This window comes from Leptidea sinapis, chromosome 3 (assembly GCF_905404315.1).
Source record: "Leptidea sinapis chromosome 3, ilLepSina1.1, whole genome shotgun sequence".
Taxonomy (NCBI): Eukaryota; Metazoa; Arthropoda; class Insecta; order Lepidoptera; family Pieridae; genus Leptidea; species Leptidea sinapis.
In genome coordinates this window covers 1,277,023-1,421,201 of record NC_066267.1, presented here as the reverse complement: position 1 = coordinate 1,421,201, position 144,179 = coordinate 1,277,023, and the positions used below count along the sequence as shown (strand labels likewise).

General features: G+C 37.3%; 3 protein-coding genes and 1 long non-coding RNA gene across 10 annotated transcripts in view; all 4 read right to left on the bottom strand.

Annotated features, from left to right (window-relative positions):
- The window catches only part of LOC126979401 (forkhead box protein C1-like), a 21,606-nt gene extending 21,005 nt beyond the window's left edge, over positions 1 to 601 (bottom strand). The window contains exon 1 of the mRNA XM_050828684.1: positions 360 to 601. The gene's annotated coding sequence lies outside the window, so the exon portion shown is untranslated. The remainder of the gene's footprint in view (positions 1 to 359) is intronic.
- Positions 602 to 26,347: 25,746 nt separating this feature from the next.
- Positions 26,348 to 85,209, bottom strand: LOC126979419 (transcription factor GATA-4-like). Of its 6 annotated transcripts, XM_050828716.1 has the most exons (10): positions 76,220 to 76,358; positions 75,702 to 76,117; positions 57,643 to 57,901; positions 40,646 to 40,770; positions 40,356 to 40,561; positions 39,710 to 39,773; positions 32,986 to 33,203; positions 31,500 to 31,664; positions 29,682 to 29,826; positions 26,348 to 28,153 (listed from the first exon to the last, which is right to left on the bottom strand). In XM_050828716.1, the coding sequence occupies exons 2-10, from the start codon at positions 75,766 to 75,768 to the stop codon at positions 27,918 to 27,920; spliced, it is 1,485 nt and encodes a 494-aa protein (XP_050684673.1). In that variant the 5' UTR covers positions 75,769 to 76,117; positions 76,220 to 76,358; the 3' UTR covers positions 26,348 to 27,917. The 6 variants fall into 6 exon arrangements, with proteins under 6 accessions (XP_050684673.1, XP_050684675.1, XP_050684677.1 ...); XM_050828718.1 differs by lacking the exons at positions 75,702 to 76,117; positions 76,220 to 76,358 and adding an exon at positions 85,073 to 85,209; XM_050828720.1 differs by lacking the exon at positions 75,702 to 76,117 and having other exon boundaries at positions 76,220 to 76,406.
- A 26,841-nt stretch (positions 85,210 to 112,050) lies between these two features.
- Positions 112,051 to 144,179, bottom strand: part of LOC126979478 (G-protein coupled receptor dmsr-1-like) — a 416,322-nt gene continuing 384,193 nt past the window's right edge. Inside the window, exons 2-4 of the mRNA XM_050828803.1 lie at positions 115,842 to 116,052; positions 113,535 to 113,702; positions 112,051 to 112,294 (exon numbers count right to left, since the gene is read on the bottom strand). Of these exons, the coding sequence (XP_050684760.1) occupies positions 112,071 to 112,294; positions 113,535 to 113,702; positions 115,842 to 116,025 (576 nt within the window). The 5' untranslated portion in view covers positions 116,026 to 116,052 and the 3' untranslated portion in view covers positions 112,051 to 112,070. The remainder of the gene's footprint in view (positions 112,295 to 113,534; positions 113,703 to 115,841; positions 116,053 to 144,179) is intronic.
- LOC126979496 (uncharacterized) lies at positions 132,134 to 134,542 on the bottom strand. Of its 2 annotated transcripts, none has more exons than XR_007732822.1 (4): positions 134,335 to 134,542; positions 133,823 to 134,026; positions 133,620 to 133,687; positions 132,134 to 133,481 (listed from the first exon to the last, which is right to left on the bottom strand). It is a non-coding gene; the product is annotated as an uncharacterized LOC126979496 (long non-coding RNA). The 2 variants fall into 2 exon arrangements; XR_007732823.1 differs by having other exon boundaries at positions 132,134 to 133,456.

Below are 144,179 nucleotides of genomic sequence, written 5' to 3'. Positions count from 1 at the left end.
ATTATACAATTATAATTATGTAAATATTATATTATTAACCTCGCATTGAAAAAGATTTCACCTTTGTCATGTGATATTGGCCTGACACTGTTTTTTTTTATTTTAACCCACGTGTGCTTTCTGAATTACTAATAAACAAAAATACACAAGACGACGAGAAGACAATACAGAAGTTGGAAGAACTAAGAACTAAGAACGATAGAAGGCAAAACAAGTAAAGATAGGAAATAGTGGAAGAAATTATAAGAGAGAACAGACAGACAGAGAGTTATAAATTTGTTTTGTAACTTTGAGGTATCTGAACAAAGGCTTATGTTGACTAATTACTTGTTACTGATATTGAAGCAGTAGATACTCACCAGATAGTTTATTGAGCAGGAAATTTAGTCGAATTATTACACTGAGTTCCGCACTTCACAATATTTACACAATATGAAATATTTTTCCTTATCCCATCCCGTCGCGGCAGTCCAAATTTTCAATATTTTTTGTATTATGTGTCATTTAGGGTCCATCAAGATCGCAAGAGTCGGAGGTAGAGTCACAAACAGAGCGGAGGAGGTATTCGACGCGCGTGTACGAGTCCCGCGGCTGTCGTGCTCCGCTCAGGTGCTTACTGCGGTCGCGGCGCGAGGCAGCGGGGGCGGTAGCGAGGGGGAGGGGGGGCGATGGGGGGCGGCCGCCGCAAGGCCCGCGGTGATTGGTCGACATTTTCACAATTTTCTGCCCTCGCTATGCGCGGCCTGGTTTCTAGTACCCCAGGCTCGCGTCTCGCGTCACCAGTACGACTATATTACCATCGCGAACGCGACACCAACACCATCACCGTGGGAGGAAAACAAATTTACCAGTGGGAGGATGACAGGATATCGGCTAGATAATAGAAACCACAACGGCGCCTATTTCTTCCGTGAAGCAGTAATGTGTAAGCAATATTGTGTTTCAGTCTGAAGGGCGCCGCAGCTGGTGAAATTACAAGGCAAATGAGACTTAACATGTTATGTCTCAAGGAGACGAGCGCAATTGTAGTAGGGTTTTTCAAAAATCCTGAGAGGGCACTGCATTGTGATGGGCAAGGCGTATCAGTTACCATCAACTGAACCAAAAACAATAAAAATCACCGACACCGACACCAAACCAATCACACCGCCCTCGGAGACGTAGGCGCGGCCATGTACAACAAACCACTGCCACTCTTTGTCGATGTCCAGCGGCCGCAACCTAATGTAATACAATTCACACACTTAGTAATCCGACGAGATAGTACTCATCCTGTAATCGTTTAACACCACTCACATCACAAATCACTCACCTACAATAACACTACACACAAATAGTCATTCAAATGTAGAGTCCATTAGACTAAGAGATATATTAGATCGTTATTGATCTTCTCTCCATCCAGCCTAGTGAGCATGCGTTCTGAGGTTCGAGCCTCCTTCCGAGACGCCCTGCGCCTGTAAACTACATTTTCGGCTTCCAAGGGTCTCGCCCGGCTGTAAAAGCCTTTAGGGCTATCAGCACAGAAGAGGTTTCTAGTTAGTAGGGGGTGTTTACACCCGAGCCCGACATATTCAATACGTAAATGTACTTTCCTCCTCTCCAAAAAAAAGGCATCACCACAGACACCGACCATCGACGAAGGATGGAGTAACAGCCAGCTGTGTACGTCTATATTAAATGTTCTTAGTATCTAATACAAGCCGAGGTTGGACTTTCTTACCACTTCTAGGTCCGTAATATAATAAGTTGTGATCGCTCGCCTCTCATCGCGACGCGTGCGAGGTGTGAGGGGCCTGACAGTGATTGATAATCCCTAACATAAGTATATAATTATATAAGGTATCTCTGGAGAACAAACTCCTAGTATACAAAGTAGCCATCAAACCAATCTGGACTAATAGAATCCAGCTTTACAGCAAGCCATTCGGGTATTGAGATACTCCAAAGGTGTCACAACGCAATCCTGAAAAGTATCGTAAAAGCGCCATGGTTCATAACCAACGATGAGGTCCACCAGTACACAAAGATTCCTCTAGTCAAGCAAGAAATTGCGGCAACTCGAGATAAATATAGAACTCGTTTAGAAGTCCACCCGAAGAAGCTTGCTCATGAGCTGCTAACAGGCCAAAACGACTTAAAAGAGCATGTGTTCTCTGAACTAGACAAACAGAGAAATCTTAATGAAAGTGTACTTATCGCTGGAAAAGAGCCTCTGCACATCTCATCCCCTTATACCACCTGCTTATAGTACAATCTTCTGATTGCATATTATATATAAAAAAAATATAAAAGGAGTAATTAACTTCTATCAAATATTTTCAAAACTCATTAAAACTTTAATTTAAAGCTCACTCATGAAACTGTTATGTAACTTAATTGTATTTGTATGTTCACTAACTGTTTACCGCGATACAGGCATGCCTAGTGCGGAAATCGCTGCTAATTTTTTATTTTTATGCATCCATTTTGTCAATAAATATTATTTCATTTTCATATATATACTTATATTATGTTGGTATTTAAAAGATTAAAATTGGCGCTCAGAATATAATCACCGTTTATCCCCGTGCTGATAGCTATGTTAATGTGTAGACAATAATTTTTGATTATTATCTCAACAATAAAAAGTATTGATAAGTAAGTCCTCTATCTAATCAGCAGTTGCGGCTTACCGATACATCGATCATCGCGCTAATTACACAAACACACGCACACACTCACTCACACATTTTACCAGTGGGAGGCTCGTTTGCACAGGATGCCGGCTAGATTATGGGTACCACAACGGCGCCTAAATGAGACTTGATATCTTATGTCTCAAGGTGACGAGCACAATTGAAGTGCCGCTCAGAATTTTTGGATTTTTCAAGAATCAATGCAGGGCGTATCAATTTCCATCAGCTGAACGTCGTGCTCGTCTCGTCCCTTATTTTCATAAAAAAACACATCCAGCAGCTCGATCGATTGTTTCCAACGTCGTTCAGATATCCGTCAGAGTGCTCCTGGATGTCAAGTGATGCTACCAGCTCAATATTGCTACAACACACACTTATGATAGAGCAAGCAGCTGTAGAAAGTACAGCGTGCGAGCACTTGCGAGCTGCTCTACCACAGAGGAATTCAAAATAGAGTCAGATGATGAACGTGCACTCTAGATAAAACACAAATCAATTCATTTATTTTTAACACCATTGTTACAAGTCAAAAAAGTAAGTAAATTAATAATTCTAATCAGGTATCAGTTTAGATAGGAAGGGAAGTACCTAACTCTCGATATTATTATTATTTTTCTTATGGAAAAGGAGGTCAAACGAGCGTACCTGGTGTTAAGTGATCACCGCCGTCCACATTCTCATGCAACACCAGATGAATACTAAGAGCGTTGCCGGCATTTAAGGTAGGTGTGTGAGCTTTTTATAAATGTACCCATGTCGTATCATTCGGGAAACATCACACAAGGAAGCTCATTCCACAGCTTTGTAGTACGTGGAAAAAGCTCCTTGAAATCCGCACTGTGGAGGCTCACTCACGACGTTCTACATAAAACACAAATCAAATCATTTATTAATAAAACCATTGTTACAAGTCACAAAAGTAAGTAAATTAAAAATTCTAATTAGGTATCAGTTTATAAAGGGACGTACCTAACTCACAATAATACAATATTATGTAATTGTTGTTTTGTTAAAAAAAAGAGTAATTTAATGTATTCAAATTCAAATATTTATATTCAAAATGGGATGTCACTGAGAACTATACCAATAGTAGGTTTTATTTGCCATAATAATCTTTCTCGAAATAAGATTCAAATAATATGTTGGGAACGGGATCAAAAACGGGAACCGTAACTGGAATAGGATATGAGATAAACTTCACTTCCAAGCTTGCTTATTATTTTTAAAAACCCTTTCATCAACGCGGACGAAGTCACGGGGATCTAGCTATTAGTTTATAAATAAATCATTATATGTATTGAAGAAAAACTTCTTTAGGTGCTACTTCGCGAAAGAAAGAAATATATTTATTTGTAACAAACACAATATTTACATAATATTATAATAGAAAAAACCTTATATACAAAACAAATTACAATTTAGAGTGTTTGTCACAAATTGGTCACACTTCAGCATAATGCTGATTACTGTCGCAACCAGCGCTGATCTTCCAGTGGGACCACTAAATTAGGCGAGTAACTCAGATTTTATTCTTCAGCAAATAGTATCTCGTCAGAAAAAATCTATTGAAACCATTTTTTAAACCTTAAAATTTCATATTGCTCAGTAAACTTTTTTTGAAAATCTCCAAGTGTAATAAAATAATGTGATAAACAGTGAAGGTACGAAGGTACACCGTCATCCTGGCGGCGTGGGTCACTAAGATGACGTCACACAGCTCTACATGAACGGGATCTGTCCGTATATGAGAATATATTTAAATTTTTTTTAAAAGAAAACTTACAGCTTAATTCAAAGAAATAAGTCAATAAATACAGAAGAAAAGGTAATTACAATTCTTCACAGACAGAATTTACATATGAAAAAGGAAAAGAACACTCAACTGGGAGATAGAAAAGAAAATTGCAAAGATTAAATAAATAAAAAAGCGATACAATGAGCGGTATAAAAAGATAATTCAAACAGTGGCAAACAAGTTTCTTAACAAGGTTAACGAATTATTCATAAGTGATGCAAAAAGAGTCAAAATTTTTATTATTTTTACAAATTTTCTTCAAAGATAAGGCAGATCTGAGTATATACGAGTTTTTACGAAATTTGGTATGTGAATGTGGTGTGTGTAGAATAGAAAATTCGAGGATGTGTATTGATGGGGATTTTAAAGAGTAACTTCTCAAGAATATGGCGCAACTAATTGGCTGTTGTACACAGGTGTCGCAGGCCGCAGAAGAGGGACAGGATTTCAATATTATATCGGAGTGTAGTTTCGATGAGTACGATAACGTTTACCGCGTTATCGGGCGCGGCCACTTGTCGCTTATCGACGGTGAGTAAGATCGTTGGGCACGGGGTGCGGGGGGACGGCTGCTCGTAGCGCGGCCCCGTAGGCACGGCGTGTAGCCCGCTGGCGTAACGCACGGGCTAAAATATGGCGGAGGTGGGTTTAATGATTCACGGAGTGTTGCAGGTTCCTGCGGCAGGCGTTGCAAGCGGGAGGATCTAAACTCCAGAGCCGATAACACTTGTCGATGTGGTAACAGCAGCCCAGCCCGTCCGCGATGCTCGCTGTTCACTGATAACAGATAACGAACCACTCCGTGAGGCAAGCGCAGCTCAAATTCACCCGAACCCGAGCCCCAGAGGCGAATTTACAAAGACATATATATATTACTAGCTAATCCGAAAGACGTTGTTCTGTACATAATAAATAAAATACTGTTTTAATAAATTTGTCAATATTACATATTTCATAACATCAAGAATTGTCGTAAAATAATATGCTCCCAGTTGTTTGAAATCGTTTCACAGCAGAACTGTCAAACCGTGCGTCAATAAATTCTCTCACAGAAAATATGTCCATACAAAACAAATATTGGAAATAAAAATAATTATGGGTCCCAAATCAAAATAAAAACTACCCTGTCTCTCAAGTTGGACTAAACTGCAGTCCATGAAGTAATCCCCATTAAAATGCGTTCATTAGTTTAGGAGTCCATCACGGACAAACAACGTGACACGTAATTTATATATATCAGAAGATTACCATAGGGCAGCGTTCGGGAAGTTCCGTAAAATCTTCTCGTCCCAAATACCGCAGTAAGAAACTAGAAGGTGAAGAAACAAGACGAAGCCTTCAGACACCTTCTAGTTTTCAATTTTTCTAGTTTTCAACCAGTGTGTGTTGTCAGTGATGACTTACGGTACGCAGACGTGGTCGCTAACTATGGGCCTTATGAGAAAGCTCATGGTCGCTCAGAGGGTAATGAAGAAGGCTATGCTCGGAGCTTCCCTGCGACATCGAATCAGAAATGAGAAGATCCGTAGGAGAACCAAAGTTACCGACATAGCCTAAATGATTGCGAAACTGAAGTGGCAGTGGGCAGGCACATAGTTTGACGGACATGGCACGCTACGCCCGTCTAGTGCGTTGTGATTAACAGCGTAAATTTGTTTTTGGGACCTAGTAGGTGAACAAAGGCCAATTCGGTTCTTTAATGACTAGGTTATAAACGAATAATATGGATTATATGGCACTAGATTTTGTCCGTGTATTATTGTATTATATATCTTGGAAACGATCTTCAATTATTGTGTGCCTTCATCCGCATTTATTAACACGAATAATCATATTACCGCTGACACCAAATGCCACATGCCGTTGAAGTATCGCCAACACAGTGCGGTTGCGTCAGCGGAGGTGATCACTTATACCATCGAGTGACGCGCTCACTTGTTTGTCCTCCTATGCTAATAAATGACACATTCCATACAGCGCCTCGTATAGTATAACATGGAATCAGTATTGCTGTTTAAACACTTGACGAGCTCTACGTGAGTGTGTGCGTGTGTGTGTGTTCGGCGTGTTGTTTAACACACAGTCGCAGCTGCGCCTCTTCGGGCGGAGCTGGCTTACGTAAGAATGTAGTACGATGTGTTTTATTTATTTATTTTATGAAAATAACGGACGAGACGAGCAGGACGATCAGCTGATGGTAATTGATACTCAGGATTATTGAAAAACCCAAAAATTCTGAGCGGCACTACAACTGCGCTCATCAAAAGCCATATTCATTACTGTAATTTTCACATTTATGCAGATGATATACAGGTGTATATCTCTTGCTTGCCTGCCGACATTGATCAAACCATTAAAAAACTTAATGAAGATCTAGCTAGGATAGCAATGTGGTCCAAAAAAAATTACCTTCTTCTCAGTGCAGATAAAACCAAGTATTTGATATGTGGTAGTAAGCAACAAGTGAATAAAATAAATACATTAGAAAAAGTAAGCCTTAATGGTGAATTAATTGAGCAAATATATGAAGTAAGAAATTTAGGGCTGATAATGGACACTGACTTGCGATTTGAGAAGCATGTTGCACAATCAGTTCAGAACTGCTTCTATAGGCTGAAAATTTTGTACCGATTAAGACCCTATGTAACTGACAGACTGTGTGTTCAATTAGCTGAGTCACTAATACTCTCAAAACTCAACTACATGGACACAGTAGTTGGACCCCGTCTATTAGGAAAAACCCAAAATCTTATCCAACGTGTTCAAAATGCGTGTGCTCGTTTTTGCTTTAACATTCCATTAAGGGCCCATGTGACACCATACCTTAATAAACACTGTATCCTAAAATTGAGACACAGGCGTAAGCTTCACTTAGCTTGCCTGCTCTTTGATGTAATAAAGTACAAGGTTCCTACTTATTTATATAAAAGCTCTCCTGGTTTTCCAGTCATAGGTCCTGTGATACTCGAAAGACTGTTATGCAAATCACAATACCACAACACAGTTCAGCAGCCTTTCGAGGAAGTTTTAGCTATGCTGCTTCCAAGTGTTGGAACAATATTCCACCGCCACTGAGGAGCCTGAAATGCAAGAAATACAGTTTTAAATTAAAAATCAAACAGTTTATGCTAACAAAAAAAGCAGGAAATACTGAGACATGAAACCAGTATTTTATAAAAGTATATTGCTTAGTATTTTCTATTTTATAATATTATAATACAAGGTGCAAGCATACTCACCAAGAGTGTCTTCTCCATTATCTATGTCAGGTAAAGTTTTATTTTACATCTCAGTCTAATAACATTAACGTAGTAATAAAACGTAATTTAAGTAGTGCAATTATGAGTAGGTACCGTACTTTAGTCGTTTTTAGTTAAATATAGTTGGTTACTTTTAATTAGTTAATATTTTTATGTATATTCTTTTTGTTTCACTCAAAAACAAACAATAATAAATAAATAATGTAAATTGTAAACTGATCTGTGATCACATATTATTACTTTAATGTTTCGAACTCAGATTGACATTTAACAGAGTTGTCAACTTAGAAACTCCAGAAATTGACAACTCAACTTGTTTACTCAGTCTACGCAATAATTACTATATAATAATTATCTTTAAGGCGACGTCACCAAATGGCCCGACGGAAGACCAGCGCTGGTTTTCAAACCAGCAAATAATAATATTTATGAAAATAATATTTCTCAGTTTTGTTTTATGTTTTATTGTACTATCGTCATGAATAAACTTTTTCTTTCTTTCTTTCTTTCTTTTTCTCATCACCTTGAGACGTAAGTTGTCAAGTCTCATTTGCCCAGTAATTTCACTAGCTACGGCGCCCTTCAGACCGAAACACAATAATGCTTACACATTAATGCTTCATGGCAGAAATAGACGCCGTTGTGAGCTACATCATAGCCATCACGATGAAACATGAACACCTCAAAAAATTACATGACAGGCTCACTCCGATAGACCACTCGGTAGTGACGCGGGTGCACTCGCCAGAATGATTTATTGAAGACTACGGTTTCCTACAAGCTCTGTTATTTTACAAATGACATATTTAATCGAATGACAAGTGACAGTCTCCATGTGTAGTGATGCAGGGCGGGCCGGGCGATGTCCTCGCAGGCTGCCACGTCTCGCAGTATTATCTGAGTAATGTAAACTGTGTGTTAACCTGCTCGCGTGGCCGCTATCTCTTGTTTTTATGGAAAAAGGAGGACAAACGAGCGTACGGGTCACCTGGTATCAAGTGATCACCGCCGCCCACATTCTCTTGCAACACCAGAGCAATCACAGGAGCGTTGCCGGCCCTTAAGGAAGGTGTACGCGCTTTTTTTGAAGGTACCCATGTCGTATCGTCCCGGAAACACCGCACAAGGAAGCTTATTCCACAGCTTTGTAGTACGTGGAAGAAAGCTCCTTGAAAACCGCACGGTGGAGAACCACCACACATCCAGATGGTGGGGATGAAATCCTAACTTGTGGCGTGTCGTGCGAAGGTGGAATTCGACGGCAGGAATCAGGTGAAACTCACAGATCTGACAGTGGTGTCGCGCGCTCGCGGTACGCGGAATACGAACGTAATACTCGGCCGCCCGCTCTTGCTCGGTTGCGCTCGGAGCTGTTCGACACGTTTGCATCATGAGGAGCCGGCGTGCTCAAGGCAGAGTGGCGCGCTGCATTCGTGCCGGTGTGAGACGACGCACACTGCTGGGAGTGTTAGCGTATTAGCTCACACCGTCACCCGATAAGCAGAGCAAACAATGCCAGCTAAACCAAATATTTGTGGGGAGCGTCGCTCGTCGCACGGTGAGGCAAACCGCCCCCCCTCGCACTCCCCGCCCGCGACTCGCGACCCGCGCCCTATCTGCCAGCCAGCTGAGATATCGCGATACCTATCCCCGATATGGAGTAATTATCAGATAGAGGGTTCACAGATTTGATTACAAGAGCGCGTATCTTCATTAGCACCGACACGATGCGAGAGGATGGACCCGTTGGCGAGTCCTGTGTCCTGTCACCTGTGTCCTTTGTCCGGCGTCCTGTGCGCGCGGTGGTGTTAGTGTGTGTTAGTGTGTGTGTGTGTGAGTGCTATGCAGTGCGGAGGGCGTGGGGAGGACAGCCAGTAATCCTCAAGCAACGATCTGATAACCGTTCAATACGTCCTCGGATTATTGATGGGCGCCGCTCGACCTCATCACGATCTTATCAGTTGTTATTTTCATCGAATATTTTTCATGAAAAGCTAATAAAGTGAGCACGGACCACGGCGGAGCTGCGGTGCGGCGCGGGGCGGAGGGAGCGGCAGGGGACACGTGATCTGATAAGCGGCCATATTGTTTCACGTTCTATCAACTCCTCGCCCCACCTCCCCTGTACCCTTTCACCTATTTTTCAATCTTTTATTATGGGGAAATGGGACGGTACGATTAAGACATTCACCTCATGATAAATGGTACATCCCGTACGTTACCACCCCGCAGTGACTCATTAGTATTCAGTTTTGATGATTGAACCTATTATTCTGAGCGAGTTTTACTCGTCATGTTGAAACATAAAATTAACTCTGGCGAGTATGTGCAGTAGCGACCCTCACATCTGAAACAAAGCAATGTTTGCACAATACAGCTTCACGGCAGAGGACGGGCCCGGGCTGACAGGAGCCTCCTTGGCATTAATACTAGATTTTAATTTGAAAAAATAATCACGCTGTAATAGCAAATAGAATCTAAAATTCAAATATATTTATTTTGTAACTTGAAAACAGAGTCAGAATATATCGTAAAATGTAAAGTTTTTCTCTTATATCGTATATTGGGTATATATTCCTTTAATGTCTTATAATATACAGTTATGAAAATATTGTATTGGTCGTTTGTGTATGATAGTTGCATAGTTTCTATTCTAGTAAATACTTTGAAGTTAATAAGAATCACGACCTAACTTTCCCTAATATACATACATAAATACATGTTCCGGTATAAAAACACAACATTACATCACTTTAACCTCAACAATACGGCTAAGAGTAAGTAACCTATCGAATTCAAATTGTTTTTCAAATTGAAATATTTTCATTCAAAATAGGATGAGACATCACTTATTGAAAGTCAAAAACTACCACCCATTCCAAAAGAATGCCTCAGACCTGAGAAGAATGGGCGCAACAAACTCAGCGGGTTAATTTTATTTTTTAATAAGAAAATGATTACAAATTTAATAGTCTGAGGGCGGTCGATCCATTCCCAATCTGTGGTATCATTAGGAAAGTCATTTATGTTATAGTAACCTTTACCACACAAACGTTTTTTAACAATTATTTTGAATATCGTAATACTTTTGTTTTGAACATTTTCTGGGATGTTGTTGTAAAAGCATATACATCGCCCCACAAAAGACTTACTAATTCGACTTAGCCCAGTAGCAGGCAATTTAAGTTTATGTCTGTTCATGGTGTTAACATTATGGTTATGATAGTTTCTAGCTAGCAAATTCACTTATGTGTCTATGTAAGTACATACAGTACATTATCAAGAATATATTATATTTATAATAAACTTTCCAGCTATGTAAATTTAAAGAACACCGCATCTTCAAGGCTAAAGAGCTTCTATCAAAATATTTAATACAACTATCCTATATGGAAACTGAAAATCTTCTTAAGGTACAATCCTAAAAAATACATACATACACACACTTTCACCTACATATACACACAATTATTACTTGTATAGTTATTACTTTTAGTTTATTTCTTTATATGGTTAGTTAAATTTTAGTAATCAGCTTGTTGTCATTAGCCGCTTGTATATCTTTATTTTCTGTTAATTCTACTATTTCCCCCACGAGACAGGCAACGCCTAGTGTAGCTGCAGCACAAAGATTGTATTAATATCAGCAGCGTTGCCCCATAACAATATACCATAGGACATTATAAGATGTCGAAACCCTACTTTTCCACTTCACCGACGTCTGTTAGGCCTATTGCAGGTTGCCGTCGGCGCCGCGTCTGAATACATCAGCAGTTTCGTAGTTTTGGATACAACTGTAACACAATTAAATTAATATTCATTCGAGTATTACTCATATAATAATTTATTCATTTATTTGTGGACAGCTCGAATATTTCATAAATGTTTTATATTAACAACAAAATAAAATATGAAATTTTCCGAATTGGACTTCAAATTCGTATCCAACTAGTACTTGATTTGTTTGTCCCTTGTCGCTTCTTTTATCCAGTAGCAACCTCCAGATTATAAGTTACAAGCTCAAATAACCCTCTGTAGCATAGTGTAGACTGTCAGCAACATGCCATTAAAAATTCTACTTAAATTATAAGAAATTATTTTATGGCATGATCGCGCACTGTAGCCCTAGGTCTACTGTCCAACCCATCAAACTAATACAAAAAGAAACAAAAAAGAAAGTATTCCACTTGTTGGAAAAATCTAGCTAAAGAAGAAGCGTTTTTCTACACAAAAATAAGAACACATACATATAACAAAAATAAAAACAATACACAAACAATAAGTCGTCATGTTCGCTTAAATGCCTTGCTTGTGGCGGCGACGTGGGGTGGGTCGTCCCCTTCCCTAAAATATGGTCGAGGGAGGCGATGGCTGGTCCATGCGTCATGCTCGTTAACGGGTGCTTCTCGTGGTGGCTGGATGATCTTGCTACCGAGAGGTCTGCTTGATATGATTTTTATTATTATTATTTCCTTTAAAGTTAAAGTTATTATATATTTTATTTTATGAAATGCTCACATAATGCCTCTATTTATTTACGGTATGTGTGGATTGATGCATCTACTATACTCAATAACTCTTGTATTTATAAGTATTAATTTACTGTTTTTTTCTTTTTTTGACTTAGTCGTGTAAGCCTTTCATTTTTTGACATTTGAGTATTTTTGTTGCGTCACTTTGCATATATTGTAATTGAAATGATTTGTAAAACAATTAAAATGTAAATCTTGATATAAAAGAGTGGCAATGAGTTTCTTGCTACTTCTTCTCATTAGCTCAACCCTTTACGAAGTAGCGGTAAATTCAATAAGAAACTGTTTGCGCCATTATTGTTCACATTTAATAGCATATAACGCCACCTGGGGGGCTGATGTACAATCCGAGCATTGGCATTACCCTGGTCTACCCTGGTTATGAAAGGGCTGACCAGTATCAGGTGAGTACTTCAGCCTCTTGGCGTTTTATGTTTATTGATTGTGAACAGGCCAAACCAGATTACCCGCAACCTAACTTAACCTGGACATCTTGCATTACACCGCACCCCATTTTGACTCCCTCGCAACACCAGAAACAATTTTTTTTTACTTTCATAAGTGTCATTTCCGTGACCTACATGAATAGAGTGATTTTGAATTATTTAAGGTAGCCTTATGCTACACAAAAAATAAGAATTGATTTAGGAACTACCACCTCTCGTAGAGAAAGGTTCACTTATGTCAATTTTCACAGCTTAACTCAGTGTTGCATGTGAGCAACAATCCCTATTTTTGTCATTTTCTTAATATATATTAAAATCCAAGAATACGTCTATTTTATTTTATTCAATACAACAATTTAGACAATATCGAATCCTAAATATAAAAAAAAATCAATGTTAATGTGAATAAAAGTTGACAGAGTCTGAATATTATAAATTTAAAACATTTGAAGCCGGATAACTAAAGATATTTGTTATTGGTTTATTTGATAGTAATACTTTTTAAGAAAAATCGAGCAAATAATTATTTCTTAAAAGATATCGATTTTATATCAATAAATAGCATCATGCAATTAGATCAACCCTGTACAAAGTACGGCTATCATTTCCAGGTAAATACCGAAATCTAAAGCAAGCATAGTTAATAATATAAATTAATAATAATAAAAGGCATTTAGTTTCTCAAAATTTATTCCTACCTAAATTAATACTACTACCGCTTCGGAAACAAATGTCGCTCTGAGAGAGAAGAACCGGCGCAAGAAACTCTCCCAGCGTTCCTTTTTTCGCTCTTAATGAGATATACAATATTGTAGTCATTGCTATTGGTATAAAATAATCATAATCTAGTCGCAGGCTGTCCTATAAGTAGGTTGTAGGATTTACGAGAGAGCCATTTTTTAATAACACATTTAAATTTATTTATAGATAATGCCTGAACAGTGGCTGGGACTTTATTATAAAAGTGTATATATTTACCCTTAAAGCTATTACGAGTATGTATCTTATGTTACCTACAAGGATAAGTTACAAGCAATCCCTTAATTCTAGTGGTATTATAATGAAAATCACTATTAAGAGCAAAAAGGTGACGATTTTTGTGAACGTACGAGTATAATAAATTTTCATGAATATACTGACAATGAACAGTCGTAATATTTCTTTCTTAAAATTTTTATTTGAGTGACTTTCAGCACTCTCAGCTCTCTCAATTACAAGTAGAGCAACAGAATTAAAAAACTGAAAGAAGAAGAAAGTTGTTTGATGCTATATTATAAAAATTTTCCACTCAACGGAAAATTAAAAATGAGTCAGTTCTCATTCCGAGAATTCCAATGATCACAACGGATATTGGGCACGGTACTACATATTACAAAACAAAGTCCCCCGACGCGACTGTCTGTCTGTTCGCGATAAAGTCAAAAACTACTACACCGATTTTCATGCTGATTTCATCAATGGATAGCGTGATTCTTGAGAAAGGTTTTAGTACATAATTTGTTAAGTTTTTGTCTACATTTGTGTATACATTAACGATATTTGTGGGAGATGTCGGAAAAAATAAGGCGCCTGGGCTAAACCCTTTGAGATATAACAAAGTAATGTATGGTGGAACTGTGTATCTTATATGGGTCTACAGAAAAGTCCGTTATTGCCATATGTCTATCTCTTAAGGATAACACACGATATCCATATTGATACTGTAAAAAATTGGCTATTATAAAGCGTTTATGTAAAAGATGTTAACACAAATACGATATTAATCCTTATAATTTTATAACTACAACTTACAATTCATGAAACTATTTAGAAATACGTTTTTGTTTCATTTTAAACTAATTAAATTTGATTTGACATTTCCGATGACTTAGACTACATAATTCATGAATACGTACATCATTTTTTTTCTATTGACAGAACAGCGTGTATCGGGTCCGCTAGTACGTAGGTCATACTAAAAGTTATGCGTAACTTAAAAACAACATGTTATAACCAAAATGTTATGTTTATTGCTTTTCAAAATACTGTATCTGTATGTGTAAAGAATTACATTTTAAACATTTTTTCATGCGATCGAACCATTTTCAAAACACCTCCTGTTTTACCACAGAAGGACATCTGAAGGCATATTTTCTACGTGCTGATTGAACGCTATCGTTATCGGAATTGGTTAAAGTGAAACATCTCATCAAATCTTTGATTTTGGAAAAAATATGGATGGGTGACGAGTTGTACTTTTTCGGAGGCTAAAAATGATTTAGTTTTGTTGGCCGTGTGTGAATGCATGATGTAGGAGAACGCGGCTTTTTGGTCGACTTTCGCGAATTTTTTCAACACCCTGGGTAAACAAATGGTAGAATACCACTCCGCATTAACTCTTTTCGTCTTCAAGTGGATTGTGCAGATGCTGAGAAAAAAAATGCGATCATTTTTTTACCATTCGTTTCTCGCCTGCCTCACTTTTGTTGGCCTGTTCTCATTTTCAAACACCCTTTTACAAGGTTGCTGTTTTATTTCGGGTTCAAAACAATAAATCCACGTCTCGTCTCCTGTGACTAAGTCATAAACAGCATTATAATGTCCGTGATCGTACTTCCATTAATTTTAATATGATTCCACGCGAGCCCGCTTCTGCTCCGCTGTCAGTTCATGAGGGATCCAAAGACAATAAAGTTTCCGAACTTTCAATTCTTCGTATAAAATTTGGCTCATACCAATCCCCAATAGTCCCCGAATTGACTCATAGGTAATCCGCGGGTTTTCTTCAACTAGCCGCTTAACAGTAGCCACTTTATTTTCGTTGACGGCAGTTGAAGGCTGCCCTTCACGAAATACTTCATGTAAAGAAACCCGACCTCTCTCAAAATCAGTAAACTACCGCCTCACGGTGCTCAAGCAAGGTGCTTCTCTCCCAAAATCATTTTAAAGAAGAGGGACACAGTCTTGCGGAGAGAGAGAACTTTTAAAATAATAAAAAATCATCGCTCTATAATCTTTTCGACTTAATTCCAATTTCGTTGCGTACGTAGAACTTTTATGTGTGATAAAAAACAATTGACAAATGATTTCCCGCCAATTGTTTTTTTATTACTTATAAGGTTGCAACGTTTCAAAAAACATGACATTCAAAATTCAAATAGTTCCGATTAGCTTGAAGTGCAAACCTTTTAAAGTGCCCCATGTAATATGTATATAAAAAGGAAGTTGAAAACGTTCCTTGACGGCCGCTCTGTAGAAGGCCACAGATCAAGGTGAGTTACTTTTAGGTTGAAGGGTTGTGGCTAGTGCAGTTGTGAGGTGTGGAAGAATTCGAATTCAATTTTTTTTTCAAAGCGGACATGAAATCACTTATTGAACGTCAAAAACTACAATACATTCGAAAATTCGTGCCTCAAACCTGAGTAGCTTAAGAAACCGGGCGGTTTATTTCTTTATAAAATTTTGTTAGAAACAAATTCATTATTTAGCCTGACAGCTGTCGCTCTATTCTCAATCTATGGTATTATTATGAAAGTCATTTATGGTATAAGTAACCTTTATTTTTTTCTTAGCAATTCTTTTGAATTTTGTAATAAATTTGTTTTAAACATTTTCTGGGATTATGTTGAAAAACCATATACACCATCCCATAAAACTGCGTTGCGTAGAGACGTCGCTTCATTGTGTGTCTTCTACCGCATTTATCACGGGTTGTTCCAAAGAGCTGTTTCACCTGATTTCTGCCGCCGAATTCCACCTTCGCACGACTCGCCACAAATTAGGATATCATCTGGGAATGATATCCTATCAGAGGACCTATCAGAGGACACATCCATTTGGATGTGTCCTCCACAGTACGGTTTTCAAGGAGCTTTTACCAGTGGGAGGCACCTTTTCACAGGATGCCGGCTAGATTATGGGTACCACAACGGCGCCTATTTCTGCCATGAAACATTAATGTGTAAGCATTACTGTGTTTCGGTCTGAAGGGCGCCGTAGTTATTGAAATTACTGGGCAAATGAGACTTCTTATGTCTCAAGGTGACGAGCGCAGTTGTAGTGCCGCTCAGAATTATCAGGTCTTCAAGAATCCTGATCGGCAGTGCATTGTAATGGGCAGGGCGTATCAATTACCATCAGTTGAACGTTAACGAAAAATGTCTACGATCGAGCCGAACACGCTCTGTGTTGCTAGATCCCCGACGAGTCGAGCAGCTTTCGTATAGCCCGCGCTCGTGGTGTTCCTGGAGGTACCAAATCACTGATCACAACAATACACCATAATTGTATTGGTTGATCTGAGCTTGATGGAACGCTAAAAAGAGGGCAGGCTTCAACGAAATTCAGAAGAATTGAATTTAAAAAGAACGTTTGTGTGGTAAAGGTTACTATAACATAACGCCCTCAGGTTATTTAATTACAATCTTTATTGTACGATAATACATATTTTATTGTAACGAAGTATTTTCTTTGATTAACGCGAGTGTTACACATCTAAATAAAACACTTTTAAACTCTTGAAACGTCGGGTTAACTAAAATAAAAATTTTACTTTTACGCAAACATCTAATGTAAAACCGTTACAAATACACGCGTTTTAATCCTTCAAAAGTGTTTTATTTAAATATTGTAACGAAATATAAAAAAAGCCCGCTCAGTTTCTTGCGTTTGTTTTTATCAGCACTGACGCTTATACAATTATGAATGGTAGTTTTGATCCTAATTAATTGAATTTGAATTATATAAGAACAGGCAAGAATTACATGACCTAAGTATTATATGACGACCTGTATAGCCGAGTGGTTAGCGATCCTACCTACTTACGTACTTTGAAGAGTGGCTATGCGATAATATATTTGGTGTTGATTTTGATATCGTAAGAAAAGCACAATACTTTTGAAGAACGTAAGTAAGAATCGATATTATATAAAGTATTGCGAAAAGTAAAGGACCAACTAATGAACCCTGAGGAATACCACTAGATATGGGAGCCAATCCAGAGATATAATTATTAAAATACTATTTTTCAAGTTTTTAAACGGCAATATCTTTTCAACGAATGAACCGACTTTCACGCGGTTTGCGGCATTCGACGCTGTTATAGCCTCATAATGAATCTTTGAGTTCCAATTGATCGAACTCTGTTTTTTGGTTTGCTTTCGTCAACAATAACTCACAAACGAATCAATCGATTTTGACCGGCTTCATAGTGATCGACGTGGCTTTTTGATGTTAAGAAACAACATTTGAAAAAAAAACGTGTTTTTTTTAGATCTCTTAAAATCTAGCGATCCGAATCGGTCCGAATTGTATTCAAAATCTAAGTTAAAATTAAGACCCAACCTCCCAATCCAAGCTCCCTTCCCTAAAATATTATGGTCGAGGAAAGTTGAAAATATGGTGACTGCATAATCCCGTCGACGACCCTGCTCTTGTTGTTAAAATTGAAGATATTATATTTATTTTTACAAACTTTAAATATATATAAATGGTCGCACGATATCTTTATTTATTTATCGCATGGATTGCAAAGTCGCCATGCTATGTTGGAGCTTTGGATATTAAATGATTAGTCATAAGCTCTTTTATTACGCTATGCAACTGCTTATATACTAGTTGGAGAGATGAGTGTGTGCATAGTTTTATAAATGTAAGTACAAAATAACTCTAAGGCTTTTTGTATAATTAAGTAATAATATTTTTTATTTGTCAAATGTCACTTTGCATCGTGTGTATTTAAAACTTTGTAAAAGATGAAGCTGTACATATAATTATAAAGAGTGGCTATTCGTTTCTAGACTCTTCAAATGTATAACTTTGGCATGTTATTTTTTATTTTTATTTCAAATTATGTACAAATGATTTAATAATTAATAACGCTATTTATATAAATAATAATAAAACAAAACTTAAATAATCTAACAAAATTAATTAATTACAAATAGAAAATATCATTAAGATCGCTATCGGCAGGTAAGGTGCCCATGAAGCTGGCAACGTTACCTCTTTGTATAGCCAAACTTATCCTTTGACAGAGGTACGTATCAGATCTTGGGTCACCTGTTAAATCGGTTAGACGCCTGGATAGCTCTTTTATGAGTTTTTCTGCAGATGAACCCCAAGGACCCATCGTCTCCACCACAAAGGGAACAAATATGTATCGATTACCGAGTGATGCATATTCCCTCCGCTTTAGGTTTTCGGCAGATTCCGCCGCTGCACCTCCCGCTCTCGATGAATGTTCAATATGAGAGGGGGCTAGCGTATCCACACAAGTCGCATCCCAGTGGCTTTCCACGACTCCAAGGAATCAACGTCATGCCATCAGGCCTCTTAACCATCATCACGTGAAATTCCATTCGGCTCTAGGATAGCCGGCACGTTGACGGTAGTAAAGGCCCGACGCAAGACGTCGTTTAAGGCGGCATGGCGTGAGAGACGGCCCGCACTGCGGCGGCAAGATAAGCCATGGTGACCAAGGCTGTCTACATTGCCTCCGCAGCGGCACATATGGGGGACTGTTCTAGGGATACCCAGGCGTAAACCAACTGCGATTGAGAAGCTGGAATTATCAAGAAGTGTCCCTATGTTACTCGAAGGAGTGGCCTGAAGGCAGAACGTATCTCATGATTCCAAAGAGGGCAACATCGGAGAACATAGGTTAGCTTGGGGACAAAAAGACAAATCCGAATTATATGATAGGCCATGTGGGAATGTATGCATAGTAAGCGGTCTGAATATTGTTCAAATTTTGAATTTTGTTCATTTATATATTCTGAGAAAGACTCTTCCAAAATTGGTGCACCTAAAAGGCGAAGAGATTGATTTTCTATAATTTTTAAATTTGGGGCAATAATGTTGTATTGTTTAATTATCGCATCTCTTCTATCAAAAGGTACCAAATCTGAGATAAAAAGTTCACACTTTGAAAAATTTAGCTCTAAACCAATTTAATAGAACTTTTTTTTATCAAAAAACTGAGATCTTTTAGAACTGTATTTGTTTCACCTCCTAAAATGCGGTCATCTAAGTACCACATATTTAATTTAGAGTTTAGTAAATTAATTATACGGTGTATAGCGAGACTGAATATTGCCGGTCCGAGTGGATCGCCCTGTTGACAACCAGTAGAAGACTGGATAACATTGTCCCTATAAAATAATTTTGACTCCGAACCATAACATTGCCAAAGATAGCTAAATGTTTCTGGAATCGAATTTTGAATTTCTGTTAAAATGCTTGATCTACTTACAGAATTGAAGGCATTTTTTACATCCACTTTCAAGACCACCTCACCTCCATCATTATTCATAAAGGAACGGAGCGCGTGAAGCTGCGTGTGGCAGCTTCGCAGCCGCCTTTCGAACCAAATCCTAGCTGCAGTGGCTGAAACTTTTCAGCAAGTTTAGTCATAATAGATTTACAGCAAACTTTGGAAGCTATTCGTCTATAGGTGCAACATACAGCAATCGGCCTAATGCCACCATCTTTCTTTTTAAAAGCACATAGGTTCGCACCATACAGAATGGAAGCAAAATTTTGGGGTACATTGCCTGCCAGCATGACATTTATTAAAGCGGTGATATCTGACAGGAGGGTTCAGCCGGTGTCGCCGGTAGAACCGAAGACGAGATCTTTAATATGTTGCGGTGTAAGGCCATTCAGGCCTCCAGCCGAACCATTCTTGAAAGATATAACCGCTGTCTTAACGTCTTTAATTGTGACCTGCAAAGGTAACTGAGGTGAAACAGGCTGGAAGAGAGGAGGTGCTGCTGATAAAGGATGTTTCTCTTTTAGGGCATTCAGCGTTTATTGCGAATCAGGCGCAATGACGTCGTTTGAGAATAATAATTGTGCTGCGCCTTTCAGGTCCCCATCACTTACTTTACCCTCGACTTTCTGGGATAAAGAGCGTGTTGATGGCGGTGTTTGTCTATAATTTTTCTTATTAAAAGTATTTTGGGGAAGTAAAATTTATGTTCTGTGGGGCCGTGGTTGTAGAATTATTTTAAAGTGTGGATGTTAATGATTTATGTTTGGAATTGGCATGTAGAACCTGAAAGGGAAAGTATAGCAGCTGCTCCCAAGCACATTCTGAGTTTTCATTGATGGCTTTTTTAATTTTAATTGATAAATTCTGTGCTACAACTATCCTCGCACCACGAGGAATACGCTTAACTATTGGAGTATTTAATTTTGATTGTGAAATATTTTGCCTTAATAGTTGTTGTTGCGATTGAGATGTTATATTGGGAATAGTAAAATTGTCATTTCTTGACCTACATGAATAATAAATTACTCTGGAGTTTGAGTGAAACCTTAGGTAGAAAGCGGTATGAAAAAAACATTATGACCCCGATCACATCGAACTGCGTCCGTTATCTTAGATATTCCGTCTAAGATAAAATATTCGCATCTACATTCACACATCGCAAACATCCATTACATACATACAGATGTACGGAGACCATCGCGGGATTAGTCAGGGAACTTCCTAGGATCTTAAAGAGATCTGATGAAAACTCGATTATCGAAAAACGTGGTAAAACCAATAACTTTCCTCATTTTCGAATTTTGGAAGTTAAAAATATGACATGTAGGTATTAATATCAAATAATCAATATAAATAATTATGACTAATCTATTTCACTGCCTCATCATTAATGAATTTGTTTAAACTGTAGGTAATAGGCCTGATGACTCATTTTACTTTCAACGACATGTTTAAATCTATCAATTGACAAAGTTTGGATATCATTCTGCAGAGCATTGTACAAACCTATACAGTTTTACAGGGGGACTGGAAGGTACTCTGGAAAGGTCACGTAACGTTAGGTTAACTAAACTAATAATAAAAATGCAACTGTTACGCAAAATTCAATGTAAGAACACAGTTACAAGTACACACGTTTTAATACCATAAAATGTGTTTTAATTAAATGTGTAAAACTCGAGTTAATCAAAGAAAATACAACGCTTACAGTACATACAACTTCTTTTATGTACATACGAAATATTTTCTTATATATTACATATATTGAGAGTTAACAGTCATTATTTTTATCTAATTGAATTTACCTTTTACCGACTCACGTGGGCCCATTCATATATTAAGTGCGCGGACAAAGATGCGACAATATCTTTTTTTTTTATGGAAAAGGAGGACAAGCGAGCGTAGAAGTCACCTGGTGTTAAGTGATCACCGACGCCCACATTCTCTTGCAATACCAGAAGAATCACAGGAGCATTGCCGACCTATAAAGAAGATGTGCATGCTTTTTTTTGAAGGTACCCATGTAGAATCGTCCCGGAAACACCGATCATACGACAGCTTTTTTTATGAAAATAAGGGACGAGACGAGCAGGACGTTCAGCTAATGGTAATATATACGCCCTGCCCATTACAATGCAGTATCACTCAGGATTTTTGAAAAACCCAAAAATTCTACGGCACTACAGTTGTGCTCGTCACCTTGAGACATAAGAAGTTAAGTCTCATTTGCCCAGTAATTTCACTAGCTACGGCGACCTTCAGACCGAAACACAGTAATATTTACACATTACTGCTTCACGGCAGAAATAGGCGCCGTTGTAGTACCCATAATCTAGCCGGCATCCTGTAGCTTTGTAGTAAAAGTAGCGTGGAAGAAAGCTCCTTGAAAATCGCACTATAGAGGACCGCCACACATCCAGTTGGTGGGGATGATATCCTAATTTGTAGCTTGTACGTCCGTGCCCGTAATAAATGCGGTAGAAGACACACAGAGGCACACGTTTTAAGCACGATCGAAGAAATGTCATCCGGCCCGCTTGACGAATGTCCAACGAAAACAGAGCTCGCCGAACAGTTTTCCGTCTGAACTGTAGGTACTTCAGGTATAGAAAACACTGACAAGCGAGATGACCGGCGGTGTTTTTCCGTTGTCGTCAAGAGTCGAGTTGGAGGCAAAAAGAGCTCACAGAAGAAGACCGCATTGGTTATACGGGACTAAGTAAAACCAGTAAGTACCCACTTAACACCACCTGAGGTTGGCTTTGGGCAAGTGCTCCTCTAATCCTTCATCGTAGGCGACCTTCTCTTGGGGAGAGAGAGGCGCAAGCGGTAATCCCTGTGAAATATAATACTATCAACTGTGATGTTTTTTTATATTCAATACAAATTGTTTACATGAAACGAGTGCTAATAGAAGTTACAATGTCCTACAAGCGCCATCTAGTTTGTAAAATGTAAAGCAATCATAAACACGGGTTAACCCACAAAAGGTGATAATAATATGTTGTGTCTGGTGGAACTGTTAAGGCATTGTTCATTCTTCTTTTTCCGTCAAGTAGAACCATCGATTCGGATTCTACAGCCAATAACTATGAGATTTAAGCAAGAAGTTGAGAGAGAGAGTGGCCGGTGAAGGTGTGATCTTTTTTTTTTCATTTATTGTTCAAAACAAAACATACAATAAAATTTCTATATCAATATACCACAAAAACCCCTAAAGGGTTTATCTGGGTAAGTTGTCTTCCATCCCGATAACGCTTGACCACACACATCGTTAGTGTCTCAGCAAGTATTAAGAGTTTGGCTGGGAGGTTAATACTTTCGCCATATCTGACCTTGCACGTTTAGATATTCACCTGTGTCGGCCTCTTCAGAATACTGTAAAGCATCGTGGGAGACTGCCAGAAAAACTTGTCCCATTTTTTCATCAGGAGTCCGAATATTTTTACAGCAATTTTGATAATGTAGGAGATAAATATAGATCATTATCAAACAGAAGTGGCAGTGGGCAGGGCACATAGTTCGACGGACAGATGGCCGTAGGAGCAGTAAATTCCTCGAATGGCGACCACGTACCGGAAGACGCAGTGTTAGTCAGCCCCCCACAAGATGGACCGACGATCTGGTTAAAATCGCAGGACCGATCGTCGTAGAAATAAGTGGGGGAGGCTTTTGTCCAGCTGTGGACGTCTTCCGGCTGATGATGATGATGAGATCATGCCACTAAGTACAAGATGGCAAATAGTCGAGGAACAAAATAAAACTGAAAAAAAAAATCTATTCTATTCTAAAATGGCACTCACAAACTGGAATTAAATGAATTCCTTTAAAGAACTATGAAGAACCTATTTCTCCGACTTTTTCTTCACTTTTATTACTGGTATAAGTATATATACATATAATTTATTTACAGTGGGTATAAGTAGATACAGAAATCGACTTTAACATTTATAAAACCTAAATAAAGGTATTATGTTCGAGTCTATACCACTATAATCTGTCCAACCGTTTATTTTTTTTAGCAGCTCACGCCTATAAAATGTTGTTTTTTTTTTAGAATTATGTACTACAGTAATTTCGTTCTTTGTGGACGGGTAACGCCCACTTATTGAAGGGCCACAGTTCTTGAAATTCGATAAATCAATCTTATGATAAAAATAATTTTACTTGCATTTACCTAATGTAAGTATTGTTTCTGCAAATTTATCTAATAAAAAAAAGGAAATAATAATAGTATCTATGACTCGAAGATTGATATTTACAAGGAATTAAGAGGAAATCTTGTTGTTTAACTTCAAACCAAGAGTAAAGAACAATAACTCGTCCATTCATTTATTACTTTGTGAGGGCTGCCTTAAAATGTAACTAAGCACGCGTTAGTGAAATTCAATTTTAAAACGCGGGGTTAATAAAGTCTATATCAAATATAAATCAAGAGTTAGTAAAATATACTTCATAAATCACCTACCAACCTACTTATTTATTTAACAAGCTACCTATATAGCTACGTAATTGGTTATACAAATGAAAGTACAATAATTATTAAATATTATTTATTTTCTATTTTCATCTTAAAAGTTCTTTGTTTAAGTAAAAATATATACGGCCTTACATTGGCATAAAGTTATAACTAATCATAAACAAAGAAAATGCAAAATGTTTAGAAATAGACATTTTGCTTACGATTGGTGTATTCGGACGTGTAACGTTTTCCGCGTTTATTTGCAAGGCTGCTTGTCATTCGGAAAACTTCAGAATTATAATTGTATTGACAGTGTTGTCAACGATATTGTAAACATTTTGCATATTCTTTGTTAATGCTTAGTTATAACTTTATACCAAGTTTATTTGTAAGGCCGATAGAAACTACTTGACTTGACACAGTGAAAGAAATAACAATCTCTTATTTAATAGATACATTTCAATGGCGACATTGCCTTATAGAAACAATGTGGTCAATGATTATGTTTTAACATAGGAGATTTATTAAGCTTGTAATAATAGCAGATGGTTGATATTCTGGTGTGTACCTTTGGTAGGTAACACTTGTTAAGTAAAATGTTTAGCTTTACTTAGCTAAGAAGGTACTCTAAGCAATCATTAATAATTTATCAGTGATGGCATAGGTAATAAGTTAATCCTAATAATAATTATTGAAGGTAGGTTGAAAATAAAATAATAGCAGTAAGTAATGTGTAAACTTTTCTGTTTTGGTCTGAAGGGCGCCGTAGCTAGTGAAATTACTGGCCAAATGAGACTTAACATCTTATGTCTCAAGGTGACGAGCGCAATTTAAGAGCAAGAATTTTTGGGATTTTCAAGAATCCTGAGCGGCACTGCATTGTAATGGGTCAGGCGTACCAATAACCATCAGACGAACGTCCTGCTCGTCTCGTTCCTTAATTTCATAAAAAAAAACTTGTTACGATTTGTTCAAAGCGGTAATAAGCTTGTGCATGTTTCAGTGTCCTCATTAAAGTCGTTTAGCAAATGGTGATGGGGCAGTTTATATCGATTAAACATTTTTTTTACTAGTTTAATGATCCATCAGACTTCATAGTTTACTCTAGGCTTGTCAGTTGAGTCCTCGGTTACATTAATAATTAATTGTTGTTCATTTATATTGTCAGTCGTTACGATCTCAATCAGAGTTTATTATTTATCTTGTCCTCTCCTCCTCTTCACGACACTCGACCAGTTTCGGTGTCACTTCACTTCATCACACGAATTACTAAATAATTGCATCATTTTACCTTAGATAATTTATAACATCTAGATAGTCTCTTGCTGTTAGACAACAGATAAAAACAGGCGAGGAATATAAGTTAAGTGTGCGTGACAAGCTACGTCTTTGAGGTTAGTTCTAAATTCATTTTTTTTTTGTTTGCACAGCTGTCATTATCTATCTAGACGTATAAATGATCTAAGCATTTGATTCGTTGTAAATGTCGACGCTGTGTTGTTTCTTGTTGCTTTCCCTTTTATTTGTACCCACAACAATTCAGTGACATTGTATTGACAGTGATAAGGTGGGATTCTAATGACAGTATGTCCATATTCTGATACGTTCCTTGGTTGCCTTGTTACAGAGTAAAAGATCGTTCCATTTTTAAATTAAACGACAGATATGGATTTTCATACAACTTTTGCCGGCAGCTGATTGCCTGCATTTGGCCAGTACAGCAATTTTAATTTATCTCGACGAAAGTTGTTAAAATAATGCTCAATTTCCAAGCATGTTTGAGATTTTTTTTATTGTTCAAAGATTCTAGTGTCATTAACTATTGATTTTTAAATTAATAGCAAATACCTTAATAAAAGATTATGTCTAAGTACAGTAAGACTGCTGGCTACAGGGGTGACAGGTTCAATAAAACCTATAAATTGGTTGTAAATTCATTTATTAAAATAGTTTTGTTACAAATGTAACCCTATTATTATGTACATCATGAAGTAGTCACAGGTGACAATACCTCATATATTGTCAGGTGACACACACGACGCGGGCGACGGAACCGACGACACGCCGCGGCCCGCGCGCACTCTCAACAATTTAAAATGGCGGCACAATACTTGGACACAAACAAAGATAGCGGAAACAAGTCACATGTCGAAGTGACGTATCTGTGAGCAACGGAGTGCGGGCGCGGGACGAGACTAGTCGTGGTTCCGCACATTTTCTCAGATTACAATAAAGTGAGGTGTCAATATTTATATAGTGACTAAAATAAAACAATTTACTTACATACAACATTATGAGCAACATGTATCATATAATTTATAAAATATTATATCTACACAACACATTATATAAGGAAGGCACCATTGTTTGGTGTTGTGCTCTACAATCTATTCTAACCATTTCAACAGCAGTCACATAATTCGGTAAGTCGTGACGTAATGAGGGGCTGCGAGTCACCCAGTACACGGCACACGACGCAACAATCTGCTCTAAGTTATAACATATTGTATTTACTGAATAACCGCGAGTGAACACGAGAGGACTCGCGCGGAGCCGAACAGAGCTCCGATGACTTATGTTCCAATATTAGATTCTGTTTTTAATATTTTGAAAATAATAAGTTTTAGTAACTTGGTTATAAGCATAATTTGGTCGGCAGACATTTCTTTCTGGCCGTGCGTTTGCGTGTGAGCGTGTGTAGCCGGCTTTACAAAACGGGCGGGTGACGCGACAGCGACCGTCACCGCTCACTAATAATGAAAACGTTCTTGTATAATAATTGTACTCTGGCGTTATATAATTAATTATCAAATATATTATTATGACGATTATTATTCCATTTTTGTAATAAGTTATAAAATAAGAAAGCTTAATAATTAAATTATTCATAGCGACAATAGTTCACTTTGGTATTGGATATCTACCGACACTACGACAAGATGACACGACACGACGTCGGGCGGTCGGGCTCGTGTCGGTCCATACTTACATCAATACAGTAATATCTAAGTGAGATTCTCTATCGGGGCTCGAGGGCGGCCGTGCCCCTTGAACAACGCGATCACTACTGTAAAACACGTGACTACCACACAAACCTTTACAAGTACAAGCAGGTGGAATGTATCAACAAGTGATGGAGTCTGCTGCGTCACGGGTGGCAGGAGTAGCCTACCACAGAACACAGCTCATAAATATTATGACTGTGACGAAAACCATATCATATAATGTCCCCTATCGAATAGAATTTAAACATTATTTGGGAACAGGAACACGCTCGACCGTCCACGAGCTGCGCGCGGCCGCGTCGTACGAAAACTTAACACTAAGAGGACGCCGCTGCGGGTCGGGCGCCGTGTGGCGTTTGGTGTGTGGCCTCACGCCACACGGCGCTCGCCACGCACGGTCACTAATTTCTAGGCGAATGAGATTCTGGCGGCCGCGGCCGCGGAGACTCCACTTTGTTCTGTGCGGGGCGCGGCGACGGGCGGGCGCTCAGCTCCCCAGCGACACGACGGAGGGCCGCTCCTGCGCGTCGGTCGCGCGCCGGTACTCCGCGTCCTCGTAGTACTGCCCGTGCGCGAGCGAGTGCCCGTGCGCGTGCCCGTGCGCGTGCGCCGGCGGCGGCTCCTCCAGCTTGACGGCGGCCGCGTGCTGCGCGTGCGCCGCGTGCGGAGCGTGCGGCACGTAGTACCCCAGCGGCAGCGGCGAGCGCGCGCCGCCGTTGTCCACTAACATAGCAATGACTCACGTTATTATAAGGTTCATGATAGTTCAGCTGTCGTGATGTCGGGAGGTGTGTCCTGTCCGCTGAGCACTCGCTCCCTCACAATCACTGTTTTCCTCCCGGCAAACTTTGTTGCTGTGGAATGAGCTTCCTTGTGTGGTGTTTCCAGGACGATACGGCAGGTGCTTTCAAAAAAAGCACGTACTCCCTCCTAAAAGGCCGGCAACGCTGCTGTGATTCTTCTGGTGTTGCAGAAGAGTGACGGCATTGGTGATCACTTCTCATCGGGTGACCAACACGTCGTTAGTCCATCCACAAATAAATTACTTTACAAACTCATCCATTATCAAATAATAGTAATAACAATAAAACAAACTGAGAACTTCGTACTTGGCGGGATAAGTTGTTAATATTATATTTCCAATAGTTGTTGACTATTCAGTTAAAGATATAATTCCATAAAGTCAGGGAACACACCCTCATCTATTAAAATATATTATTGCCAAATCAGAAACTATAATGGCAATTATTTTCTAGATAATATCTAGTTTTAGAAACACAAAATTAGAAAAAACAAAACAGGAAGGTTGTAACGACTATCTGTAAGGTGAAGTTGCCAGGATTTGAGACGGCTTTAAAGCGAAATGCCAGGTATTTTCTAGGAGGTAAAATAGACGAAGTAACCAGGAATTTAGTGAGCGGTATAGAATAGCTAGTATGACAAATCGTAACAGCTAGTGTGATATATTTCTCTTTCGAATGGTTATAGATTCTGACACTCAAGGTGTGTTTACAAAACCCATTGTTGTAACTAAAACAGTAGTTGTCCTGGAAATGTTGATTCCTTGTTAAGACAACTTATTCTGAGCATCGTGTGGTACAATTCAGTTGTTAGTTGTATTTATTTTCAGGGAACATACATTCTTTACCAAATGATATACATGATATAGCTAAGATTAATATCGACAATAAGTCCTCTACAGGTTAAACAAAAGAAAATTTTCAAGTATAGACGCAACTTATACATGGTTATTACAATTTCGACAAATATCATCAATTTTTGAAAGTTAAGTTTGTCGAGCAATAATCATTCAATTTATCTAGATCATATTGTAAATGCTGACAGACAAGTAGGTTTCAAATAATTTTAAAAATCTTTGTGTCGTCAGCGTAAAGCAAATAATAAGATTCATTAAGAACCTGATCAATATCGTTTATGTACAAAAAGAAAAGTAAAGGACCCAAATGGGAACCCTGAGGAACTACGGAGGTAACATTATGAAAATTTGAAATATAACCTCTTAATGCAACTGCTTGACTTCGATTACTAATGTATCATTTAATCCACCTTATAAGGTCGCCTTGTATACCGAATGAAGATAATTTTGTTATGAAGAGGTTATAATTTATCTATCAAATGACTTGGAAAAGTCTGTAGGTACAGCAACTTGACATCCAGCGTTGAGTGTCAAAATTATAATAACATGTATTAACATCATTACACAAGAAGAAGTGGTATTTATTCAACTCACACAAGTTCTCGATCTTAACCGCTGACCCGAGAGCGTGCGCGACGCGCGTCCCATGCGTCGAATGCGTCGCGTGCGTGGTGTGCGTGATACTCTTGCTGAGAGCACGCTCCGCCTTTAAACTGTTTTTCGGTTTACGTTTCCGACTCTGAAAAACGAGACATCTATTTGAAACATTTGACAGAATATATAAATAGATTTCTTTTTATGATTCCCTTATTTTCACCGAATGAAAAACAGCTAGTAACAACATTTTACTAATTTGTTTCTTTGATGAAAGCTTTTTAATGTCATCAAAACCAGCCAGATATAACTGGTACAACCAAAGAGATTTTATTACTTTATACATACTATATGCAAAACGTTTTTCCCGACATGATATTATGACGGGAAAAACGTTTTGCATATGTTGTGCGTCTCCCCTTACTCCAAAAGATCCACACCACAAGGCGTTCGAAATAATATTCTCTCTTCATAGCACAATATATTTAAAGACAAATATTGAATCCAGGTTAATTTTTCATGCAGCTAATTTCATTAATTTAAAGTTAGAGTGGAATATAATGCCCGGAATGAATTCGGATGACGCAGTTTGTTATTTTAATAATATCATGCAACGTCTAATTAATACGTACCTCAAAAAAAGGTTTATAAAGACAATAGGTTTCCACCCTAGTACTCTCGAATTTGAATTAAAAAATTTTAGAGAAAAATTAAGGGCCTATTCAAGACGGAAAAGGTATAACAGCATCCGCGATTTTCAGGAATTTTAAACTATTACGTAAGAGCATGAGTAGGTTACAAACTAGCGAGCGGTCGGTTGATATTGTGCAGCTAGTAGTAGAGGCCGCACGCGTTGCGTCGCCACAGCGTCGTGGTGCGGATATTTCAGATAGTGTTAGGAGTAGAGCGGTACCTGTTTAGTCCTTCATGGCAAGCGGTCGGTTGATGTTGTGCAACTTGTAGTAGAGGCCGCACGCGTTGCGTCGCCACAGCATCGTGGTGCGGATGTTTCTGATAGTGCTAGGAGTAGAGCGCTACCTGAATGGAGTCCTTCTTCATGGCGAGCGGTCGGTTGATATTGTGCAGCTTGTAGTAGAGGCCGCACGCGTTGCGTCGCCACAGCATCGTGGTGCGGATGTTTCAGATAGTGCTAGGAGTAGAGCGCTACCTGAATGGAGTCCTTCTTCATGGCGAGCGGTCGGTTGATATTGTGCATCTTGTAGTAGAGGCCGCACGCGTTGCGTCGCCACAGCATCGTGGTGCGGATGTTTCTGATAGTGCAAGGAGTAGAGCGCTACCTGAATGGAGTCCTTCTTCATGGCGAGCGGTCGGTTGATATTGTGCAGCTTGTAGTAGAGGCCGCACGCGTTGCGTCGCCACAGCATCGTGGTGCGGATGATTTTGGGAGTGCCAGGAGTAGAGCGGTACCTGAATGGAGTCCTTCTTCATGGCGAGCGGTCGGTTGATGTTGTGCAGCTTGTAGTAGAGGGCGCACGCGTTGCGTCGCCACAGCATCGTGGTGCGGATGATTTTGGGAGTGCCAGGAGTAGAGCGGTACCTGAATGGAGTCCTTCTTCATGGCGAGCGGTCGGTTGATATTGTGCAGCTTGTAGTAGAGGCCGCACGCGTTGCGTCGCCACAGCATCGTGGTGCGGATGATTTTGGGAGTGCCAGGAGTAGAGCGGTACCTGAATGGAGTCCTTCTTCATGGCGAGCGGTCGGTTGATGTTGTGCAGCTTGTAGTAGAGGCCGCAAGCGTTGCGTCGCCACAGCGTCGTGGTGCGGATGTTTTTGGGAGTGCCAGGAGTAGAGCGGTACCTGAATGGAGTCCTTCTTCATGGCAAGCGGTCGGTTGATGTTGTGCAACTTGTAGTACAGACCACACGCGTTGCACACGGTCTCGCCGTGCGCATTTCGCCGCCACAGCGATGTGGTGGTTGTCTTGCAGTTGCTGCACTCCATGCCAGGCCGCTTCGTGCCCATCTGTGACATGATTGCTATTAAAAGTTCGCCAACTGCCACACGTCACACCTCACTAGACACGAGATTCTCAACGAACCGAGCAAGAAAGCGAGGTAGGCCGTACACAATGTACACGTACAGACAGACACATCTGTCAGTACCTAGAACGCATACATTGATGATATATTTAAATGGTGGGGAGTACCTCATAGCTCGTATTATATATTTGTACAAACTGCTCGTTCGTTGAGGACTTCAGGTGTAGATGCGACAAGGATTGCGGACACGACTCGTGAGCAATAAATGAAATATTATTTCAGTTCATCTCAATAGATTTGTTTCTATTATTTACGTTGTCCGTTGGTCATTATTCATCTCACTATTGTGTTTTTAGCTGAAGAAAACGGAATATTAAACGGCTTTATTTCAATTAGTGCCCATGTCTTTATCAGTCCAGAAAATGTTATTGATGATATTAGATAAAGCTCAAGTTAGTGTGTAGTGAGGGTTAGTGGCGAATGGCTCAGCAGCAGCACGGGTCGAGGAGTGCCGCTGACTGGAACGAGAACTTCTCTGGCATTGATCTCTTCTAGGTTAGTGAGTGTTCTTTGTATTAAGATTTTGTAAATATTATATATTCTTGTTTTCTTGTAAGGTTTTTTCCTAATGCTAATATATTTTTTTAGTAAAAATAAGTTTGTTAAGATTTTTCGAAAATACCTAATTATTATGTTCAGCTTTATATGTTACTGTTCTTCTTCAATAAATAAATACATGAAAAGCAATGGGGTCGGCTAAGAGTCGTTGGCAAGGTATATTGCTTTATTATAACCCTCATTCATAAGTAACAACAGAGGTAGAAAAGATCAAGCAGGAGAAGAGTTCGTGGAGAACTTCAAAATTGACAAACAGGTGACGTCACTTGGTAAATAATAATATAGTGTTTACAAATGTGGACACTGAATGAGGACTCGCGGCATGCAGTGGTGATGAGAGGTGGGGCGATGAGATGTGTTAGTCAGCGAGGAGGGGGCGGGGCGGGGGCGGGGCGGGGGGGGAGCGGCGGTCGCACGTACCCCTTTCTTCTGTTTGTAGTCTGGGGTGTTGGCGCCGGCGAGCTGCGCGCAGAGCGCCGCGGGGCCGGGGGCGGGGGCGGGGGCGGCCAGAGCGACGCCGTTATACAGGAAGCCCTTGTAGAAATCCGCGCCCGGAGACCCCTCGGCCACTGCAAGCAACCAACCAACACGTCAGACTTACGCTCGGCGGGCGCGGATTTATACGCGGGCACGAGGCGGGCGGGGGACGCGGTGGGGGGCGGGTTAGTCGAGCTAGAGCTGCGTACGTCGAGCGAGGGCGCGGGCGCGGGCGGGGCCGGCGCGTGCCGCTGACGTACCAGCCGCCGCGACTGCTTCAGCGGCCGGTTCATGCCGTTCATCTTGTTGTAGAGGCCGCACGCGTTGCACAGGTAGTGGCCCGTGCCGTCGCGGCGCCACAGCGGCGTGCTGATCGCGCCGCAGTTGACGCACTCGCGGCCCTCCGTCAGCAGCTCCGCCATCTCGACTGCGACCGACCGAGCCATGAACCCGCCATCTCGCCGGGTGTCGTCGAACCCGCGCCGCTCACACACACTCACTCACAAGGTCGCGCGCGCTCCATTCATACGTCGGGCGCGGGCTCAGCGTCCCAGGAAGCGTGTCGTGTGCCGCGACATACCTACAGCTAACGTGCGCACTCGTGTCGTATTACAAGAAACAGTTTGCAGCCATTGTGGCACATGGCGACCCGCCCGAGCGGCCGGAGGTCACCGGCCAACGGTCACGGCGACCGCGGGCTGCGAGGGGAGTCACCAGGCTCTGTGCCGGTGGCTAGTGCGGGCGAACGGTACTATTATGAGTCTGAGCAAACAAAATATGAACACGAACAACAAACAGAACTGCTGTAATAGCGAGCCGCCGCCAGCGACATGTTGATGAGTGTGTTGCGGCATGTGAATCTTATCATAATTATATTTGACGGGGGACGGGGAGACCCGGGTCGGGTTACCGCGTCTGGCCGCGTGTGGGGCCGCACCAGATGCCCGCTCAGCATCACGAGTACGGTAGTTATGGTGGAAGGTGCCACAAGAGAGAACATTCTAGCATCGTAACAGTTCAACTAATAATCCAGAAAAATTATTCCGAGCCAATACAGTCATTCTCAACGTACTTTTGGTTCATGTCGCCCTTCTGTACAACAGGAGTTTATAATACGTTTTTTACTTTCCAAAACCTGGATTTTTTTACATTTTACAAACCTAGGCATATATCTATAATTATATAAGTGACTACGTAAAACACTACATCATTTGTATTTTACAAATTCTAATCTTATATATAAAATTCTCGTGTCACAATGTTAGTTACCTTACTCCTTCGAAACGGCTTTACTGATTTTTCGAATTTCGACACGAGGCGTAGAGACCTAAAATTTGGTAGGAATTTTCCTTTCGCCGAGTAGGGGTCAGCTAAGAATGGATTTAAGGAAATTCCACCCGCAAGTTTTTTTATTATAAAAAGAACAACGTCTGTCGGGTCAGCTAGTACATATATGTATATGTATCGGGACCTAGGTAGCAAATGAAATAATCACAAGTAATCAGAGAATATATTAAATGTGTTTTTGCCAATATTTTAATGTGCGACTCATGTCCAGTACTCTCCCTGCAATTTTCTTCTTTGTTTAACCACGTGGACCCAACAACGACATGGTCAGCTAATGCTAATTGTTATTTCTATTCCTCTTCGAATATACTACTAGCACTACCAATCCTATTAGTATCTAAGTTTTACGGCCGTTCCCAATATTCAGTCTATCTGTTACTTGAGATAAAAATCATAACTATCGTTGTCTTTTCTGTCCCAATAAACTTATCGACGGAAACTCACCTTATCCGTGCACGCTGTCTGACAATGGGAAGACGTATAGCTTACCAGCGATATGAAGTTTGTATGGAAATTGCAATTCACGCGTCCCAATATAAGGCGATAAGAATGACTTATCGGGTATATTGGGACAGCTTCAGATTATTGAGAGCTAATTACTGACAGTAGAAGGTAGTAATTTATCTCTCTCTATCTGTAGATAGTATATTGGGAACGGCCGTAAGCAAATAACATTCTCAACAATTTTATTTCTCTTTTATCCTGGCGAAACACAGCTGAACATGATAAAGGGAGAGCGGGTAGTGACCTCCTTGTATCAATGTGTTATGTCAACAATTTGGTTATTTTTGACTGATCCAATTGATCCAACCGTTCGATTTACACATAGTTCGTAAATCTTGATATATGTTGTTCAAATCTCAGGTCGTGGCTCCATCTCAAGTCAATTTCCTAATATGCAAATATTGGAGTTGAGCAGGTTATCTACTGTTAAGTAAATCCTGTAGATGAAGCCATAAAATGAGAGTTGAACAACATATACTTTACGAACTATGTGTCAATCGAACGGTTGACTCAGTGATAAGAGCGCCCGGACGGAACCCGGTCGCCGGTTCGAGTCCTGCATCGTTCATAAAGTTTGAATACAAAATTTAATTAGAGATATGTGTTATGTGACAGTATCGATGCGGGCAGCGTGGCTGATACCCCGTCCAACCTCCGAGTAACTAATGCGCTGTTTCAGTACTTGGCCGACACAGTCACAGCACGCTCATGGTACGGTACGTTACAGAGCAAATAATTGTACGTAATGTGATACCAACACACTGTAACAACTCTGTACTGTACATTCGTATGAACACGTCGCACTCTACAGTCTACATAAACACTAGCTTCTAGGAACTGACAATGTGTTGTAATGTCACCCGACCAAATAATTAAATGTATTGCTCTATTGAACACGTGCTCGTGCTTGTGGACTGTGCACCGTGTAACATGCCCGCCGCCACGTGGCCTGTGACGTCACACGTGACACAGAACGGAACCCACATACTTAGCGGGCCGCTGCGGGACGGTCACGCCCGGGCACGCTCCCCGCGTCCCGCGTCCCGCGCCCGCCGCGAGTTGTTTACGTAAAAGACACGTAGCGACGTCCGCGTCCTCGCATTCCGAGTACCTGGTGCGTGTTGCTCGTCACCACTGCCACTGATGGTGACATGGCCGTGTTAACGGCCATGTCACCAGGCTTCACCAATGGGAGGCTCCTTTGCACAGGAAGCCGGCTAGATAATGGGTACCACAACGGCGCCTATTTATGCCGTGAAGCAGTTATGTGTAAACATTACTGTGTTTCGGTCTTAAGGGCGCCGTAGCTAGTGAAATTACTGGGCAAATGAGACTTAACATCTTAATAAATGTCTCGAGGTGACGAGCGCAATTGTAGTGCCACTCTGAATTTTTGGGTTTTTCAATAATCCTGACCGGCACTGCATTGTAATGGGTAGGGCGTATCAATTATCATCAGCTGAACGTCCTGCTCGTCTCGTACTTTATTTTCATTAAAAAAAACCAGGCGGCAGCCATAGAGTACGGACTACAGAGACAGAGTAGAATCATTGAGAGCAAAATTCAAAGAAATTAACATCTTGACTGTTGCTTCTCAATATATTCTTGATTTTTATAGTAACTGTCATAACCATAATGTTAACACCAGGAAAAGACATAAACAAGTCGAGTTAGTAAGACTTTGTAGGGCGATGTATACATGCTTTTGCAAAAAGATCCCAGAAAATGTTAAAAAACGTTAGTGTGGTAAAGGTTACTATAACATATGACTTTCTTAATGATACCACAAATTGTAGCGACTGCCCTCAGTCTATTAAATAATAAGTTTAATTGTACAATATTACTTTGTAAACATATTTTTTTGTTGAAAAAAAAAAAATAAAGCCCGATGAGTTTGTTGCTCTCATTCTTCTCAGATCTGAGACATTCGTTTTGGAATGAGTAGTAGTATTTGCCTCTCAATAAGTGATGTCACATCCTATTATGAATAAAAATATTTGATTTTGAATTTGAACACGCAACACTTGACTACAAACTATTGAAACAATCTAGTTTCGCAAATAAAATCAACATTATCTATTAATATAATTATCGCTCATGTTCTCAATGTACCTTTTATATACCACTTTGTAGTACAAACTATGCTAAAAACACATTTATAAGAAGATCGTGTAATTATTATAATAACTCATTAAGGCGACACTAAATGCCAGCGACCTTGAGCGATATGAGTTCACGGCTGCCGGCCCGCCATCTATGTAACAAAGCCAATATTTTCAAAATTCTTGGGTGGAAAACAGTTTATATGCTTACAATCCTCGTTATTCACTACTAATCTGAATAAATGAACCTACACAAAAAAGTACAAGCTATAAGAATAACTTTTCTGAGAGATGTCCCAAAAAAATGCGTCACGCCATGCAAAAACTTGTTTAACTTCAAAGAAATGTGGTAATTCAAAAAGGCTCGGCAGTGTTAACTATAACCAACAGCAAGCATTAGCAACCTACAAATAAGACTTAAGGATATGTGTAACAGGATTAAGTAGTGTTCATACCTCGAAATGCTATACTTTCACCACAAAACACCATGTTTGCGTGTTTTCTGCTTACTCTTCGCCTTAATCAGTTTTGATATTATAAATTTTCGTTACCTATTTCAAAATATAAATACAATATTGCTAATACTTGCTCCAACGAGACTTATGTCATCTTTCATTACCTATCAATATTACTTTTTTTACTGTATTAAAAGAATATATACTTAGGTAAATGTACATGTAAATAATTTATAAATAATTAGCTGACTCAGCAAACATTCTATTTCCATACAAAGTATGAAATAAGAAAAAAATCAACAATTAAAATTTTTGGGGTATAAAAAATAGATGACGACCGATTCTGTGACCTTAACTAAAATAATGTTTGTTTTTTTTACCTCCGGAAAAATGTTAGAAAGATATGAAGATTCTAATTATTTATTAAATTTAAACTATTCTTTCTGTATTCTTGATATTCTGAACGACATCAAAGAAAAAACAAACTTGTTGTTTTTATTTAATTCCGAGCATTTTCATATTTATTCACCTTTTAAACCTTCTCTGGACTTCCACAAATAAATCAAAACCAAAATTAGCCAAATCGGTCCAGCTGTTCTCGAGTTGTAGCGATACTAACGAACAGCAATTCATTTTTACATATATTTAGATTAAACTATATCTATTATATTCCTCAGCTTATAATTTATCTTTCAATTTTGTCACATATTTACTACTTTGCCCACAAACATGTTTTAAGTTTATTAGTATGTCTAATATGTTTACTTTACTTCTAAATACTTAATGGGATGCTAGGTCTGTTTGGGCTATACACTATGTAATAATAATCGAATATGATTATTAATTTCCTGAAATTAAAAGCTACGTACAGACCTAATGACCTACGTATCAACGTACGGCTATGTTTCATGGAATACACATTAATATTTAATGGCCCATAAATGTTGTAACAAAAAAATATTGCCACTCAATTTAACACTTTTGATGAAAGTTTAAGTGGGTTTCGACTTTTCGACTCTCGACCCTAGAGCGATGAGAGCTGCGAGACCCCCCTTCCGCCCGCCCTCGTACGCACTATGGGGAGTTTGGAACGTTTCGGGTTCGCGAGGCGGGCTATCGCGGTTGACCCCAACAAAAAACCATACAGCAGACACACACATCACTATCAGTAACGTGTCGCTCACACACACACACATACACACACACGCCACACATTGTTATTGAACATCATTATGTGGCGAGATAACAACATGCGACCCGCGTCCCGCTCGTCCCCCCCGCGCACCCCACCGATACAGATAACGACAGTATCTCATGCCGCTCCGTTACAGATAAAATACTGTCAAAATTATTGCTGTTTTTTGTAATCGTTCGAGAGAACTAACAAATATATTAATTGTTACAAAACAAAATAGAAAGCATCCTGTTTTTTACACGCTTTTTATTAGCTTCAACTGTATGTATGTTTGTTTGGAACCGACTCATTTGGGCTTTAAACGGCTAGATTTCGTTCAATCTTCGTAGATTTATCGAGGACCGATGACAATAGATTAATTTGATAAAATTATTATATTTTTTCAATTTGCAAAATAAGATATTTTTTAATATATGTAATTTATTTATCTATCGTCAATAAGGATTTGATATTCATTTTGAATTTCAACCATTATCTTTTCAAACACAGCGTGTTTTTTAGGTTTTTCTTGTGTGACATCGTCACCCGCCACCCGTCACCCCAAAGCCCATGCAAACTGTTTCTCTTGCAAACAAACACTGGACACGGACTCTTCTATCATCCAACACAAGCGATCAGAAATTTTTATTAAAATAATAATAATTATATTTATTGTATTGTAGATTTCAGTTTAAATATTCAAAATGACAATTATATAGTATATTGTACATATAGATAGTAAGGATGGGCCCAAATGCGTTTTAAAAGGGGCGTTCAATAAATAATGAGAAAGCAGACACGAACTCTTTGGAAAGAAAAAAATACTTGCCGGTAAACTGATGATTAGATTAAAAAACAAATAGGTGCGTACCTACTTAAAATAAGTATCTTTTGTTTTTAGAAATGGAAGCTTTTTATTGATTGTCGAAAATGAATAAAATTGATTTCGTGAGGTGTGGACTTGAGACCTTTTTCAGATTTAAGAATGATATAATTCGTTCAGTAATTTCATTAGCTACGGCGCCCTTCGGACCGAAACACAATAATGCTTACACACTAACTGATTCACGGCAGAAATAGGTGCCGACTGTGTTGATCAAGTGTATTTTGCCACTGTCCTCATAAAACTATACATGAAAGAGAACGAATCATCGTATTCGGTTCAATCCACATTCGGCCCATCACTATATAAAGGTATAGCTACACTAATATATACCTAAAGTCTGTAATTAAAGTAAATATTACACACTGTGTACACAATATATCTATATGTAAACAACGTATGTATACGAGTAGTTCTACTAATACAGTAGAGCCCGCGGTCGTGACGACGGGTGTGGTAGGTACTCACTGGCAGAGAGGCTAGCGGCTGCGGAGTACTGCGGCCGGTAGCTGCAGTCCAGGCGCCACATGTCCTGCAACAGACCATCACCAGGTCACTCCACCACTCTGTACATCTCGCAGGAGCTAATTGACCAATTATGGTAGTCGCATGTGTTCTGGCGACGATACACAAATAATACCATTTTCTCTTGAACCCAATTATCGTTGTTATCAGAATTCAGAACATAAATATTATATTTATACAGACACAATTAGACGGAGCAGATCTACATGCTGGATGGTGGTGAATCTATCAGCAAGGTCAGAGGCGTATAGCCTTGTTAGCCTGTGTATCACACTAGGTAACAGGGAGTAATTATACTCCTAGCTATTAATATAACTTATAACATAATAAGTGTTTACTTTTGGGTTGATGTGAAAAACCAGCGATGTTGTATCACTCAGACAGTGACGTCATGACAGTCGTAGATCTACTCGTCTTTGTATTCAATCGCTCCATTCCACAGTCCCCCACGCTATCGAATGCCAACAATTGTGACCGTTGACTACCACCACCGGTATGATACCGCGAGGAAACCCAGCCTCACTAAAGATGTCCAGTCTGATGGTCTGCTCTGCCAAAGTGTGTGATGGGTGGTATCGGTATAACTCACATTTTGCGCGTACGCGGCGGAGGGCACCGCAGCGGGGGAGGGCGCAGAGGCCGGCGCCCGCGACGACCCAGCGAAGGCGCCGCCGAAACGCGCGCTGAACGCGGGCAGCGCCCCTGTACCCTCACAGCCGGCGCCGCCAGGTCCCTCGCCACCAGACTCCGCGTACTGATCGTCCGCCAGGCTACCCACGTACCCGGGGGAGCCACCTGCACAGACAAGCTCCGGGTCAACGTCGCCCCAGCCACGGGCCGCGTCGGTCACGACGGCGAGCTGGAGGGGCGGGTACTTACCGGCGGAGGTCCAGAGCTGCGCGTGCGTGAGGTCTGAGCCATTGTTGAAGTAGGGCGAGCCGGCCGCGCCGTAGCCACATCGCGCGTACACCGCCTGCGAGCCCGCGGAGCCCGCCTCACTGCCCCTGTGGATGCCAACACTGTATTGTTTTCTGTAGACAGTATTTATACGAATTTGCATTTGACAAAATAGACCATCGGATTTTGCTAAGGAAACTACACTATAACGGCGTTAAAGGCAACCTTTTTAGGTGATTTGTATCGTACCCAGAGAATAGACATCAACATGTCGTCATGAATGGCTTCTGATCGTCTTCTTGTGGTATAAGTTTTGGGGTATCACAAGGGTCTATCTTGGGGCCTTTTCTATTCCATTATCATCATTAACGATAACAACCAATGTTTTATACAAATGATTTAAAAATATACAGATGTTTAAACAATCATAACGACTGTGTCTTGTTGCAAGAAGACATTAATAAATTTGCTTTATATTGTACTTTAAATAATTTATCCTTCGCTACACATAAATGTAAAATAATAACATTCACAAGAAAGCGCAACCAGATTACACACAAATTAATTTTTAAACGAGTACTGAGTGTAAAAGACCTGGGCGTAATGCTGGACCCAAAGCCATTATTTGACCAATATGTGATAGCTATTATAAACAATCCGTATGGAATGTTAGGTTTTGTTTACCACCTGACAAACAAAAAACTAATGGGTTGCACTCCGGGAGTGCCGGCAGAAGTGAAGACTTGAACATTAACGTTGTTCATTTTTGAATATTTTTGAATTGTTAGGGAATAATTCGCACGAATTGCTTTATATATCAGTGTAAAAGTATTAGCATTTATCTTAAGTCAATTTTCTAATATGCGAAATATTGGGGTTGAGCAGGTTATCAACTGTTAAGTAGATCCTGTAGATGAAGCCACAACCTGAGAGTTGAACAAAACATACAAGATTTTATAACGATACGACACTCGAACGGTTAGCTCAGTTGGTTAGAGCACCGGCACGGAACGCCGGAGGTCGTGGGTTCGAGTCCCGCATCGTTCACAAAATCTTGTTGTTTTTCAAATTTTATTTGAGCATTTATATGGTTAAATACAATTTCAATTTATTGCGGTATCGTACACAAAATCACAATTTATATTACATAAAAAATTTAACACTTCAGAACTATTACATTATAATTTATCTCCTAGAAAAATCAACTTTTATCCATCCATTTCTCTGTGTGTATGTCCAGGCAAAATCACCGAATAGATTAATAATTTCATAATAATTAACCCTATCTTTGCAAGACTAGAGAAGCTGCGGTGACAATTGTGTGAGTCACCAGATCTGGACGTCACCGTCAGCCAGAGAGCCGGGCGGCGATCTCCAAACAAGGATGCAGGAAGCGAGCCACTATCAGCTTTCAGCCAAATGTAGACATCCATTGTCATAGCGGACTCACGCGTTCACGTCTCCACTGTGTTCACTGTACGATACGATGTTAGTAGGTACTACCTAGGTACCTACGACATACCTAGTGTTATATATAAAATTCTCGTGTCCCGGTCATTGTTATCAAATTCTTCCGAAACGGATACACTAATTTGTTTGAAAATTTGTGTGTATATATAATATATTTTTACATTTATTTTTATTTTTTTATTATTATGATTCAGCATTAAAACATAAATACAACTACAACCCGTCTACGATCACCACCTTTTTTGTGTAGCGATTTTAATAGTATATTATTTCATCTACAGATACACACTAGAGTTGCAAGATAGCAATCGAATAATGTTTATTGTAGTACGATATTTTTGGTAGGTCTGAGAATCGGTCGTCATCTATTTTTATGCCCCAAAAATATTAATTATTTAATTTTTTTATTACTTAAATGGCAATACAACGTGTGCTGAGCCAGCTAGTAGGTAATATTAAAAATGTGAAAGTTAATTTGTTTGTTACGCTTTCTCGCCAAAACCACTGAAACGATTTTGATATAATTTAGTACAGAGATAGTCTAGAGCTTGGGAAAGGACATAGGCTACCTTTTATCGTGACTAAGAGGTTTAGGGGGGAAGAAGTGGGGAAGTTCATCAATATCAAAGATAACGCCATGAAAATTTTTATTATGCACTTCATTAGAAGTACCTAAATAAATATATGATCTAGCGTTTTTAAAATCTAGACCTGTGGGGGTGATAAAGGGGGATGAAGGTTCTATAGTTGGTAGCTTATAAAAATGTATTACCCACAGCAGTTCATTGTGTATTATTTGCAAAGTAAGTATATTAAAAAATAATAAATTCTGTCCAAATTAACTAATGCACGCGCACGAAGTCTTAGGTAAAAGCTAGTAATATCATAATTTTGTCATTAAAACACTCGACACATTAATTAAATATATAACTACTTATTTTAGTATTAAATTATTATAATAGTTAAGATAAAGCAGCACAGACACACACACCCATACACGCACACACACAGCATTACTTAATATATGTAAGTGACGGGACAATAATGACCGACGTGACACGTTGTCTCTCCATATAACATAATAATATACCAACATTGTAACTAAACATTTTAATTTGAACGTTACTTAGTTCAATTAATTATTTTAGATAAGTCTGAATTATATTACAATAATTTGTATGTTCTAATATAGAACGGAAACAGTAACTCAACAGCCTCACCTTGCTACGTGCTACACACACACACACACATCCGACATAGTCAACACTCCGGTAGGTGAGTACTGAGTTCATAGTACACACGGTCTATACACCAGTCATTACTCTTGCCTGATTTAGAACTAATCTTAGGCGTCATTTGAATCGATTTTTTTAATGAAAATAAGGGACGAGACGAGTAGAACGTTCAGCTGATGGTTATTGATAGGCCCTGCAGTGCCGCTCTGGATTATTGAAAAACCCAAAAATTCTGAGCGGCAGTACAACTGCGCTTGTCACCTTGAGACATAAGTTGTTAAGTCTCATTTGCCCAGTAATTTCACTAGCTACGGCGCTCTTCAGACCGAAACACAGTAATGCTTACACATTACTCCTTCACGGCAGAAATGGGCTGTGGTACCCTCAATCTAGCCGGCTTCCTGTGGGCACTGCATTGTAATGGGTATGGCGTATCAATTACCATCAGATGAACGTCCTGCTCGTCGCGTCTCGTCATTTTCTCCTTCATCACTACAGGAATCACACGACCTTTGCCAGCCTTTAAGGAACGTGTACCAAGTGCTTTCTTAGAAGGTATCTATTCCGATACTAGACCAGTCATTATTAGTGAGGAATGTTCTCTCAATTAAGTAAAATATTTTTTTTCATTAATTTTAAAATGAAGCAATCAGAAGTAGCACCCGTTCCTGATCATGGCGTTCGGTCATATGTTAAGAAAGGATCGATCCGCCCCATGACATTGCCACGAGCAATGTAATTAGTGTGAATATAAAGTGTACGTAACCCGCTCCTCCACTCTCAAGAGGTGTGCTAGACAAATTATATATTTAATATATAGAGTTATTTTAGTTTATATTTTTAGTTAAGATTTGTATCTGGTGCTGGCAATATTATTATTTAAGACGACAGCATCAAGTGTCAAATGTCAAACTTAAGTGAGATGTTGAACTGTTAAATGAAGATCGAAGCTGGGGCGTAGCCACAGTATCAATTAAAAAGGGCCTGGACGTGCGTAAGCAAAAATTTAATAAAAACTTTCGCTGCTTGGAAAGGCAAGGAGATTGTATATTTAATTTGAATTGTTCGTAAAAATTTTTGTAAAAGTGACAGATAGTTAATTATGACGAACACGGGACGGTATTCCAGGTGTTGTGATAAATTTTCAGTTTGAAGAAAAAAAAGTACTTAAGTATGAATATTGAATAAACATAATATTAGATTTCCCCCGGGTCACCCTGTGTGTGACCACCAACTATCCTACACGGGTTAACCAGGTCTCCATACTGCGCACAATATACACCAGCCGGATTCTGATTGTACTGGATTGAACTGGATACAGCAGGAACGCTGTCCACGCCCTTTCCTACGCGACTCCGTCCATATCATTCGTTATCTAAACTATAGGTCGAGATCATGAGAAAAGAAATTGACACTTCACTTATATCAATTATCAATAGGGTGTAGTAAAACTCTTGGTGTGACCACGCGTCGGGAATGTATTTTCATTCCATCTCTCGTCACTCGTCTCCGGCTTCACGCCGCCCACCGGGCTCGCTGGTTCAGAGAACCCTGGCTCGTGCCCCGGGGGAGTCACGGCTCACGTTGCTGATCAAGTATCAGTGCGAGTTACAGCGGACGGATTTACTCGGACGGAATCCACAACCCCCCGCTCTCGCCCCTGCCCGCACCTCACACCCGCGTCCTATACAAACAAGTGATTTCGAGACACTTAAGTCGTCACACAATATTAACAAAAAACATATCCGACAAATAATTTGTCACGCACACCTCTTGAGAGTGAGAGCGGGCCTGAGTGCCGGCGCCCGAGGCCTCAGCCTCCACGTGCTAACGTTACGTCCTTTATATTCACATTAATAATGTCATTGCTCGTGGCGAAGTCGTGGGCCGGGTCGATTCTTCACTTTATTTTAGCTTCACCTGTATGTATGTTTGTTTGTAACCGACTCATTGGGGCGCTATTATATTCACTTTAAACGGCTAGATTTCGTTCAAACTTCGTAGATATATCGAGGGCCGATGATTTTTTCACTTTGCAAAATAAGATTTTTTAATTTATATAATTTTCATCTATCATCATTTATATAATTTTAAATTTCTAACTAATATTTAACTAATATTAGGAAATTTTCGAATACAAACATAATTTTTAATTCAACAATGCAAATAATAGTTTTAAAAAAATAAAAAAAAAACACGCTTTAATATATGTATAAAGCAAACTAAGAAGTAGGAAAAATTTTCTATTGTCTAGTTCAGTTTTCTATAAAAAGCGTGTGTTTGTTTTTTTTTTAATTCTATTTATTTATTGTCTACTTCCCGGACTCAATTGCAACTCGTCAGTCGTGAGTTTCGTTGATCGATGTCGTTCAAGTGTTGTTAAATAATAATAGTTTGTACAATGAAGAAGCTTTCAAAGTGTTTCAAAGTTTTAAAGGTTAACTCTCCAAAGTAAATGGTAAAATGTATTAACTTGACATTCATATTATTAACCATAATGTTAAAACTAGTAACAGACGTAAACTTATATTGCCTACTACTCGGCTAAGTAGAGTTGGTAAGTCTTTAGTGGGGCGATGTATATGCTTTTACTACAGAAGCGTGAGGGAGGGAAAGTTAATGGTTCAAAATTACTATATATATAATATATTGTGCCAGTCATATACAACGAGATAGCGTGGCTGAGGAGGGTTAAAAGTATGCAAAAAATGCAGTTAAATTTTTAAATAAAAAATGCGCTGTTGCATAGTTGTTCAATGGTACTCAACAATGCTACATGCTAATTTAAGATAGCTTATGTAACTCGATTCTTTTTTCTAATAGTAGGTATCTAATAATTATAATAATGTTAAGTTCAAAGTACTAATACTTTAGTTTAAAGTAAGTAGTAGTTAAGTATGTACACATAGGTAGTTAAATGTTTTTAAGCGGTTAATGGTTTTAAATAACTTCTTTAACTAAAACACTTTTAAAGGGTTAAAACGCGTGCAATTGTAACTGTTTTTACATTAGTTTTTTGCGTGAAAGTTACATTTTTATTTTAGTTAACCCGACGATTCGAGACCTTTCCAGATCTCGTTGTCAGGGGGAATGCAGATGAAATGAGTCAAATATAGTATTTGTCATAGTTGTCATGAAGTTTCGCGCCATTTATTGCCTCGGAGGTGGTATTTGCTGTAGACAGATGGTTTTTGGCAGAATTAACTAACAATCTCCTCTTCTAAATAATAATAATTTTAAGTAAAAACAGTTACAATTAAACTCGTTTTAATCCTTTAAAAGTGTTTTTTTTAAATCGTTACTTTTTTCTAATAGTAATAATTCTAATAATGTCTAGTTCTAAGTTCTAACAGTTTACTTTAAAGTAAGTAGTAGTTAAGTATGTACACATAGTTAAATGTTTTTAAGCGCAATAACTTGCCAACTGTTAACGTTTGGCAAGATGTATCAATAAGTTAAAAGTGTACTTAATAAATTTAAAAAAAAAACAAGTACACTATATACCAATAACAACAAACACCGAAGGTAATTACCTCATTAGTAATGCGCCCGTTAGAAGGCATTAGTGTGCGACTATATTTGTGTGTGGGATACTGTTTGTTTATTTGTTTCAATATAATTAGCTACAGTTTAGTGTTAACGATGTTTTCCTGCCTTATTGTTTACTTGTGCGTGTCCCCCCCCCCTCCCCGCGTCCCGCATACCGTGCTCGTCCTCCACATAAGGAAATATTCGAGGTCACCCGCAGGCTATAGGCCGCATACTGTACTTGTAGCGTATATATGTTATGGATTCAAGCCAAGAAATGCTGAAGAGGAGGAGGTTCTCAGATTTACCAGAGGGAGGCTTCAATGCACCGGATGCCGGCTAGATGTGTTACTATGTTTCGGTCTGAAGGGCGCCGTAGCTAGTGAAATTACTGGGCAAATGAGACGTGACATCTCTTGTCTCAAGGTGACGAGCGCTCAGAATTTTTGGATATTTCAATAATCTTGAGCGGCAAATTGCGGATTATTTTCATAAAAAAAATGGGCGCGGTGGAGGGTTCTTAGCTGGTTGGGAACCATAGCTCCTCGAGCATCGACCACACCTGGGTATATGTAACACACAGTCTCAACTGTTACCGGGTCCCGGCGGATATGCGCCGCCGTGTGGGTGCCTGTGTGAGCCTGTCAGTATCCGCGACGACACACACACACACAGACCATTATTATAATATTTGCACAACCGATTGTCGAGGGTCGTTTGCTCAACTACTTAGTGGGCTCGCTATAAATTAATACTTGGATCGTCAAACAATATTGTTTGTTGTCACAACACCCCCCCCCCCCCCCCGTCCCCCGACACCCCGCAGCTCCGCCATCATAAAGCACCTTTGTTTTTTCATCTGCGATGGGTGCCTATTGCCTGCAGGATCACTGTACGACTCGCGGGACGAGCGGTGACCGCGGGTTTACTCGTGTCTACGTACCTATAACTATATATCCGATCCCCTATAGCCCAGTGGTTAGTTCTGGGGCTCAAATCCCGGTAGGGGCAAACATTTATATGATGAATATGAATGTTTGTTTCGAGTAATGGATGTTTTTAAGTATTTATGTATGTTTGAGTAAGTATATTGTGTTAACGCCACGTGTGCTACTCAGATGGCGGCTGACGAACATTGGCCTCAAGTAGCTGTATTTATTGATTCAATTCAATGTTAGCTTGATGTCGACACCACATTTTACCAGTGGGAGGCTCCTTTGCACAGGATGCCGGCTAGATTATGGGTACCACAACGGCGCCTATTTGCCGTGAAACAGTAAGGTGTAAACATTATTGTGTTTCGGTCTGAAGGGCGCCGTAGCTAGTGAAATTACTGGGCAAATAAGACTAAACATCTCAAGGAGACTTGAACCTCAAAAAATCTCGGCAAGTTGAGAACTTGCCGAGATTTTTTGAGGCTTTTCAAGTATCTTGAGCGGCACTGCATTGTAATTGGCAAGATGTATCAATTACTATCAGCTGAACGTCCTGCTCATCTCGACCCTTTTTTCATTAAAAAAAACATGGCAGCAGTCAGTCAGAGCCATCATCACCTTCACAGGTCATCAGGCAGGATCGGGGGACGCAGGCTGGCTCAGGATGGTGAAGCTTCTTGGTCCCCGGAAACGAGCCCCGAGCGCCGCCCTCATTAACTAATGACCCGTGCGAGTCATTCTCCGATAAACCATTATGAGATTATCTCTTGTCCGGCATTCACTTCGGAACGAGACCTTTTTACATGAATCATCCAAATGTCTTTCTACGAACACATGACTAATTTAAGGTATTGCGTAAAAATGCATTGTTTTCTGAGCAAAGTACTGGATAATAAGCCCGTCCCGCTGACTACCTGATAGACACTCCGCTGACCTCACCGAGCACACTGTCACTGCTAGTTGTTGTTGTCAGTCTGTGCGTCGAGAACGAGACGTTCAGCTGATGCTAATTGATACGTCCTACCCATTACAATGCAGTGCCGCTCAGGATTCTTGAAACACCCACAAATTCTGAGTGCCACTACAATTGCGCTCGTCACCTTGCGACATAAGATGTTAAGTCTCATTTGCCCAGTAATTTCACTTTCTTCACTTCAGACCGAAACACAGTAATGTTCACACACTACTACTTTACGGCAGAAATAGGCGCCGTTGTGGTACCCATAAGCTAGCCGGCTTCCTGTGCAAAGGAGCCTCCCACTGGTAGAATTATTGTAATAAGTATAATTACTATAATGTAATTAAGGAACTGGTATTGAGTCGGCAGTACCGTTATGTCGTTCAATACATTTTGTTAATTATCTATCATCAGCCACGATTGAAACAGCTAGGAGTCAGCTAACGGGCGACCGACCGCAAACAAACAGAGTAGATCAAATTATTAATACTTTCGTGAGATATTATTTACTAATTTATCAATACGGCTTTACTTACGTTTTGTTTTTTCGCAAAACTTTGTGTCACGTAGCACTGCTGCTGCTGGAAGCCATAGAAATTGACAGTCGACGTAATTTTAATAGACACAAGGGTTAGGCTCTGCGTCCTACTTGGAAACTAGTGTTACAAAAGCATCTCGCAATAAGACCCATAGTTCCGATGATCACGTAGTGGACATTGTGAGTGCATTTATTTTGTGCTCCCGTGGACAATAATAGTGACATAGTGTCAATGATACCGTGCTCATCATCCCTACCGGCGCCCCCTACGAGCCCAAGTCCGCAGTATGAGGTGGGACGTTATTGCGAACCCACTACACTTACCCTGATGAAGAACCTCCGAATGGTCCAAAACTAATCGGTACCCACAGTTACTTTATATGAATGCACAATGTCGGCGGATGGAGTGTTGATCTAGCGACCAGTGAGTCAGTGATCAGCCCGAGTCCACGACTCGGGCCCGACACGGAGCCGGTACGGCACGTACCGCGCGCTACACTCGCATGCATTGTGAAACGAACAATGGAAATATCGGAGCGTTGCTCAACGCGCGCAGATAATGTCGGACGTGCGGCACGTGGGGCTGTGACGTAACACGCTCGCGACACGTCCGCCATCATCACCGACCGACGGCCAGGTGGATCCAGCTTGCAGGACCCACCAATGAATCGGTTATGTTTAGTCGAACATCCATTAAGACAACGGTTTTTTTTAAATGAATATAAGGGACGAGACGAGCAGGACGTTAAGCTGATGGTAATTGATATGCCCTGCCCATTACAATATTCTGAGCGGCACTACAACTGCGCTCGTCAGCTTGAGACTAGTTATCAAGTCTCATGGTCCACGTTATTTCACTAGATACGGCGCCCTTCAGACAGAAACACTAACACATTACTGCTTCACGGCAGAAATAGGCGTTGTTGCGGTACCCATAAGCCGGTATCCGGTGCAAAGGAGCCAAAAATACTGAGTGGCAATACAACTGCGCTCGACACCTTGAGACATAAGTTGATAAGTCTCATTGGCCCAGTAATTTCACTTGCTACGGCGCCCTTCTGACCGAACTCAGTAATGCTTACACATTACTACTTCACGGCAGAAAAAAGTGCCGTAGTGGTCCATAATCTAGCCGGCATCCGATGCAAAGGAGCCTCCCACTGCTATATGGTACTGGTTCAGCGATGATGTACAGTACTCGGCACTCCGTCATCCGTATTCTGTCGCCTCACAACATTTAGCGCCACGAACTCTGCTTTGTTCAAGAGTCAGGGTCACCGATGACTCAGCTTATTGTTGTTTGACGACATGAACACCAACAAATGAAGACGACAGAGCGGTTGGCTGTGAGCTGCATTGGGTGTTTGATCTATAGCAAAATATAGTAAAACCGGTGGAATCTGCTATTGTCATTGATTCCAAATAGGAATGGGGGCCCCCCATATTGAAGGATTGGCGAATAGGCTTAGTTCTGCAGCATATGCGGTTAAAATTAGACAGTTAACAGACATAGATACGGCGCGACTAGTATACTTTAGTTATTTTCATGGTATTATCTCCTATGGTATACCTATGTATGTATATGTCATAGGGAAATGCAGCCGATATTAATACCATCTTTGTGCTGCAGAAGAGGGCTATTCGCTCTATTTATAACCTAGGTCCTAAAGAATCCTTATGAGAAAAATTTAAAGAAATAAATATTTTGACTGTTGCATCTCAATATATTCTTGATAATGTTCTATATTATGGTCATAAGCACATTATATTATATTACACAGCGAATTTGCTAGAAACTGTGACAATCATAATGTTAACACGAGGAAAACACATACTTGTTATGCCTACTACTCGGTTAAGTCGAGTGAGTAAGTCTTTTATTGGGCGATGTATATGCTTTTACAACATGCTCCCAAAAATGTACAAAGAAATAAGAACTGTTAAAAAACGTTTGTGTGGGAAAGGTTATTATAACATAATTGATTTTCTTAATGAGACTGAAGCGAACTGAGAATGAAGGGGACACCCTCAGGCTAATTATAAATGTTTATTGTACGATATTACATTGTAATCCATATTTTTAATTAAAAAAAAAAGCCCGCTGAATTTCTTGCGCCCGTTCCTCTCAGGTCTGAGGCAGTCTATTTTCAATGGGTGTTTAGTTTTTGACGTTCAATAATTTATTTTGGATCCCATTTGTCTGCAGACTTTAATATTAACTTATCATAGCCCCCTGCTTTTCTTAGATTAGGAAATTTGTATTTTTAATAAAAGTATTAACCGGCTGTCTGATTCGCGGCCGCTAGAGTCAGCATCGCTTAACAAGGCATCAACTTATTAATAATATATTTATCAATTATAAACCTATTTCACAGTTATTCCATTAGTGAACCGAGTACAGACCACTTTGGTTAATTAGACTCTTTAACATTACGGTTAAAACTATATCAATAAAGATTTTATTTTTGTTTGTTTCGTAGATATTCATAATATTTACGAAACCGTGCGTCAATAAATTCGCTGATAGAAAATATGTCCATAGAAAACAAATATTAGAAATAAGAATAATTATGGGTCCCAAATCGAAATAACAACTATCCAATCTCTTGAGTTGGACGAAACTGCACTCCATGAAGCTCATTCCATAGCTTTGTAGTACGAGGTCCTCCTTGAAAACCGCACTGTGGAGGACCGCCACACATCCAGATGGTGGGGATGAAATCCTAACTTGTGGCGTGTCGTGCGAAGGTGGATTTCGGCGGCAGGAATCAGGTTAAACAGCTCTTCGGAACACTCCCCGTGATAAATGCGGTAGAAGACACACAATGATGCGTCTCTACGCAACGCCAAGAGATCCAGCCGTTCACAGAGCACTGAGTCCCCGACAATTCGAGCTGCTCTACGTTGCACGCGGTCAAATGGATCGAGCAGATTCTGGGGTGCGCCAGACCAGAGATGACAGCAATACTCCATGTGTGGCCGGACCTGCGCTTTGTAGAGCGCTAGAATGTGGGCCGGCTTGAAGTATTGCCGTGCTCTATTGATGACGCCCAGCTTCTTCGAAGCCAATTTGGCTTGGCCCTCCAGATGGCCACGGAATTGGCAATCGCTCGAGATTTCGAGACCCAGTATTCCGATACTAGGCGCGGCTTTAAGAGAAGTGTTCTCGAAGAGGGGTGATACGACAAATGGGGTTTTTTTAATGGTAAACGCGCAAACTTGAGTCTTCTGGGGATTAAATTGGACAAGGTTCAATTTACCCCATTCCGCGACCTTCTCGAGAGAGGACTCGATAGAAGACACAAATTTCTCCCGGCACTGGTCGACGATTACCCGAGACCTTAGGAGTCCATCGCGGACAAACAACCTGACACGTAATTTATATATATCAGAAGATTACCATTGGGCAGCGTTCGAGAAGTTCCGTGAAATCTCTTCCCGTCCCAAATACCACAGTGCCTGAAGACTGAGGTTTTCAACCACAACTATCCAATCTCTTGAGTTGGACTAAACTGCACTCCATGAAGTAATCCCCATTTAAATCCGTTCATTAGTTTAAGACTTCACTGGGAACAAAACTGGGACACTGGATTTATATATATTAAGAAAGATTTAGCGCAAGTCAGGATTAGGTACAAAATATGATACTTTAAAATATTAAGTATTCAAATATTATAGCATTATATTTAATAACAAATGATATACAACAATTAGTCCCAATTATTTGTATCATTCAAATGATCTTTCACATTAGAATAGGCCTTTGATGTTAATTTATTTTTTATGATGCATTAAATTTCTTTGGATTCTAAATATTTTGGGACCTAAATGGAATTGCGATCTTATGTTTGTTTCGAGTAGATTCCCTATTAACATTATACAGTACAGTATCACTATTCTTTTTAAATTGGCTAATATTTTATGGACGTAGGTACACACGTACCTACAAGAATTTCTTTTTCAATTCTCATACTCGGAAAGTAATGTTGTTTTGATAGAGAGGGAAAAACTCATACAATTTACTCCCCACCTAAGGGCCGGAATGAACTTTAAAAATAGAACTACTGTCAGCTGGGAAGAGTTTAATGTAAAAAAAACTAATTAAAAAAAATGCTGCGGCCATGTGACTTTCTAAACAGCCAGTGTGAACTTACTGCAAACTTCTTTGAGCGGAAGAAGCCGCAACACGGCGAGTTTCATATTTAAAAAGTCGAAATAAATTGTCCTAATTTGACAATTAATTTAAAATAGGTACTACTAATATTATTATATATTATCAATAAATAGTTTAGATAAACAACTAGTTTTATTTTCCTCATATTCGAAATGAAAAGTAGAGTGTTTACTCGGGTAAAAGAATCAATTCTTACTATGGCCGCCCTCGCAGCGCTCGGATGTCTAAATACCTCGGGAATTAATTCTTTCGACCCTAGGTTAACAATCTACTTTTATTGTACCTACTGGCAATATACTGTCATTATATTAATTTAACTAAACTCTCTCTCAATGAATCCCTTGACCTCATTTCATAGGCTGTTCAAAATTGCCTTTTCTGTAGCACAAATATTATATTGTCAATAACTGCCGGCCCTACCCCACAATATCATTCCGTAAGACATGAAAGTAACCGTAATATATCTACAAGTTTAGCCGTGTCAACATCTGTCACCTGCCTAATTTATTTTATTCAAAACACTGTATAGCTTAAGTCTATTAGATACCTAAGTTTATTATATGAGAGCTTCATTGTAGGTAAAATTCTAAAGAAATGTCTAGGAATATTGTTGTTTTGGTTGCTTCGAAATATTTGAAAGCTTATGCCTATTATATTTCGGTTTAATTTCGTTTAAAAGTAAGTTTAGAAAGTAGTATTTCACCAGTGTGAGGCACTTTGCACAGGATGACGGCTAGATTATAGGTGTGGTACCCATAATCTAGCCCATTATTGCCTATGTGATATGAACGGCTGAACGCCCCTGATGCACACGTGATCCGAGCGAGCACTAGTACCAGTAGGAGGCTCTGGAGGCTGGATACCACAACGGCGCCTATTTCTGCCGTGGAACAGTAATGTGTAAGCATTATTGTGTTCCGGTGTGAAGGGCGCCGTAGCTAGTGAAAGTACTGGGCAAATGAGACTTAACATCTTATGTCTCAAGGTGACGAGCGCAATTGTAGTGCCGCTCAGAGTTTTTGGGTTTTTCTAGAATCCTGAACGGCACTACAATTACCATCAGCTGAACGTCCTTCTCGTCTCGTACTTTACTGTCATAAAAAAATTTGGTACCTACCAACATTAAACCAATTTCCCTACTACATCAGTAATGTTGTAATTAGCCTGACTGATTTTTTTTGGTATGGCATTTTATTTTAAATAATAAAGACGTATCGACCAGAATTAGTATAATAGGTATGCTTTTTTATTTTGAATTAGAAATGGCAAATCATTGACATAGAAAAAAGGGACCTAAGATTGAACCCTGTGGTACACCCATTGATATGATAGAGCCAGGTGATCTCAAGGCGAATACAATAATATTGTTGCAGCAATTGGCCACAGGCCACTCATCGACTCCAACCATTTGATATTCAAGCCACAGAGAAGCAGTCAGGTTTGGCAATATCAAGTTGTAAGTTTGTTTACAGAAGCCTAGGAAAGAGCTGCAGCGATAGGAAATATTAATTATTTAAAGCAACTGGAATAGGTTGTATGTAGGTATGTAACTTATACTTAGTTCAAATATATTTTTTTAATCTTTTTAATTAAATTTTAGCTGAATATATTTATTATATAAAAAATGCAATTAATACGCGAGTAATATAAAATATTGAAACGCATTGCTATTGGTTGAAGCGCAGTGTGACGTCAAAGTCCATATAAACATAATCACATGTATGTTTCCTAGATATAATTTTCGGTGGTTAGCGATATAATAAAGTTTGTGTTGGTTTTTTTATTATTCAATAATCTCTATAATTATTATTTACAATGACCGAAAGTGGATTTGTTAAAGCGCGAACAGATAATCTTCCAAAAATAGACGCGTTTATGATGCTACTTGATGAAGAGTTTTTTGTGTTTCAAACCCAAATTTTATTTCTGCTGAATTAAAAGGAGTGAAAGCTACATGGGGAAAATTAAATAAAGTTTTAAAGGTTTTTCCAATACATATTTTGTAAAACTCAATATAATAATAGTAAATGCCGAAAATAGAGTTTAATTGGAATTACTACATCCAATGTTTTTTCTGTTATTAATGACGACCTGTATAGCCGAGTGGTTAGCGATCCTACCTACTAAGCTAGAGGTCCCGGGTTCGAATCCCGGTAGGTGCAAGCATTTATATGATGAATATGGATGTGTGTTTCCGAGTCATGGATGTTTAAATGTATTTATGTATGTTTATATGAATATATGTATAAGTAAGTATTAAATATATCATTGTCTTGTAACCCATAACACAGGCTATATATGCTTAACTTGGGGCAAGATAATTTGTGTAAAAAGTGTGTCAATATTATTATTATATTATAAATATATATATTATTAAAGATCCCAACGAGAATGATATGACACACCTTTTAGTTTAGGTTCTGTTACATTTTTAAAAGTATAAAAGAAGAAATTCAAATAACATATTAATAAAACTCACTCCAAAATGGTCTCCACAAAGTAGTTGGAGATACTTTAACTCTCATTGATTTACACCACTTTACTCGGATAATTGAGTCAATTGGAACTTCAAAAAAAATACTTTATCTAGTGAACTTTTGGAAGTATTTTTGCACATAGGCACCAGATAATAGTTACAAGTAGGTTTTTGCATTTGGTCAATTATCTTTAAAAAGAATCACAAAATGTAATAAAATTTAGTTAGTTTTTGTCATAAATACAAGACAAGTACCGACAACAAACTCAGATATCCGGATATCACCAACTCAGTTATCACCAACATAATATGATATAATTAAACCTTCTCCGAAACACTTTACATCTTATTGTACCATTATTAGTAGGTACAATAGGATACATTGCTGACATAGACTATGACGTCACAGAAACCCTGCGCAAAATGGCGCGTTTGAATAGCCGAAACTGCCCGAAAAGAATATTTATTTTTTAATTCAATTAGAATGTTGTTATTAATAATTTGATATGTTTGATAACTTTCAATAATGTAAAAAAATATATAAGTTTTTTTTAATCATGCATAGGTAACCTAGCCTACCTGACACCTACCTAGTACTAGTAAGTATCTAGTGGTAGGTACCTACCTAGGTACCTATTGTTTCTTTTATTTGCAAAATAATTCAATAATAAAATGGCGTGTTTGAACTGTATCGCGTGTTATGAAATAAAATGCTGTGGAACAAACAATCCTCGGGAATAAAATGATTCAAGAGACAGAAGGTAGTAAACATGAAATTGATGAAGAGATATTCTGTACGCAGTGGGCGTACCCCGTTTGCAGAATCCCAGATAATGTTTGGGAATGGGAAACAAATGTTCTGGGATATTCAAAAAGTTTGTGTGGTAAAGGATTCGATAATAATTTAAAGGAATCAATTGTGAACAATTTTTTTTCTTTTATGAAAATATGGGTTGAGACGAGCAGGACGTTCAGCTGATGGTAATTGATACGCCCTTCCCATTACAATGCAGTGCCGCTCAGGATTCTTGAAAAACCCAAAAATTTTAAGCAACACCACAACTGCGTTCATCACCTTGAGACATAAGTTGTTAAGTCTCACTTGCCCAGTAATTTCACTAGCTACGGTGCCCTCCAGACCCAAACACAGTAATGTTTAAACATTACTGCTTCACGACAGAAATAGGCGCCGTTGTGGTACCCATAATCTAGCCGGTTTCCTGTGCAAAGGAGCCTCCCACTGGTAGCCACCGCTTCCATCGATGTTTTGATATCGATATAAGTGACACATCTATATTGTAAGAATAAAATAATCGAAACGTTTACTATTGCTTAGGGTATGTACTAGTTTCATCTATCAAGTTACATAGTCATACGTATTACTAATTATTTTCCACTAGATGATACCTATTAACTTATTTTTTTTACAGAGTGTGCCTAAAAATACTGGGAATGTTAGTTATTTTGTTCACCTTTAGAATTTTTATAACAATAACATTTCCTCAGTAAAATAGACAGTTTTATTTGTTACCGTAGCTATCGATGTTTTTCAATCGATATTTATCGTACATCGACACTCATGATTTGATGTCAACATGGATGGTTTTCTATTATGGACCATCCCTAGTGTGTGTTCTGTTGTGTCGTGCGTGGTGTGGTACTCACGGCTCCAGCTGGTGGTAGGGCAGGTGGTGTGGGTAGTGGTCGTAGGGCAGGCGGTAGTCGTCGCGGCGGCCGGGCTCCCCTCGCTCGGGGCTGGCGGGGCGCGCGCCCGGCGACCTCTGCTGGTAGGGCTCCAGAGCGTCCTCCAGCGGCGCGTACGACACGGCGGGGCGCAGCTCCTCGTAGCTGGCGGGTGAGCCCCCCGCGTAGCCCGCGAACTGCGGCGCCGGGGGCGGACTCTCGCCGCACTCCGCCTCGCTCTCTGACAACAGGCACCGTGATGACTACACGACACGAGCACGGGCCGCGCCCGACACACCACACTACTAACGACTCGAACACGGATCAAACAATTATATAATAAATAACATTAACGTCTCCTTGAAATAAATATGAACACACGACAAATATAGGAGGGAGGTCACAAGTCATAACATTCATTATATTACATACACAGTGTATTGCTGAAGTAAGACATCATAGATGTTAAAATCATATGAATATTACCGTCGCTGGATCACCACAGATCGCTGCAGCTTCAGGAGGCAGCGGCTGCCGGCTACTCACCTGTGAGGCAGTTGTTGTTGACTTCATCGATGAAGGCGTCCAGCTCGAAGTGTTCGCAGCGCGAGCGGCCCGCGGGCCACGCCTCGTATAACATACTCTGTGCGTGCGGCCGGCGATGGCTCTCGGCGCCCAACTGTCACGTCTTATACCAGCACGAAACAAGTCAAAGTTCGTCACACTTTAAGCGCGAAACACAACTGATACGCGCGGCGTGTCGACCACGACTGACGACTGAGAGGCGCGGCCGGAGCGCGGTGGGTCGGTCGCCCCCCCCTGCCACCGAAGCCGCCCCGCCCCCCGGCCACCCCACCCGCGCCCCCTATTACACACCAACTCTCTATTGTTTACTGCCTCGCTTACATTATGTGGTCGACTATTTATTTCAATAATAAGGACCGTTGACGGCAACTAAACTCTCGTTCGACGAAAATAGTCATATTTTCGTGAAATCCGATAGAAATAGTTAGATCAACATTTTAATATTGAATAATTTCTTGATTTTATTATATCGATATTAATTACTTAGGTACCTATCTATTAAATCTTTGATTCGTATCTTTTGATTATTAAAAATATTTTGAAATATCTTAGAATAATAATAACGATGAAGAAGTTAACATACCTACCTATCTACCTAACTACTACCTGTTGTCTCTCAGTACCTAGGTATAGGTAGACCCATTTTTTTTAGGAATTTACTAACTTTGGTACATTTGATAATGCCAGTAATGTGCGTCCATACTATATACCTACCTAACTTTTACATAAGCACACCATGAACAACTATTTACTAAAAACGTTAACTTGTTATGCCTACTATTCGATTAAGTCGAGCTACTAGTTACCTCAGTCTTTAATTGGACGACTAATATTCTGTTTGAACAACATGATCCCAGAAAATGTTTAAAACAAATGTGTTACTAAATTCTAATTAATGTGGTTAAATATAAGTATTTTGAAAAAAAAAAATTGTATTTCATGATATTAAAATTTTGAGTGAAATGCGGTAAGGTTGTGTAGGTAACATGCAAGTTACCACTTAGTGACAAAACAAAGTATGTATGTCGGTAGGTAAGGTAGGTGTACCTACTAAATTATGACACGCACCTCGAAGGGAATAGTTGAAGAAGTGGCAAGAAACTGATTGCCACTCTTATAAATCAACATTAACGGATAGCTTTATCGTTTGCAAATTAATTTAATTCCAATTTATGTGAAATGATGCTGGTAACATTAATAGGTAGATACTCAAACGTCATGCCTAAGTTAAAAAATAAATATCCCAACTCATATTATAAATGTGAATGTCAGTTTGTTACGCTTTTATGCCAAAACTACTGAACCGATTTTGATAATTTGATACAGCGATAGAGTAAAGCTTGGGAAAGGACATAGACTTCATTTTATCCGGGAAAAATCCATGATACCGGGATTTGTGAAAAACCGAAAGTAGTAGGTTTAGTTTGCCATAGCAATCTTCCTCGAAACCGATCTGACATGACATAATCTTCAATTCCAAACTTACCTGTTATTTTTAAAAACCCTTTTTCTAAGCGTGACCCGTACCCTCGTTTGTCCTCCTTTTCCATAAAAATAAGCTAGTTCGTATATATTTGGAAAGGGCTTCTCAAAAGCAACCTGTTGATATTTTTAAAATTCAAATTAAAATATTTTTATTCAAAATAGGATGTGAAATCACTTATTGAAAGTCAAAAAACTACCACCCATTCCAAAATGAATGCCTCAGGCCTGAGAAGAATGGGCGCAACAAACTCAGCGGGCTTTTTTTTCATCAAAAATATGTTTTACAATTAAAGTAACATTTACAAAGTAACATTGTACAATTAAACTTATTATTTAATAGCCTGAGGGCGGTCGCTCCATTCCCAATCTGTGGTATCATTAAGAAAGTCATTTATGTTATAGTAACCTTTACCACACAAACGTTTTTTAACAATTCTTTTGAATAACGTAATACTTTTGCTTTGAACATTTTCTGGGATCCTGTTGTAAAAGCATATACATCGCCTCACAACAGACTTGCTAACTCGACTAATTCGAGTAGTAGGCATTATAAGCTTATGATAGTATGTAGTATGTACCCCGTATGTGACCAAATGTCACAGAATGAAGGCGTCCCGACACATTAATGGCCGCGTTACGAACAATACGAACGGGAAACACCGCTGATAAGAAACACTATCCCATGGTGCGGCTAATGTTCCGAGACATGGTATTCAAGTTTACCCAAGTAAAATTCAAATTAATATATTATACTTTATATTAACTGTTTTATTCATACTGACTTAGCGGAGATTTAAAACATCGCTAATATATGCTTGTTAAAAAATGGTATTCATAATCGCATATTAGAGCTAAAACGCTCATTATCTCTTCGATAAAGCTGACGTGACTTATTAAGTAGGTAGGACCCTTCTATAAACCTATTTTAAGCACTCGAACACAAAAATACATGGCCGACATTGATCAGCTGTTCCTCTGCTGACAGTTCCTCATTAAATTAGTAAAAATCATGTTTTTTTGTACAAAATGGCAACATTGCGTACTATAGAGACGTATTAGTTATGGGAGATTTATCTAAGGAATATGAATAAGGAATTTTATCGAACGTTCGATAGGCTAAAAACACGTTTTAGATAATATAGCTTTATACCCTCCAAAAGCGTTTTATTATGAATTAGGCAGTAGGAATATACCAACTAAATTTTCAAAGGCATTGCCAGGCATGACTGAGAGTGTGGGGATTTACAACCACTTTTCTTTCAGAACAGTAGGACGTTGAGCTGATGGATGATTGACACGTCCTGCCCATTACAATGCACTGCCGCTCAGGATTTATGAAAAGCCCAAAAAATCTCAGCGGCACTAAGTCTCATTTGCCCAGTAATTTCACTAGGGACGGCGCCCTTCAGACCGAAACACAGTAATTTTTACACATTACTGCTTCACGGCAGAAATAGGGGCCATTGTGGTACGCATAATCTAGCCGGCATCCTGTGCAAAGGAGCCTCCCACTGGTAAGATACACATACCTACGGAAGTGAGCGTGTAGGAATTTTGTTAACAGAGGAAACAGCTGGAGAGCGACATGACCAGACCAAGCTTCTGCTACCTCAGCAGTTGGGTAAAGTTGGGTTGAGAGTGCGGTGTCAGTACTCGCAGCTCGTTTGGAGGTTCGTATCCTCACTACGCCCTCCGCAGCCTCGTTGTCTGCCGCGATTCGTTCACACCTCGCCATGTGAACATATTTTATAGTTATTGACAACTTCGAAGAAACATTTTAACGAGCGCTTTTATACTGTGGCAATAAATTAGTGAGCGATCCCAAACAGATAAAGTTCTGTAAGTATGACTCCTGTCACCAGCTCGCGACCTCGTCATCCGACAACTATAAATATTATCGTATTAGCGTCGTAAATCTGCAGATCCTTGTTTTTGTTGCTTCCGAGTATCAGCCGAATGTAATAAGTAATGTTGTGACAACATGCGGCGGTCGCACCCCCGCGGTGCGCCAGCACAAACAACCAAACAAACGGATTAGCTGGTCCGTGAGCATGTGTCCAACCCGCGGGCGCCCCACGTGCCACGTGGTCTCCAGGCCACCACCAGTAGTCCCATAACGTCTGGCTACGTCACCACTAGCAGAACATTGAGTGCACTCGGACGCACAGACCAGGGGCGTGCATTGGTTTTTTTTTCTTTTATTTGGAAAACAAACAGCTATATATTATACATAGTTTTAGCCTTAATTTAGAAAAATACATTAAGCCAGTAAAGTTATCACAAACGTGTATATTCATAATTGCTAGATTAATTACTCGATCGGGTACAACTAGGCTCGCATACAACACTAAAGTTATAATTTTTCTAGTAAGGTAGGCACTGTGGATCTAACTAGTCGTAGTTGAGCTTTGGAATAAGCAAATATTGCTTACCGTAGGTATCTAGTATCTAGCGTAAGGAAAATTTTTATGAGTGGGTGTACAATAGAAGTTTGATAATAAAATAACGGAACCAAATTAAACAGGTGATCCGAGGGAGCACGGTTAGTACCGGTGGGAGGCTCCTTTGCACAGGATGCCGGCTAGATTATGGGTACCACAACGGTAATATGTGAGCATTACTGTGTTTTGGTCTGAAGGGCGCCGTAGCTAGTGAAATTACTGGGCAAATGAGACTTGACATCTCAACTAAAAGACGAGCACAGTTGTAGTGCTTCTTATCAGGGGCAGGACGTATCAATTATCATCAGATGAACGTCCTGCTCGTCTCCTTCTTGCCATAAAAAAAAGACAAGCCACCCGGACAGGTGGGCGAGCACGCTGTTCTATTGGTCGAGCTCACTCGAACGGAGTGATCGGGCTGGTCGCTACTGGTACAATCCCAATCGACCATTTGCGTGTCGAGAGAAATAACATCTGGGATGCTTGATTACCTGGCGAGGGATCTTCTATGGACGTTAGCATTCCAGAACGCGAGAAGGTTATGGCGCTCTGGCAAGAGCGCTGCGCATCATAGGTACATAAGTGAATTTCCTAGAAACTGTCATAACCATAATGATAACACCAGGAACAAACATAAACTTATAATGCCTACTCCTCGGCTAAGTCCAATTAGTAAGTCTTTTGTGGGGCGTTGTATGTGCGTTAACAACAAGATCCCAGATAATGTTCAAAACAAATGTTTTACGATATTCAAAAGAATTGTTAAAAAACGTTTGTGTGGTAAAGGTTACTATAACATAAATGACTTTTTTAATGATATCACCGATTGGGAACAGAGTGATCGCTCACATACTATTAAATAATAAATTATATTGTAATGTTACTATATTTTAATATAAAAAAAGAAGCTCACTGAGTTTGTTGCGCACGTTCTTCTCAGGTCTTAGACATACCTTTTGGAATGGGTGGTAGTTTTTGACTTTCAAATTTCAATAATTGTTTTTATATCCTATTTTGAATAAGAATATTGTGTTTCGTTCTGAAGGTCGCCATAGCTAGTGAAGTTACTAGGCAAATGAGACATTAACATCTTATGTTTCATGGTGACGAGAGCAGTTGTAGTGCCGCTAAGAATTTTTGGGTTTTACTGAGCGGCACTGCATTGTTATGGGCAGGGCGCATCAATAATCATCAGCTGAAAGTCCTGCTCGTCTCGTTTTTCATAAAAAAAAAGGAAAAAAAAAAGCCAAGACGCAGAATACAGAAAGAAAAAAAAAGTTTAAAAATGCTTGATCTGAGGTTGAAACTACCATAATATTCCAAATATATCGTTTCTCTCAGTTGGAATTACTTTAATTCCTAATTAAATTCTTTATATAACGGTACCTAAAATTCTGAGAGTGGGTATCTGAGTGGTGGTTAATATAAAAAATCAAATTGATCACATAAATCAGAAACCACGGAGATTTGAGGTAATATAATTCATTTTTATAAGTGGGTTGAAAAAACTATATTTTCATAAAATACTGAAGTAGGCATTCAAATATAGTCGAGTTTTCTTTATGGCCCCTAAAAAGTTAATGAAGTCCTTTCTGTCATTTCACACACCTATCACATTATATTACAAGCTGACCCGACATACTGTTTTTTAAGAATTTGTCAATAATATTTCATAACATCAATAATTATTTCGTAAAATATGCTCCCTGTTGGTATAATGATATGGTTTCACAGCAGAACTGTCAAACCGTGCGTTAATAAATTCTCTCATCTATACATGTAAATAAAATTGGGGTGTCTGTTTGTAATATTGAAATAACCGTTTTTTACTACATGTATATGAATATATATATACGGTACATACACCAAAACAACATTTATTAAAATTTTTGTCTGTCTGTTTGTTCCGGCTTATCTCTGAAATGGCTCTACTGATTTTGACGGGACTATGTATTATTGGCAGGTAGCTGATGTAATAACGAGTAATTTAGGCTACGTTTATTTAAAAAAAATATCTTTTATTTTAGAAAAATAAAGTAGGTAATGTGGCAATGTCCAAGAAACGGTCTAACCCTAATAATAATTTATGTGTCCTTATAAAAGAAATATAGGAAATAAAAAATTGTTATGGGTCCGAACGAGTAATTTGTTATGGATATATTTGTTCTAATTTATTATGTTAATATTGTGTTCATATCAAATCGAATTAAAAACTATCATATCTAAATGAAGTAATCTCCATTATAATCCGTTCATTAGTTTGGGAGTTCACTGGGAACAATCATCAGGATACTGGATTTATATATATTAAGATAGCCATTAAGTTGTGAGTTGTTCGAAGCCTCTAAAATGTGTTTCGGCCTCAGATATAAATCGTACAGCTTATTTATTTACTCTTTGACTCCTACAATCCATTACCTAATTACTTCGGGTACCAATTTGGTCATGATAATACTTACTCGGAACTAGTTTGAAGAACAAATATATTGTTGTTGTATACAACGTTATTGGTTATTGTCGTTAATGAATAACAAATATAATTCGGTGTCAAACTGCGCTCTCTCGGTTTTGAAAATTTTATGAACGATGCGGGACTCGAACCCACAACCTCTGGCGTTCCGTGCCAGTGCTCTAACTGAGCTAACCGTTCGAGTGACGTATCGTCAAAAATCTTGTATGATTTGTTCAACTCTCAGGTTGTGGCTTCATCTACAGGATCTACTTTACAGTTACGGAAATTGACTTGAGATGTCGATCTTGTAAACCTAAACAATTTGTTATGTTTTTTTAAAGTGATTACACTTCTAGGATGAATACACAAATAAAATTTGAAAAACAAAATTTTATGAACGATGTGTTCCGTGCCAGTGCTCTAACCAACTGAGCTAACCGTTCGAGTGACGTATTGTATCTATTTCTGCTTCTCATGCACACACCTTCGTAAATTTACAGCCTATCTTGTATTTAGTTGATAGTTTTCAGTAAGTTATGTATTTGTATTAATTCTGTTGTACCTATGTAGGTAACTATTAAAGTAGGGCGAGAGAGTACTTCACTTCAAACTACCACCTGCAACTACTTACTTTTAAAGGCCTGATTTGAACGGCTTACCTAGCTACTGTAAAATGTAAAAAATAACGGGATGCACTCCGGGAGAGCCGGCAGAAATGAAAACTTGAACATTTTTTGCACCTTTTTGAACGTTGAGCATTTTTTAAATATTTTGGAATGGTTATGGTTTAATTTTGCACGAATTGCTTTATTTATTAGTATAAAAGTAGGTAACTACTAGCACTTACGTGGTTAAATAAAATATACCTATATTTATTTTGCCATCGTACAACTTAGTAATAGTTAGGATTATTGTATCACCGATCACATCAGTAGAAGTTACCTTCAGTTCTTTTGCCACTGTCAGTAAAATATAATCAATGTCGCTTCAAAAAAATGTTTGTTTAGCATCGATTCCAGCCACACTAACTACCGGAAAAATAGCTTTTTTCCTCGTTGTATGCGGCAGTTCAACAAGCTGATGACCATTTTGACCTCTTTACTTGTAGTCCTCGTGTAGCTAAGAATGTGCTTACCAAAGACAGTGTCGATGTAAGTCTAACATAAAAGAAGAAGCACTTAATATCATAAGTTAGAACCTATTTTGTATTACAGTATTGTTTGTGTTATATATTAATCTGAGCTTAAGCAATTTAAAAACATATGTGGAAGCTTGTAAAGAGCATTTATTAATCTATTTGTTGTGTAAAATTTTGTAAAAATGGCTGTAAGTTTCCGAAATAAAATAAAATTAGAATAATATAATTATTATTACTATCGAATCTAGGCTTACAGTCCCCGGTCAAGCGCATTCTTGAAGAGTACAATTTAATAAATGGTCGCATTGAGTTGGACGAGATTCATATCTCTTTATATAGTTTTAAATTAAAGATTTGGGAGCATTTAAGAATTTGGTTTATATTATTGTTATTTGTTATTGTAAAATTTAAAGTCATTTAATATTAGTATTTTATTTAAGTGTTTTGGCAAAGCTATGTACACCGTAATTGGACATATTTCCTGAAAAACGTTCCAAGCTTTAACATCACATTTTAATTCGTGTTTCAAGTTTAATAAATATTAGTGTATTTCATATGGTCTACTAAGTCATTATGTCATTTAAAGAGTGACAGTAGGGCTGCATTTATGTCAGTCCGTTAATATGAATTACGTGACCAGTTTTGTGTTTTTAACTTAATTTCGACATAATTGTGGTTTGGACCGCTTTTCTGAAATTAAGTCCAATTCTTGCACATATCAGACAAGTTACCCTGTATGTTTAAAACTAGTTTGTAAGGATACTATGTGTAATGTGGTTGTACTTCATAAATAAATAAATAACTATCGCCCGAAACAATGTTTAACTTGAATCAAATAATAATACTCAATTGTACTTAAACTGTTTAGAGTGCGGGGGCCGCGGGGTCGGGTCAGAGCGGGGCGACGCTTATCGCGAGCTGCCATACTCGCCCCCCCCCCCGCGTCCCCGCGTCCCCCTCGGCCCCCGCGTCCCCCTCGCACACCCGCCGCCTGCCTGTCACAACTGGCAACCTATGAGAGTGAAAACTCGGAAGCGACGCGAGCCTGTGTGAAAATGTAGCGCACCCGCGTCTCCCCCCCGCGTTCGCCACAGCCTTCGTCCGCGCGTGTTACATGTGGCTTGCAGTCGTTAGTTCCTACCCAGCGACCTGCATCATACTGCACCTGAGGCGATGCTTGTGTCAAAGCATCCAGCTAGCTTTTTTTCAGCAGGACAGGATATTCAGCTGATGTTAAATAAATCGCCCAGCCGATTACAATGCAGTGCCGCTCAGGATTCTTCAAAAATAAAAAAATTCTGAGCGGCACTACAATTGCATTCGTCACCTTGACACATGGTGTTAAGTCTGAATAAGGCTACTGAAAACCCAAGCGCTGGCAGCTATTTCGGTCAACGAATCAGTCTAGCTATCCAAAGCGGAAATGCTGCCAGTAGGTATTCTTGGTACACTTTCCTGTAATAATAGTTTTAATTTTCGGCCGGTAAGATTATGGATACCACAACGGCGCCTATTTCTGACGTGAAGCATAATTATAGTGTTGCGGTCTGAAGGGCACCGTAGCTAGTGAAATTACTAGCTAATGAGACTTAACATCTTATGTCTCAAGATGACGAGCGCAATTATTATAGTGCCACTCAGAAATTTTGGATTTTACAAGAATCCTGAGCGGCACTGCATTGTAATGGACAGGGCGTGACGTCTCGTCCCTTTTATTCATAAAAAAAAGTTAATGATCTAGATTTAAATTGATGTACCTATTGTGATAAGATAGTTTGATAATACCTATGGACTTTATTGAAACAAAACAAATCATATAACTATATTTACAATAGTATTTGATAATATCTGTGAACATCCAGAGATTATTTTACTATAATCAATGATATTTAAAAGTTTTTCTCTTTTAATACTATAATATCATTGATAATAAGTAAAGTGACGCTTCAAAAATAGTCAAACGTCAATAATATTCATTGCCTTACACGAGTAATAAGTTATTGGGTACAGAAGACGCATCAATTTACACACTCTGTTAATATGTAACGCGCGCATTTGATAAGCGATTATAGACATCAGTACTAATATTATAAATAGGAATGTAACTTAACGGATTTTCGAATTTAGTACAGAGATAGGCAAGAGCTTGAACTAGACCTTTTATCGTGAATAAAAGGCATGGCGGGGTTGAAATAGGGGGTTGAAATTTGTATGAAAGTTCGTATTATTCGTTCGTATTATATATATTATTATTATCGAAGGTAACACCATGAAAATTTGTATTTAGGCACTTGATAAAAAATAAATAAATATTTGTTCTAGCGTTTTTAAGGTTTAGACCTTTGTGGGTGAAAAAAATTCTAAAATGATGAAAGTTCTACAGTTGGTAGCTAATAAAAAAGTATTAACCGCAGTAGTTTGTTCATAATAGTCTGCTAACTTAAAGCATTGCTAGTTCACAGTCTGTCTTCTTCTATTGACTTAAGTCAGAATGAGAAAAAACACTCCTTAACGGCTATTTTAAGTTAGCGGACCATTATGAATAAGGGGGTAATATGAATATATTAAGAAATAAAAATTGCTGCCCAAAGTAACTATTGCACGCGCACGAAGTCGCGAGAATAACACATCGACCATCCATCGCCCTCGACCATATCTTAGGGAAGGCATCGACCCACTCCACGACGTCACCACAAGCAATGGCATTTAAACGAGCATGACGAGAACTAAACCATATAACAAGTAAGGATATATTTTATCTACATATTACAACTATACTATGCTCTATGCTCTCAATAGTGATTTTCATTATTATAACACTAGAAATAAGGGATTGCTTGTAACTAATTCTAGTAGGCTTCATAAGATACATAATAGCTTTAAGGGTAAATGTATACACTTTTATAATAAAGTCCCAGCCACTAGTTCAGGCATTATCTATAAATAAATTTAAATGTTTTATAAAAAAAATAGCTCTGTCGTAAATATTACTAGTCTATTACTCCACAGCTGAATATCTAAGTGATCGGACAGCCTGGGACTAGATTATGATTATTTTATAGCAATAGCACTGAAAGTACAATATTGTATATTTTTATTAAAAAGAGCGCAAAAAAAGAATGCTGGGAGAGTTTCTTGCGCCGCTTCTTCTCTGTCAGAGTACCATTTGTTTCCGAAGCGGTAGTTGTATCTAGTATATTAGAAATGACATCAAAAAGAATTCTAAAGGAATCAATTTAGAGAAAATAAATGCCTTTTTACTCACTAAATACCTCTAAATACAGTTTACATTTCAACCATTTTATTTAAATGTGCATATAATGTGCTTATCCTTACTAATATTTTAAATGTAAGTATGTTGTAGGGGATGAAAGTTCGTATGGAAGTCCAAACAAAGTCATTCTTTCACACCTAGCTAATTCGATTTTGTTTATTAATTAATTTAAAAAAATATTTAATTTTCGCTTATAAATTCAGAATTACTTTAAGAAAAATATGTTTTTCCCATAGGAAACTATATTATATGTCGTGCTTACGAATATCGTACACGCAAAATGTTTTAGCAAAGGATGGAAAAACAAAATAAGTAGTTCAAAAAAGTGTATTACATTAAGCAAATTTATAAGCGCAGTTTGTATGTGTATTATTGGCACAGTATTCCAAAAATAGAAGGCCGACAACGCTCCTGTGATTCATTCAGTGAATGTGGGCGGCGGTGATCACTTAACACCAGGTGATCCGTACGCTCGTTTCTCCTCCTATTCCATAAAAAAAAAGCTGTTCAAAGTAACTATTCCACGCGGACGAAGACTCGGGTATAAGATAGTCACTTAAATAATCCTTTAAATTGTAATTAATTACATTATTACATGGACACTTGGCCCGTGGGGCCCAGAGGCGCGGAGAATGTTCAAAATACTATCTTCGCGCCTCAATAAGGCTACTGGAAACCCAAGCGCTGGCAGCTATTTCGGTCAACGGATCAGCCTTGCTATCCAACGCGGTAATGCTGCCAGTATTCTTGGTACACTTCCACGAAATGATAGTATTAATTTTATGTAGTCGTAGTATTGTAAATATAATTATAAGATTTGTTTTGTTTGAATAATAAATTACATTTTTCTATAAGCTTTCGTTTAATATAGGCTTTGTACTTGTTGAGAGATATTTCCATTATGTGTTTGTGTGTGTCATTATGGTACCTTATCTAACGCAATTGCTTATAAATGACTTGTCGAGTTTACTTAGCCTAGAAGTGGTAATTTTAAGTTTATTTTTGTTGCTGGTATTTTTTTTATTTATTTATTAAATGATAATTACATTAATTCAAGCAACAATACAATATTAAATCTAAAGTTAATTAAAAAAATATATTAAAGTAGGCGTTACTTTGCGGAAATCCATAATTATCAAAATGATTTGAGTTTTTCTTTAGTGTTAATTCCGCCAATATACGTCTTAAAACAAATTTGACACGTGTTTTGCCTCTACACGAGGCATCCTCAGGATTGTTGTCTCGCCAACAGTCAGTGCCGAATTGTTTTAAGACATATATTGGCGGAATTAACACTAAAGAAAAACTCAAATCATTTTGCTTAAGTTGCAAATGCATTATCTTTTATGATACAGCTTGCAATTATTGCAAAGCCTACATATGGTATAATCAAAATGAAGTTTTTATTCATAATTTAAAAAACGTATTAACTTATTACCGAAAAATAATCACAGTGAAATAGTTCTAGGTCACAGGTAGTTCGCCATATTGAAATCAGTTAAATATATTTTGTTAATATTACAAATTATTTAATTTATCACTTAATAAAATTTTACCGCGGAATGTTTTGAGTGAGTCCCCAAAATGGTGCAAATGTTTGTAACTATCGTTTAGTATTTTAGACATCCTGGAAGTTGGTGAGTTATTGTCGAGAACAGTTTTTCGAAAAGGTCTTTGAAGAAGTGTTATTGTTTTGCGAGGATATCGAGAGGGAAAATTAAGTTTAATCTTAGATTGTAGTGTGTGTGTCACCTTTATACACTATGCACACACTCATCGCAAGATACTAAATCTGGATTATCATAGGTGTTGTTAAGACTTTTATATAGAAACATCAAATTCAAAATATCTCTTCTTTGGCTCAAGCTATGTATATTAAAATATGTTAGCCTTTCTTTGTACGAAGATAGTTCTTTAGCTATGGTATTAATATATATTATGCCTTTCAAATTATATCTTTTGAAAAATATTAACGATCTCATGATGTATATACAAAATTTTCATTTAAGTATAAACATATAGTTAAACACATTTTTAATTTTTAAATCCTTAAATTTATACCTACGCGTTGTCTTTATCCTATACTATATTTTTATAGCCCGAACAGCTATTCTGCAGACAAAAACAGAACAGCTTCACAAAAACAGCTGTGAAAACGTCAAAAAAAAAACTTTAGTACTAACCTCTATTATGAGCAATTCACGCAAACTAACACAAAGTGTCATACTAATCGCGAGTGTCAGACGTAGCTTGTCACGTACACTACACTAATATTCCTGGGCTGTTTTTATTGGTTCTCTAACAACAAGAGACTCTATCTAGACGTATAAACTAACTATGAACAAAACAATGTATCGTGGAATTGTGTATCTTATATAAGTCTACAGAAAAGTCGGCGATGCCATATGTCTATCTATTAAAGATAACTCTATATCCATGTTAATAGTTTAAATAATTGGCAATTATAAAGCGGTAATGTAAAAGCTGTTTACATAAATACGATATTAATCGTTATCATTCAGAAATACGTTATTACATTTCCGATGGCTTTAGACTACATAATTCCCGAAAACTTACATCTTTTTTTTTCTATTGACAGAACAACGTCTGTCAGGGCAGCTAATGAAACACCTCTACTCAATTTCAACATGGTAAAAAATTGCAATACCTACATTAAAAAGTAGAGTTAGTTATTTAATTGCATCACAACATTAAAAATAAAATTTATAATTTAGAGCTTATATTAAAGTTATTTTCGGGGTCAATCTCCAGATGGCGCTAGTCTTCAAATAGACAGCTCATAATGCGTAGAGAGGGCTCTCTTTTCCCTATATATTATTAAACTCTTTGCCTCTACTGTATACCACTGGACTGGCGGCTGACAAAGTGCTTTTGCGCCTGTTTGATATTCGCCAATTTGGCGCTGTTGGCTATGGGCAATCGCTATATGTAGCGAGAGTCTGCGGAACTAAAACTAGTGATGACAACCTCAGCAAACATGATAGATGATAGGAAACTATTTTCAAATAAAATTGTGTACTTTATTACGTTGATTCTTGAAGTATAAATAACACGGAAAACGAAATTAATTTAAAATGCAAAAATACTTCAGAGTATTACACGTTCCTTTGCAGCCATTTGAATTATACGTCAAAATTAGTTCTCTGGACGCTCGCGAGTGGCGCTTCAAATAGGCACAAAATATTTGTTGTCAAACATATGGAACAGCCTGTCCAGTGGTATTTAAACAGGTCAGTGTAATAAAATATAAAGTTGGACCTTGACAGAAGTAGAACCTCCTTACGTAGGCAGTCCTACAACAAGGTTGTTAGCAAACATTGTATTGCCGCTGTCGTTGTTGTTTGTAATTTTTTTCTTTATATTTTTCATACTTAATGATGTAATAATAATAATAATTAGTTATTTCTCTTCAAGACAAACATAATTTTAGTTAGAGTACATAAGTATGACAAGAGTTAGTCAATATCCAATATAATACAATATTTGGTTGGCACGAGGCATAGTCCTGATATACTGCGGGATGGACTCTCACAAGAACGTCGAGATGTGCTCGTGGCACTCCAGCCGTGGAGCTCAAGATGTGTTTGCTACACATAATCTTTACTATAATATTATAAATGTGAATGTATGTTTGTTTGTTTTGATTTTGATGAAATTCAATACAGCGATAGACTAAAGTTTGGAAAAGCACATAGGCTACATTTATCCCGAAAAATCCATGGTTCCCGCGGGATTTGTGAGAAACTGAAATTCACGTCGTTATCGCTTATGCTTTAACTATACCAATAGTAGGTTTAGTTTGCCATAGCAACCTTACTCGAAATAAGATTCAAGATAAAATGTTAGGAACGGTAGCGACAACGGGAACCGGAACTGAAATAGGACATGAGAATATCTTCCGTTCCAAACTTGCTTATTATTTTTAATAACCCTTTATCTACGCGGATGAAGTCACGGGCATCAGCTAGTATAATATAAGATAGATATCCTAGAATGGAAGGTAGAGTCTGTGTGTTACAATTTCGCCGTACAGTTAATATAAGTATCTGGTGTGTGTGTGTGTGTGTACGTGCTGTAATAATGAATGAAGATGTAACTTGAGACCGTGGGACCCTCCGCCCCGCGCCCCGCGGTCCATGACTGGCGGTAGATTACTGTAGTAATATTTATGCTTTAAGGAATGTGAATGAAGGTGTCGGGTACACGTCGGGGGATTGGATCGGGGTCGGAGACAACGGCTGGGCCAGGGCGGCAGTGACGAGAATAAGAGATCTGTTGAGATGAATTGATTTATCGCGTAGTAGTTATACATTGTACTATTACATATTCTTTTACATTGTTTACTGTCCCTGTTTAGGTAACGGAACATTATTGACGGATACAGACACATCGGTGACAACAAGTACAGGTAGATGGTTTGGTTCTAATAGATACGGATAGACCCCCAAATATTATGTTGTTGGCAGACTGCTGACGGCAATGTGCTGGTCCAGACGGAGACGAGTGAGGGTGGAGAAGGCGGACCTCCCGGGGGAGAGGAGGGGGAGAAGGAAAGCTCTTACCAAGAAGTATACAAGGTCTGACCGTTAATGTTCTTAACTTAAAAATTTATCATATTTAAAGTATTTAGCAGGACGTGCCCTGCAGTTAAAGAGAAGTAGCTTGTACAAATTGCTTCCTGTTGCGATGCGCGGGTGAAAACTATGGAAATATCGGTAAGAATGTTTACAATGGAAGACCACAACAACCAACATTTTTTTAGTTATGTTAATAAGGAACGAGACGAGCAGGACGCTCATCTGACGGTAATATTGCTTCAACGCAGAAATAGGCACCGTTGTGGTACCCATAATCTAGCCGGCATCCTGTGCAAAGGAGTCTCCCACTGGTAAACATGACAGCTGCACGCTCCAAAAAGGCTTTTTGTAAGTACCTTGAAAATGTTGCAGTACTGGACCTGGTCACATGGAGCTACCCAAGCTTGGATGGAAATCAACGACCGGACTTTATAAGAACGGAAGGCCCTCGCCTAGGCCAGATCTGAACCCCTTGGACTCCAAATTATGGTCAATTTTAGAAGACACGATCCGCTCTAAGCGACACGCCGACACCAAGTAGCTTAAAAAATAAGTTGTGTAAGTCCAGAAATTGGTGGCTAGACTAATCATAAGGGCCTTCATCAAAGTCAAAAGTAATCACTTCAATAAATACATACAAATTTAATTAGAACCATACTAATATTATAAATGTGAATGTAAGTTAGTTTGTTACGCTTTTACGCCGCAGCTACTGAAACGATGTTCCCGCCGGATTTGTGTGAAACTGAAATTTACGTCGATGAGCTATAACTATACGTATAGTAGGTTTAGTTTGCCATAGAAATTTTATATGATATGATGGGAACGGGAGCGAATACGGGGACCGGAACTGGAATAGGACATGAGATAATCTTCAATTCCAAACTCGTTTATTATTTTTAAAAACCCTTTATCTACGCGGACGGAGTCGCGGCTAGTTACGTCGTAAAAGAATAAATACATTTTATATGTAACTGAACTTAGGCTAAACTGGGAATACCTATATGTCAAGTTATTGTTTTAGTAATTAACGTTTCTCGAGAACTTGTAACTTAATTGTTATGTGAGCTCAACACTTAACATAACTGGTTGTCTGGTAATCAATAAGTAATATATTATGTTACACTGCTGTTGTGGTGTTATTGGCAGTGATAGTGGTAGAGTACCAATCGACTACCGACTGATAAATTGTTAAATGTATTGGCTATTGTAATATCGTAGAAAAATTAAAAGAAACGGAAAAGATGTAAAATTGTTAGGAGACTATTAACATCCATACAATTTGTAGATCTAGGTATATATTTAAATTTGTTTAGGCTTGTGCTGTTATATTGTGTGGTGCGATTATTATCGGTTACCACCGCAAGAGTGTACCAGGCACTAGGACCGCTTTACGAGTCGAGTGGTAGTGACGATATTCGACATTATTCTGAATATCATAAAAACATCTAACAAAGCATCATTATAATGTAACAAGCTTGTACGTCGTAAGCATTTTGTTTGGGTTAACGCGAGTTAGCTCATGTAGAAGTATTGGTATTATGAATCAGTCATAATCACAATATGTGTCTGATCATTTCATCTCTCACTGAAATTTTGTAAGATTTGTCGGTGGCATTTGATGACAATTGTTTGACGATTGTTTCTGCTACTCCATATCGTATCATAATAGTGAATTAATAGAAGACTAGACTAGAATTAACGGTACTTATTTGGAACGTTTTACTAAACGACAGGATATCACGAGTTGACCTTGATGGAAAATAATCACTGTGGGGTGGGTGTGCCGCAGGGATCTATCCTGTCTCCTTTACTGTTTTCTGTTCATACATGATATAAGAGATTGTAGCTGTTCTTACCATTTAGTGATCTTTGTGATTGTGTGTTAATAAATTACACGAGCTTTGATATTGAATCATATTATTGTTTCTCGAATGCTATAAAATTTCTAAGGGTCGTGAGTGTACTACCATGGAAAGTTTACGAATAGGCATTGTCTACACTTAACCTACTATTGACATTGTTCAAGAATCATTCACGGTAATAGTGCAGGTTAAGAAGTACCCACCTGGCTCATGCGGTCGGGAGTTCGTGTCAATTATTACTGAATCTTGGTGTGGGATCTGCAATGTCATGTTCAGTGGTGTGCTCAGCGGACAGTGCGGGATGTGGTAATCAGCCAGCCGGTGGTAGTTGCATCACGTTCAGGTGACCGTGTTCGCGGTACGGACCGCGCGGTGATGTCGAACGCGTCGCACTTTTGTAACGGTTCCGGCTCTATATTTATGTTGTGGTACACGACTACACGTACGGTACGGCCGCCGGGGCGAAGGCCGCGGGGCGCGGGGGTCGCGGCTGCGCCTTATCAGCGAGTGCGGGGGGCGGGGCGCGCGGGGGCGGCGGGGACTCACTCGTTATCGCTCTAGTTGCGACCTCCGCCGCCCCCGCGCGCCCGGCCCCGCGCGACCCGCGACCGACCGCGCGCTGCACAAACAAACAGCACTCACGTTATAATTATATTTATATGCACTTGCAACAGGAAACTTGACGCCTCATCAGATCATAGCGAGGCAATGGACGGCTTACCGACGCTCCGAAAACACATTCCAGCTGCAGACTGCCCCCGCCGAACACACTCACTACCACCAGCACAGCACGCCCCCGGGCCCCAGCCTGGTGCCAGTACTCGGCTGACAGCCGGCGGCAGCCCCCCTACACCTGCACGTGGGGGCGCGCGAGCCCGCCGAGCGAGCAGCGTCTACTGCCGATACCTCAGCGCTCTCTTTCAGCGATTTTGCTTTATCTAATCGCGGGATGATAAAGCGCGGCGACACCCTCGCGTCTCCACACCGCACCGCACCGCAGCGTACCGTACCGTGGCCAGCACGGAGAACACGATAACAGTAGCGGTGATGCGGCCGCAGGTGTCAGCGCCGGCGTCACGTGGCCAGGAGCGCGCGCGGGCGTCACACCCTCACGCCGTACTTCATCACGACACCGAACAATGGTTGAGAACTTTACTTATTCTTCAATAAAATACTGAAGACAGCAGATCATTGGCATCTACCAACTGCCGTGGTGAGCTGTAACTATAGTTTTGGGCCCAGCGCTTTCCGGTATCGGATATAACGTCCGCAACTACACTGCGATATTTTGTACGAATTTGTGAAAAGCGTTAGTGAGTAACAAATGAAGCAAAAACGGTTTTCTGAACGATTTTTCGTCTGTTAACGACTCATTACTTACATATTTAATCGGAATTATTTGAGATTGTACTTCGTAGTATTCTGTGTGTAGGTCTAGGGTTTATCGATGTATTCTAAAAGTGTCATTGCACATTCAGTTTCCGACCTACAAGGGTTACTTTATTGATCGGTGACAAATTGTACTTGTTGTGTGTCAGAGTCTCCAGCCACCAGTGTCTGCAGGCGGTCACTCGACGGCAGATCACTGCCACACCTGGCAACTGCTATTTTATCTTTTCATCGTCCTCATTAAAACGGAGTCTGAGGAGCACACGACACTAATGAGAACTTAATAGCGCTCCCGCACTTGACTCGAGCGCCTTTTTTTCGAACACGCGTCACATAGTCGAGCGTGACAGCCCACTCTACGTACGCGCTTCTCTCTCACTTCTTTGCTCACATCTCAGCGCGCCTACGGAAGTTTTACCTTCAAACAATAAAGTCTGGTCCATTAACTGTTACGGCTATTCCCCAAAGATAAGAATACCTAAATGAAACACTAAATACAATAAAGGCACTTGTCTATTAACATTTTCTGCCTTTTTTACAACTATGGATCATTTCACTTGGCGGCGGGTGTAGTTTGTTAAACATAGCTGAATTTTAGTCAGTAATATTTGTTTAACATTAGTGAAGAACGAAGAAGGAAAAGAAAAAAGGGTTTTGGCGTGAAGCTACGACTAGTGATTACATTGATGGAAGAGTAAGACAAACAGAAGCTGCGGAAAACAAATGTGAGTGAAAATGTTGCCCTTCCTGACCAGCGAACACAGTGACCAGCCTAGCAAAACTCTCTCAGAAAATAGCAAAAATGATGAAAAAATGTATGAAACGTGCAGTCATTGATAGATTGACAGATGACGGCTATAATCTTGTAAAAAACTGAGATAGCCGAAATCCACTATGTTTTAAGCAACTGTTCGCTTTCAAACTTAGCCGGATCATACTTCGTCGCCAATCGCGATACTGTAATTACTACTATTTCAAACTGATGTCAAATGACTGCACATTTTATAGTAAACTAAATTTCAATTACTTAGGCAGTCTCGCCTCTTGTTACTTAGTATTTACATCCCCTTTGACATTAACGTGGTATCAATTGAAAATAGGAACATTATAATAGACTTATTCTACTCCTCTTGTTTTATCTGTCATTATACAGCCATTTCAAATACTTAATATTTGAAAAGTCTTTACACTAAAGCCTAAAAAAATTGCTTACTTTACTATAATATCCAAAAAAGCACAGTTATTTTGGTGCCACAAACAACTAAATGTAGGTTAGGTAAGGTAACTGCACTCTTTTGCAAAAAGAAAACGGGCACCTAGTTAAATAACCTGTTTCACTGGTACCCTCATATTATTTCATAATTCTAAGTAGCTTGTATCATCATAATACTTTAACTAAATATGCAAAATGCTCTATGGGGTTGGGACTTCGAGCTGGCCAATCCAAACGACGAATCCCTACCTCTTGAATATACGCTTCCATATCGCCTTTTTGGCGATATTTTGGCTCACCTTACCATCCAATAATAAATTTTTCTCCAAGAACCGTTAATGCAGGTTGTACATTAGGAATTAGGACTTCTGATATGTTCCGGTTTGCATTCAAAATGCCGTTCTCGCTGACGTCAGTCCTCACCATATAGTGATATTCTGGCTTCATCCGAGAATATTACTCTGCCCCAGTCCTCTTGAGTCCACGTAGGACAAATTCGAGCGAAGCTAAGTCTAGCAACTCTGTGCTCGCGGAGTAATTTAGGGCCACGGGCTGGACGGCGTCTGCATAATATGTAATATATGATTTTTTTCCAGACCCTGGGTCTTTCCTTCTACTAACGCAACCAGTCTCTTGATATCGTTGCCAAGTCAAGACTGTCAAGGACAGTCGAACGACTCACATTTACCCTCTGGGACACATAGCATTGGCTACACCCTTCCTCAAGTACCGCTGCAATTTTTCTCGCTGTTATCGTTCTATTACCCATTTTAGATAACGCAATCAAGACTTAAAAATATCAAATAATTATTATATATTATTATATTATGATAATTATTAATAAATAATGATGAATAATAATGATAATGATTTAGAGTTAATAGAATAGCTATCAACGATTCCAGCCACGACACGCAATTAACTGCAAAGCGGATTTAAATACTACGTGGTACGTAATAAAAGGTGGGACTGCCTAAATAAAAAGTTGAAAATGTTAGTCTGAGTGCAGTGATTTAACATAACTTTGAAATAGTAGTAATCTCAGTATGACGATGGGCGACCAAGTATAATCCGGCTAAGTTTGAAAGCTAACAGTTGAAATTTTTATGTAAACTATGTGCCAGTAATATTCTCAAATGATTATAACCTCTTTTAGTATTGTATTTTATAAAGGGACGGAAAAATACAAACCGCCCGTTTTTTTGCAAATGGTTTTATATTCCATACATAATATTTTCATGTTTAAATCATGAAACTAAACATTTAATGTCAACTTAAATTAAAAACTTTTTAAAAAACATTTTCTCGCGTTGGCTGTATGGTACTCCACCTTTACCATTTCTTGAAGGAAAAATGAAAACACTCACCATAGATAATTATGTAAACAATACATTTCGCGCCCTTTTAAGCGGAATCTCGAAAACTTGTGGTATTTGTTTGTTTAATTTTTGTTTTATTTAAAATAACCTTGTCGTAGAAATAATATTGTATGCGACACGTTGTATAATGAGGTCAAAAAACATGAGTGTTTTTAAAACACTTCAAACAACTGTTGCATAAAATACTATTTTTCTACACACTTGCTCGTAAAGTGAACCTTATGACGTTCTTAGGGCCATAAACCGAACTATAACACACGCGTGCATAATAATATTACACACTAGTGCGTGTAATAGAATTATCCTATAAAGTTAAGTTAGTACATAACTGCGAATTATATGAGAGTAAACAGAGCATTTTCAATTTAACCGGGTAATACAGATCTTTTTGTAACAACAAAGAGGTTTTATGCTGCTGAGAATCCATTTACATTAAGATGAAAAACATGTATTAGTATCAATAAAAATAAATAAATTATCAAATTATTTATAATTCACGATAATTTGATATAAAATACATGCATTTTATATCTAAAATTATAATTTTTAAGTGCGCGTATATCATTTGGCGCGTGCAAAAAAAAAGTTGCGCCCCATTTCCCATAATTTTCATATTGTGTTTGTATCGCGTTTGTTGTTGTATGGTAAATAATTGTAAAAATGTCAAGTTTTTTTAACAATTGATAGATTTAACGCTGAAATACTAAATGTAGCACAAAATGTAAGCTATCCAATTTACGTGAGTTGCTTAAGGTTTGCATAAGAGGTGTATTAAAGTAAATTTTTTAGTTATTTTATACTTTTCAGATTTTGAAGTCGGTTTTTTTAACGTAGTTTTTTTTTAGTTTAAACACTTTAGTGATGGAAACTTTGATTTGAAGAACGAACCACGTGGAAGCCGATCCGAGCCAAACCACCCAGGAATTAGCCGCATGGCTTCACGTTACCTTACTGTTCCTAAAGCTCTACTCTCAGTCATTAGTGTAGCTTGTGTTCTTCTGGAATCACTCTAGCTAGTGGTTCCTAAAGCTCTACTCTCAGTCATTAGTGTAGCTTGTGTTCTTCTGGAATCACTCTAGCTAGTGGTTCCTAAAGCTCTACTCTCAGTCATTAGTGTAGCTTGTGTTCTTCTGGAATCACTCTAGCTAGTGGTTCCTAAAGCTCTACTCTCAGTCATTAGTGTAGCTTGTGTTCTTCTGGAATCACTCTAGCTAGTGGTTCCTAAAGCTCTACTCTCAGTCTTTAGTGTAGCTTGTGTTCTTCTGGAATCACTCTAGCTAGTGGTTCCTAAAGCTCTACTCTCAGTCATTAGTGTTGCTTGTGTTCTTCTGGAATCACTCTAGCTAGTGGTTCCTAAAGCTCTACTCTCAGTCATTAGTGTAGCTTGTGTTCTTCTGGAATCACTCTAGCTAGTGGTTCCTAAAGCTCTACTCTCAGTCATTAGTGTAGCTTGTGTTCTTCTGGAATCACTCTAGCTAGTGGTTCCTAAAGCTCTACTCTCAGTCATTAGTGTAGCTTGTGTTCTTCAGAGAATCACCAAGGCTTGTGGTTCCTAAAGCTCTAATATCAGTCATTAGTGTAGCTTGTGTTCTTCAAGGATTCACTCAAGCTAGTGGTTTCTAAAGCACTACTCTCAGTCATGAGAGTAATATAGTAATATCAACACAAGTTCTGATTATTTAATAAAGGTGTAATAATGTAGTATCGGTGGCGGGGGAGGGGGGACTACCGTGCAGGAGACCTACGGGACAGGAGACGCGAATTAATGCTGTTTGTATGTGGTCGATTTACGGAAACATAATTAACAGAACAGAGCCTGACTCCCCCCCTCCTTAATGAAATGACAAGACATTATGAAATTCAAATTCAAATATTTTTATTCAAATTAGGATTCAAAATCACTTATTGAACGTCAAAAACTACCACCCATTCAAAAGAGACTGCCTCACACCTGAGAAGAATGGACGCAAGAAACTCAGCAGGCTTTTTTTTTAATATAAAATATGGATTACAATGTGATATCGTACAAAAACATTTATAGTTAAAGAGCCTGAGGGTGTTCGTTTTATTCCCAGTCCGTGGTGTCATTACGAAAATCGTTTATGGTCTAAAAACCTTTTCCACACAAACGTTTCTTAACAATTCTTTTAAATTTTGTAACACATTTGTTTTGTACATTTTCTGGGATCATAGTGTAGAAGCATATACATCGCCCAACAAAAGACTTACTAACTCGACCCTAACGAGTAGTAGGCATAACAAGTTTATGTTTGTTCCTCGTGTTAACATTATGAATGTCACAGTTTCTAGAAAATTCCTCAATGTGCTTATGAACATACAGAACATTATCAAAAATGTATTGAGAAGCAACAGTCAAAATGTTTATTTCTTTAAATTTTTCTCTTAATGATTCTTTAGGACCTAGGTTATAAATCGCGCGAATAGCCCTCTTCTGCAGCACAAAGATGGTATTAATATCGGCCACACTGCCCCATAACAATATACCATAGGACATAATACTATGAAAATAACTAAAGTATACTAATCTCGCCGTATCTATGTCAGTTAACCGTCTAATTTTCTAACCGCATATGCTGCAGAACTAAGCCTATTCGCCAATCCTTCAATATGGGGGCCCCACTGCAATTTGGAATCAAGACTAATGCCAAGAAATACAGCAGATTCCACTGGTTTTACCACCTCTCCATTTAATAAAATATTCGCATCTACATTTTTGACATTTGGCGCGGTAAATTTAATATATTTGGTTTTATGACTATTTAACAATAAGTTATTGGCGCTAACCAGTACACGATGTCAGATAGAGCATTGTTTACTTCGTCATATAAAACTTGGTTTCGTTTCACATTGAATATAAGTGAAGTGTCATCCGCAAACAATACCACCTTGTGTTTTTTTTCTACAAGGTTAGGTAGATGATTTATATAAATTAGGAAGAGGAAGGGTCCAAGAATAGACCCTTATTGTACCCCCATACCGAGAGGAGTCCCAGGAGATCTCCTGCCATTCACCTCGACCCTCTGAATTCTATTATTTAAAATAGGAGATCAGAAGATCGAGTGCAGATCCTCTTATACCATAGTGACATAGCTTCCTGACCAGCGTTGAATGTTGAACACAATCAAAAGCCTTAGATTAATCACAAAAGATAACAAGTGCATTCTGTGATTCCTCCCAGGCCTCAAAAATATTTCTGATGAGTTCAACACCCGCATCCGTAGTCGAGCGTCCCCTAGTAAAGCCAAATTGTTTTATATGAAGTAACTTATAAGTGTTAAAGTGAGTAAGCATTTGGCTTAAAATAATTTTTTCAAAATTTTTACTAAGGGTCGGCAACACTGAAACAGGGCGATAGTTATTCGTATCAGAAGTGAGTCCCAATTTAAATATTGGTGTAATCCACACCATCTGGATATGTGGCGGTCCTCCTCAGTGCGGTTGTCAAGGAGCTTTCTTTCACGTACTAGAAAGCTGTGAAATGAACTTCCTTGTGCGGTGTCTCCGGGAAGATATGACATGGGTACCTTCAAATAAAGCGAGTACAACCTTAAAGGCCGGCAATACTCTTGTGATTCCTCTGGTGGCAAGAGAATGTGGGTGGCGGTGATCACTTAACACCAGGTGACCCGTAAGCTCGTTTGTCCTACTTTTCCATTTTTTTTTGTATACGTCTTCTCTCTTCCAATGGAAGAATATGGAATTTTAGACAGCTCCTATTGTTTTTCGGAAGTAAGGCTTTTATTTTAAATTAAAGATGACGTAGAAACCGTTCTTGAAACGCTTCAATACGTCTAATGTATATATTGTATGTAGACAGGGTCCCACACTTGTCAGGTGTATTCTAACGGCCGTTCCCAATATACTATCTACAGATAGATCCAAATTACTACCTACTGCTGTCAGTAATTAGCAGTCAATAATCTGAAGCTGTCCTAATATACCCGATAAGTCATTCTTATCGCCTTATATTGGGACGCGTGAGTTGCAATTTCCATACAAACTTCTATCGCTGGTAACCTATACGTCGTACCATTGACAAACAGCGTGTACGGATAAGGTGAGTTACCGTCAATTAGTTTATTAGGACAAAAAAGTCAACGATAGTTACGATTTTTATCTCGAGTAAGAGATAGACTGAATATTGGGAACGGCCGTCAGTGACTTCTAAAAGGCACAATATAGTATTTTCATGGACATACGCTTGATGAAACCTAAAGATTTCGATGCCTCATTTATTTAGTTAATGTGATCGTCAAATATTAGTTAAGTATCAAATACAATTTCTAGGTTGCGAATTGAGTGGACTCTTTTTAGAAACGAATGCATCAATATTATTAATATTCCGAACCAAGACTGCCACGGAAACTCAACTTGTGTATAAATGTTGTCAACCATCAACTGCTGAGTGATGGGTCTGCGTCTGTTTTCATTTCAGGCATCATTTTGTATTATTTAATAAGTTTTTATTTGATGTTAAGCTTATTGGTTCAAGCATTCTTTGTTCGGTTTTATTTATTTCATTGTGTAGTGGTTATCTATATATTTAAATAATGAAAATGGTCTTTGATTGAGGCTCATTCACGCCAAAATCACTGATAGTATCGACATGAAACTACCACCATTCGATGCGAAATTTATCCAAGATGGTTTTATGGCTTATATTTTTATTGTATTTGTAATAAGATGAATAAAATTTAATAACATCCTTTTCAAAATCGCCCACAGAAGCGGGCGGGAACGCCTAGTTTGTTATATTTTTTTAATAATGCTGACCCAACAGACACTGTTTTTGAGTTTATCGCAAACAGACAGACATACAGACTTGGCAGAGGACTTTGTTTAATAATATGTAGTGATTCTTTATTTAATTTCACTTTGAATACCGAGTGTGTGTATAGGTGCATAGAGTATAAAATGCTATATAAATTATAAATATAATGTTAGAATCAGGTACCAGGAAACAATAAGAGATATGGAGCCTGCGCTTCCGGCGGACAGACGTCACCAGCTCCAAACAGACTCCAGTGGCTTTAAGTTATTGTTCAGACAAACTTTAATGAGTGCAATAATAATATCACACAACACCTGACCAGGTGGGTTCTTTGACTTTACAAGAGTCATGAGTTAGGGTAAAACAGACGAACACAATCCATCAGAATAACACCTGGTCTACCTGAAGGGGCGTCACTCAGCCTGCTCTAGGAGGTCAGCCCACACAATCGGTATTTCTTCCACTGTCCGCTCTCCGATGCGACTTGCAGTGAGCCAGGAGCCAAGAATTAGTGTCGGTGATCACCTGTACTCGACTACCCTCCCCCACCTCTTACGAGCTGCGACTCAAGTGAACGCGGTGTGCTTCACAGCAGCATCCATCATGTAGAGTTCGATGTTGGCGCGGGGCCCAGTGGCGAATGGCGACTGGCGGCCGATAAGAAGGTCAACAGTTCAACCAAACATTTTTAATGTGGAAACGTTGTCTCATGTCACATTATTTATATAATTGAGTCGAAATATGTCACAAAGGAGCACTAGAGGCGGGCCGGCTGCATTCTGGTGGTGAGCGGGTACTTACCGAAGTGGTACTCAATCTTGGCGTGGGCCATGTGGCGCCGAGCCGAGGCTGCTGGGGCTGGTGGCTGATGCTGGTGGGGTTTCACGCATCGCAAGCGAGGGAGGCGCCGCTCGCGGGAGTGTCGCGCGCTAGCCGGAGGTCGGCGCACTAGTCGCGCGCCCGCGGCAGCCGTTACAGCCGCGAGTGAGACCCTCCCCCCCTCCCCCCCCCCCAAGTACAACACACCACGCCGCCCCCCACACGTGCGACCTAGCGGCGCACATCAGAGTAGGGTGCAGAACCCAGCAACCACGACATTCAACGAGTGTACTTCTGCAGACCATGTCTTAACATGTAATGCTGTCTTTGCGAGTCCCATTGACAAAGGAATACTTTCTTCCAACTCTACTGGTATGATGTGTGATGTCGAAGTGGCCCCTGCACCATAACTTAACATTTCTCTATATAACTCTAAATTCTCTAAAACATTCATTATTTTATATTAATAGCATATTAGGTAGGACCTCGTCTTAATGTTGGCTGCGAGATGTTTTTTTTTTATGAAAATAAGGGACGATACGAGCAGGACGCTTAGCTGATGGTAATCGGTACGCCCTGTCCATTACAATGCAGTGCCGCTCAGAATTCTTGCTAAACCCCAAATGAACGGCACTACAATTGCGTTCGTCACCTTGAGAAATAAGATGTCTTTAAATATATCTAATTTGCCCACTAACTTCACTAGGTACGGTGCCCATTAGACCGAAACATAATAATGTTTGCACATTACTGTTTCACAGCAGAAATAGGCGCCGTTGTGGTACCCATTATCTAGCCAGCTTCCTGTGCATAGGAGCCTTCCACTGGTATGATAAATTTGGTAATTGGTAATTTTGAGTTCTGCTGATGATAGCAGGAGGTCTGGTGATCAGGATGATTGTTACTTCAATCGAGGTCTGTGGAGAACGTCACTAAACTGACTGAACGTATAGATGTCACGTGATGGGTGATGGGTTCATGCTACAAGGTTGCAGCCCAATTCATCCTTGTTCACTGAAAGTATGTTAAATACAAAGCAGTAAATAGTGTATCTGAAGTAGTATAAATAATGTATACCTAGGTAGGTATCTACATATTGAACCGCCTGTGGTCGTAAAATATAGAGAATGTTTCTTAACATTTACGATAGCGTAGTAGCCGGCAACTTGGAGCTATATTAGAGCAGTTCCAATTTAGTAAAGTTTACTGAAGCTTATTTCGTCAAAATGTGATGTGGGCCCATTTTTTCAGTTTCCATTCACCATACGGACACGCGTTAGTTGCTCATAACTTAAAACGTACCAAGTATCCATCCCTTTCTGTGGCATTACATTTTGAGTAGCGACACCTGGCGGCCTCGCGGTTCCTAGTGTGGAGTGACTGCGTTGGGCGACCTCTCTGTGACGCTGCTGGAAATACAAGCATACATTTGTACATTTGCTTTGTAGCTCAGAGCCACAGCAGCGCGCGGTAATATTTGTTACAACCAATAGATGTCGTGCATCTTAACCACATATCTAAACATATTAAACACATAAAAAGTCATTTATCTTCTCAAACTTGATTCCTTTGGAATTCTTTTTGGCGTTAGTTCAAACACTACATTTTCAAAAATAAATGGAGCAAGAAAAATATATGTTAAGACCTTAGATAATTTATACGTATAAATGATCTAGTAACAAACTCAAAAATTAACAATACTGGTGACAATTTTATAGGGTTCCGTGGCCAAATGGCAAAAACGGAATCCTTATAAGTTCGTCATGTCAGTCTGTCTGTCCGTACGTCACAGCCTCTTTTATCCGAAACTATAATTACTATACTAACACTTGATAAGTAGATGTATTCTGTGAACCCCACTAAGTTTCACATAAAAATAGAAAAAACATCAAACCCATGAAATGATATTCAGGTTTCTAATATTATTTTTTTCGAAATTGAATATTTTGCGCGAGAGACACTTCCTAAGTTCTACAACAAGAGAATGCTAAAACTAAAAAAAATATATGATATACATTACCATGCAAACTTCCACGAAAAATTGGTTTGAACGAGATCTAGACAGTAGTTTTTTTTATCAAAAAAATACACTATTATTAAAATATCGATCAAAGTTACAACTTTTATATTATGTTACTTACTGCTACTGAACCCTTCATGGGCGAGTCGGTCTTGCACTTGGCCGCTTTTATGCTATTGTTGGAGGTTATTACTTTTTCATTATCATTTCCTAAATTAAGTGGACTGTATATAAATAGGCTTTCATAGAAATTGAGTGATTTCCTCTGAATTAGAATTACTTTCTATGTGACTGGCAGAATAGACGGATTTTAAGAGAATGGTACAAAAGGAGATGCAACTCGCCTCTGCTGACTTGCTGGCATAAGGAATTGCTGTCACCTCGTTTTCACTTAGGACTAGAAGTCATTAATTATTATTGCCCATAATCCGGCTGGCAATATGATTAAAGGGATTTTCGAATTATTAATTTCACAGCACCTATATACTTCTACAAGGAAGTGTTTCGTGAGCACTATGAGAAGGTGTTTTGAAAACATAAGTGCAAAATACATTTCGGCTTGCATTGCATCGGTTGGTCGCGAGTTGGAAGCGTGATTTCAACACACGAGGAAGTGTGAAAAGGATAAATTCTCTTGAATATAGTTGCGAAAAGAGTAAGGATATAGGAATTATTCTGTAGGTCACTTTTAACTTGCTCAACTTTGCTCAACTAATACAACGAATTAATTGATCATACTGTTAAATAATTGCACTCTTAATAATGAATGGTCATAACACTTAGAATGGTGTTTGAACCATGAAAGTTGTTGAAGAATTATGGAAGTTTTGGCGTTCATTATAGATAATATTATTTGTCAAAAGTGTTTATTTAAGACTTAAATATATACTTTTGAAAAATAATGAAATAATATATGAGTAGACCTTAGGATTAGACAGCCACTTAGTTGGTTTCGCAGATGAAGAGTTCTCAACACTTGTTATATCTAACACTATTTCCTTCTTGTGTTGTAAAAAAAAAGTTTTTTTTTTAATTTGCAAGCCGGCTATATTGTAAATAAGTACCTGTATTAGTTTTTATTTTTTTTTTTGATTTTGCGAAAATACTCAATTTTGTAAAATAGAAGTCTTTAAGGCTTTCGAACTCTCCTTTACATGAATTAGGTACAAACGATGCTGTTATCTGTACTAATAAATAGAGAGCTGGTTTATTCCTTCGGTTATACTGCGAAAACTGCTTAACCATTTGCAATACTTAATACATACACAATATTACTTACGCAGAGTGTTTCGGAGAAGGTTTTCATATTTAATTTATGAAGGTTATTAGGTGACCTATATCTTCAAAATTCAAAAAATTCAGTCAATGATATAACCTACATTACATATGGCAATTCATATTATGAGAGGGCGCGGGTTTATTTATATGGTTTGTAAACCATATAAATAAAACAAACACTCTAGAAACACGAAATATTTTAGTCATTTCCATTGGAAGTTATTATTTACTGGCTGTCACATAAAATACTCACTTTCCTTAGTGACATTGTTTTCTAAGAGCATCATTAATCTACGAAAATGTGCGCGTATTTTAGTAGCCATTTCCTATAAAGCTGTTTTATTGATGGATTTACATCGTCAGTATAACTTGTTGCAATATTTTATAGAGACCCGTCTATGTAACAACTTATATATTTGTATTTTATTAACTAGCTGTCGCCCGCGACGTCGTCCACGTGAATCATAGACTCTAAGTTCCATTTCAAATTAAATAGTGATAGATTATACGTATCTAGTGTCACTTTTATAATGTATTTCGTATTTCCAAATCGAACACTGAATCTGTCCAGTATAATACGACAAAATAACGGTGTTACGATAGATGGCTCTGATCACGGAACACACTTTAATAATTAAACTAACAAAAATAAACATGACCATGACAAAAATTACCTTTGACTATGAACTTAAATATAGTCATTTAAAAGATAAAAGTCGGTAAGAGTTCAAATATTCTTTGAAGTACGAGCAAGGTTCTTATGTAGAGAAAGCATGGAAGAAATGTAAAATCGGCTTCCATTTCAATCAAATAACACGTCAATCACATCCAACAACTACATCACAAGTTTATGGCCTATCGTAGACGACAGACTATCTGTGACTCACTTTTTAGTCTGTGATAATAAAACATACATAATTATACATAAGCAGTAACGCAGACGACGCGCAAAAAGTCTGACACACAAAATATCCTCGTAGATCTGAGTTGAGAGTTCTGACAAACCGCGCCGCACCGCGCCGTACAAAAAGTGCGCCAAAAAAATATAACGTTAGTCACGCGCTAGCCTCTATTCGCTAACGCAGAGTGCAGATGTGAGACGACGCACTATTTAGTCTGTAGTCTGCACTTGCTAGTGATTGGCGTGTATCATGGCGCTAGACATCGATGTATCGATGTTGATTCAAGAAATAGAAAAAAGACCAGCACTATATGATACATCTTTAGCAGAGTATCATGACAGAAATTTAAAAAGAAAATTGTGGGATGAAGTGTGCTGTAATATTTATTCCGCTTCTGTTTTGACATCTTTGACATGTAGAGAAAAAACAAAATACGGTAAGTACATTTTTAAACATTATTATACTGCTGCGGGACACATCCTGAGGAGTGGCGAATGATTAGTAAAATAGTTACGCGTTTGTATTCCATTATCTGTTCCTCTTACACCAATACTAGATATACCTTTGAAAGAACAGTTGTACAACGTTGACGACTGACGTGTAACAAATGGTGATATATATGATATATATATAACTATGCAGTATAATATAACGCTGTAGGTACTTTTAATTTTAACAGTGTCATAATAATTAAGGTTTCAAGTTAACAATTTTAAGGTCTAATCCAACTCTGCTATCGCTACAGCCTTCGCACAGCGACTGTCAAAATCGAGCCAGGTGTCATGTTGATTCGCCCGAGTAGGTAGGTAAATGACAGAGTTTTTAGGTAAATCTGCATACAATATATACATAATACAGTTATATAACATCGATTATTCGAACTAATTTGGGGAGATCGGTGTACGGAAAATGTTTTTTTTTTCGGATAATCAAACTGTATTGATTCCACCATACATATTTAGGTACAGATGAATTAAGAAGTCCATATTTAATACTCATAAAGCTGCCCATTGTAAATGCGGCGAAAACCCTATAAAAATGCGTTCGGTAGTTTTTGAGTATATCTCGCTCTGACAGACAGACTGACGTGGTGCGGGACTTTGTTTTGTAATATGTAGTGGTATATTATTATTATAAAATTAATGTTCTTTCAAATATTTTTTTTTTCTAGGAAAAGAAGTACAGTCAAAGTGGAATTCTTTACGAAGTTGTTTCCGAAGGGAGCTTAGTGTACAAAAGAATATTCCATCTGGAAGTGAAAAGAAAAAGAAGAGAAAATATATTTATTTTGATTCACTGTTATTTTTAATACCATTTACAAAGATAGTGAAAAATGAGTCATCCATTGACATTGAACAGAATTCGGAATCATCAGCCTTCGAACAGCAGAGTTCAGATATTCAATCAACTCATTCTAAACTTCCAAAGACTCAAGCGAAGAAAAAAACTTATGCAAATTATGATGAGGACTATCTACAAATACTAAGTCAAGGCGATCAATTGCTGAGAATTAAGGAATTACATAAATCAGAGGGAGAGAGCAGAACAATATTAGGTGATGCTGATGAGGATGAAGCATTTCTTCGGTCTCTTCTGCCTTCTATGAAAGAATTTTACTCAGATCAAAAGTTACAATTAAGAATAGAATTGTTACAAACCATTTTAAATTTCAAACGCTCTATAAGCAGTTCAAGTAGTAGTAACGAATAAAAGTTAAAGTATGATGGAATAATGTTTTCTTTTATATATTATTAAAAAATTACCTAGTTCCATAGGACAATAAAACAAATATTATGTTGTTGTGGTGATTGTATTAATATTGTGATTTATTTTAATTATAATTAATAATATAAACAATTTGTTGTGTTTTTGAAGTGATAACCCTCACTTCTAGGATTAATACACAAATAAAATTTGAAAACCGTTCGAGTGACGTTATAAAATCTTATACGGTTTGTTCAACTCTCAGGTTAGCTCAGTTGGCAGAGCACTGGCACAGAATGCCAGAGGTCGTGGGTTCGAGTCCCGCATCGTTCATAAAATTTTGTTTTCAAATTTTATTTGTGTAGTAATATAAACTTGGCCAATTTAAATTACCTACATACATATTTACTTACCTAAGGGTCACTGATAGCCTTTCTTCTGGATCGATGCACTTCCTCATTGTTGTTTCTGATTGTGTTAAAGGAGGTTTCAAAATAATTAACAGCTCCATAAATATAGTAACAGACATTTTATAAAATTTGAAAAATTTATTTGGATATAGTTTTAGAACATTATATTATTTGTTTAATCAAAACAAATCTTATAACTATATTTACAATACTACGACTACATAAAATTAATACTATCATTTCGTGGAAGTGTACCAAGAATACTGGCAGCATTACCGCGTTGGATAGCAAGGCTGATCCGTTGACCGAAATAGCTGCCAGCACTTGGGTTTCCAGTGGCCTTATTGAGGCGCGAAGATAGTATTTTGAACAAACTCCGCGCCTCTGGGCCCCACGGGCCAAGTGTCTTGACACCAAACGGCACAAAGATGTATGACTCACTGAGACCAACATATTTGCGACGCTTGTCGTCTTCGGCAGTTGAATTAGAAAAATTATTAGAATTAGAATTTAATATGAAACAGCCCCTTTAATTATCTTTCGAAAAGAATAAGATGAACCCAAAATTCTCTATTTCTTCTTTTTTTTATATCTCAAATACAAAATAATACACCGCAATCTCTGTGCTTCCATTGCGTGTACATCCCTACAGCTCTGCCGACAAAATGACCGAAAGTGTGCGGGGTGTGCGTTTAGTCTGTGTAATATCTGTCAAAGACATTTTGCGCGCTCGACTCGATAGCACAAAAAGTGTGTCATCTCCGATAGGCCTAATTACGTTAAAAAAAAGATGCTCTCAATTCGTGTGTTTGTATGTTTATTAACTTATTCCGTCATGAATAAACACATTTTAAAATATTATTTTAATTATAGTGACGAAATATGAGCAATTATAAAAGTCAAACAAACTCTGAGTTTCTTTATTCATTCTTTTAATGATAAAACGATCTTCAATGAGTTGGTGAATGACAAAATATTGTTGCTGTAATGAAGCTATAATTTATAGTTTAGTAGCAGTTAGTGTTTGCGTAGTGTAATAATAAATTCTATACAAAAATACAAATTTTTTATTTTCATTTCCTTTCTCCGCCTCCTTTCAATTGTATTATACGCAATATAGTGCCTGTCTTAGGAGACTAGTTAGAGTTATGCATTTTCATACATAGATTTGTTCATTTAAGTAAACTTATTTTATAATACATTTTAAATAAAATTTTAAAATTCGGTGTATCTTTATGATTTGCTTAGACGTAGGGGGACATTGAGTGATAAGATTTGGGTGTGATGTAATGTGTGCTTTATGTGTGTGTAAGTTTCACATCAGTCTGTCTGTGATCAAATGAGTGAATATTTAATGTGTTGTTTATGTGTGTAGGTATAATATGCTTGTGTTAAAAGTGCTTCAGTATCAGTGAGTGAATTTATACAAATTACTAGCATTTTTTACACTCATAAAGTTGTTTTGACTGGATATATATTTCTTTATTAACCCTGTTTTAGAGCATGCTGTACTGGCGATTGACAAATACGGTTTATATTTTAATAATTTTATGCAATAATATCTATTCGTCCTTTTGATAAAATGTTTGCATTATATAGAAGACTTTTTAATATTTTTATAACTAGTAGTAGTACATAATAGTCTAACAGAAAGAATATTGATGTTATAAAGTCTTTGAGTGGGTTACCGTTTCTTTTTTAAATACATCATTTTTAGGGTTCCGTAGCCAAATGGCAAAAAACGGAATCCTTATGGATTCGTCATGTCTGTCTGTCCGTATGTCACAGGCACTTTTTTCCGAAACTATAAGAACTTATACTGTTAAAACTTGGTAATTAGATGTATTCTTTGATCCGCACTAAGATTTTCACAAAAATAAAAAAAAACAATAATTATAGGGGGTCTCCATACTTAGATCTGAAACTAAATTTTTTTTTCATCAAATCCATTCGTGTGGTAGGTCTATGGATAGGTCTTCAAAAATGATATTGAGATTTTTTATATCGTTTTTTTTTTCTAAATTTAAAAAGTTTGAGCCGGGCGAATCCGACTCGCACTTGGCCGCTTTTTTATTAGGCTCTATTTTCCACGTTTGAATTCAATAAATTTCATATTATTGTTAATTGCATTATCTATTAATAAAACACTATTAGCCGGTACTATTGGGATTTACTGATTACGCAGCTAATATTGGTTTCGATCCGGTTTGCTTACTTTAAGCTCTGTTCAAACTGAGGCGAATAACGCGAGGGACGCAGGACGGAAGTCGCTCGCGCCGATTGTGTCAGCTAACTTGTATGGATGTGTTCAAATTGACGCAAGTAGTCGTTCAAGTTGAAGCGAAACAAGAGCGTAAAACGCGACCCGCTTCCCGCGCGTTATTCGCTTCAGATTGAACAGAGCTTTATGCTTATTGCAGTCGTAATGAATACTTTTGTATAACATTGACAGAACCTAGAACAAAACCCTTTTTCATTGCCGCAGTGAACGCATAATAAAACGTTTTTCCACTCCTCTACTTTTATCTGTCATTTAAAGAGCCACGATCAGTAATATAAGTACAAACTTTATTATATGTAAGTCCTTAAAAAGACTGTATAGTCTATGGTCTAAAAAAGCATTGTTGTTTTTGGTGCCACAGACAACTAAGTCTAGGTTAGGTATACTGGGACGCATCGTCCGGCGACTGAAGGACCATTTGGCGTCTTACACCCATCAATTTGAGGGTAGAGTCTGAGATTTTTCCAGATGTTTTTGAACGGCTGGTCTTAAAGAACTTAGACCCTGCCATTTGAACAGCTGCCACGAACCTGTTATTAAACTCGTCCACGTCAACGCATTCACCGAGGCATTCGAAGCGGTTTTGCAATTCAAGTTGAAAGTTTTCCGGGTTTTGGATTTGGATGGGTGCGCCTGCACCGACTAGGCCGGAGCGTAGACTTCACCAGTCGAAAATTGCTAATTGTATCTTTTAATGCTGCACTTACTGCATGCCACGGTTATATTGCGTCAGTTTTACGGTACGGATTAATAATATGGAGAAACTCCTCTAATATTTTAAATGTTTTTCTGCCACAAAAAAAGTATTTCATAGCTTTATTCAATGTCAGTCCTCAAGAATACTGTAGAACATTCTTGAAAAAGTACTAGTCTTTATATGTTAGAAATAAGTATGTTCATAAAAAAAACATGGTGAACTTTTTAAACCAGTAAACGACTATTCCATATTAGGATTAAGAGATGGATCCAACTCTTAATCCTAATTAAATGAATAAATTAAATGAATTATTTAGCCAAAAGTAATGGTATTTAAAAGTTATTATTTGTATGTGGTACCTACCAAATTAAGTTTATTTTATATTATATTATTGAATTTTAACTATGTAATGTGTATTAATGACGCTTATATATAAAAATTCCAATATTGACAATCAAATATTTGTATGTAGACATATTGGCGAATTGTGCTGTGCATCTACCAAATACCAAAAAATTAATTTCATCAAAATTCCCAGCTATCATCAACCATTCATAACGTGTCTCTCCAATTTCACTCGTCATTGGCGAAATAATTTGGGCTCGACTGGTGGAGCCACACATCACGAAAAATTCAATTGAAATGAATTGAAATCGCTCTGTGTTAAATCGAGATCAAAACTGACATTTGATCTCGTTAACGTAAAACTGAGTTTTATTGAACTCCGTTTGAAGTGTAATTAGTGAATTCGGGATGCAACGAAACTAAAGTTTACCGAGAAACAATATTTCAACGTCCAAATTGGTATTGGTTTAATAAATTTTCAACAGAGTATAAAACAGCATGCAAGGCGTTTGTAGTATCCGACGGCCGATTAAATTTCATTTTTAAATTTCAATAACGATAATAATAATAGATATATTGCTATCACCGTTTAATTTATCCATATTTATGTCCAATATAGTTATAATATTAGTTACAGTCCAAAGCTATCTGTCGATAGGTTATTGAAATGTAAGTAAACGTAAAAGGATAGATTTGTCTACCTAGTAAGTTAAACTAAGGATAGATAGGTTACTGAAAACGGCCATTAATCTACGTTCTAATTCAATTCATCACTACATGCAGATGAGGATATTTAACTTTATTGCGTGTGGTAATTGAGGCTTCCATTGAATTTAAAAAAGAAAGGACACGAAATTAGGTTACATTATGAAGATCCATTTCATTCAGGGTTTTGTAAAACAATTTGTCAACGTCACTCAGTCTTCCTTCAGTTAGAATATTAAAATGATACGGTGCCATGACATTTTCCTTATTACGATGAAATGAAGTGAAGATATTCTCGGTACATTCTATGCAATGTTGTTGGTAATCTAAATTGTGCAGTGCCTAATCGAGCAACATACGTTTGCGAGTATCCATCAACTGGCTGCGGGTTCGACTCTTGACAAATGATGATATAAAATTCTGATGAAGTAAATTTTTAAAAAAGCAGTTGCTATCTGAACTATACGTTTTCCTTATGGTAAACACAAATAATTATAATACACCCAATCGTCTAAGCGGTAGCTCAATTTAAGAGGAGAACAAACCAGCGTACGGGATACTTAATGTCGTAATCACCGCCGGCGACATTCTCTTGCAAAAGTCAGGGGAATCACAGGAGCGGTTGTGTGCGCTGTTTTTGAAGGTATCTTGTATCGTCTCCTCCTGGAAACACTGCACAAGGAAGCTCATTCCACAGCTTGGGTGTACGAGGGAAAAAGCTCGTTTAAAATACAACAATTAATACAAAACACAAAATATTTAGTACAGTAGTCGCATCATCGCATCCACGCACATCGTAAATAAATAAAGGTATTTTGTAAGTATTGCATTAGCGATTATAAAAAATATGATAGCTATAATCTTAAGAAACTGAAGGAGAGTTTCAGGTAACAGGATCATGACGCATGCGCCAGCCATCGCCTCCCTCGAGCATTTTGCAGGGAAGGGAACGACCCATCTCATGTCCCCGCCACAAGCATTGACATTTAAGCGGGCATGACGAAGCCTGTCGCTAGCTAAGACTACTTTCATGAGGAAATGTAAACATTCTTTCTCTTTCTCTCGTTAAATTTGTGAATTTAACAATTCCAAACTTCCAAGCTTGGAATGCATTGCTGATGTCACCTGCCTGTATTTGTATGCCTCGATCAAGAATTTTATTTTATTTTATTTTATTTATTGGGAACAACAAACAACTATACATGACATCTTACTTAATAATTACAATTCTTACAATATAAATACATGTATAAGCAACAACGTTATCCACAGATTACTTATTTGTGTTGGAGAAACAAATTCACTAAACTCACCTTATCCCAAAGGTTTTAAAATACATACATATACACATACATAGAATCATACAAATATATATATTTATTTATTTATTAGAAAAGGCTTACCAACTAGACACACAATTAATATTATGACTACCTATAATATAAAATTTCTTATATTTATATTTGTATATCTAACTTATAGGTATGCACAGCGTTGCCTTCTATTATTGTAAGTTAAGTAATACTACTACAATATGTGTTTACTATTACTAAAAACTATAATTTTATACTTCCAAATTATAAGGGTTCAAAAACGTATTTTTTAAAATTCCAAATGTATTAAAATTTATATCTATACTACTATTACTATGGAATTTACTGTTATATAATTTTGAGATAAGTTGGATAGGTGAATTTGAGCCATAATTGTTTCTGAAGAATCGTACATGTACTGGCAGATATGTACTAATACGACAAGGATAAGGTGGTACACATAATCCAATCTTAGATAGAAGTAATGGACAGTCTAATTGATTATTTAATAATTTATATAAGAAAAGAATTTGTGACGCATTTCTTCTCAATTCTAAGGTTTTCATATTGAAAAATTTTAATTTGTCTTTGTAACTTATAATAGTGTAATTATTAGTGACATAACTCAATTTGGATATAAATTTCTTTTGAACTGACTCAATCCTAGTGATGTACTTTTTGTAATAGGGGCACCAAACTACCGAATTGTATTCAACCTGAGATCTTACAAGGGAATAGTATAGTATTTTAAGCGTAGGAATTGATGTAAAAGCCTTGGTGTTACGTAAGAAAAACCCAAGCATTTTAAAACTTTTGTGAGCTATTTTGTCAATATGTTTATCAAATCTCAACTCCTCGTCTAAAATGACACCCAAATCATTGATTTGGTTTATTTGATTTATTTGTATGCCATCAATATGATATTTACTCTCCAATTTCTTTCGTTTCCTAGAAAATTTTATAAAATGACATTTGGACGCATTGAGTTCCATCAAATTATTTTTACACTATAACATTACACGATGGATATCATTCTGTAGTTTTGTTTGATCCTCTGAACAAGTAACTGTACGATATATTTTTACGTCATCTGCATATAACTCGTAATTTGATTCTTGAATACTTTTGGAAATATCGTTTATAAACAGTGTAAACAATAATGGTCCCAAATTAGAGCCTTGAGGAACGCCAGATGTTTGTTGAAATTCTCTAGATTGATACCCACTTATTTTAACTACTTGTGGTCGATGAGCTAAATATGATTCTAACCATACCAATACACTTTCTGAGAAGCAGTATGCATCTCTTAGCTTCTTTATTAGCAGGGTGTGGTCGACTTTGTCAAACGCCTTACTAAAATCTGTATACACAGCGTCAACCTCCTTATCATTGCTCATTTCAGTTATAACAGAATCAGTAAAGCACATCAAATTTGTAAGAGTTGATCGTTTTTTAACGAAACCATGTTGTTTTTCACTTATTAAATGTTTAGTTTCCCATGAGATTTGGGAACAGACAAAAGATTCAAATATTTTGGCAGGAGTACTTAGTACAGTAATTGGTCTATAATTTTTAATATCCGATTTATTACCCTTCTTGAATATAGGCACCACCTTCCCTTTCTTCCATTCACTTGGAAATATACCATCCCTCAGAGATTTATTATATATTATTGATAAAAGTATCGATAATTCCGCAGCACAATTTTTATAGAATACGGGAGGTATACCATCAGTTCCCGCACTTTTATTAATGACAAGAGACATTAACTTATTTTTAACTTCTGTTTCGCTTACCTGTAGGTGATTTGTACTATTTTTATTAAATTTTGATGTAGTGTACTTTTGTGGTGATACAATTTTTGATGTGTTATTATATATAGATGAAAATGACTCAGCAAAAAAGTTAGCAATCTCAGTGCCATCGTTCGATGAACTATCGTTTAATTTCATTAAAGATGGAATTACACTTGTATTACCTCTTTTAGATTTTATGTAAGACCAGAACATTTTTGGGTTTACTTTTATATTATCTTCTATTTTTTTTATATATTTTTCATAAGCACTATTTATAAGCACACGAGATCTTTCTTTTAATAAGTTATATTGTAGTTTATCCATTTCATTCATATATTTTTTGTAGCGTTTTCGTATCTTTTCTTTCTCATTCAACACTTGAATAAGGTTATGTGTGAACCAGGGAGGGTATTTATAATTTCGTTTGAATTGTTTAGTAATATTAAAACTTATCCACATTATATAACAATATTAGTCACAAAGATTACGAAATTATTTTATGCAACTTGTTAAATATCAGTTTCTTAAAGGTACCCACTCTTGTTTCTAGTATGTCAATGTCAAGGAAGTTTTGGTTATAAGATGAGACCATCCTATGAGTTGGAGAGCGCATGCCAGCATTTGTACGACACTTTTTTAAGGCAAAAAGTTGATGAGCGCGTGTAGCCCTAGAGAGATGACGTACAGGAACTCGGTAATACAGCTTGCGTGTTAGATCAATGCAATCATATTTATTATGGCATATATCATATAGAAGCATTACTTCAAGTTGTTCACGTCTGGCTTTTAAATCTAGAATATTGTATTTTTCAAGCAATTGGAAATATTGGCTCTTGCACATCTGTAATGCATACTGCGTAAATGTAATGCATACTGCGTAAAATATATATATATAAGAATGCTGGCAAAATGTCTTGAAACATCCACTAAAATATGCGGTCATAAAAATGTCAATCAAAATTAACTAGTAAACTGTTGATATTAATCATGATTCCTTGTCCAGATTCAGAAAAAAGATTATAGATTGCTTAAAATAAATAGCATAAATTAAATTCAAGGTTTTTTGGCAAACGTAAAGCAAAATCATAACTTTAATATTTTGTTTTTTTAATTATTTCAATATATTTTATTGTTTCTAACCTTAAATATGTTATTGTTGTTTTTTGTTCACTTATTATCTAGGCTGTATTAGTTTGTGTAAGAATTTTTTAAATATATTATATACATGTATTATTTGTGTTTAGGTTACGCGTTGTACAAAAATTTAATAATGGTACTATAACTTTTAGCTAGGGACGGTTAATACCGTAGTATCAATGCATGTGGTGTTTACCATAATCAGTTATACAATTAGTAATAGTTATGTACACTTTTGTTGCTTTTTTATAAGTTGTATTGTAATAACTGGTAGTAGACCTTAATCCAAATAAATAAATAAACGAAATGGTACATATAAATATATATCGGCGCAAATACTACAATACACCTATTATAAAAACGAGAATAATTCAGTTTAACTAATTTTAGTTAAAATTAGTTCATAATTTATCCTTTAATTACATTGTGATGTGAAATTATTGTAAAAACACCATAAATTGAAAACACGTGCACGTGCACCGAGCCCCATAAGCCGCATTTCAAAACACGTGGAGTAGCACGTGTGCCGGGTCCTATAAATACAGCCGCACGGCTGTCGTACGATACGGACCTCTCTGGGACGTCGTAACGCTGCCCGTTGAATAAACGAAAGTAATAAAATACCTATTCGTGTAGTTTTCTTTAGAAAAAACAATGAGTGATCTTCAGCAAGATAGCAATTGTGATGTCAACAGTAATGACGTCACACCTTTTAAAAACAATATAGAGGTTCTTTCCTCGTCATCAGAAGTGGGATACGACCTGATCAACTGCGACCAGCCAACATCCAGCAGAAGAGACCGTTGGTAGATAACAATACGCCATTGGAAGCAGTGTCACAAGGACTGCAAGCATACCCATAGTATGGAAATCAGATGGGAGGGATACAAAGTCATTTCTTGATTGAGACGATGCAGAAAATGTCGGTGCACTTATGTGCTTTATCTACCGAAGCGAAGATAAAGGATTCAAGTCTACTTTATTTGACTGGAACGAGTGCGCTGCAATGCGTAGTGCAGAACGAGGGTTTGGTGACACTCGTGTATTAGTGCTGAGTTGTAGGTGGTACCCTGCAACGCTGTTAGTACCGCCATACTGTCAGAAAGAATTCTGATTCTGTGGCCATGTACATTGATGGCTACGCACTCATATTGGAAGATGAAGCTGTATGTGTCCAAGGGTATGGAAGTGTGTATGTTCAGTTCCTGTGAGCCGGTACCAGTTCCAGTAGCCATTTTCGAGCCGTCTGTCTAAATTTTTTTTGTAATTTTCATGTATAATGGATCCAATGGTGTCACTGTCTCGAGGTGCTACGAAGCAGCAACTGCATTTGCTGCATAGCCTGGCGTGATACATAGCGTCTACAGCGGAGGATGGAGCATCGTGAGGCGTATTTTCCGTCGCGAAATCCGCTCTTGACGATGCAGTTTGGTGTCAGCTCGTGGCGCTGCAGGATGGCACATGTACATGCTTATTTACGTGTTGACTGTATCGGCGGAAAACGAATTACCCACTCACCGAGATCCTACTGCACAACACACCCAGCCCATTTCATCAATCATTTGAGAAAGGCTGTCACTGCAGCCACACTACGACTCAGTGTGAGGATAATCAGAGTAAAGGGAAGTACCTCTATTCAATAATTCAAAACAACCAGACGAATATCTTTTATAAATCACGAGGGAGTCCTACGAGAAAGTGCCTGAAACGTGGTACCTCTGGCGGTGGTAGCTCAGGCTAACAACGTCATACATTTGTGATAACCACGTATGCTTGATGTATCCATCAGACATACCGTTGGGATGCCTTGTGGAATCGTAAGTGGACTCGTAGACGCCACAGATCCGTATGACTATCTGGAGAGTGGTAACTCTGAGCTAATCATGTCATAAACTTGGATAACCACGGACCATGATGTATCCATAAGAGAACCGTGGAGATACGTTTGGGAAGCCTTGTGGAATTGTGATTAGACACGTACACCACAGATCCATACGAGTGTCTGGAGCGTGTTACCTCTGACCTACTCACGTTTCACACTTGTGCTAACCACGGACTCTTGATGAATACACAATGTGAACAGTTTTATTGTATAATTCAAAACATCCTGATGAAAACCTTTTATTAATCTACGATAACTCTACAAGACCCTCCGAGAACTCTACGAGACCCTCCGAGAACTCTACGAGACCCTCCGAGAACTCTACGAGACCCTCCGAGAACTCTACGAGACCCTCCGAGAACTCTACAAGACCCCCGAGAACACTACGAGGCCCTCCGAGAACTCGTCGAGAACCTCCGAAAATCCTCATAAAACTTTATATTTTTGCAGTTCAACGAGAACTCTACGAGAACCTATGAGAATCTCCAAGAACTCTACGAGAACCACTGAGAACCCTCAGTTATAATTATAGCATTTGTGTTTATGTAACTACAACAAAGCAACTCAAGTTGATAACAGATGCACTACTCAGAAAAACTTTCTATACTTGCAGGTCAACAAGAACCTACGAGAATCTGCGAGGACTCTGCGAGAACCTCCGATACCTCTACGAGAACCTCCGAATCCTCTACGAGAATATCCGAGAACTCTGCGAAAACTGACAATCCTCTACGAGAATATACGAGAATGTCCCAATTCTCTAAGAACATCTTTGAGAAATCTACGGGAACACTCAATCCTCTACGAGAATCTTCGAGGACTCTACGAGAACCTTCGTCAACCTACGGTTACAATAACAGTCGATAAGAACTAGCGAGAATCTATAAGAATCCACTACAACTTATAAATACCAACCAGGCTGGTGCAGAGCGCGCACCGCCTGTCAGAATGGCCGTATCGGCGCAAATACTACAACACACAAATACTATTATAAAAACGAGAATAATTCAGTTTAACTAATTTTAGTTAAAATTAGTTCATAATTTATCCTTTAATTGTCACACATTGTGATGTGAAATTATTGTAAAAACACCATAAATTGAAAACACGTGCACGTGCACCGAGCGCCATAAGCCGCATTTCAAAACACGTGGAGTAGCACGTGTGCCGGGTCCTATAAATACAGCCGCACGGCTGTCGTACGATACGGACCTCTCTGGGACGTCGTAACGCTGCCCGTTGAATAAACGAAAGTAATAAAATACCTACTCGTGTAGTTTTCTTTAGAAAAAACAATTATTGATCTTCAGCAAGATAGCAATTATTGTGATGTCAACAGTAATGACGTCACACCTTTTAAAAACAATACAGAGGTTCTTTCCTCGTCATATATATTATGTATATTAAGTATAGGCTTAGAAAATATTATGCGTATAGACGTCATAACAGCCCGATAGTGCTTGATCAATTATATTCGTGTGTCTGAGTGTTAGCTGGTGATGTAATATTCAAAATACATAGGAGCGAATGCAAACGTGGCTGACTATTTACGATTTGTCGATCAAAATCAGTACAGTAACAATTGATTCGCTTTTCTATCTTGTTGTATCTCCGTTAAAGATGTTCTTCTCTCTCATATGATTTTGTCTATGCGCTAGTATAATGTAAGTTTATGTTTCTAGTAGAGTTTTCGTACTTTATAAAATATTTTAATAAAAACCTCGGTGTCTGCAACTTATGATCACAACGTGATAAGGGAAATGTCGTATAGGTTAACCGTTCCCTTATTTTAATATTCCAACGACACACTAAACCCGGGATAAATTATTTTTGCAGAACGTGATAATATTGTTGCGTTGAAAATTATTTTATGCTTGCTGTGGCATTTCAGCTTTCACATTTCACCTTGTTTGCAAATAGTCTGGCTGCTATTAACGAACAATCATTATGAAAAACAGTGACTTAAAAACACTATTCCAAAGCAATAGATAAAATGAGCACTAAAAGTATAAAAATAATTGCGTATTTTTATACAATCTAATTAATTAATGTAATTCTAGTTACGATTATTGTTATTTTTAGAATCTAGATTCTTCCGCGCCGACCCGTTCTGGCCTCTCGCCTCTCGCCTCCTCACGATTCAAGCACATCTCACCTATAATTATGTATGTAGTAACAAACCTATCTTGGATGACACCAACTCCAAAAATTACAATAATCGTAACTAGAATTACATTGTATAAGAATACGCAATTATTTTTATACTTTTTAGTGCTAATTTTATTATATCTATTGTTTTGGAATAGTGTTTTTGAAGTCGGTTGTTTTTTTGTTAATTTCTTTTTTATTTCATGATTTTTAGTGAATTTTGAGTATACTAAAAATTTAATATGTGTATACTATACTAAATTTTGCAATGCAGTAATGAACGTAAGTGCTTTACAATTTGATTACAGGCAGTTAGAAATTCTGTCACAGATCGCACCTTTACTGTAAGTCGTTAAGGAGTCCCATTGATCATCATATTCGACTACAATTACTAGACCATAACTATGTGTTGGAAGATAACTTAAATATCATGATAGCTTAAAGAAGATTCGGCCGAGTATCGTTAATTTGCTCCTAAGAATTGAAGAGTTCCGTTACTTTGTCATGGATTCCAAAATCAGAACCCAACCAAACTCTCACCAAACTATCTTTGAAGTATATACTTTCCAATTAAAAAAGAATCATCGAAATCGGTTGGCGCGATATTGAGTTATTCGCAAATTTATCATCCACATACGTATAGCACATTTAAGACTTTTGTGGCTACCTCATGTATGCCATTGTCAGATCTGGACCAAATTACAATGGGACCACACGGGAAGCACCAGCTTTCAAATATAAAAGAATTATCAAAATCGGTTCACCCAGTCGAAAGTTTCGAGGTAACAAACATAAAAAAAGAACATAATGACGAATTGAGAACCTCCTCTTTTTTTGAAGTCGGTTAAAAAGAACTATTGGGTGAGTGCAAAGTACACATTTCAGAAATTCATTTATATTTATACTAATTTATTCTCTAGATACTAAACTGTTCTCTAAATGAAATGTTTTTTGACAATATTAGAAATATTTTTTTTAATTAAAATAAAAAAAAAGAATTTATGAATAATTTTTATTTTTCTTTTTATGAAAATATAAGTCCTCAAAATATGACGAGTGGCAAATTAAAATGCCACATGCTATTTTTAATTTTCAATTTATTCCAAGTATAACCTTAATACTAAGTATTAGCACAGTAGACATATGTATACCTACGTATTAGGTTGGAATAGAGTTGTTATAAATCATTTTATTATGATTATATTTGTAAGGCCTACAGGCATGCCAAAACGGCATGTTTAATATGCAAAAAAAACATTTTTTTTTTTGTGGTTAAACTCGGCGTATGTTCTTTAGCATGTATCAAAGACACTGAAATAATGTTATTCAATATTATAAAAAAATAAAGGCGCTTTGCAAAATCTCTCATATATTTTGCACCCTCGCACAATCGCTTTACCTTATGTCCTTAAGGATTTATTCATTTGAGTTGGGGCAGGATGATAAACGCCCTTACAGGACATTATCTCATTTAAATTTATACAAGAGTGTTCCAGAATACTCAAGTAAAAATCTATCAAGTATCAGGTACTATGAAGAGCACGCGACCCCGGAGTAAGTAGAGTATTATCCCTAGTACGTATATAGAATACGTAGATAGAGCCTCTTCCTGTTAGACAACCGATAAAAACAGGCCAGGAATATTAGTTTAGTGTGTGTTACAAGCTACGTATTGCACTCGCAAATTTGTTTTACAATTGAGTGTGCGTGAATTGCTCAAAATAGAGGTGAGTTCCAAACTCAATTTTTTTTCGACGTTTTAACAGTTGCATAAAACGTTGTGCATTACGGCTATCTCCGTTTTTCACAAGATTATAGCTGTCATCTGTCAATCTATCAATGACTGCACGTTTCATACAATCGAATGAATCGCTTTTTTCTTAGAGAGTTTGGCTAGGCTGGATAATAGAGCAATCTCTCGCCGCTAGAAGTATCGCCTTATGAGTATAATATCAATTCCGACGAAATATCAATGTCACCCGAGTCAAAGTAAAACGATCTTAATTAAAGTACTAAAGGCATATTACTCTTCTGTTGGCGATGTTTCATTAATCTGGATATCTACTTACTCTATAAATCAAGGTTAAGTAAATGTTTATGTGTGGTGTTGCTATTATTAAAACAGCATGTTCTTATTGTAAATATTTAGTCTTTTTGGCAGACTCGAAGTGATTGATTTGCTTGAACTGCTTTGATCATCATTGAAATCAGAAAAAATATAATTCATTATATTTTCTGTACTTTCAACAACACGGTCCTTTTATTAGGCAACTCTGTATTTAACTGCCAATATATGTTTTATTAATTGACTAGCTGACCCGACAGACGTTGTTCTGTATATAATAAATAAAATAATGTTTTTATATGAATTTTTCAATAATATATCATAACATCAAAAATTACTTCGTAAAATATGCACCCTGCTGTCGTAATGAAATTGTTTCACAGCAAAATTGTCAAACCGTGCGTCAATAATCTCTCATAGAAATTATGTATGGACACATCAAAGGAAAAACAAATTTGTTGTTTTTATTTAATTTAGCAGCATTTTTCTATTTAGTCACCTTTTAAACCTTCTCTGGACTTCCACAAATAATTCAAGATCAAAATTAGCCAAATCGGTCCAGCCGATCTCGAGTTTTAGCGAGACTAACGAACAGCAATTCATTCTTATATACATAGATTAATTTGGCACATTAGTCAAAAATTTTAGAATATAATATTATATAAAAAATAAACAGGAGCAACACTCCAATGATTCCTTTCATATTGCAAGAAAGTGCAAGTGGGGGCAGGTGGTCACTTACCTTCCGGCCCATACGGTCGTCTCTTTTCCTCTTCCTTATGAAAATCCATGTTATCTTTAACTAACGCGATTCTATAAAGCTATATAGTCCGAGAGTCTGCTACGATCAGACCTTTATCTAATATATAAAATGCTCGGGTCCCGATGTTGGTTACCAAACTCCTCCGAAACGGCTGAACCAATTTATAAAAATTTTGTGGGCTTATCGAGTACGTAGGAGAATCGGACAACATCTATTTTCCATACCCCTAAATGATAAGGGTGACCCACCATAATTTATTAATTTTTTTGCCAATTTTTTAAAATTTTATTTTATTATGATTCAGAATTGCAAAATACATACAACTTCAAATTTTCGCTCTTCTACGATCTACAACTATTTTGTGTATCGCGATTTTTATATTATTCTGTTCCATCCACAAATCCGGTATCGGGTTGCAAGATGGCAAACGAATACAATAATTGTAAATTATTTTTAATTACTTTATATGGCAATACAACGTATGCTGGGTCAGCTAGATATTTTATAAAATATGAACTTTTTCCTGAGTATTATTCCTATTACAGGTATTCATTTATCATCCCCGACTGTGAAGTCTACTTTGAAGGTAAACAAAGTTAAAGTAAAAAGTTACACCTATTAAGTACAAGCTCAGCTTTTATATCTATATATATATAAAAGTCGTGTTAGTTACACCATTTATAACTCAAGAACGGCTAGACCATTTTTTCTGTTGTTTGATTTTTTGGGTTACTCTTAGTCCGGAATAGGATAACAAGTAATAAAATATCGAAAAAATTACAAAAAAATATTATTATTAAAACTTTTCTTTTCTCATACATTTTGTATGGATTGACATTTTCATGACATCTCGAGAATAGAAAGAATTCAATGAAGTTTTTTGTTAGTTTCACGCTACATGAGTAATAAAATACAACTGACAGTGCACGTCATGTTATTCAAGTTGACTGGTGGGTGCAATGACGTAATATAACATTCTTTATATAAGATTTATAGAATGTCATTGGGTGGGTGTGTTTGTTTCGAGTTCCTATTAGCTTATTGTGCCATCTTTACCGACATAGACGTAATGCAACTAGGATTCGAAACATTGCGGATTGGACTGACCAAGAACAAGAAATTGCAGGTAAAAAGCACCGCGTTAGTATGGGCTCGACGTTGTGTTTCTGAATCACAAGAGCAAAGCGAGGCAGCCAGTAAACCTCAGAGATCAACAACTAGATAATTTTCGACGCACAAGGAGAAATTTATGAAGTACTGATTTGAATCGAGCAGTGTTTCAATACAATTGCAGTACTGATTACCGCTTGCATACTAGCGTTCACATTGGGTCGATGGACGTTGTTTGCAAGTATTTTCCGGAGAAACGCCAGGATTGTGCTGCCTTAGTGAGAAACTACCGAATCACGACATTTTCTAGCAAACACTCAAAAATACAATGTTTGTTTCCAAATGTCCCCATTTGGGGCAGACATTGTCTAAGAACGACGATTTAATCCGACATTCAGGGTATTAATTTATTTATATTCTTACACACACGATAAAGTAGAAGAATAACATACCTACTTTACTTATTCCTATGTATTATGTATGCTAATTCTAAAAATAAGTGTTTACAAATCAGTAATACGGACTTTGCTTTTGATTTTGTAGATACAAGTACAGATTCACCATCGAATTGGATCATTGCAATCTCTCGAAGATGCACACCATTAATTTTAAAAATTATATTTCATGGGCACCATGGAGGAACAACGACATGAAGAGATCAATGCAGCAATGATAATAGCAATTCTTCATGATCTGCAGCAACTACTTCATGATCATTGTGCATGTCGAGTTAGCCCGCAAATCTTTAATTTCCGATCCGTCTTGCATTCGCCATGACCATTAACAAATCTCAAGGCCAATTCTTGATAGTTTGTGGTCTGAATCTAGAAAATCCATTTCCCATGGTCAATCTATATATATATAAGAGATTTCCACGTATATAGTCACTCATCACGATATCTCTGGAACCATACAGCGTAGAGACTTGAAATTTGGTAGGAATATTCCTTTCGTCGAGTAGAGGTCAGCTAAGAACGGATTTTACGAAATTCCATTAGCGAGAGTTTTTTTTAAACAGAAAAACGTCTATCGGGTCCGCTAGTATTTTATTAAAACTAGCTGACCCGACAGACGCTGTTCTCATAAATAAAATAATGTTTTTTTATGAATTTGTCTGCTGTCGTAATGAAATTGTTTCACAGAAGAAGTGTCAAACCGTGCGTCAGTTAATTCTCTCATAGAAATTATGTATGGACACATCAAAGAAAAAACAAATTTGTTGTTAATTCCGAGCATTTTCCTATTTATTCACCTTTTAAACCTTCTCTGGACTTTCATAAATAATTCAAGACAAAAATTTGCCAAATCGGTTCTTGAGTTTTAGCGAGACTAACGAACAGCAATTCATTTTTATATATAAAGAAGAAGATAGTATTAGAAACTACGGCGTTCAATGTCATTTCAGATGGTTGCGGTCTTTTGGACTATAAGATACCCATACAAATTTAAGAAATATTTAAAATTAAAGTATCCAATGCAATATCTTTATTATCTATACTTAGACGACAATTATTTGAATTTATTTTCATATTTACATTAGCATTTAAGCAGTACTTATATTTATTTAATACAACTATACAAGTTATAGATCGATGCAGTTCAAAATGTATCTTTATTTTGTTGAGATTTCAACTACCTTTTATTTCTCGGCAACCAACCTTGAAACACCTTGAAATATGTAGATTTAAAGCCGCATTCACAAAAACATTGTCTCTAATCAAACAATATTTCAATTTTATACTTACAAAAAAAATGGCAGTCGAACGATAAAATTTTGATTTATTTATTATTTTATCGAAACATAATATTATTTATATAATATAGAATACTAACAAGATCCTGTATACTTCGAGAATGTTCTTGAGAGATTTTAAACTGTCCTACGAAATGTTCTATTTAAAGGGTATATCAAGCCTTATTTTTATAATTAATTAATGACACAAAATGTGAAAATGGCGTATTTTGTTTGGTACGACAGAAAGTAATTAATAACATGTTAATTATTCAACAACTCATTTCTATTTGATGACCTAGTTAGTTGAAGCGGGTTTCAAATAAAAACGAATCATATCATATCTATTTGTTAAACGTGCAAGTAAATATTCAAATGTTAATTATGACTTAATAAAACCATGAATTATTTTTGCATTCATATATTCATATTAAAATCCCATGGGTGTGCTGTGCTTCATAAGAATCTTACATAACAACATTCAAAGTATCATAATACGTATTAAAACATTTATCAGCACAAAAAGTTTTCTACAATTATTTTTCTTTTGAGGAAAAATGTGTTGTTTTTTATGGGTAATATTCTTTTTGTTCGTCTTTTAAATAATGGTGACCCTTATATTGCAAAGATAATAAGATAAGAAATTCTCATACAAGTATATGTCGGAGAATTAGAATATAAAAGTAATATGCCCTTTATGATTATATTCTACTCTGTGTATTGGGCTGAACTGATGGCGAACGTCATCTTTCAAAGTGTGTATGAAGTTGTCACTGTGTACGTCAATGTCGGTGACGTGATTGAAGTTAGTTATTATTGTCCATCAGTAGAGCGCTCATTTAGAAGTCGCATTTGTCTTCAAGCTAGCGCCCGCGCCGGTTGTGCGCACTGATCGACTTAAAACAACATGAAGGATACCAACACCGTGACGCCCGATTTTAAATCCAAATAAATCTCCGAGATATATATATAATATGTCTGTAATGGGATAACTTTTATGAGTCAAGGATTTAAAGCTTCACCAATTTTTAAACATATTACAATCGTTATTTACGAAACGATAGGTATACAGCATTAATGACTAAGAGAGACTGAAATGGCAACTAATAAAACTGTTTTCTAAAATTCAAGTCCTTTCAACTATACAATAACGCAAATTCTAAAATAATGGTCCTTCGAGCAGGATTTGAACCATGGGTGACTGAAGTTATCAGTGAGTCCTTAAATAAACCAAATATTGATTTATCCTCGTTATCTCTGTCAGCAGCAGTAAAAATCACTGGATGAAGCTTCACAACCAAAAATGAAAAATGGTTATCAAACAGGTATTTTAACTCAGACCGGATACCAATTTTATGGAAACTGGAATCCTGTTGCAAGCATGTGTAGGAAGCAATCGACGCATTATAGACACAATTTCCCATCCTGATACTAAACGTGTAGTATGCCGTGATTGAGTGATGTTTGAAAATTTAACGGGTAGTTTTTGGAATAATAGAAACCTAAAAACTATTAGTAATAAAGTTAGTAAACATAGTTAGCTGCAAGGGTGAAAATTATGAGACAATGGTACAGTGAAAGAGTCTGTTTATATGGGAAGTTTTACTATAAACTAAAAATGTGGAGGTGATATTAAATGGAAAGTGATACCAGGTAAACAATTAAGTTACGGGGACAAGCACGCGTTTTAGCGCTCCCAGATTTTATTACAAGGCGCGTCTGGCTGTTCATAGAGGCGTATTGATTCCTACCCTAAAGCTAATGTTGGGTATGACAGGAGAAAAATGAAAACATATACGTAAGCAATGAGAGACTGATTAAGAAACAATGACTTATCAGAGAGTGAAGTAATAGAAGTGGTAGTGACACTCATTGGTGAGGAAATGTTAGGTTGTTTTTTTTTTATGGAAAATGAGGACAAACGAGCGTACCTGATGTTAAGTGATCACCGCCGCCCACATTCCCTTGCAACACCAGAGGAGTCACAGGAGCGTTGCCAGCCTTCAAGGAAAGTGTACGCGCTTTTGGAAGGCAACCATGTCGTTACGTCCCGGAAACACCGCAGAAGGAAGCTCATTCCACAGCTTTGTAGCACGTGGAAGAAAGCTTCTTGAAAACCGCACTGTGGAGGACCGCCACAAATCCAGATGGTGGGGATAATATCCTACCTTGTGGCGTGTCGTGCGAAGGTGGAATTCGGCGGCAGGAATCAGGTGGTAATGGTAATGTAGAGATTCATGTCACAGCTTTACGGAGCATTAGCTTAATGATTACAGTTAAATTGTTCTACCCGTGCGTTCATTTAATGTCGCCATTGGAGCGCTCACTATATATACACTTAACTACATATGTACCTATGTTTATAACGGAATCTCTGACCATGATTTTAACTCATTTACGTACGTAAGTTTGTGTCGTGCAGTGTTATGTTAGAATTTGGAAATTTATTTAGTTGGGTCATGTGTCTTCTAGTTTTAAAAAAAAATTCGGATTGCTTTATTCTATACCATAATGTATCTTTTGAATCACAAAAAATAAATTAAAACGGGGTCGTTTTTGAGAATTTTAAAACCATTTATTCTTTGATTCTTTGCTAGTGTCATCGTGCTAATGATATGTTCAAATATTCAAATACCAATAAATGTATCATAATAAAAAAAAGTACAAACAAGTAATAATTAAAGATTTAATTCTACACATATGTAGTTTGTAGTTCTGTTTGTGAGGTAGCACGTGGGGCTGAAGCACATTTAGCACGTAAGATCTGTCTGAAGGTTGTCCGGAACTGCTTCGACATGGAACAGTACAGGACGAAGTTGATAGCACCGTTCAGTAGTGCCAACGCATCCATCAGCTCACCGAAGAGATTGTAGCACTGCTTGAAGAAGCACCGGCCAAGCATTCCGCTCATTAAACCTAGAAAAAATAAAAAATATATGTACAAATAATAAGCGAGGATTCCCCATGATGTATTCAGGGGTGTCATTCATATCATATAGACATTTAGGCAGTGCCAACCTCGTTATAAACCTAAATAAATATATTATTTAGTTTAATTCGGTTCCATAATAAAATATTACCAAACTTCTATTGAACACTCATAAAATTTTTCCTTACTCTAGATATCAAATACCTACAATAAGCAATCTTATTCCAAAGCTCAACTACGACTAGTTAGATCCACAGTGCCTACCTTGCTAGAAAACTAATGCACGCCCCTGGATGTATTCCATTTAATAAAGGAATAGAAGGATTCAAACTTATAAAAAATCACAGGAGGAACATAAATAGTTGATAATGAGATAGAAGTCGCTCATAGGACGTAATTTGACGCTAATTCCTAAATTTTTAAGACAAAGTGTCAATAAGGCTGTTTTTCATTCAGATTAATAGCAGATTAAAATGATCATTTTATCAAGTAGGTACTGAATTTTGTCATCTGCAGTGTATCTGAACTTCTAAGTCTAGTAAACTACATAATACTCATTACTTCATGGCCAACCTTAACCTGACATTGGCTTACGGCCGTTTTCAATAAGATATCTATCCTTAGTTTAACTTACTAGACATAGACAAATCTATCCTTTTACGCTTACTTACATTTCAATAACCTGTTGACAAATAGCATTAGACTATAACTATATTAGACATAACTATGGATAGATAAGATCTTGTCATTAAACGGTGACAGCAATGTATCCGTAAGTTAAACTGAGGGTAGATAACAAATGAATGAGAAGGAGATGACAAATGAAATCTGTAAACAAAAGATATGAACGATGAGGGGCTCGTTCTCACTGAGCAAGAAATAAAAAATAACAAATTGCTTAGATTTGAAAGAGCGACATCTCAAGTCAATTTCCTGATATGCAAATAATGGGGTTGAGAGGTTATCAACTGTAAAATAGATCCTGTAGATATAAGCCACAACCTGAGTAAATATTTAAACACAGATGTAAAAGATTGGCAATGAGTTTCTTGCCACTTCTTCTCAATAAAGCTAACTTTTCTAACATGGTGGCAAAACCTTTAACATTCATTAGTATTCTTTGAACTAAGTGAATAAATGATTATTCAATTATTTTCTATTCAATTAAGTATAAATTACTCTTGTTACACTGAAGAACAAGTGAGTGATTTCGAAGCCGGGCCTTACCTAAAATACCTTGTGGGAATTCTGTCAACAAGAATAACAACAGCACAGCAACAAGCATCCTTGTGGTTCTGTCTGTCCGTCTTTCAGCTTTGGACCGCTTCGTTGATCTTCTCGTGAATACGTTTCCATTGCCAGTGTCAGTAACAGTCACAGGGCAAGCGTTGTATCCTGAAAATAAATTTTACAGATAGGTATAGGTATTTACGGCTACTTTCCGCAACTTGACTTCTCCTGTGCATTTTTTTTTTGCAATGGTAGGGTTGGGCTGCTAATCTTGATCTTGCCATCCCAACTCCTCAAGGAAGTTACTCAAACTTCTGATTGTATTTTCTTTGATTAACGCGAGTGTTACACTTTTAAATAGAACACTTTTAAAGGATTAAAACGCGTGTAATTGTAACTGTTTTTACATTAGATTTTTGCGTAAAAGTTACATTTTTTTATTTTAGTTAACCCGACGTTTCAAGAACTTACCAGATCTCGTTTTCAGGGGGACTGCAGATGAAATGAGTCAAAGATAGTATTTGTCATAGTTCTCATTATGAAGTTTAGCGCATTTATAGCCTCGGAAATTGGTAAAAGAGAATAGATATCTCTCAAGACTGGTACGTGAAGCCATTGAAATTAAAAAAAAACACCCAAATTTCAATAGAGAAGATGGTCTTAAATTATCTAACATCTGGGATCCAAATATCTCCAAATTAAAACCCACAACTACACATACCAAAAAGAAGAGGACACTGTCAGCTTTACTGACAGACTGTCCACAATGACAAGGGACATGCGGTGTACCATAGAAGAGCACTGCCAGCAGCGGAAAGAGCAGTTTGAAAAGTATCCTAAAAGATAATAAAAATCGCCTAAAGTAATTCAATGCGATCAAAGTCGCGGGTAAAGCTTGTATACAAAATATTTTTAGACTGAGCTTGTCCTGAAGCGAAATAAGTCGCCAATACCGCGCATCTTTTCCATGTTAAATGTACTGGTGGTTATCAATCCTAATTACAATTAGCTTGAGGGAGGATGGAGCTCTATATTCTCCATTATGGAGCATAATATATTATATATCTGTTTGGCTTTCTGTGAGAACAATGCTTGTATTAAATCTAATGTAAATAATAATGGCTGGTGGGGCAGAAGAGTCCTCGAATGGCGCCCACGTGCCGGAAGACGCAGTGTTGGTCTCCCCACAAGATGGACAGACGATCTGGTTAAGATTGCCGGAATACGTTGGATGAGGGCTGCGCAGGGCCGATCGTCCAGCAATGGTCGTCTTTCGGCTGATGATGAAATAATAATTTCAAACGTGAGATTTTGTGTATGTATTTAATTATAAAAGGTAGATTTATCAACACACGGTTTTCCAGTGGAATTTACGGGATCTACAAAGGGTAACAGCGGTCACATACGATATAATAAGCGCCCACAATATCGATGAATAATATCCCCAAGTGTCAATCAATCAGATGTAATAATACAAAATTACTTAATTTGTCTTCACAATTTTTATTCATGTTTATTTGTTTTCATATAATATGTTAATCTTTCTTTTTGTATAATGTAATATAACTAGAGCTTGTTTTAAGATCATTAATTATTATTGTAAATAAAATATCTATCTTTGTCTACTAATCATGCTGTGTACACACCTATGTAGTTGCATCTTGTATTAAGCAGCTGGTAATCTTATTGTTCATGTATTTGTTGTGTACCAATAAATTAAAAAAAATATTCGTTTAGGTTTATTTAGCACTTAAATTCTCACTACTAAAAGTACACACTCATTTTTATAAAGCTTTGTAAAATCAAAATTTGAGTGGACAATTATGAACGAAGGGGGAATGCATTCTGCACTTTTGTTTAAGCTTTGTTCACGCTACAGCCAACGCAACGTAAATGAGTTAGAGTAGGTTTGGAAATTCAAAATGTCAAACAATGACATTCGAAACTACGGAACGAATGGAACCCCCGAAACTTCGATCGAAACTCCGTTTTTCGTTGAATAAGAGTAGTTTGGTTTCTGATTGGAATTTTTTTCTAATTAATATTCACATTCCAAATTCAAATCAATACATTCTAAGTTCTTGACAGTATTTCAATTCTTGTTGTCAATAATTTTCATTAAAATATAGAAAGGTATAAAAACCATAGACTTAAAATACAGACGTTTAGACAAACACAGCGTGCGAGAGAGAAGAACATCTCTAACGGAGATACAGCAAGAAGATGTTACTGTAACAGATTTTGATTGACAAGTCCTAACCAGTCAGCCACTATTGACATTAGTTTCTCACTCAATTCACTTACCTTTGAGTGCTTTCTTTCTCATATTTGCGTGATATAAAACTCGTATTAGCCACGCACTGATGACGGTCAGTATGACACACGGAAGCAGCTTGATGAGCACAGCGTGAACCCAGAAGTTTATCTGGTACAGACTTCCATTGTAGTTGGAATCCACGAAGTACACTTTAGAAGGACGGTGGTCCATTGCGTAGTCCTCGTGGATGGTGAATACCTGCAAATATCAATGATTATTACTAATAGGAACCTACCACACATGAGTCATACCGCGACTCGGAGTTTTAATATGAAGCCTGCGAAGTTGGGCTTCTACTTGGCCTTTTAAGCATCTTTTATGTTTTTTTATTTTTTATTTTTATAAAAACAAGGGACGAGACGAGCAGGACGTTCAGCTGATTGTAATTGATACGCCCTACCCATTACAATGCAGTGCCGCTCAAGATTCTTGAAAAACCCAAAAATTCTTAGCGGCACTACAATTGCGCTCGTAACCTTGGGACATAAGATGTTAAGTCTCATTTGCCCAGTAATTTCAATAGCTACGGTGCCCTTCAGACCGAAACACAGTAATGCTTACACATAACGGCTTCACAGCAGAAATAGGCACCATTGTGGTACCCATAATCCAGCCGGCTTCCTGTGCAAAGGAGCCTCCCACTATTTAGGTTACATTAATTTGATTTTCAAGAGAATTGTACGTTACAAAAATTTTTATGGGGGTGGTGCCAGGGGAGAGAGGACATCTCCCTCCCTCCCACTTCTCCTCTGCGACACGATACTAAGTCAATGGGGTTCATCTTGCAAGAGGTACTTTTATTTGGTGATTTTCAAGTGTATGTCGGATTTTTCGTCACCATGACGTCACAAATATGGCGGCCAGTCCTTGTCTGATCTGATAGTGAAAATTAGAGTCAAGCTCTAAAGATATCTACATACCTATACTTTTATTTTTTTATAGGTATAGTTTGTACAATCAAATATTTTACTTTCTATTTGTTTAGACGTATGACATGGGTAACTTCAAAAAAGCATAATAATTGACAATTTAACATTTATATTCTGATTTATAGGCGCATAAGTGAAGCCAGGATTTTTTTGAACTATGTAACCATCATTCATACAAATAAATAACTTTTATCTCATTTAATTTATCAATACAACATAATAATATCGTATGCCGATTCAATGAAACAATACAGGTTTTACTTATGTAAAAGAGACCAAAATTTATTTGTTTATATTTATAAAGGTTTACAGAAGTTCCGTCTGTGTAAGTGCGCTCTAACTTTCGATTTCAATGTGTTCACTGAAGTATACCAGTGGGAGGCTCCTTTGCATGGGATGCCGGCTAGATTATGGGTACCACAACGGCGCCTTTTCCTGCCGCGAAGCAGTAATGTGTAAGCATTATTGTGGTTCGGTCTGAAGGGCGCCGTAGCTAGTGAAATTACTGGGCAAATAAGACTGAACATCTTAGGTCTCTAGGGGACGAGCGCAATTGTAGTGCCGCTCAGAATTTTTGAATCAAGAATCTTCTTGCAAGCTTCTTGTATTATATAGTGTTTGTTTCATTTTAGCCGATTCTCAAACAATAATATAAAGATAACGCACAAATCTACTCAAGCGTAATTGAGTGTATTGTCGACTGTCGCTTTATGGTTGGCCACCCCTGGTAAAATGACTGAGGTGTCAACGCACTTTATGGTTGGCCACCCCTGGTAAAATGACTGAGGTGTCAACGCACTTTATTGCTAATCGAAATGATTGTTTGTTCAGTCATATTGACACCTTACTGAAATATAATAGATACCAGCTAGATAGGTACTACAGCGACGCGTTTTTCTGTCTTGAATAGTCAAGAGCACGTATATATTGTTTTTCGAATTTGAAGGGTATGGCACCCTATTATTAGTAAAATTATTTATAGACAAAAAAAATATGGGGTCATATGCACCCCGTAATACAATGAAATATTGCAAATTTTCGCTGACATTAGTGATGGGAAAAATAATATCGACGTGTTTTATTTAACAGTTTATTAAAGATATCTACTAAAAGCCACTCATAACTCCTCAACGACTTGACTGATTTCGATAAAAAAATTAGTCACTAGATTCGTTTTGAGGGTTAAACACAAACCTATCATAGGATACATAATTTTATACAAATAATTAAAATTGCGTTTCAAGGCGCCATAAACAGCAAAAAGATTTAAAAAACTTCTCCCTCTACCTTCGAGTATCATATAAAGGGGGATTAAAATAACGGGCTTTTTAAACGCTAGTACAAAAATAATCACAATTTATGTGATATTATTATAATTGTTAATTAAAAATATGAAGATTTGGAAAGAAATTTCTTGCCTCGCACAGCCACTTTGTAGAATCAATTACCGGCTGCGTTTTTCCCGAAACGATACGACTTAGGGACCTTAAGGAAAATAGCATACTTAAAGGAGGCCGGCAAAGCATCTCATGACACCTGATGTTGCGGATGTCCATGGGCGGTTCACTCACCTCTCCCCATCCGTGAGCCTCTTGCCCGTTTGCCCCCTCTCATATAAAAAAAGAGAAGGAAACAAGTAGAATAGAAATCATCCTATATTGAAAAATATTATGAATTCTATTGATATACTTTTTAAGCTTTTGAGTAGGCGGGGTCCCGCCTATTTGAATTTCTGTTCATATTTTGCGAACGGGACCTATTTCTACTGTATGCTGCAATACATTAATACATATTTTTATAGAAAATAATATGATATGTAATGATAATATGATGGCAATTGATACGACCTGCCCCTTACAATGCAGTCCGTTCAGGATTCTTGAAATACCCAAAAATTCTGATTGGCACTACAATTGCGCTCGTAACCTTGAGACAATAACGTTAAGATGTTAAGTCTCAGTTGCCCAGAAGTTTCACTAGCTGCGGCGCCTTTCAGACCGAACCACAGTAATGCTAACATATCACTGCTTCACGGCAGCAATTAGCGCCGTTGTGGTCCCCATAATCTAGCCGGCATCCGGTGCATAGGAGCCTCCCACTGGTAAATGGACGTGCTCTCTTATCGACGCGACGCACAACACTGGTCGCGGAAAGTTCGCGTAGGGTGCTGTACGAGGTCAGGAGGGGTATGGGATGTTTTTAGCCGCGTTCCGCACTGCATTAAAATTATATTAGATAATTCAATGCGGCACGAGGCCTAAGACATTCGGTACCAAGGTAGGTGTACCACCGAGTCCGGGACCACTAACACATCTCAAATATATATTTATCTCTTTCCTACACTGGAGCAAAACGAAGTTATGCCTGTCGCACTACAGAGCAGTTCACGTTTTTCGTTGCCACACCACAGCGAAGTTACATGATGGATGATTTAGGCCTCGTTACGCACTTAATGTGTTAAAAGAGTTGCAATGAGTTTCCTGCCACTTCTTCACAGGAACAACCAACTTGAAATGCTCAACCTTTGCCGAACTGGTTATGAATGGTAAAAAAAAATACGATCAAAAGTGCCTTTCCCTTGACGTAGATGAATAAAGAGACTTTGATTTGATAGACGGCGAAAGAGAGCTATAGAACGTAAGAGAATGAAAAAGTTTATTTGTAGCATGATAATGAAAACGAGAGAGAAGAGCGGGAGAACTTAATCTGGATTTCATTCGGCGTATGTATACCAGTTCAAATGCGAACAAAGTTGAGACAGAAGCTGATATATTTTGTTTTTTATGAATATAAGGGACGAGACGAGCAGGACATTCAGCTGATGGTAATTGATACGACCTGCCCATTACAATGCAGTCCGTTCAGGATTCTTGAAATACCCAAAAATTCTGATTGGCACTATAATTGCGCTCGTAACCTTGGGACAATAACGTTAAGATGTTAAGTCTCATTTGCCCAGTAATTTCACTAGCTACAATTACAAATAAATAAAGAAAACAATATTGTATTAAGAAAGCGGTCGTGGCTGTATTCTTATCTAGTATAATGGAGGTATTAGAAGCCCTTGATTGTTCGCACCGAGGAGGTAATCGATTAATTTAAGGTGCGAGCCTTGCCCAGCGACGGTCTATTTATACTTAATTGTATCACGCCACGCCACTATTTAAACCCGTCAATTATGTTTTGCTTCCAGAACCTTATTTACGTAATTTTCTTTACGATTTGCTTGAGCAATAAATAATGTACGCACGGCGATGCATGCTCTACCTAGTTAATATTATAGTCTGGCGATTAATGATACCACAGATTGGTAATGGAGCGACCGCCCTCAGGTTATAAAATATTAAATAATAAATTTAATTGTACAATATTACTTGTAAATATATTTTATGATGAAAAAAAAAGCCCACTGAGTTTGTTGCGCCCGTTCTTCTCAGGCCTGAGGCATTCATTTTGGAATGGGTTTTTTTTGACTTTTACTAAGTGATGTCAGATCCTATTTTGACTAAAAATATTTTAATTTGAATTTAATAATATCAAATTTGTTTGTTCTTAGTTATTTTCGAGTGAGTGAGCGTGTATAATAATAATTTTAATATTTTACATACATGTGAAAAAAGATTTCGCTTGAATATGTTGGAGCGATTAGAAATAATAAAACACAAAAATAACATATTTACATTATTGAATGAAGAATCAAATTTGGACCCTTCACTATTGTAACGTGTTCTTCCGGAGGTAATACGTCACAACAGCAGACCGATTACAGCGCGTCATTTCATGGGACTTTCATTGGTCATCATGGGATTCAGTCTCGTGCCAGAGTTTGGCAAGTAGCATGTACTGAGGATGCCTCGTGAAGAGGCGAAATACGTGTCAAATTGTTTAAAGACAAATATTGGCGGAATAACACTAAAGAAAACTCAACATTTGAATAATTATGGATTAACGCAAAGTCACGCCTTCTTAAATAAATCTTCTTTTTTGATTAATAATATTACAACCACGACCATTTCCCCCTATTTAACAAAGTTTTTTCTTGAGGCATACCTTGTTAGTACTGGTAAAAGTAATGTAGTAAATTTATTTAGAAACAGTTTAGACTGGATCACAACGCGCTGTTACTTAATTAACTAAAGAACATATCAAAGTATTAAATTATATTTTTATGGGTGAGAAATATTTTTTCTTAGTCCAAAATTAATACGCCCTCATTAATACAATGCAGTGCCGCTCAAGATTGTTGAAAAACCCAACTTTTCTGAGAGGAATTACAATTGCGCTCGTCACCTTGAGACATAAGATGTTAAGTCTCATTTGCCCAGTAACTTCACGAGCTACAGCGCCCTTCACACCGAAACACAGTAATGCTTACACATTACTACTTCACAGCAGAAATATGCGCGGTTGTGGTACCCATAATCGAGCCTGCATCCTGTACAAAGGAGCCTCCCGCTGGTGAAATTGAAACTGGCGTATTGTATAGATGGGTCATATCAGCTCTGTTCTGTAGGAAAACTGGTGGCATAAGTCATCAGCTTGATGCTTGACTGTATTACAAAGAGTAATTAATTTTACACGGTACACTATCTGTATGAAACGAGTGTGTCTGTATGAATGCGAGTGTCTCTAATTGCAAAATGTATTTTTATACTGTAATTAGTATCGCATCAACGGCTGTGTTCTGTAACAAGGAGTTCTTATCCGCATATAAGATCTCATTGTTATTAGGGTGGCCGTTAAGATGAAGAATTAGATTCTATTCAAATTCGAAAATTGACGCGTTTAAAACAATCGAGATAGACAGGACAGAATAGAAATCTGAACAAAAACAGTTTCACTGTAATAAATTGCGCCAAGTACACGTTCACAACTTTTGATTTACAAAATTACCATGGAGAAATTATCACTTTACAAAAAGATGTAAAATCAAAGAAAAGGCAGACCAAGCCGTTATGAATTTTAATTGAAAAAATTTTGTGCTAAATTTAACAATTACGAACAACTTTTCAAACGTAATTGGCGTGCGTCATTGAGTACCCCAAATTTTTTCAGATGTGTTGTATTATTGTCACAATATCCCTCAGATAATTCATTTATGTCAACAGTCAGTAGTTTAGCAATTATCTTAACTCCTATTCTTTTTCTCTTCACAGCATTATTGCATGCTTGAAGCGCGATCGCGCGAAGGCATAGCTCTAATAGCGCCTGAAAATCAAGTTTTCTATCTCGTCAAGAAAAATTCAATTTTAATCATAATCCTTCAATAATTATTCTTTTTTCATCAAAAACGATCCAAAAAGAAATGTCGAAGTTATGTAAAAAAAAAAACACTTTTTTCGAAATTTTTCGTTTTTGATAACTCCCGAACGAATCAATAGATTTTGACGGGACTGGCGGCAATAGACGCAGTATTTCAAGTCTAAGAGCGGATGAGATTTTGCAATCGACTAGTGGAGTTATTTAAAAATTATTCCAAAAAAAACATTTTTTTAAATCCTATTTTTGAGATTTCTCAAAATTAAGCGAACTGAATCTATTCAAATTTTAACCAAATTTAATGGCAATGATACTCTTTGGATCGTCAATTATCTCGATCCGATTGATCGAGCTGTTCAAAACTTATAGATTCATATGGTTGCATCAAAATAATGATCAGTAGGGTCAATGACTTTGTGAGGAGGAGCTGAAAGAATTGTTGTCCCTAAAATCGCTTTTCACATCAGTTCTTTGGCCTTTTTCTTCTTTACCCCAAGTTTTCAAAAATTTGGGGTACTCAATGACGTACGCCCAGTACGCTGAAAAAATTGTTTTTAATTGTTAAATTTACTAAAAATTTTTTCAATTATTAAAAATCATACCGGCTACTTGGTCTTCTTTTTTTGATTTTATATCTTTTTGTTAAGTGAAAATTTCTCTTTGGTAATTTTGTAAGTCTCTTGACACGTTGTGAACGTGTACTTGCCGCATTTTCTACAGTGATACTGTTTTTGTACGGATTTTATATCTTTTTGTAAAGTGAAATTTTTTTTATATCTTTTTGTTAAGTGAAATTTTCTCCTTGGTATTTTTGTAAGTCACGAGTTGTGAACGTGTACTTGGCGCAATTTTTTTACAGTGAAACTGTTTTTGTACGGGTATTATTTGCTATATGATGTAATGTTGTCGTATGAAAATTTGATATTTAGATTTATGTGATATGAATTTTGTATTTTTTTTTTGCAATCAACTTATATCTTCATGATTAATAATTTAGAAAATCACACATAGACCCATAGTTAGCTGCAATAGATTATATTATGAGAAAAAGATATAAATGTGAAGATCTATTTATCGGTCGATGTTATTATAAAGACGCTTCGATGTAACGCCATTTATTTCTTGTCGAGAAATAGTATATATTAGTATGCATTTTTTGAATTTATTGGCCATCGTATCGATTTAACATTTAAATCATCTATTTCTAACCACCCGGATTTATTTTTTATAATTGCACTATAATGATTGGATTCTTGGTCATCGACTTTACAAAATATATCACTTACTACATTGTATGAGTTATTACAAAGATATATCTTGGACGTTGGTAAAGATTTTATGAAACCTTTATGTTGTATATTTTTATTCAGTTTAGTTCTGAAAATATTTAATGTAACTATCATCATTTGTTTACAAGCATTAATCGTAACTTTACTATGAGTTTCTTTTCCTTTTTGGCATGCATTACAAAATTTTAAAGTAATAAACCAATGTCCATATAACTTATCAATTAATTCTTGCAATTCAAAAATTTTTATTATTCTCTACTTCAAGAGACAGAACATTATTGATACATCTATATTTACTTATATAATTACAGGAATCACAACGATCAGTATATAATAATTCAAATTGCACTAATTTACTTAAATCATCAATTTTACTAAGTAAATCAGACAGTATTACGAAAGGTTTTGTTTCATTATCAATACCTATTTGCTTGCATATTTTCTCTTTTATCAATGTAGATTTTAATGTTGGTTTATTATTCGTATAAATATCGAATAATTTGCATACTTCTGTGCTGAGTAAAGCATTCTTACCATCACTTTCTAATAGTACTTTAATTATTTTACTATGAAAAATACATTGAAAAATAGAATTGATACAGCTAGAATCACCTTCGCTATTTTCTATACCGTGAAATTTTAATAAATCAATACATCGCTTTGTTTTTGTTATACTCTGTAGTTCACTTTGATCAAAATGTTCTTCAACTCCCCAAATTAAATCCCGTACTTTAAGCCAACGTTTTTTTGTAATTGAAATAACTGGAAGATCAGCTTTATAAGATTTTCTCAGGCGATTATACTCTTAAATTGCTTCTGCGTTAGCTTTAATTGAGTAATCCTTTTAATTGAGTAATCCTTTCAACTTTTGTTACTCGTGAGAATGCTACGTAAGATTGACCAACATTGAAAATAGTATTACCAGCTTCAATCACAGCATTTTTCAAACTCAAACCTTGGCTTTTATGAATAGTAACAGCATAGCTTGGCTAACAACAAAAGCCTTATCTAAGATTAAAAATTTTACTTTGATTCTCTCAATAGCATATTCTTTACTTGATGCAAAGTCGATATTGATTGATTGAATTTGATTACCTTCCATAGAATTGGAAACTGATTTCACGGTACCAATTGCACCATTTACTAAACCTAAGGTGACATCAATATTACGTCTTAGCATTTCTTTTGGGCCTATTTTTAATTTAATTACTTTTGGTAGTCCAGCGCTACGACTTGCATCGTCTTCGATCGAATTCAAAACTGTGGATGCTTTTTTCCGTAAAAATTTAGGACAATCTATAAGGTCATTGGCACTTAGTATAATTTCCTCGGATTGAATTTTATGTAGCATTACGGAATTGATTAAGTCACATTGGTTACAAGTCGGTACTAAGCAAACTGCATCTGACGGTAAATTATTAATATTATTACAAATTTCATTTAGTCTATGCTGATATGATAATGAACGATCAATATTTATTTTTCTTTTTTCTAGTAATTTATATATCATCAGAAGTAATCGCTCCTATACGCATTCGAGACAATAGCTTAGCATAAAATTTGTCTGTTTTTTCACGCATATTTATGGCTAATTCTTCATAATCGAATAAATTTTTCCATAAATCACTACAACTAAGAGAACCAACTAATTTTTCCATGTCTGAAGATGATAACATTTTGTACGTAGGATCTTCGTGCACTGGGGGAAGTTGAAGTAAATCACCAAAGACAACTATGTATCGTCCTCCAAACCATTCATCGACATTGAAAATACTGATTAACCTTAAATGTATATAAAGTAATGTTACATTAGAAATCATTGATATTTCATCAATGATAATTAAAGTGACATCTTTCAGTTGATCTCTTAACATTTTTAAAGCACTATCTGATAATTGTGTATACTTTGGTGTAAAACCATGTTCAACAGGCAATTGGAAGACTCTATGTACTGTAAGACCGTCAATATTAAAAGCAGCGATGCCTGTCGGAGCTGTAACAACTGTTTCTTGGTTTAGTTTTTCCTTTACAATACAATGCAGTGCCGCTCAAGATTGTTGAAAACCCCAACTTTTCTGAGAGGAATTACAATTGCGCTCGTCACCTTGAGACATAAGATGTTAAGTCTCATTTGCCCAGTAACTTCACGAGCTACAGCGCCCTTCACACCGAAACACAGTAATGCTTACACATTACTACTTCACAGCAGAAATATGCGCGGTTGTGGTACCCATAATCGAGCCTGCATCCTGTACAAAGGAGCCTCCCGCTGGTGAAATTGAAACTGGCGTATTGTATAGATGGGTCATATCAGCTCTGTTCTGTAGGAAAACTGGTGGCATAAGTCATCAGCTTGATGCTTGACTGTATTACAAAGAGTAATTAATTTTACACGGTACACTATCTGTATGAAACGAGTGTGTCTGTATGAATGCGAGTGTCTCTAATTGCAAAATGTATTTTTATACTGTAATTAGTATCGCATCAACGGCTGTGTTCTGTAACAAGGAGTTCTTATCCGCATATAAGATCTCATTGTTATTAGGGTGGCCGTTAAGATGAAGAATTAGATTCTATTCAAATTCGAAAATTGACGCGTTTAAAACAATCGAGATAGACAGGACAGAATAGAAATCTGAACAAAAACAGTTTCACTGTAATAAATTGCGCCAAGTACACGTTCACAACTTTTGATTTACAAAATTACCATGGAGAAATTATCACTTTACAAAAAGATGTAAAATCAAAGAAAAGGCAGACCAAGCCGTTATGAATTTTAATTGAAAAAATTTTGTGCTAAATTTAACAATTACGAACAACTTTTCAAACGTAATTGGCGTGCGTCATTGAGTACCCCAAATTTTTTCAGATGTGTTGTATTATTGTCACAATATCCCTCAGATAATTCATTTATGTCAACAGTCAGTAGTTTAGCAATTATCTTAACTCCTATTCTTTTTCTCTTCACAGCATTATTGCATGCTTGAAGCGCGATCGCGCGAAGGCATAGCTCTAATAGCGCCTGAAAATCAAGTTTTCTATCTCGTCAAGAAAAATTCAATTTTAATCATAATCCTTCAATAATTATTCTTTTTTCATCAAAAACGATCCAAAAAGAAATGTCGAAGTTATGTAAAAAAAAAAACACTTTTTTCGAAATTTTTCGTTTTTGATAACTCCCGAACGAATCAATAGATTTTGACGGGACTGGCGGCAATAGACGCAGTATTTCAAGTCTAAGAGCGGATGAGATTTTGCAATCGACTAGTGGAGTTATTTAAAAATTATTCCAAAAAAAACATTTTTTTAAATCCTATTTTTGAGATTTCTCAAAATTAAGCGAACTGAATCTATTCAAATTTTAACCAAATTTAATGGCAATGATACTCTTTGGATCGTCAATTATCTCGATCCGATTGATCGAGCTGTTCAAAACTTATAGATTCATATGGTTGCATCAAAATAATGATCAGTAGGGTCAATGACTTTGTGAGGAGGAGCTGAAAGAATTGTTGTCCCTAAAATCGCTTTTCACATCAGTTCTTTGGCCTTTTTCTTCTTTACCCCAAGTTTTCAAAAATTTGGGGTACTCAATGACGTACGCCCAGTACGCTGAAAAAATTGTTTTTAATTGTTAAATTTACTAAAAATTTTTTCAATTATTAAAAATCACACCGGCTACTTGGTCTTCTTTTTTTGATTTTATATCTTTTTGTTAAGTGAAAATTTCTCTTTGGTAATTTTGTAAGTCTCTTGACACGTTGTGAACGTGTACTTGCCGCATTTTCTACAGTGATACTGTTTTTGTACGGATTTTATATCTTTTTGTAAAGTGAAATTTTTTTTATATCTTTTTGTTAAGTGAAATTTTCTCCTTGGTATTTTTGTAAGTCACGAGTTGTGAACGTGTACTTGGCGCAATTTTTTTACAGTGAAACTGTTTTTGTACGGGTATTATTTGCTATATGATGTAATGTTGTCGTATGAAAATTTGATATTTAGATTTATGTGATATGAATTTTGTATTTTTTTTTGCAATCAACTTATATCTTCATGATTAATAATTTAGAAAATCACACATAGACCCATAGTTAGCTGCAATAGATTATATTATGAGAAAAAGATATAAATGTGAAGATCTATTTATCGGTCGATGTTATTATAAAGACGCTTCGATGTAACGCCATTTATTTCTTGTCGAGAAATAGTATATATTAGTATGCATTTTTTGAATTTATTGGCCATCGTATCGATTTAACATTTAAATCATCTATTTCTAACCACCCGGATTTATTTTTTATAATTGCACTATAATGATTGGATTCTTGGTCATCGACTTTACAAAATATATCACTTACTACATTGTATGAGTTATTACAAAGATATATCTTGGACGTTGGTAAAGATTTTATGAAACCTTTATGTTGTATATTTTTATTCAGTTTAGTTCTGAAAATATTTAATGTAACTATCATCATTTGTTTACAAGCATTAATCGTAACTTTACTATGAGTTTCTTTTCCTTTTTGGCATGCATTACAAAATTTTAAAGTAATAAACCAATGTCCATATAACTTATCAATTAATTCTTGCAATTCAAAAATTTTTATTATTCTCTACTTCAAGAGACAGAACATTATTGATACATCTATATTTACTTATATAATTACAGGAATCACAACGATCAGTATATAATAATTCAAATTGCACTAATTTACTTAAATCATCAATTTTACTAAGTAAATCAGACAGTATTACGAAAGGTTTTGTTTCATTATCAATACCTATTTGCTTGCATATTTTCTCTTTTATCAATGTAGATTTTAATGTTGGTTTATTATTCGTATAAATATCGAATAATTTGCATACTTCTGTGCTGAGTAAAGCATTCTTACCATCACTTTCTAATAGTACTTTAATTATTTTACTATGAAAAATACATTGAAAAATAGAATTGATACAGCTAGAATCACCTTCGCTATTTTCTATACCGTGAAATTTTAATAAATCAATACATCGCTTTGTTTTTGTTATACTCTGTAGTTCACTTTGATCAAAATGTTCTTCAACTCCCCAAATTAAATCCCGTACTTTAAGCCAACGTTTTTTTGTAATTGAAATAACTGGAAGATCAGCTTTATAAGATTTTCTCAGGCGATTATACTCTTAAATTGCTTCTGCGTTAGCTTTAATTGAGTAATCCTTTTAATTGAGTAATCCTTTCAACTTTTGTTACTCGTGAGAATGCTACGTAAGATTGACCAACATTGAAAATAGTATTACCAGCTTCAATCACAGCATTTTTCAAACTCAAACCTTGGCTTTTATGAATAGTAACAGCATAGCTTGGCTAACAACAAAAGCCTTATCTAAGATTAAAAATTTTACTTTGATTCTCTCAATAGCATATTCTTTACTTGATGCAAAGTCGATATTGATTGATTGAATTTGATTACCTTCCATAGAATTGGAAACTGATTTCACGGTACCAATTGCACCATTTACTAAACCTAAGGTGACATCAATATTACGTCTTAGCATTTCTTTTGGGCCTATTTTTAATTTAATTACTTTTGGTAGTCCAGCGCTACGACTTGCATCGTCTTCGATCGAATTCAAAACTGTGGATGCTTTTTTCCGTAAAAATTTAGGACAATCTATAAGGTCATTGGCACTTAGTATAATTTCCTCGGATTGAATTTTATGTAGCATTACGGAATTGATTAAGTCACATTGGTTACAAGTCGGTACTAAGCAAACTGCATCTGACGGTAAATTATTAATATTATTACAAATTTCATTTAGTCTATGCTGATATGATAATGAACGATCAATATTTATTTTTCTTTTTTCTAGTAATTTATATATCATCAGAAGTAATCGCTCCTATACGCATTCGAGACAATAGCTTAGCATAAAATTTGTCTGTTTTTTCACGCATATTTATGGCTAATTCTTCATAATCGAATAAATTTTTCCATAAATCACTACAACTAAGAGAACCAACTAATTTTTCCATGTCTGAAGATGATAACATTTTGTACGTAGGATCTTCGTGCACTGGGGGAAGTTGAAGTAAATCACCAAAGACAACTATGTATCGTCCTCCAAACCATTCATCGACATTGAAAATACTGATTAACCTTAAATGTATATAAAGTAATGTTACATTAGAAATCATTGATATTTCATCAATGATAATTAAAGTGACATCTTTCAGTTGATCTCTTAACATTTTTAAAGCACTATCTGATAATTGTGTATACTTTGGTGTAAAACCATGTTCAACAGGCAATTGGAAGACTCTATGTACTGTAAGACCGTCAATATTAAAAGCAGCGATGCCTGTCGGAGCTGTAACAACTGTTTCTTGGTTTAGTTTTTCCTTTACCCAACGTTTTATTACGTGAATAAGAAAACTTTTACCTGTACCACCTTCTCCACTAACATACAGCACAATATTTTTATTGGAAGAATCCATACTTTTTATTTTTTCTAAAACTCTTAACTGATCCGAATTCATTTGCTAGATCATTTCTGTAAGAGTAAGCTTATCATTTACTTTATCAGCAGCATCTTTTAATTCTTTAACTAAATTATCTATTTCAACAGGATCAGACTCTTGTGATTCATCTTCTAAATGACTTATTTTTACTATTTTTTTTTTCAATCTGACTATTAATATAATCCAAACCTTTTTGAAAATCTTCATTATATTCATGATATTCTTTAGCTCGTTCAAGCATACTTTGCTGATTAATTAATGATTCTGTATATGATTGGTATCCATTTTTCAACTCATCTGTTTCCGCCATCGTTGAAATAACAATAAAAGAGAGAAGAAATAATTCTCAGGTTGATTAGCAACATTATATCTATAATGATTCAATATATAACCCCGAAACCTCCTTTTTAGAAATAGCGAAGAGACAATTTGATAATATTCATTTATATTTTCTTTGGTTCAGATTTTACCACATCATACCATCGAGCAAAATCGTACAAGCATACTAGTTCTAATTCTTTTGGACGATTTGGGTAATAATCGTCAATCAGCGATGGACAAAATATATCAGTCGACTCAGGATTCAATTCCTTAATTTTTTCAATTTCGTCTTTAGTCTTTAATTTTCTATTCCTAATCATTTTAACATCGAGCCATCTTATTATTGTCTCAGAATCTGTTCCGTACAAAGAATGACCTAACAAAGTATCTGCAGCTTCGTGGGCTCCAATTTCTCGATGATTTAAGCTACGAAACGCTATTTTTCATAAAAGTTGCGCAAGAGATTTCGTAGAGTTAATTTCGCTAACTGTTTCAGATGCTTTAGCAGTTTCTTCTTTTGTAACATACTGTGTTAATAATGTTGATTTTTCACCAAGAAATTGAATATCCATATTTCCCTCCCACACACTTAAAAGATCTGGATTATAATCATTAATATTATCCTCTTTATCAGTACGTGGGAGATCGTAAAGTCGACTTTTACTCTTCAAGCTTCTACGACCAGCTATAGATGTTGCAGCATCTCGAATAACAAAATTATCAGTAATAGGTCGTGGAAACCCAAATTTACAAGCTTTAACAATTTTCTTGGTAGATTTTAATTTTTTCGTTTTTAAGCAATAATCATTGTGATGATGTTGTTGATGTGAAGTGACACGCCTATGAAGAGTAGGTGAAATATTTTTGTTGGGTAACTTACAGGTTACATACTTCATAATGAATTCAGCTACTCCGTCATTGCTATTGATACCTATAGTTGGTACACCTTCTATCCAAAACAGCATATGAAGATGTTGGATACCTCTGCCTTGATATTCAAGACGCCAATAATAATGGTTTACTTTACCAAGATGTTGACTTTCTGACGTAATGAAATCAAGAACAGCTTAAAATTTATTATTAATAAATCTAGACACCGAAACTGGATCAGATATGATCACTTCATTAGAAGATAACTTATCAAAATTAGGAGTGTTTATTTCTCGTATGTAATCAATCAGATCTTGCCAAAGACATTCAGCAGGACTTACTGTAACAAACCATGTTGCCGGACCATAATGACGAGTCATGCAATGTAAGGTATTTCTGGGTTTACTCCAAAATTGAGCAGAGTTTCGGAGTCGAGCAAATAGCTAATTAAGAATATGTTTATATAAGTGAACTATATTTCAGCTGCACAGATCTGATGAAATCTGCCACCCCTGCTGGCAGAGAAGTGATAGATTGTTAAGACATATTCTTGAGCCACCTCAACAAGGAGCATCAACCATTATTCTACCGAACATTAAAAGAGCAGCAGATACCCAGGGACATTGTTTTTTTCCAGAGTGTAACTCACTGGAAAGAACCTTTTCCCAGGATGGAATTAAATGAGTTAATCCGCATTGCTTGTGGAACCTATCAGTTAAAACAAGCATGGTCCTAATATGGAGAGCACATTAGAGGTGATGGTTCCTATACTATTGAAGTGTGTAGAGACACGGCCAGCAACCTACTGGAAGGTTTTCCGTCGACCGAAAATTCATCATTACTGAGAGGAAAAATCCACAGCAGGCACATAAGCCGAAAACTGTATTTTGTTTATATTTTATGTGATAATAGGTCAGGCAGAGAAGCCATAAAACAATATTGCTGTAATTGCGTATGGGCCGACGGACAGTGGGTTGCTGTGCCCATGTAATGACAATTATTTGGTTTTTGAGCTGGGCAAGGTATCAAGATTCAATAAATGCACCTGCCCAGTTCTTAGATAACATATGCTTCAGATTAAATTATTTACTAATTAAAAAAATAACAAAACCAATGATATTTTATTTTAAAAACCTTCATTTTTAAACTTTCACAAAAACAAATTAGGAACACCTGGACTCAACACTTTATTATTTTTCTTATTCATAGTGGTTTAAGCTACTAACTCAATATAAAATTATTATTCTCAGTGAGATAAGATATAAATATAATTTTTTATAAATAACTAAAAGTTTCGCATGCTTTTTAAACAGAAAAATTGTAATTACTACTATTATAATTATTGCAATGATGATAATAAAATTTTAATTGAATTATTAAAGGAGACATTTTTTTTGTTTTCGACGAATGGGCCCACCACGAAATGCGGTGTATATTATTGAAACATATATTGATTTATTCCTTATAATCTCTAGATTACAACGGTATATTTAATTTTAAGTGATCTAACTGGAATACTGAGAAAAATGACAAGAAAGTGAACGTCAAAATAACCTAAAAATCATTAAGTATGTTTTTTTTTTAATATAAAGCTTATAATAAAGGCATTTGTCTTTTAGGAACCTACTTGGTTTTTTATGCGATTTGTACTGTTTGAATAGTGGAAATCGCAATGGCAATCTTAACAAACAAAAATGTTCATCACACAAGAATTAATAGTCCCAGGTGTGTGTACACCCGAATACTTCATAATAATAGTCAGGGCACCATAACCACTAAACCAGAAAGCTTGCCAAAAAATACTTAACAACCATCATTATAATTTCATTCATGTCTTAAAATAAGTATTTCATATAAATACTAGGTAAGGTCTTGTACACTTGTCATAGGAAGAAAAACTTATTGTATATATAAAGGGTGGTCCAACCTAAACACATGAGGTTAATTGCAAATAGAAAAAGTTTTCAGAGAATTATCTTAATATTTTTTTATTCACAACCGGGCGCATAAAATGAGTAATCAATCTTTCTTTTAGTATTACAGGTACTAAGAGTCGAGAAACATTTTCACATAATCTAAAAATACAGTGACGGGAAGTTGAAGCAGCATGCTTGTAATTAGACATTAATTGTTGGTGCTACTCTGGAAATAGGCATAGGCATAACAAGTTCAGGCATAGGTGGTGGTTGTGAGATAGTAGTATTCACAACTTCAGCACTCATTGTTTGAACTTCTATGTCTCTGGTACTATCATGTTGCCTGAGCCAATGCACCACTCTGGTTGCTGAAACATATTAATTGTTGGTGCTACTCTGGAAATAGGCATAGGCATAACAAGTTCAGGCATAGGTGGTGGTTGTGAGATAGTAGTATTCACAACGTCAGCACTCATTGTTTGAACTTCTATGTCTCTGGTACTATCATGTTGCCTGAGTCGATGCACCACTCTGGTTGCTGAAACTTATTAATTGTTGGTGTACTCTGGAAATAGGCATAACAAGTTCAGGCATAGGTGGTGGTTGTGAGATAGTAGTATTCACAACTTCAGCACTCATTGTTTGAACTTCTATGTCTCTGGTACTATCATGTTACCTGAGCCGATGCACCACTCTTGTTGCTTTCAGCCAGCAAGCCATACAGACTTGCTGTAAATATTCCACCTGAAAATAAAATAAGATGAGTAACATAATATACAAAAAACACTGAGTTGTCTACTCATAGATTATTATATAAAATTATGTTCTCATGTAAGAGAGACTCTTTTTATTACTATAATAGCTTAAGAGATGGTTAACCTGGTGTGAGGGTATCCACTGCAAAATAATACTCCTTTCTGCAGAGTCTATAGGTACAGTATGAGTTTGATATGCTCTTAATATTGAAGCCCTACATGGAATACACATATTCCTGTACCCAAATGTTCTTGTTGATTGACCAGTTTGAATACTATCTTGTAATATCAATAAGCATTTTCCACACACTGAGTCTAGTAGGTTTAACTGTAAAAAAATTGTAGTTATTTAAAATATACTTTAAATAAATAGGTGTATTGAGCCCTATACTAGGATCTTCATACAAGGTATTTTTCAGGTGCACAGGTCGTATATAGGTCTTTGCTTTATGTACAATACTAATTTATTTATAAATCATAATTTCTTTATTTAGATAAAGTAAACTCATACAATGCGAACAAGATAAATATAAAAATATATAAACATACTCTTTAATCCCATTTAAGTTACACTTACAACAATTTATCGTAACGTAAATATTATACGTATTGAATTTCTATAGCTAAATAACTCACCTCACGAAAAATCCATGGATGGGTCAGTTGGCGAAGTCTCCAGCTATCTCAGACACATTTTTGCACATGTTGAAATCGTACAGCACAATTTACACAACGACTCTCTGGAGTAGAATATGCTGTAGATGCCATATTAAAATCTTTGAAATATACTAAAGAATTATAATAATGCAAAATAAACTGTCACGCAACTCGAAAGAAACGGAAAATACAGAATTCTGTTTTGAAAAATCAAAATGACAGATGCACTGATCACAGATATAGATTATGTCTATGATACTTTTTTCCATTGCACGGTTATATTATACCATGTACATAATACTAAAGTAGTTTAACCTCTAAAACAATAATTAAAATGAAGTTCATGGATCCAATAGATATTTGTAACTTTTCAAAAGCTGATAATCACTGTTACAACCACATTTTGCAGTGATATTTGTAATTTCTCGCATGAATGTTACAAATGTTTCATAAAACCCTTTTGTTGCCATGCTGACCATAACTGGATACAGGAAATCTATCAAGTGTTTGCCTTTTTAATATAATTTCATGAATCCGGTTAGATTTTACAATAAAATATAGTCTGGTGATAATAATAATAATAAATTACATTTTTACTAGCACAATACTATTAATAAACATCATAATATCCAGTGGGCCCAAAAAAAAGTCTCCTTTAATATTTCGCGCGTTCCAATTTCAAAATAAAAAATTCGACCGAAATTAGGAAAATCTCTCGTAGAATCGAAAAACGGGGGAGCGAAAATTTTATAAATTAGCATAACGCTAAATAATAAAAAAACGGTATAATTTTTGGTGATTATAAAAAGAACTAATAATTAAACTATTTAAAGTGAGTATAAAGTTTTGTTATGAAAGTAGTAATAAAATAAATCGAGTTAAAAATATGGTGAGGCACTGTAGCCTCACGCCTACACGTTCATCACACACATTATTACATATGTTGTTGCAGTTGAATGTGTACAAGTACACGTTCAACTTCCCGTTTGCTTTTTTTAAATTTAATTTTATCAAAACAAAATACGGCATAAATAAAATAAATAAATAATTATAATTGCATAAGTTGATAAAAAATGCTATGCAATAGCTTTACCGCGGCAGTCCCCGAGTGCCATACGTCTTTTTTTTTCCGTACACTCCCTGCCTCGACTACTATTTCAAAATCTCGAGCTATTGCCTGTTAAGTGTTAGTGGAAGACAAAGCCACGTTGGGTTCGAACAACTGGTAAAAAGAGCACAAGCACAGGTCCGGCCACATAATATGGAGTATTGATTGCGATAATTGGAATTTCTGATATTAGATATACCATACAAACCATTACACACAAATTTAGTATAAAACTCCTATTTCGTTATTGTATTAACAAGCCACAAATACCATTAATATCGACTTGAAATCATTTTAATTAAAATTCAATGAATTCCACTAGCCTAATACTGCAATTGAGTGGAATTTAATTAAATTATTGGCATAATACGCTAATGCTCTAACACAATGAATCAACAGTCCACGCCTGATATCAATAATTTGCATTTAAATCAATGCTCCTTTTAGAAATTATGTCATTATTTAGTAATGATATGTAGCAACCAAAAAGTAAAGATATTTTTGCAAAAAAATATAGATTAAACAGATTATTTCTTTATTTGTTTGTCATAAGAGTTTCATTCAATTAATGGTTCAGTATTGTTACGAAGGCCACGTCGAGCTCATAGATTTACCTAGCAGCGTAAAATAATCTCGACCTTATGTTACGTAAACAACTTGTTTTCTTGTTTGTAATATTTTCTTTTAATTGTTTTTTTTAACTATTATTTGAGAATAATCCTTAGAAGTACGTATATAATGTTTTTTTTATGAAAATAAGGGACGAGACGAGCAGGACGTTCATCTGATACGGTAATTGATACGCCCTACCAATTACAATTCAGTGCCGCCCAGGATTCTTGAAAATCCCAAAAATTCTGAGCGGCACTACAATTGCGCTCGTCACCTTGAGACATAAGATGTTAAGTCTCATAAGCCCACTAATATTACTAGCTACGGCGTCCTTCAGACCGAAACACTGTAATGTTTACACATTACTGCTTCACGGTGCAAATAAGCGCCGTATTGGTGACCCGTGCGCTCGTTTGTCCTCCTTTTCCATAAAAAACATAGTAAAAGTAACATTTTATTTTATATTCAAGAGATTTTAATAATAGTAAGCTATGTACAACAAGAGGTTGAGATATATTAATTAAAAAAGAAAATTATATGCTCGACCGTGTCGTCATCACGCATGACTGATCCACAGATTATTTTATATTAAATAGTAGAAATTGTTTAATATGGAGTCATATTCTAAGCGGATATTTAATATTTTATAAAAATCAAATATATATAAGGACTTTAGATTATTTATATTTCTAGATAGTCTATGACAGCTGTGAAAACGTCGAAAAATTTTTTATTTAGAACTAACCTCTGTTTAGAACAATTCACGTACACTAACACAAAGTGTCAAAAAAATCGCGAGTGTAAGACGTAGCTTGTCATGCACACTTAAGTTATATTCCTGGCCTGATTTATCGGTTGTCTAACAGCAAGAGACCCTATTTAGATGTATAAATTATCAAAGATAAGGACTTACAAAATATGAGGGTATGCAGATAATAATTGGCAGCACGAAACTTGTCAGAATGGCGACAGTGCAGCGACGGTCTGTGCAGAGTGACGGTCCATGTGCTGGGTATCTATAAAAATATACTGCTTTAAGTCACACCAGTACGACAATATTAGTACTTATAGAGAGCGAAGCAAAAGAGAAAAGAGGGTAGACTAATATTATATTTGCTCAATTAAAGAAGATGTAAATACTACGTTATAAGAGGCAGGACTACCTAAGTAAAAATTGAAATTTGGTTTAGCATGAAACGTACTGCACGTATGAATGAAATATGAATAATATAAATTGAATGATTATAAGAGAATCGCCATTCAGCCACGTCTATACAGTTTCACGAGTTTCATGGGTAGAGGTGCTTACCCACCATGTATTGAACCCCCTGTTTGTTCCTTGATTACTGATATAAAAGTGAAGACTAATTTTATTAATCAAAAATATTTTATCATTAATGCCAACGAGTATGTATGTAGGGAATATGTTTATCTCCTTTTTTAAAAGATTATAGCCGTCATCTGTCAATCTGTCAATGACTGCACGTTTCATAAAATCGAGTGAATCTTTTTTCTTAGAGAGTTTCGCTAGTTTTGGTTGTTTTTATTATAACTGTTGTTTACTGAATTATTTTCTGATACAGTTAGAATTGCAGAACATGTAAATGAGATTTAAACTGTTCCGTGTATAGAATAACTTGATGATAAAATACTGTTCTTATAAATTCGCCCATTTATTTATCGCGTGCCAGACTTCGTTTTGCGCTGGGTAAACAGCCATTATTGGCCAAGTTTAGTCGTTCAAGACAAAATGCATTGTATAGAGGAAAGGAGTATACTATATCTTATAATTGTATTCTTATAACTTAACTTACTCGTGTGCGTAATTGAGTACTTGACGTTTAAGTCTAATATTTTTTTGGCAAAATAAGGGACGAGACGAGTAGGACGTTCAGCTGATGGTAATTGATACACCTTGCCCATTACAATGCAGTGCCGCATTCATGGTAGGGGAAAATGTTATGGGTTCACGCGATATATAATAGCGCCTATTTCTGCCGTGAAGCAGTAATGTGTAAGCATTACTGTGTTTCGGTCTGAAGGGTGCCGTAGCTAGTGAAATTACTGGAAAATGAGACTTAACATCTTATGTCTCAAGGTGACGAGCGCAGTTGTAGTGGCGCTCAGAATTTTTGGGGGTTTTCAAGAATCCTGAGCGGCACTGCATTGTAATGGACAGGGCGCATAAATTACCATGAGCTGAACGTCCTGCTTATCTCGTCCCTTATTTTCACATACACTTTTTGGATGGATGAAATCTGGTGAGTTCGCGTCACCGAAATGCTTATAGCAGTATATCTGTAGCTTTACAGCTGCCGTATTGTGCAATATTAGTGCTGTGTATATCTTATAAGTGAAATTTAGTGAAAATTTCAATGTGACCATATTGTGCATTGTGTGAAATACTGTTTGTGTTTGATTATTATTTGAATTGTTTAAGTGTCACAATCATTGTGCAGTACAATAGTGAGTACTACATTAAATAATAGGTTTTTTTAATCCTCGTATTTATTTTGGCGTTTGACAAAAACCTGCTTATAATTGTTGCCCGGAGTGTCAATAGATGTAAAAACTAGATTGATGTTGATATTTTAATTAATTTTTTTTCATTCTTTCTTTCTTAACATTATTTTTTATGAGAGTAACGAGACGAGCAGAACGTTTAGGTAATGGTAATTGATACGCCCTGTTCATAACAATGCAATGCCTCTCAGGATTCATGCGAAACCGAAAAATTCTAAACGACACTACAATTGCACTCGTCACCTTGAGACATAAGAATGTATAAAGGCTCATTTGCCCAATAATTTCACTAGCTGCGGTGCCCTTCAGACCTAAACACATTAATGCTTACACATTACTGCTTCACGGCAGAAATAGGCGCCATTGAGGTACCCATAATCTAGCTGGTATCCTGTGCAACGGAGCCGTGTTTGTAGCTCTTCAGAACTCCCCCTGTGATAAATTCGTCTACGCAACGCTACCTTATCTAGCCGTTCACATAGCACTGGACCCTATCTCCCATAAAAACTGGTAATGTATATATATATATGAGTCAACTTACTTAATAACAACATATCTCCACACAGCCAAGGATAGAGTGAGCAATATAGAAGCAGTGTGAAGTATTTGTGTGAAGTGCATATGAAACAACATGAACACAGCCCAACTGTACGGCCTTTCTGTCTGTCCGGGGAATAACTGGAACAATAAATATTCGTTAATGTTTTTATATAAATTTTAGTATAAATAGGGCTAGATCCTAAATAGGATTGTATTGTATATAATCTTGTTTATAAGTTTTAAATCTCCAAATCATTTGAGTTCTAAATCTTTTAATTTTGGCGAGTCAACATGTCCTGAGGATGCCTCGTGTAGAGGCGAATCACGTGTCGAATTGTTTAAAGACAAATATTGGCGGAATTAACACTAAAGAAAACTCAAATTATTTGGTAATTATGGATTTCCGCAAAGTAACGCCTACTTCAATAAATTAAAAAAAAAATTACATCTCGCAAATTATGTTATACGTAGACTAGTGTATTTTTTGTTATTTTCTACTTGTGAAGGCTCATAAATGGCATTTACTTATTAAAATTACATTTAATTCTATATTATGGCCGTAAGTATAAATAAATAAATAAACAAATTAATCCATAAAATGTTTCTTACTTGAAAATTATTTTTTACCACTTCTGTTGGCACTCGAGGGCCAGTTTTAATGTTATGTTAATTTAAACAAGATATCGCACAAAAGTTTTTTTTTGATCGGCTGTAATTTATAATTTTAAGACATGATAAGGATATGACGTCGAAATAAATAACTTATTAAAGGATTCTTTCTGTAACCGATTTTGATCGTCAAGTCATACACGCAATCAGCAGCCTAGAGAAGCTCTCTAAGAAAAAAGCGATTCACTCGATTGTATGAAACGTGCAGTCATTGATAGATTGACAGATAAAGGCTATTATCTTGTAAAAAACGGAGATAGCCGAAATCCACTACGTTTTAAGCAACTGTCCTGCACTTTTCCCGGGGCGTAAAAAGAATAGGGGAGTCCCAGGCCCATGGGTGTCGTAAGAGGCGACTAAGGGCTTTTTAGAAGTGGGAGAGTCACGCTGCCGTCTTTTGACGTCAGCACAATCGGGCCAGACTCATGCCGGGGTATGTGTGTACGTTAGGGAGGATATCTGCTGTCGCCGTCTCGGCAAATTTGAGGGTAGGGACCTGTCCACTCTCTGGCTCCGCGTAGATTTAGAGGACCGCGTCCGCTTCTATGCGTGTGTCTACAGGTCCCATAGTGGTAACGCAGAAACCGATCATCTCATGGGCTGCGTTCAAGCGGCAATTGACGACGTACTTGCACAGATCCCCTCCGCTGAAATCGTAGTCTTGGGTGATTTCAACGGGCACAATGCCGAATGGCTTGGATCACGTACCACAGACTACGCAGGGCGATCTGTGCATAATTTTGCATTGGCGTATGGTCTGTTCCAATTGGTTGAGTCGCCAACGCGGCTCCCGGATGTGGATAGCCACATGCCGTCCTTATTGGATCTTCTGCTGACTACACATCCCGATGGTTACCAGGTCTTTGTCGACGCCCCTCTCGGAACGTCCGACCATTGCCTGGTCAGGAGTGTAGTGCCTATCCGACGCCAACGTCGCAGACCACCAGCGACCCGCCGCGTTTGGCACTACAAGTCAGCAGATTGGGATAGGATGCGTTCCTTTTTTGCATCCTACCCTTGGGGCAGGGTTTGTTTCCCTTCGGATGATCCTAGTGCCTGCGCCGTTGCAGTAGCCGATGTGATACTACAGGGTATGGATATTTTTATACCAAACTCTGTAGTACCCATCGGTGGCAGATCACAGCCCTGGTTCGATGCGTCAGTTAAAGCAGCATCTGACTGCAAAAAACAGGCGTATCGAACTTGGGTTGCGGCGCTAGGCACAAAGGATCCGAACTGCACAGTTCTTAAGAGGAAATACAACCGTGCCTCCAGATTTTTTAAGCGGCAAATCACCCGTGCAAAGTCAAAACACGTCGTCAAAATCAGCGAGCAGCTTTCCAGTTACCCGACCGGAACACGCAAGTTCTGGTCGTTGTTGAAAGCTGCTCTTGGTAACTTCAGCCAGCCATCCATGCCGCCGTTGCACATGAGGAATGACACCCTGGCCCATACGGCAATAGAGAAAGCCGATCTCTTGTGCACTCTTTTCGCCTCCAACTCGACTCTTGACGACAACGGAAAAACACCGCCGACCATCTCGTGGTGTCAGAGCTCTATGCCTGAAGTACAGTTCAGACAGAAAACTGTTAGGCGAGCTCTGTTTTCGTTGGACGTCAGAAAGTCGAGCGGGCCGGATGGCATTTCTCCAATCGTGCTTAGAACGTGTGCCCCTGAGTTGACGCCGGTGCTAACGCGTTTATTCCGGCACTCTTATTCTAAAGGCGTAGTCCCTGACTCATGGAAGTCAGCCCTTGTCCATCCGATCCAAAAAAAGGAGACAGTTCGGATCCGGCAAACTACAGGCCTATTGCTATTACCTCCCTGCTCTCCAAAATCATGGAGAGCATAATTATCCGTCAGCTCTTGGTATATCTAGAGGGTCACCAGTTGATCAACGACCGACAATACGGGTTTCGCCATGGTCGGTCGGCAGGTGATCTTCTGGTATACCTAACACATAGATGGGCAGCGGCTATTGAAAGCAAGGGGGACGGCCTGGCAGTTAGCCTGGATATAGCGAAGGCCTTTGATCGTGTATGGCACAAGGCGCTCCTATCCAAACTTCCATCTCTTGTGCAAGTGGACCTCCAGCTTCCTCACTGGGCGCAGCATACAGGTCGTTGTCGACGGATATTGCTCGAACCCGAAGCCCGTAAATGCTGGAGTGCCCCAAGGCTGTGTGCTGTCTCCCACGCTGTTTCTTCTGCATATCAATGATATGTTGGACACCTCCAAAATTGATTGCTATGCAGACGATAGCACTGGTGATGCCGTATACACTGGCCATGCAGGTCTCTCTCGGGAAATCGTCGACCAGTGCCGGGAGAAACTTGTGTCTTCTGTCGAGTCCTCTCTTGAGAAGGTCGCGGAATGGGGTAAATTGAACCTTGTCCAATTTAACCCCCAGAAGACTCAAGTTTGCGCGTTTACCACTAAAAAAACCCCATTTGTCGTATCACCGCTCTTCGAGAACACTTCTCTTAAAGCCGCGCCTAGTATCGGAATACTGGGTCTCGAAATCTCGAGCGATTGCCAATTTCGTGGTCATCTGGAAGGCAAAGCCAAATTGGCTTCAAAGAAACTGGGCGTCATTAATAGAGCACGGCAATACTTCAAGCCGGCCCACATACTAGCGCTCTACAAAGCGCAGGTCCGGCCACACATGGAGTATTGCTGTCATCTCTGGTCTGGCGCACCCCAGTATCAGCTCGATCCATTTGACCGCGTGCAACGCAGAGCAGCTCGAATTGTCGGGGACCCAGTGCTCTGTGAACGGCTGGATCACTTGGCGTTGCGTAGAGACGTCGCTTCATTGTGTGTCTTCTACCGGGTCTATTTATCACGGGGAGTGTTCCGAAGAGCTGTTTAACCTGATTCCTGCCGCCGAATTCCACCTTCGCACGACACGCCGCAAGTTAGGATATCATCCTCACCATCTGGATGTGTGGCGGTCCTCCACAGTGCGGTTTTCAAGGAGCTTTCTTCCACGTACTACAAAGCTGTGGAATGAGCTTCCTTGTGCGGTGTTTCAGGGACGATACGACATGGGTACCTTCAAAAAAAGCGCGTACACCTTCCTTAAAGGCCGGCAACGCTCCGGTGTTGCAAGAGATTGTGGGCGGCGGTGATCACTTAACAACAGGTGACCCGTACGCTCGTTTGTCCTCCTATTCCATAAAAAAAAAAAACTGTTCGCTTTCAAACTTAGCCGGATTATACTTCATCGCCGATCGCCATACTGTAATTACTACTATTTTAAATTTATGTCAAATGACTGCAATGAATAAATGTCTCAAACGCGTCATACTATATATACATAATATATATGTTAAGTGGCATGCCATACCTAAATAAATCAATTTTAATAATATCATTTCGGAACAACTATAAGTAAACACGTAGCCGCATGCTATCGTAGGCACTGACACTTGTCCCACGGTGCGACGTAACTGTTCAGAACTCGTAAACGAGGAGCGCCCACGTAAGGTGATTGAAATGTTGTTAAGTTTTTGTGTTTTTTGTTTGTTTAGAAATTAAAAAAAATTGAATTATTTACTTTAACTTCTAGATTTTTGTATGATTACAGTTCAGTAGTACTAGTAGTACTCTCTATTCTAGTCTAAGTCAAAGTCAAAAAATCTTTATTCACTGTAAAACTTTATAAGTTATTTAGTGCAAGTCAGGATGAAATACAAAAGTAACAATAGCATTCAAATGAGTATAACAATATTCATTAACAAAATTTTTTGGAGGTGTCGGAAAAAAATAAGCCGTCTGGGAGATTTCAACGAAAATGCTGTCTAAAACTTTTAAAAAATATGGTGGAATTGTGTATCTTATATAGGTCTACAGAAAAGTCTGCGATGGCATATGTCTATCTATTAAGGATAACATACTATATCCATTTTTTTTTTCTATTGACAGAACAGCGTCAGTCGGGTCAGCTAGCTATGAATAAAGTCGAAGTCAAAAAAACAAATCTAAATAAAAAAGATATGACTTTGAAAATTACTGTTAAAGACATTTATGTTGAGAAAATATTGGAAAACAAATAGTAGTATAATAGATGTTTATTGCTACTGCCGTTATAAAGTTGAATGAGTTAAAATGATGAAAATTAAAAACAGAGATAGGAATAGTCATTGTTAGGAATGTTATGAAAAATGTTATGGAGAACATTTTCGGAGTTCGAATTGTCAATTGATCAAGACAATCAAAATCTGGTCCAAGACTTTCTCATTGAATTGTCGCCAAGTATCGTCCGTAAGTTTAGATTAAAAAGTCCATATAATGTTCACGACAAAGGCTTTTATTGAAGATAACTGCATTAGGCCCTTACAGATGTGATTCTGTTAGATAATTCAATAAG

Excerpts from the sequence above, each read along its gene's own strand:
- LOC126979419 (XM_050828715.1), bottom strand. The coding sequence starts at position 58,300 with ATGTTATACGAGGCGTGGCCCGCGGGCCGCTCGCGCTGCGAACACTTC. Across the intron at positions 40,771-57,642 it reads CCCTACCACCAGCTGGAGCC|GGGCAGTGAGGCGGGCTCCG; the intron begins GTGAGTACCACA and ends TGGCATCCACAG. Across the intron at positions 33,204-39,709 it reads AGCCGCTAGCCTCTCTGCCA|TCGAGATGGCGGAGCTGCTG; the intron begins GTGAGTACCTAC and ends GGTCGGTCGCAG.